Source organism: Sitophilus oryzae, unplaced genomic scaffold, assembly GCF_002938485.1.
Source record: "Sitophilus oryzae breed Bouriz unplaced genomic scaffold, Soryzae_2.0 scaffold_1740_pilon_pilon, whole genome shotgun sequence".
Taxonomy (NCBI): Eukaryota; Metazoa; Arthropoda; class Insecta; order Coleoptera; family Curculionidae; genus Sitophilus; species Sitophilus oryzae.
The window spans coordinates 82,651-205,419 of record NW_022146436.1 but is presented as its reverse complement, the minus strand read 5'-3'; the positions used below and the strand labels follow the sequence as shown (position 1 = coordinate 205,419).

At 32.1% G+C, this 122,769-nt stretch overlaps 2 protein-coding genes and 1 long non-coding RNA gene across 4 annotated transcripts; 1 reads left to right on the top strand and 2 right to left on the bottom strand.

Annotated features, from left to right (window-relative positions):
• Nucleotides 1-16,767: 16,767 nt before the first annotated feature.
• Nucleotides 16,768-105,101, bottom strand: LOC115881804 (glycine receptor subunit alpha-2-like). Its single transcript, XM_030899474.1, has 10 exons — nt 104,521-105,101; nt 77,716-77,867; nt 76,294-76,565; nt 68,709-68,857; nt 68,481-68,644; nt 60,815-60,964; nt 21,814-21,969; nt 18,923-19,088; nt 18,588-18,780; nt 16,768-17,207 (listed from the first exon to the last, which is right to left on the bottom strand). Exons 1-10 carry the CDS (start codon nt 104,598-104,600, stop codon nt 16,950-16,952), a joined length of 1,740 nt encoding a protein of 579 aa, XP_030755334.1. The 5' UTR covers nt 104,601-105,101; the 3' UTR covers nt 16,768-16,949.
• Nucleotides 29,116-29,622, bottom strand: LOC115881805. The gene is made up of 3 exons (XR_004050090.1): nt 29,487-29,622; nt 29,231-29,427; nt 29,116-29,181 (listed from the first exon to the last, which is right to left on the bottom strand). It is a non-coding gene; the product is annotated as an uncharacterized LOC115881805 (long non-coding RNA).
• Nucleotides 29,117-43,310, top strand: LOC115881803 (transmembrane protein 272-like). Of its 2 annotated transcripts, none has more exons than XM_030899472.1 (5): nt 29,117-29,247; nt 29,326-29,364; nt 37,548-37,670; nt 41,318-41,422; nt 43,027-43,310. In XM_030899472.1, the coding sequence occupies exons 1-5, from the start codon at nt 29,142-29,144 to the stop codon at nt 43,218-43,220; spliced, it is 567 nt and encodes a 188-aa protein (XP_030755332.1). In that variant the 5' UTR covers nt 29,117-29,141; the 3' UTR covers nt 43,221-43,310. The 2 variants fall into 2 exon arrangements, with proteins under 2 accessions (XP_030755332.1, XP_030755333.1); XM_030899473.1 differs by having other exon boundaries at nt 29,162-29,247; nt 29,307-29,364.
• Nucleotides 105,102-122,769: the final 17,668 nt, after the last annotated feature.

Here is a 122,769-nt window from a genome sequence, read left to right as displayed (position 1 = left end):
TTTAATTATGTCTATTAAAAGATAATTTATTTATAAATTTTGACGTACTATAGTGAGAGCGATATTTACTAATTATATTTCCAGATATAATTATTCCTAGATGTATGTATTTTATTATCAGCTACCAATCCATATAATTGACGTAGATACGGAAACACTATTTTTAATGAAATAATTATATTTTCGAGTACCTTGATTCTATTTTTAACAAAACTTTATAAAAAGCATATACAGGGTGTCCCAATATTCCGTGGACATAGAACTACTCCCCAAGTAGCATTTTCACGACTTGCGACCACATGTTTACTAAACACAACGTTGGATTAGTTACAAAAAATAGTTAGCTCCCTACCTTGGGTATTAAAATAAATTTAAACGTTTTTGTAACGTTGTTTCGACGTTGGACTAGTACTACAGTAAAGTAGGAAGCTTCTGCGACGTCGAATAAACGTTGTCTTGTAACCTTTTTTGCTTAAGTGATCTTTAGGTGATTCGGACAACGTAGTTACAACGTTGGACAATATAGAGTTTTCCGACGTCAGTTTCAGGACCTATTCCAACGTTATGCAAACGTCGTCTGTTTTACTAATTCCAACGTTGTTTAGATTTCCTTATTCTTACGTTGATTGGACGTCGAGTCACTACTTTTTGCAACTGTATTGAACCATAACCTTAAATCTTAAATTTTCACTTCATTGTTCTGTTCAGTCAGACAGTTCAGTGCTGTTTTGTTTTTATAATAAAAACTTAATTAAAATGGGACATAAGAAAGGTACATATAAAACTAAATTTAAATATACATCGACATATATTACCGATAGTTTATCCACTCCCTCGTTTATTTAGATTATAGAGAGCGGCACAAGCTAGACTCTAGGATGACTAAATTAGGCAATCTTGCGACTAGTATACTACCTGTTAAGGCCGAACTGCGACTTTATTAGTCCAGTATGCGACTACTCGAACTACTCCATCTTAATCTCCAAAACAACAAAGTGAAAGCCGCCATGTTGTTAAATAAGAAAATGTTTCGTTCCTAAAATAGCAATTCCTGCTTTTGAATACATTAACTTGAAATATTTGACCCGTAAAAACACGCGGAAACAATTTTTTCGACTGCGAATGAATTATTCTCATTTTACTAAAAAAAAAATTCAAGAAAATTTTTAAAACTTCTTTAATTTTAAGGCCCATTAGTATTTTTCAAAGTAGAAACAATACATTTATCAATAAAGTTGTTTGCGTTTAACTTTTTTGCCTTGGGTAACGAGTTACAGAGTCGGTTAAAGTGTGTGTGTTAAAGTTTCCTTCACTGCCATCTGACATATGTCTCCATTGCAGCTAAATCATAAAAATAATATTTTTACTATAATTATCCCAATTTAGGATAAAACGCGACTTAGACGCCATATTAGTTTTGTATTTCTGTTAATTAGGATTTTAAACAACGTTGCAGTTTGTACTAAATTAGGTTTCTAACCAACGTCGGTATCCAACGTCGTTTCGACCCAAAAATGATTTTCCAAACTAGTGCAGACTAGGGTTGGCACGAGGTTGTGCCGACGTTGCGCCCCGACGTTTGGTCGCGTGACACAACGTTGTCCCGACATCCAAATGCTGCTTGGGACGTATTTTTGAAATCAAAATAAGTTCATTGGATACCATTTACCTCTATACAAATGAGCTTCGTTTAAAAAAAAACATAACAAATAAAAATTAAAAATATTAAAAAAAAACAACATTTTAATCATTAAAAGAATAAACACATTTTTCAGATATTTTAAGAACCGTTCTTCAAATGTGAACAAGATTTTGGAGTCTATATTTTGCTAAAAGCTTTACGTGTCCATTTCACTATAGTCCGAAAAGGTAGCAAAATAAGCGTTCAGCATTTAACGTTTTATGTAAAACTGGCTAGGTATTTTTACACAAATAAAGAAGAAAATTAAAGATAAAGGGTTATCTATATCCGTATTGTAGCACATTTTTAGACAACTTTTTTATTTTTAAAATTTTGATGGTTAAAAATCAACAAAATATTTCTTATGTTTGGACTGAATTTTCTCGAAAATAAAGACATAATTTTAAATTCCGTTATAATGCGGAAATAGATGGAAGTTTTGTGATTATAGTGATGTATAATTAATATGGTTTTGTAACAAATTTCTCGCTATTTTATGGGAAATGCTGAAGCTCTGCAAACGGTAATCAAGCCTTAATCGAAGCACGTGTGTTTTTCTATAGTGGAAGATATGATATAAAAATAACCAACAATAGACTGCCAAAACAAATGAATTGGACACCCACTAGTAGGCGCAAAAGGAGAAGATCAAGAAAAAGCTGGAGAGAGAAAATAGATCGGGAAATAGAAAATGGACAACACACTAGACAAATACCTCTGGCAATATAGGCAACAATGGAGACTAGAAATAGGAAGACGTAGAGCGTTATAACACCGATGTATACAATATATTCTCAAAGAGAGAAATGAATCCGCTACAGAGGTGTGTAGTGTGTAGACATTACATATTTTTGTAAAAATTTAAATACTCTAATAACGACTAAAAAATAGTCGACTGTAGTAGTTATATTCGATAAAAACGCATTGATATTCCATTTTGCGTGACTAATCATTGTAAAAGTTAAAACAAATTTGCAATGAAACGATCATCATGTTTGTCTGTAGTCATTAAATCTAGATAATACAGTGGAATATAAATATTTGTTGTAGTTTTGTGAGGTTCCACGACGCACGCAAAGCGGCATCTAGTACCAAACTTTCTTTTGATCTAGAAGCTGTATAGATAAAAATATGATTACGACAATAGTGGCCATAACAGGAGAATATATTTTAGTTTTTGAACTGAAACATAAAGCTAAAGGTGTAAATAGTCAAATAAGAAAGAGAGCATCATCCTCCACAGCCTGGTGCACCGATGGCTCTATTTGACAATTTGATATAGTTTTGTTAAGGAATTTTTGTCAGGTGCTAATAAATTCACTGTTTTCTACTGACAAGAATATGAGGAAACACAGATAGAAAGTTTAGATTCTAAAGGTGGTTCCTCACGAGTGCGGAGTTGCGGAACTAAATGTCAAATTAATTTCGCGGCGTTAAAAGTTCAACTTCCAAAATTTGACAACCAAGACCGGGAAGCGGGAATTCTGTAGAAATTGAACGAAATAAGGTTATATTAAATTTTGTAGCATAATATTTTTATTTTGTTTATTATTTTTCCCCTGTTATTTGTTTTATATAGAAACGATAATATGCATTCTTATCATTCTTATTTTTACTGGCGGACGATTTTGCATTTTTTGTATCAATATTGTTTCGTCAAATTTGGTTAAGCCCATATATTTACAAAGGCAAGAACAGAGGATTTCTATAATTTAATAACTGGAATGTGTTAAACAACCCTAGAAAGTATATTAATCACCTTAGAAAATCTTCTACTCAATTCAAAAGAAAACAATTCCCGCCCAGTTTGAGTTCTCTTTTTAACATGCATTAATTTCCTATGCATAAAAGTACGAAACAGCTATTTATAACGCTACCTGTCAATGAAACACTTCCTGCTTTACAGGTGAATAGACTGAAGTCGAGAAATCCACCTTTGCGAACAGCTGAACAACTAAAAAGCAGTAACTACAATTCTCGAGAACAGTGGCTTCAGTAATGGAGGGAAGTGGCCGATGCGCATCTATACTCCTGGTTCAAAAATAACTATTGCCAGACACCGGGTACCGATCTAAACCGGAAAACATGGTCAACTTTGAATAGGATACGCTCTGGTCATGGAAGATATGCGGATTCCCTTTATAAGTGGGGTAAAATACCTTCCCCAGAATGTGATTGCGGATCCCCTCATCAAACCATCCATCACATAACTAGAGAGTGCAACCTACGTGCTTATGGTGAAGACTGCAGGGACTTTCGGGAGGCTTCTCCAGCAGCTTTGGAATGGATAGGGCATCTAGATGTTAATATATGGTGTTCGTAAATACGTTTTTTATGTTGTTTTTTTATCATATACTTGTTTTTTTTTATATTTACATTGTAATGTTTTCACTTACATTGTAGTTTATTTTATGTCTATGTTTAAGAGTCTGGTTTTCTTGCATGTATATGAGACATACGATAAATAAATAATAAATAGCTATTTATGTAACAAGTTGCGAAATGAATGTGTTTTAAGCACGGGACGCAAAATTGTCCAACGAGGCAAAATCCGAGTTGGACAATGCGTCGAGTATTTAAAACACTCTTTTCTGGTAATCGATTTCTAAGGCATTGTTTATGCATTGTTTAATGACAAAGTTCTGTCAAGTTCAAACCTAGCCGTATTTCCTACAAAGTTTTGTGAAAAAATGAGTGATAATGACGAGTCTTTGGATATTCAACAAGCTGCTGAAACTGCACTACCACGTTAGTGCCCTAGGGGTCGAAAAACTTATACGAGACTACCTACAACAACTTTGAAACCTGGGTCAAAGAAAAACATGTTGAGAATTTCACAGAAAAGGTATTGCCAGCCTATTTCCTGAAGTTATCCACTACCTTAAAGCTATCAACTCTGTGGAGTAAATATTCGATGCTCCGCACCATGATTTACCTGAACAGAAACGTAGATATTAGCAAATTCACAAACCTTATTGCATTTTTAAAAAGAAAAGCTTCCGGATATCAGGCAAAGAAATCAAAAGTATTTACAAAACTGGAAATACGCTTTATGAAAGAAGCCGATTACAAAGAATTCCTGTTAGCTATTAAGTTGTCTTAATCGTATTTATAATAAATAAATATTTTCATTGACAAAATGCTCAGGAGACATGGTTCTGACTGATCACAAAATTATAGGTTAGAAAAATTTACACACGAAATTATTGCACAGGGTGTTTTAAAGTTAAGGTAAAAAACAGCCCCTCGATTAACCCTTTATAATATACCAAATACTAAAGTTTATAAAAAACACTGAGTTTACGAATTAAAGTTTATATAATTATATATAGTTTGCTAAAAAAATCATAAAAATAGGGCTAAAAATAACGAAAATAAATTTGACCAAAAATTTCTCCGTTGCGTTTTTTTGCATCTGAGTGTAGAAACAGTAATTTCAATAAATGATATAAAAATCTAGAACTTTTTTACGTAAAACAACACTGATAAAAAAGATAAACTTGAACTAAAGTCGTCATTGTTCTTGAAAAAAGAAATTTAGAGGCAAGAGAATTTATTTTAGCGTAAAAGAAAATATTTTGCCCGAAGAAAAACTTTCTTAACTCAAGAAAACTGGTTCTCTTGAAAAATTCGAAAATTTCTCTTGAATCTATTTTCATTGAGCCAAGTGTAAGTTACTTTGTTTTAAGATAATAACAAAAATACGCTAGGAAGTACTTCATTCAAGAAACATGGCCATTTTTCCAATAGCTAAATACTCTCTTGATGAAAAATAATAACGACACGCAAAGACGATGACGAAGGACGGTATAATATACTATCAGTCGGCTTCGACGGTATAATATACTATCAGTCGGAAGTACTTCATTCAAGAAACATGGCCATTTTTCCAATAGCTAAATACTCTCTTGAGGAAAAATAATAACGACACGCAAAGACGATGACGAAGGACGGTATAATATACTATCAGTCGGCAGTCCGATCAATCGTACGTCGCATTTCATAGGTCGCACATCATAGTACGCACGGGTTTTGTTGCTTGGAATTTTGCATAATTTGATTTTTAAACGCATATCGTATAACTAATTAGTGATCGTTATTAACATGCATTTGTCATTTTTTATGGGCAAATTTTAGGATATATGGATTATTTAAAGGAGTTTCTGAAAAAATGGTAATTAGAGCATTTATTTGCTATATTTGAAGGTAAGAGACATTTACCTAATGCACCTGTTTAGATAATGCATGCGTGACTATAGATAGAATAAGAATATAGGAATATCGATTTTTTTATGCAAATAATTACAAAAAATTTAGAATTTCATGTCGTCGTATTAAAAAATTCAAAATGTGACCAAAGCTTATAATGTTAATAATTTGTTTGTTTTAATTTGATTAATCGTGATGTAACATTTTTTTGTAATTTGTAGAGTGATGAACCACCCCAAAAAATACCAAGGAGTGAAGAAGCAGAAATAACTACTATCGAGGAAAATAATATCACTTTACTTACTACAGACCAGGAAAACCTAAATTTATCAGAAAATAATATACCTCTTAATATGACTGTATATGCCTGTATATGATGTATAGACTTCTCTTAGATTAAAATAAATTTTAGTTGAGTCAATTGTATTCGCTATTGGTTTAAGAAAGTGTCTCTTTAATCAAGAAATGTCTCTTTTCAATCAAGAATTTTTGCATGAATCAAAGAGACTATTGTTCTTGTAGCAAGAACTTCTTAGCATATGAATTTTGGGTCAAGAGTGAAATACTTTGGACAGATAGATTCTTCTATTCTCTAAAGTAATTTTTTAGAGCTTATGAAAAGATAGTTAATGCTTTGGGTAAAGAAACGTCGTTCTTGGCCCTATTGAAATGCGCCAATCTTTTGGGTCAAAGTCATATTCATTTCGACTGAGAGATCCTTTTTTTCAGTGAGGTGTTCTTCGTTTAGTTCGAAAAGGTGAACGGTTTTCAAGATATTTGCGTTTATTATTCTTCTTATTATTACATATTATTACGACGCATCGATTTTAGTATTATAGTAAAATGATAAAATGTAAAGAAATGTTAAATAAATTAATCTCCTGATTTCGTTAAGGCTGAAATCAATGCATCCGAAATTTTAAACCCAAATGTGTGTCACGGCCTTGAATTTTTACTCCCAACGCGCGAAAAGAAGTTAAAATAAGTCAATTAAAAAAAGTTCAATTCTTAAAAACGGGCATCTTATAAAATAATAATAGTTAAGTCAATTCAAAAATAATGAGCAGGAGGAAAACAAGGATTTGAATATGGCTGTACTTAAACTGCCGTTAAACGGTAGCTTACTAAAATGCCGTTAATAGGTATGACGTCGTTGATGTGACGCACTTGACGGCTTTATTCTTATTTTCTATGAAAATCACACAGCTTTTTTCATAGTCGCTGGAGTTGCTATAGCTATAAAAAACTAATTTTTTGAGGTGTGAAAATTGCGACACACGCTAAATGGACTTGATTTTTCGTATGTCTCGAAGTCTGTGGACCTTTTTGTATGCCTCGATAACATATTGGTGCAGATTATTTTCACCCAAACAAATAATAACCCAAACTATACATTGATGCGGATTGTCTATGAAGGTCACAGAAACCTGAACGCGTAATTCGGTGTTCTTTCGCATCTGTTATAGGTAATTTGTGGTATAAGCATTCCGTTCCTATTTAAAAAAATCAATAATTATTTATCTATACAGAGTGTCTTAAAACTGAATGTTTTGAATTTAAAGAAATATGTTTATTTTTAAATAGGCGGGTCATCTCAGTTACAAAGTCACAAAGTTTTAGTTTCAGCTTCGTTCGTTTATAGGGTTTATTCCCACAGCATCAGAAAACTGTCCAAGATAGTTAACCGAATTAGTAGTCTATGTTTTTTGTTTGGTTTTCATAAAGGCTTTTGGAAATTCCGGACAAGTGAACTCAGAAATCCGGACAAATGAAATCCGGACCTCATCCGGACGTTGCAAAAAAGAAACTATAAATTTATTAACTTTTAAAGGACGCAAATAATAGCCCCGGAATCAACAAGATATAAACCAAAAAACATTCACTTTCCAGGAGTGTACAAAAAGTGAAGTATTTGGACACCATAGTATAGAAATGGGTATTTTCGAACATGCGTCGGTTAAGTAGAGATTTGTAGCATTGTAGAAACTAAAATATTCAACAAAGTAACTGAGAAATTAATTCAACTGTAACTCTAATTCTCTATGAAATATAGGAATTTTATAAGGACTAACTAACGCTATCCACCCCACGAAATAACCAACTTAACCAACGCGACTAACCTCGACACTGATAAAAAATATCAAAAACAAATATAAATTAGTAAAAATCAACCAACCCCACCAAATAACCAACCAATGAATTAACACCCTCCAAATAACCACGCTAATGAACCCACCAAATAACTAAACCAATCCAACTAAAAAGAGTGAAACTAATGCAATAAAATCACGCTATAAGCAAAAAATATATAAAAAAGTCTTGGTCGGCGTGAGATTTGAACCACGGACCATTCGCTTACGAAGCGATAGCCTCAGCCACAGTCCCACAGGTGCTCTTGCAGAATGCTTAAGGCTAGGTATTACTTTCCGCCGACATGAACGACGTCATTTAGTAGGCTACCGTTTAACGGCTGTTTAAGTACATCGTTTGAATATTGTTAGATACCAGTGGACCTTCTTGTTAGATACCAGTGCAGTGGCGAACAAGGGGGTGGGGCGGAAGGGGCGGTCCGCCCCGGGCCCTTCTTCCAAATCTTAATAAGTAATTTTTTTATTCAACTGGCAAACAGGTCAATATGTGTTCAGTAGTTATAAAGCAATTTGTAGTTAAAGTATGTAAACCATAAGCAACATACGCAAACTAAACACAGTATAAATGGAAGCAGATATCTACTTAATTATCAATTATTAGGCCCCAGTAATTGTCGATGGCATTTTTCTATTTACGAAATTAAATCAAGCGGTAATTTTCTTTGTTTAGAATATCGAATAACTATTATTTTGTATATTCGAATAATTATTATTTATCCTTGGACCTATATAGAAGTATACCGCGATTTTGTAAGGGGCCCTTTACAAAATCGCGGTATTTACCTGGAACGGTCGCGAAAGTAACGCGGCTTATAGTACATAATATGTAGAACCGGTATTCCCATCACTTTGTCATCATAAATTGCCATTAAATATATGCAAACATTCGCTCGGGGATTGTTTTATTACGTCAAATTGCATTCGTTTTTCAATTTAAATGTATTATTATAAGCTTTAAAAAAATGATGTTATCGTTTTTGATGCCTTTTTGAAGCTGGGGCCCTCGAGGGGACCCTTAATTCTTTGGTCGGGGCCCGTCGCGCGTCGGGTCCCTACATAAAAACGGCACTGCCGATGAATAACATATTTATATCAACAGTATGTCCGCGGATTGTCTTCATAAAAATTTTTGCTTGTTCTAAAATGGTAATTCCTGTTTATACTTTTCCAAATTTCCATACCGTTTTAGAGAAAAATAAAAAAAAACATGAAAATTTAGTTGAATTTTTGAACTAGTAAAATTAAAACGCCTTTCTATGGTAATTTCGTTCTCATTTTTTGATAGTTTATTATTGACAGAATTTTAATTAAAGTTATATTTTTTACTGTTTTAAAATATTAAAGGAGCACAAAATTTATTTAGTTTAATGCTACGGAAAGGGTGATAATAGTTATCGGAAAATGTGATACATTAACATCAAAAAAACATGACGTTAATCAAAATTATTTATAACGATCTATCAAAAAATGAAATCGAAATTATATTACCACAGCGTTTTAATTTTTAGGACTTTTAGTTTTTTTAGGATTTTTCGGGATTTCTTTTGGGGAAAATTACATTAAAAAACTACATTTTTATGTTTTTTTTTTATTTTTTCTAGCAAAAATTCTTATGAAGAACGCATTTTTTTTTAAAAGTCAATAATTAAAAAGTTTTTCCTCTTGTAAAGAAAATCCGGGGACATACTGACTGTAATATACAGGGTGTTCCAGAAATAAGTACAAGTATTTTAACTGGTATTACAGTTCAACCCCAGAAACACGCCTATGAGTTTTTTTTTCGCCAAAAAACAATTGAAGACCTCGGGAATTTTTTTCAGTTTTTAGTTAAAAAACATAATTTCTTGTTAATATGACAACCTATGTTGTATGTATTAGATTAAATTTACAAGAAAGGAAATCCAGAAAAGATCCAGTGGTTCTCAAAATTTTAGCAAATTTTTTTTTGTATATTTTCAAAGTAAAATACCTCCGTTATTTTGGACTTATTTGAAAAACGATAAAGAAAAAATATGTTTCTTTTATCTACCACCCCTTAAAATACTTACACTATATATATATATATATATATATATATATATATATATATATATATATATATATATATATATATATATATATATATATATATATATATATATATATATATATATATATATATATATATATATATATATATATAATATATATCAGTTTTTATTACAATTAGTACAGTATACTTTGATAGTATATAAATACTTGAAATTTGTCAACCATTATTCATACGTCATTCAATCCTTACAAAATGTGCAGACCGGGGGCCACATTTAGCTTTGCCGTCCCGGGCCCCCGACAGGCTTGTCCGCCACTGTACCAGTGGATGGGTGTTCGGCACATTCCCTTATAATTATAGAATATTTGCAGCATATATCACATCATTAATTGGCTTACCAGGTGTCTGATATTTCATTCGCTGTTAATAGCGGATTATTTGAACATTTTATTAATTTAAAATTAATTTTATTAGAAGTGTTTCGCGGAAAAAGGGTGGCTGGACAAAAAAAGGGCAAATTGTAACACCAAAAAATAGTGTGCATCCAAATGGGATGGATTTGGGTAAATAAATAAACATTCATTCAACAATTCGATTCTGAAACTTTTATTTATAATTGTATAAAATAATAAATATATACAAATTTATTGTAACATTTCTTATCCTATATACATTATTAAATATATTATATTTAATTTGTTAATCAAAATTAAGTATTATATTATACATATGTATTTACATTGTTAGACAGAAAACACACGTAAAAGGCAGTTGTATTAAAAATAAGCAATAAAAATCTAAGAAATTCTCTAAACAGTAAGTACACAAGAATCAGTCTGATAATGTAAATAAGCCTACATAATTGAGATGTTCATAGAATTAAGTCGGATTATTAAACAATAAACTTTTATGATTTTAAAATTCTTAAAACCTAATTCTATTTGACATTCTGAACGCAATAATTAAATGATTCATATTTAAGCAAATAAAAAGTATTTCCACATAAATATAAATAGGAATCTTTAATTAAAAGTATGCTAAAATCAACTAAAAACATATAAAAAACATTTAATTTTTAATATTACAACGCTTTTTCATGTTACATATCCCACCGGCACGAAAAACGGACACCTTAACATTTTGATGTATTTTAATGTTTAATATGTTTTGTCCTAGTGGGCCGATTTCAATAATTTTAAGCAATTTATAGCTGAATTATTTGACTTTTTAGTATCTTTTTATAAATTAAAAATGAAAATTTCCGTCTGTCAATTATACGAGGAAAACAAAATGTTGATATTTTGGTGAAAGTTTGGAACATTCTGTGAAATATGTTTATAGAGCAAGGAATTTAAAAATAATTTTATCATCTACTTACATCCTTTTTCGATCGTTTTTTTGGTTCATCTCAAAAAGCTTTATTTTTGTTGGAGATATTCGCTTTTGAAGAATACACTAACATTTTTTCATAATATTTACATTAAACCATGACTTTACTTTTGGTTCTAGTCAACACACCTAGTAAGTTATATCCAAAAAAAATCCTTTATGGGTATTTCGCCACTGCACTGCAAGAAAAATCTACAAAATAAAATAGTTATTTTTTGTAAACACTTCTGCGTTAAACCTAAACGGACGCTGCTTGTCAGAAGTTGTGTTTACAGTAATAAAAATTTGCCTAACAAAGAAAAAATGCTTAACGTTTCGGAAAGTTTTCGGGTCAAGTTTCGTTTAGCCGAAATCTGTTAAAAAAGAAAAAAACAATTTTTTGTCATTTAGGTACCTCAGGGAGTATATTACTGAAAAAAAATTGCCGCGGAAATGCGTCACCATTTTTTGAATGCGGTTTAAAAGTAACGAAATGACATACATGAAAAATTAATGTTATTTCATATTTTAGATGTCTTTGTAAATACTAATACGAAAATGAAATTCCGCGGAAATGCGCTGTTGCCATTTTTTTCAATAGGGTTTAGAAGTAACGAAATGAGATATACAAATTAAAATTATTTTATATTGTTGACTTACTTTTAAGCACCGATACAAAAATGAAAATCCGCGAAAATGCCTTGTTTCACCACTATGCAGTGATCTTCTTCTCGACCTTTGACACAGATCAATGAATAATATCTATTCTTATCAACTTAATATCGCTATGGTCAATAAATGCGAAAATTTAAAAAAAATTGTCAATAAAGCATAAAAACGACAACTAAACCAAACCAAATCCTAAATACAACCAAATCAAACCAAACCAACTAAAACCAAACCGAAAGTATGCAAACATGTTGAGAATACTATGGAAAACTTCGAAATATTGAAGATTTTCCATTACACCGCCCTTAGAATAAATTTCCGCGGAAATAGTTATATAGAAAAGTTATAGCAAATTATTAATCAAACAAAAATATGTAGTTTTTATCTTCCTATCACATTTCGGCACTTCTAAACCCGGAAAAATTAATGAAAATTATTGTGATAAAAATATATTTTCGAATAAAAATTAGTTCACATTGTTATATTAAATGGTTTTACGTCATTCTAATAATGAAGAAAACTATTAAAAACACCGTAAAGTTTTAAATTTTAGTTAATAATAGAAAAATTAAAAATTCTAGTTTTCTCAAAAACAAAGAGTTTCCGCGGCAAAAATCAAATTATGTAGTGCTAGTTTTCTTGTATAGAATCATCCTATAAACCGATATTCTATGTTATTGATTTCGGCTAAACGAAACTTGAGCCAAGTTTTCTCTTTCCGTCGTCGGAAGCAAAAAAATATAAAGAATAAAGAAAAAAATTTAAAATATTTAAATTGAACTATTCGAGAACACTTTACTTTTTAAAACAGATACGTCTACAAGAAATCGTTGACGTTCTTTTAAAATGACATTATATTAAGTTAAACTTCAAAATTAACAATTACTACCTGATAACAATTACTTAATAAGGTAAAACCAAAAAGCCCAAACTTTCTGTATGATTATTTTTAAATTTTACGTATGTTATGTTTACTTATGTTATGTTCTTTAAAATCAAAGAAGCGATTGTCATACATTACTAACATCTACAGATGCACGAGCAATACATTTATTTTTATTAGATTGAATTAAAAAAGCCTCTTTTATTTTTCTTTTAGAGGCTATCGCTTCTTTCATTATAATTTTGGCGTTATTAAAATTTATTCTGTGCCCTGTGTCCCATGAATGCTGACAAATCTTAGATTTGTGAAAATCTCCATTTCTTAAATATAATCTTTATGTTCTTTAATTCTAACATTTAAGGGTCTAGATGTTTCACCAATGTAAAATTTATCGCATTCACAGGGTATTTGGTATATTACATTTTTTGTTTGTTGTTCTGTCTTTATTGGTTTATTACAGAATAAATTTTAATAACGCCAAAATTATAATGAAAGAAGCGATAGTCTCTAAAAGAAAAATAAAAGAGGCTTTTTTAATTCAATCTAATAAAAATTGCTCATGCAATGTATTGCTCATGCATCTGTAGATGTTAGTAATGTATGGCAATCGCTTCTTTGATTTTAAAGAGCATAACATAAATAAACATAACATACGTAAAATTTAAAAATAATCATACAGAAAGTTTGGGCTTTTTGGTTTTACCTTATTAAGTAATTGTTATCAGGTAGTAATTGTTAATTTTGAAGTTTAACTTAATAGAATATCATTTTAACAGAACGTCAACGATTTTTTGTAGACGTATCTGTTTTTAAAAAGTAAAATGTTCTCGAATAGTTCAATTTAAATATTTTAAATAGTTGTTTTCTTGATTCTTTATATTTTTTTGCTTCCGACGACGGAAAGGGAAAACTTTCCGAAACGTTAAGCATTTTTTTCTTTGTTAGGCAAATTTTTATTACTGTAAACACAACTTCTGACAAGCAGCGTCCGTTTAGATTTAACGCAGAAGTGTTTACAAAAAATAACTATTTTATTTTGTAGATTTTTCTTGCAGTGCAGTGGCGAAATACCCATAAAGGATTTTTTTGGATAGATGAATCCGCCACATAGGTATAGATATTTTTTAGTAAGTTATAGTCCCGAAGCAGGCCTTCTTGACATAAAATTTGCTTCGTGTAATATTCTTCTTACAGCCTTATAGTCTTACACTTAAATGACTTAAATGTACGTTCCTTAGGTGCAATTCATTATAAATGGTTTCTTAGCGATAGATTTATAATAAATCTATTGTCTCGATTTGCTATAGAGAGCTCGGAGCTAGTTCCTTAGTTCTAGTTCCTCTAGAGGAATAGTTCCTTCAACTAGCTCTTTAGTTCACAATAGTTCCAGACTAACATTAACATCCCCGTTGCTTTCTAATGGGTTTCGTTATCAGTCAGAACTATTCACAGTATGATTGTATAATTTTTATAGTGTAATAAATATAACGAAAAGTGTAATTGCGTATGTTAAAAACATATAGATAAGTTTTATTGCAGATAAAAAAATAAAAAGGAAACTCAAATCAGAGTTTCTGTTTAAAAAAGTATATCACAAATCAATTGGAGCAAATAATACGAAAATTTTACGAAAAATTGCATTTTTCCTCACTTCAAGCGTCTTGTTTTTGTCTAAAAATTCAGAATATCTACTTCGTTTTATAAGATATTTCTTAATTTTAGAAACATAAAGTGAAATATTCCCATCAAATATTTAAAGAACAAACAAAAATCAAAAACAGTATCTACGACAATTTTCTGTGTATCTGCGACAATTACACCGGCTAAGGCTGTGACAATAGACAATGCCAAATCCATCGTCGTCGCTTTCTATTATATCTCGAATCTGCCCATTGAATAGATTCTCGTGAACTAGTCTTCTAATTAGTTATTCAAGTTCCTCTCAGTCCTTACGGTCCGGGACGAAATCGTACGATCCGTACGTAAACTAGTCTTTTACTTAGTTCCTCTAGTTCCTCTAGGTCCTCATACGTGAGGGTGGAAACCTTCACCAAAATAACAACATTTTGTGATCCTTCGTATAATAGAGAAATGGAAACTTTCATTTTTAACATAGAAAGAGATACTAAAATGTCGAATAATTAGCCACAAATTGCTTAAAAAATCATCAAAATCGGTCCACTAGAACACAATATACAGGATGTCCCAGAAATAAATGCAAGTATTTTAACTGGTAGTATAGTTCAACCCCAGAAACACGCCTATGAGTTTTTTTTCGCGAAAAGATTTTTTTGAAAATTCGGAATTCTTTGAAAATTTTTTGAATTTTTTTTAGTTTTTGTTTAAAAAACATAATTTCTTGATAATATGGCAACATAGGTAGTAGATTAAATTTACAAGAAAGAAAATCCAGAAAAGATCCAGTGGTTCTCAAAATTTTAGCAAAAAATATTTTTTTTGGAAATTTTCAAAGTAAAATAACTCCGTTACTTTGGACTTATTTGAAAAATGATAAAGAGAAAATATGTTTCTTTTATCGAGATCTACCACCCCTTAAAATACTTGCACTTATTTCTGGGACACCCCGTATAAAACTTTAAAATACACCAAAATTTTAAGGTTTTTAAACGTTTCTCGTGCCGGTAAGTGTATTTTAAGACCATGCAAAGTAAGTAAACTAATAAAATTATATTTCTAATTAAATGAAATAAGCTAATTCCATTAATACACGAGAGATTAGGTTTGATTCCATATAAATAATCGTATAAAAATCAAACAATTTAATAACACATTTTTAAGCTATTGAGAGATTACTATTTCTAATTATTGTCTAGTAAAATATGTTACTCAGATCTTTAAAATTTTTAACATAAAAATAACGCAGTTAAAGACATTACTTTTAGAGGGTTCTTCTGTACTATTTTGTCACTATTCTAGCATGCGTTATATTTGTAAAAATTCTACCGGGTGGTTCAGGGTCGTTGGAAGCATAGGAAACCTATGCAAATTTAAGAAAAACTGCATCTATTTTTAAATTAAGACTGAACGGGGTGACAATGCAAAACCAGTCAAATGTCAACATACCTTAAGTTGTCAACCTATGATTTTATCATTGTCAAATGTAATTTGTTGTACTGTCTACACTATTACGTTATAGTACTTATGCTTAGTGTACCCAAACTGTATTTGTGTAATTTTAAACTGGATCGAATGAGACAAAAGCCTAATGCCGGGTCCAGACCAAGGCGACAAAAAATAAACACGATTTTGAGATAAAAACAAGACAAACTTGCGACAAAAAATTGGGAATTCTGACAAGACAAACTTGAGACAAATTGTCCACACCGCAAAGACAAAAGTACAACAAAGTTAAAAGTTTAGTTGTTGCGAATGAGTTTTATTAACCATGTGTGATTTCACTGGTCTCCTATTGTTGGCAGCACACGTCATCCACACTGCGCCGACAACTTGTACAATATACGAACAAAACATAGACACTTTGATCTTTACCGACTCGAGACGGGATATTGAAAAGTCTCCGAATTTTGAAACAAAACAAAAATGAGACAAAAATGTCACAGAAATGTATTGGATTTGTCGCAATTTTGTCGTAAAACATAAATGTTTCTGTCTTGTCCTTATTGAAAATACAATTTGACATTAACAAAATTATAGGATGACCATGATGAGAACTTAAGGTAGATTGTTATTTGCCTGGTTTTCTGTTGTTACCTGTTAAATTTAAAATTAAATACTTAAAATCGGCTTGTCCAAAATGGCTCAAGTTTGGCATGGCCTTTAAAAAACCTATTTACAACTTCGCTGCAAAATTAACAGGGACGCCAATATCTGGACAGTTCAAAATTTTGAAGCGATTTCTTATGTTTCCAAACATGATGCACCATCCGGTATAGTATAATTTAAAAATATCTAAAAATTTACATACTTATTTCTCTCTCACAAGGCATACACAAACGACCAGTAAAACAAATTGAATATTAAAAACGCTGCTGGAAAAGCTATTCTGGATTTTTTGTCGATCCAGTTGGCCACCTCGTGAGGGGACATAGTAGTCCAAGTAACGTTTTTCCCGTTAGTTGACTTATCTGGAACGGGGATACTAGTGACGTTGTTGTCTTCTATGTTAATCAGTTCGTCCTGGCTGTTGGGTGGAGTTTGAATAATAGGAATGGACGGCATATCAGTTGGAAATGTCTGGAATAAACAATGTGGCTCAGTATAAAAAAGCTTAATATACATTTGGTTAGATTAGGTTAGGTTAGAAAGGTTAGGTAAAGAATGGAGGAGAAATATCTTCGTGCATTAAAAATGGTCATAAAAAAGGGAAGACTTAAGATGGCGCTGCTGTAGCAAAAACCTAAAATTTAAAATATGCGCCGAAAGAAGGTGCAGGTTGTAGTATACAGAGAAGACCAGGCTACTAGCAAACATAGCAAGTTGCCGGACGAATTTACGTTTACCCGATTTGCGTTTGTACACGAGATTCACTGCCGGCTGGTCAGGCCTTAGGGTCAGGCAGTACGCAGTTGCAGTTGTGCTTGGACGGGTCGGTCGTGACAGACTAGGAATACGACGCGAGGAGTGCCGAGTATTTATTATTTTCATTTGCGTTTCAAGTGTTTACCTTTACTTAAGGTAACATTTAAAACAAAAATACTTAAATATTTATTATTTGAGTGTGTTTACAAGCCAAAACTAAAAATAAATAAATTCTCAAAACCCCCCCAAAAAAAATATTACTATAAATAAAAAGAAATTATAAGTAAAAGACCTTCTTGTGCTAGATAGAAGCCTAGGCGGTCGTAAAATCCCCGTCTGACATTGGCTAACATATTAGGGCTAATAGTTTGGAAAGCCTCTCGTATTTTTACTTGAAGCTCATCCAGATTAATAGCGCTATATGACCATACACTTTGGATTTTACATAACCCCACAAAAATAAATCATTGGGAGAAATATCTGGTGATCTAGCGGGCCACAAAATAGTTCCATGTCCACTAATTAAACAGTTGGGAACAGTATTGTTCGAATATTCTTGAACAATACGGGCATTGTGGGCAGGGCAACCACCTCAGGAATTTGATTACTTGAAAACGTGGGATTTTGATCCGCGGTAGCACAAATAACACTTGCTTTAACTTCTGTTCTTCATTAATCAACACGTCAGGCTTTTTGTGTTTTTGTGGAGACGCGCACCCATGTGTTCAAAATTATTAATAACTCTTCATATAGTAGGTAAAGATGGAATTGGCCTGTTTACAAAAGTTTGTGGAAAAATTGTTTGTATATCCCGATAAGACCTATTTTGGAAATACCATTTTACAGTTTGAATTTTCTCACGAACTTCGTAAACATCCATTATTTTACTTAAAAAATAAATTTTACACGAGAACTGTCGCGAGAATCTATGTATTCGTTTTGGCTATTAAAACACGAATAAATACAAATTATGAAACATTCTTATCACATATCTACCTATTTTTATTTTATCGTATTTTTTCGCCTGCTTCGCATTAATTCGTCCGGTTCTGCCTATGTTACTACTACGGTGGTCCGGTCTGTATGTATACTTACATGTACAGTGAGATAGTTATTCTGGCTGATCTGATTCACATTGTGATCTTTTTCATCGAGACTGGAACAGGAACGGGTTTTGTACAGGCTGTTGTACGATTCGGATCTTCTCAGTTGCTTTCTGTTCAAACTAGGCGTTACAGCGCCCCTTAATATGTACTTACTGCTTGCTTTTTTCAATTCAACTTGTTTTCTAAAATAAAAAAAAACAATTTAAATTAAAATAGAAAAAATACCTAATAAATTTTAAAAACGTAATGATAAAATAATGTATTTTAATAAACGTAATAATAAATAAATGGTAATACAAACGAAGTAAAAGAAAGTTAACTCACCTTCTCCTCCAGATGACGTTGACAAAAGCGAACTCCGCCATCGAGCAAAATATAAATGTGGAACAGCCTAAGAACCATATCTCGCTGGCTTTGATGTAACTCACTTTTGGCAGGTTCTTGGTTAGGCCACCGTTAAGTGTTATAAACGACAGCATGGTAGATGTTCCTGAAATATACCCTACATTTAAGATACTTCTATGCTACATTGTATTGGATATATAGTGTCCATAAAAATGTGAGTTATCAAAAAATAAATGTTTTTTTTATTATTATTTGAGAGGTAAAATTAGGTAAGGCAGTTAGTTTCGGCTATATGATAAAAAATAAAATTTAGTATACCATCTTATTTTTTCAATCAACGCTGCAAGATGTAACGAAAATATTTTCGTTACATTTTTCCTTTTATATCGTTTATACGTTTTTTATATATTATCGATTTTTTGCGGAACCTCGATAGTGGTACACATCACTAGCGATGGTTGTTAGTTTAAATTGTTTAAATATTTTATTTATTTTCTGGTTGCCTATCGGTTATCGATTATAATTTGTTTATTTTTAATGAAAACGAAGGTTTATTATTAATATTTTGTTTAGTGTTAAATAATTAAGATGCAATTGTTACACGCATATTTTTTTGAAGGTATGTAAGAAATTTTATCGTATGTATTATTTTTATTATTAATTATAGAATTTTTATATTGACATTTGGTACTTAACGCATGTCTAAATGAATGGGAGAATTCTATAAAGGGACTTTTGTTTTGCCGAAAATCATTCTCTCTCATCTCGATCTTCTTTGCTTAAACACCTAGCGTTTTTTTTTCTAGACACCAACATGAAGTACGGCTTGGAATTTATTTATTAGTTTCATTTTTTAAAACATTTCTTACTGTCTAATGTAATTTTTTGATTTAATTTTATAATTATCTTGTAAACTTTAAATTCCTTTTTTCTATTTTGTCTTTTTATCTCACAGTTCATTTTTTTTCATCATTTCTTTATCTTCTTATCTTAGTAGCACGTGTATAGTAGTTTTGTAAATTTTCTAATACCTTTAACGTTTATTAATACTAATTATTTTTATCTTTCATTTTTATGTACTGAGACGCAAGCTGTCGAGCAAGAACCCGCAGAGGTGTTCGATTTAGCAGTCCCAGGGGCCATGAATAGAACCAGCCACCGCAGGAGTAGTCTCAGAGACGAACCAGGAGGGACTCTGGTAAGTAAGGATTTTTTATAATATTTTTATTATACGACTTATGTCACCTTTAACGAATCCTTGCTTGCCAGAAGGCAACTCTTGTTTTATCTGGACCCTGTAGTGGTGGTGCCTATTGGCAGGCCATTCGACAGATAGATTTTTGTTTTTTTGTTGTTTTTGGGTCACTCTAGGGAACGTATCTTTACCTCGTATCTGCCAAATTTACCTTACCTTATCTTTATCTTATTTGGCGGATGCATTATCTTTGTCACTGGAGTGACATATCTTTTCTTTTAGTTTTTATCTGTCGAATTGCATTATCGTTTTTCGTATCTTGTCTCTATCTTTCTATTTACCTTTATCTTTCTATCAAGTTTTTTTAATTTATCTTTTCATATCGCATTTTAATATTAACTTTTGTTCTAATTTAAATTTTCATATATTTCTAGTTTTTTAATCTTACATATTTTTTTATTCTTTTTACACGTGTCTACAAATTAAGCCAAATAATTTACTGCAACAAACAATTTTTTTTTCAAGTCGTACCAAAGTGATTGTGGTGGTCTGGAATTTTCTAGAGAGAGAGGGACCAAAATATTTTTCTTTTATATTTTTATGTAATACTATCTTTATATTCTTTATATTATTATATTCTTTAAATAACTTGGACGAACTTTTCAATTATTGTAACTTGATCTAAACTGTCCTTGCCTATTTTTTTTTAATTTTAATTATAATTTTTACTATAATTAGTAGTTGGATTTAGATTGGATATTGTTTATTTCAATCAATATCTTTACTTGTCATTTAAATTTTAAGTATTATTATTGTACAAGCTATTGGCAACGAAGAGAGAGTCCACTTGGCAATTTTATAGACCATCACAAAACAGGGTACTTATCAATTGTGTGGAGTAGAATACTGCTGTTTGTTATCTTCTAGGAAGATACGAGAATTGACCCTCCCCATAAGTAGCTCACGCACTGAGACTGGTGGAGTCTCGCAAGCTCTTCAACATTAGCCGGACAATCACGCTACCCACCAGCGGATGAGTGCAGCGAAGAGGGTCTTTCTCCCAACCAACCGAAGCAGAAACACATTAAGTATTCCAGTTGCATATCTAATCTCATATAATCGAGACTGTCACAGCCAATGGTATTGATTGTTTAAAATTGTTAATTGAATATAAGCCATTAATGAAATTTTCTATTGTCTTATTTAATTCCAAAGCATACTTCCACAAACCAGTAACTTTTAGAATTTTGTGGGTTATAATAACATAACACAAATAGCACTACCTATTCATAACCAAACTGCCGACTTATGAAATCATTCGTATGGGAATCTGCATACTTCAATACCTAGATATCCCAATTTCTTCAATTAACGATACCATGATAGTATCGTCACTTGATCTATTTGCAAAATATGATTTTTTACATTGACAATATGTTTACAATAGATATAATATAATCATTTTTATATATTGATATAATGACTGTCAAAATATTCAAAACATTTACTAAAAATGTTTTGAATCGCAGCTATTGCAGTTAAAAAACACAAAACCTAATTTCACCGTTAAAAAAAGTTACCTAATTTTACCGTCTCTTATTAAATAAAACTCCCGATGATGGAAAATTGTTTGCGGACACTGAATAACATAATTCATATTACGATTTGAAAGTACCTAAAACAGCTCTAGGTGCGCTGGCATCGGCTTGTAACCAAAACGTAACCCAGGATGTAATTACGAGAAATATGGATGGCAAAAAGTAGTCCATGATGTAGTAACCAATTTCTCTGCGCAGTTTAAATTTAAACGTGAGAGAACTGTAGTTACCAGCTGTAACAAAAAAAAATTATCAACATTAAGTAAATACAACTGATATTTTTAATAAGAAGCATTTCGTAGAGGTTAATATATCAAAATTAATACAATCAACATCAATACAACATGTTTTAAGCTACAGACCGTTTAGGTGGTTATGACAATATCAAAACAATGCTAATGATCCCATTAGCTCCGATTGGTTTTGTAGACCCGATTGGATTTTGTGCTGTTAGGTTCACTTTGCTCCACTTGGTACTAGTGTCAATCGAATGTCTATGACGTATATATATGCTTAATTTTTGAATAATATTTAGTTAATCATCTGCTGATGATGCTAATATGGTAAGCAGAACGTGTCTCCAGAGTTCAATATAAAGTATTTTGGAGTAATGTGTTTTATTTTGCTCCAACATAAAATGCCAAAGATATAGCAGGACAAAATTAAATTTAAAAATAAAATCAATTGGTATAGAAAGATACCGTATGATCGAAAAAAAAAACGGCGTCCAGTTGGCTGGGAAATGACGATCGATGGCATTTTCCATATAAATAGACATATAAATTGACAGCGATATTCATTTCACAGCCATCGCTGACGCCGCTTTTTCTCGATCATACGGTATGACTTTGTACTAACCAATATTAAGACAACTTGTCTAAGCTATTGTCTACCAAACTGTTGTTCCATATTTACTCGTATTACTAGATTTATATTTAAAAAAGATTGTCAATTTTGATTCCCTTCACAGACCGTGTTAGGCACGATCGGAAAAATTATATAGATAATAAACACTAAATCTTTGAATAATAATAAAATAACAAAATCAAAATCAGTGTTGTTGCCAGATTACCTATGATTTAAAAATCAAAACCGTATCGGAGCTCTTTAACTGATAAAAATATTTATAAATATTTATAAAAATCTACCCGGCCGGCCCACAGTGTTGCGGCCCATGGACAAAAATACGAAAATCCAAATTTAAAATATATGTTATTTTAGTAGTAAAATATCCGTACTTATTAAAACAAAGCAAAAAATTACCAGGGATGCCTCCAGGTCACAAAAATTTGTTTATATTTCTATAAAAAAATTTCTCGATAAAGCATTAAGTGTTGAACATTTTTCGATCATACTTTAGTAGCAGATTGTTCCTTTTAATAGCATTTATACAAGTTTTATTTTGCTATGTTTGCTGTTAGTGATAATATTTCTCTGCATGAACTTAAGTGTATTAAAAATAGATAACAGAAATTGTATGAGTTCATCACCCTAAATTTACAAAAAAATTAAACCGTAGCTCAGAAAGTATTAAATAAAAGTATCAAACTTTAAGTAAGCTTTAAAAAAACGTATCGAACAGATTTTGTATACAGGGTAACAATTTGAAAATGAACCGTATTTAATATTGCCTCTGACAATGATAGTATGAAAATTTGGCAAAAACGTCAATTTACATATCAAGGGGGACAATTTTTGAAGCATTTGTTGTCGTGTTACTTTCAACTCCTTGACCACCCACTCCAAAAATTTTAAATAGCAACCCCTATTTCTTTTACTTTTTTTTATTTTCATGCTATCATCCGTAGAGGTAATATTAAATACTGTTCGTTTTCAAATTGTCACCCTGTATAAGTAGCCTTATATTTGGACATTATAAATCTGCGGTCCGTTGCTGCTACTAACATGCACTTTTGAGTTTTCTTTTCTTTTTTTTTAAGATAACGCAATACACCCTGTATCTAGAAAACGAAGCAAATTAGGACAAATGATGTATGAACTATTTTTCTTAGTATTCTCGTGAATACGCCCTTAAAATCTTTTTTTTTCACAGGCTTATGCGCTAGCCGGGGTTTAACCAAGGCTATCACATTTCCACATCATCTGGATAGAATCCGTCTCACAATTGCTGTAGTGCCCAGAATTGCAGCTTTTTGCAATAAAACCCAGGACAGATCTCCGTAATCCCAAACGGCTCAGGATATCAGGTAAGTTTTTATGTATTAAACCGTTGGCAGTAATAATTATTGGCAAAATTTTTACGGTTTTTAGATTCCAAACTCTCTTCAACTCAACGCTTAGAGCCTCATATTTATCCATCTTTTCTTTGTACGCCCTGCCTATGTTATCATCTACAGGAATTGACACGTCTATAATGGTAAGTTCTTTATTTTCCTTCTCCAACAGCATGATATCAGGCCTATTATTGGGTACTAGTTGATCCGTAATTATGATCATATCCCAATAAAGCTTAGCAGAATCATTTTTTATTATTGCTTTAGGCTGGTATTTATAATATGCCTCTTTATTTTGGACTATTTTGTGTTTCAGCTCCAATTCTTGGTGGATGATTTTGGCTACTTCATTGTGTCGGTTGAGGTATTCTGTAGGAGCCAAATGAGTGCAGCTTGACACTATGTGCTGGATTGTTTCCTCCTGTTTGCACCCCATGCGACATGAAGTATTAGGTAAGTTCTCTTTTAATATGAACTTCCTATAGTTTTTAGTTGGAGTTACTTGGTTCTGTATTGCTGCCAATGCCCCTTCAGTTTCAGTAAACAAATATCCCTGTGTTAGGTAAAGAAATGATTCTTTAACTTTAACTTTCTTCTTAATTCTGAAAACAAATATCTCTGTGTTAGGTAAAGAAATGATTCTTCTTTTGCTACTTCAGTATTTTGCAAACTGTTATAGAACCTACCATGCAGAGACTTCTTTTGCCATGTTTCTTTAAAAGCTTGTGGTATGGTTTGGTCTTCTCTAACATCTGAAAGTGACAGTGGTGATAACTGCTTATCTATTTGGATTATTGCTCTAATTTATGGATGGTTTTGTCGATTAAAATATTTACATAAGCTGTTTTTTTTTCTTGTTTTAAAGCTAGCTCTAAATTGGTTAGTCCTCTACCGCCCTCACATCTTGGTAAATATTCTCTATTGCAGATTTTGGGTGATGTATGATATACTTTGTTAGAAGAGTTCTTATTTTCCGATCTAAAGCTTGTATGTATGTAGGAGTCCAGGCAAGAATTCCAAAGTGTAAGTGATAGTAGGTGATAGTGGTAGTTGTTGTCTTCCTTTTGCATATAGTTTGAGGTCATCCACATAAAACTGGTGTGAGATATCTTCTTCTTTATTTATTTTGTACGCATAAGGGCTAGAATTTAGTAGATGACTTAAGGGATTTAAAGCTAAACAGAACCATAGGGGGCTTAAAGAATCCCCTTAGTAAATTCCCATTTTTGTGTTTATATGCTCCGTTTGGTAATGCAAATGTGCCGCACCCGTTTCTAACAGTCGTACAACTTGGGGATGTATTTTATATATGTTCAATACTTGAATAAGCCAGGAGTGTGGCACCGAGTAAAAAGCCTTTCGGTAATCTATCCACGCCATTGAAAAATTTCTCTTTTATTTATGTTATTATTATTTTTGTAATTCTTAAGTTTCATTTAAAATTTATTCATTGCGATATTATAAAAAATGTTTGTTCATTAATATTTTGTGCCAAAATGAATTAAAAAGACTGATTTGAAAGCTCTAGGATTTTTGTCCTCAAATGACCATTTTCAGGCAACGGCCCAGCTACGTCGAAACACTGGTTCCCATTAGAACACCGAAGTTATGCGACGTAAGGCGATACTAGTGGATGGACGGGTGACTGGTTCGAAACGCCTGTATCGTGCTATTGTCCAAAAAAAGGCAAAAGTGTAAAATATATTGACACACACTGCTCATTCACGCCGGTTCGAGGCCGAATGAGATCGGATATCTCGTGAGTAAGAGTCGATTTAGACACTTCTCACGATATGGCGGAGGACCGCGGTTCGAATTCCGCGTAAAAAAAGTAGGCTCCGTCCAGATTAGCCTTGGCAGCAAAAAGGAGACGTTAACTGAAGGCGCTCTAGAAGAGGGGTTACCAGACGATGTAGTAGTAGCAGTATGCATCATGAGTAGTAGCGAGCAGATTGCATCGCAACGGTCCACAACATATGAGTCGGTTGCGTTTTGCGGGGATACACTTTCGGGTAGGCATGTTCCTCATAGAGTGTGTACACTGTAAAAAAAAATGAGTGAAATTTCACTCAGATTTCACTCAATACTTTCTCAATTTCTGTCCACACCCGATTGAGTGAAATTTCCACTCTACAGAACCGAGTGAATCTTCAATTCTCAGAGTGAAAAGCACTGAGTGTTTTCACTCAATCGAGATTAGACGAAAGACTCCTTTTTACTCATTATTGTTTACCTTGAGTAGGATTTTGATCGATTTTGATAATTTATTCACTTTAAAATGAGTGAACTCACTAAGTGTTGAGTTCAAGACACCTTTTATTGAGTGACTTTTACTCAAATTTGTGTTACACTTAACTCGATTAGTACTCATATCTGAGTATTAATTTCACTCAGTATTGAGAAATATATTCTAAATTATTTTTTTAAAAGCTATATGTAAGCTAACTTGTTATTTTATAACAGGTGGGCAGGTGCCTTTCAAAGGTAAGTTTCAGTTTAGGACATGGTCTCGAACATGTCCATTTCCTAAAATTCACTTTTGGGAGGCATCTGGTCACTTGTAATAAAATAACAAGTTAGCTTACATAGCTTTTAAAAAAATCATTTAGAATATTTCGTTTTTTTTAACAAACCAAATAAAAAACTGTAGAACCTTCAAAAATATTTTTATTTGTCATTTTTATTTGACAAAAAAACAAATAAAACCAAATATAACACTATTATTATAATATCAAAAACATTTTAAAAAGTTTTCAACTCTTTTTGGAAAAAATACAGGAACTTTTTAAGCTAGATGTCTAGAAAAGTTGCATCACATCGCAAAAATCCGCTTTATTAAGAGCATTCGTCAGCTCGGCTACCAACATTCTCGAATATTTCTAATTTCTAAACTAACTTTTAATAACGAAAATCCTCCGGAAAATCCAGATACTTTTCCTCCTGAAAATTAAAAAAAAATGTTATTCTGCCAAATGTTCCAGTTCCCAGTTCCAGATTGAGGGAAAGTACCTAGATTTTCGCTACGCTAATTAGTCCAGGAAACATCCGAGCATTGCGGCAATCAGTAGACGCAGTCGAATTTGAATATATGTTAGGCGGATTTCTGCGATGTGAAAAAAAATGTTCTTAACATAAAACATATTTAGGAGTTATGAGTTCGTATTCGCTTCACCACGCCACGCGGCCACTGTCACACTTTACATCACACACACATACACTATGGACTTGTAACCTGGGCACCTTCGAAGGAACAAGACAACCTACGACTCGAACAGATAATTAAAAACTGAGGAACAGGGAAATAGCTTATTCGGTATCGAAGAAGCGCGTATGACGTATGATTAGTAATGAGCGAAAATACTCTAAACTGGGTGATTTCACTCAAATTTTTATTGTGTAAAACATAACATGAGTTTTTAAGTGAATTTTTCTATTCCATTACTCAAAGATAGGGGTTATAACTCGAACATGAGCTTATTCAATAGCTATTGATTAAATAGAGATCATATTTGAGTAAAATGATGAATTTACTCTATTTTAGATAAAAATGTACTCAATTATTTCACTCAAAAAATTCACTCCCTGAGAAATATGTGTTCACTCAGGCTGATTTTTTACAGTGTATTTCAAGAATCGGTTTTGTTCGGATTGATTGGCGGAAACGGCACTTAAACTGAAGAATTGGCAATGGCCGGGACTGGTTGCAGTGAAGGTAGAAAACATCCCAAAAGGGGCGACCAGCTCGATCTTTCTGCCGAGGAGCAAAGGAAAAGACATCACCTACCTGCTGAGTCTTATCTAGGCTCAGAACTCTAATGAAAGAACATCGAGTTGGTGAATGATCAACTTGAGCGAAGAGGATGGTCAGGTCCTCACAATAGGAATTGACCTCAAATAGAAAGAGGGATCGGAATATCGTCTATTATAGATTCGGGACAACCCCGGTATCAGAGACTAAGTTAAAGAGGTGGACAAAATAGAGACAGATTCTCCAGCCTCCACCTCACGGGTACCTCAGCCGGAGAGAAGCTCCTCGACTGTGAAGGGCACGTTGAGCCAAACCTTAACCAAAGATCATCTGTTGTCAGAAGAGGATGGGAAATACCATGTCCCCTCTACAATAGGAAAATGCTCAAGTATGATGGGTTATAGACTGTATGACGAGTTATAACTCAAGGAAGGGGGACACAATAAATCTTTACGGTCGCAGTGATTAACCCCTCCCCCCTCCTCCACACAATCATTCTACATTCTATAAATACCGTATGATCGAATAAAAACGGCGTCAGCGATGGCTATGAAATGAAGATCGCTGTCATTTTATATGTAAATTTATATGGAAAACATCATCGATCGTCATTTCCCAGCCAACTGGACGCCGTTTTTATTCGATCATACGGTATTTTAAAGGTGTTAAGCTTCCACTTCATTATTTTTTTGCTGTAAAATAAACCGAGTGTTTAAGGTATTCATTTTTAGATCCACGAAAATCTCTTTTCTATTAAATCTGAGAAACCAGACTAGGAAACTGTCTTGGTTCCAAAATACGTCAGTCATTAGAATATATTTCTTCCGTTTTCTAAATGAATTTAAGGAAATTCCCCGTAGGTTAATATAAAAATCGGGTTAATATAAAAATATTAGGTACAATTGAAATTCAAGTTTTTATTTTTAGACTTCGATTCTAAAAATATAACAAAAATAATTTCCAATATTTTAATAGTTAAATAAAATCTGATGATATTGAATTACAATATTTATTCATAATTAATGATAATCAACATATGTATATTTATTTTATGCCAATTATGCCTTCTTGTTCCCGATACTTTATTGAAATAGAATTTCCGGATTTCAATAACTTATTTGCCATGCAAAAATTTTATGATTAATTATGGAGTATATTGGATTAAATTAGCAAATGTTATCGTCAACTGAATTCCCAGAGCATCTATATTTACAACTCTGCTTTCAAAACAATTAAAACTGACGTCAAATTGTATTTTGATTATTACAGATTGTTAACATAGAAACGAAATAACCTTAATAAATACTGTCAATAGATTTTAAGCGTCAAAATAAACACCAAGATGTCAGAAGGTGACAAATATATACAAGTAAACGATATTTACCTAAATTATGATAATTAAGATTAAGGTGTAGATTTAAAAATGAATGGTAGCAGCGGCAGCGGCAGTGGCAGCATCAAGTCTAAAAATATAATATCAATAGAGGAAGCAGATTTGGACGCAGCTTTTACTGAATTATCTTTGGATGGTAACACACTTTTAAAACCTTAGATTAAATGAGTTCATGGTATTAAACGATTAAATAAGATGTATTGTTCTTTTTTAGTCCCTCGAATTGATAATCCTATACCGGCGCAAACACAAGGTAATTTATAACAATTTTTATTTTCTTCAATCCAACTTTAGTTGTGTTTCTTCGTACCAATATCTGTAAATATATTCAATAACACATACAATGCATTAATTGCATATTAATTATATGCTTACCACTCCTTATCTTAAAGATATATACAAAAGTTTACTTGCAGTTAAAGTTTTTAAAGTTAATTTGGTTAACTTTTAATCAAAATTTTAAATATTCTACTTTATATTTTCTTTCTGAAATAAGATTATTAAGCGACAGTTTCCTGCTAAAATAGAAACTACTCTGAATATCAATTTAAAATAAATAATCCAAAAATTATATTACCGGATTACAGAAAATCACACCCATATACCTTTGCTGAGTTTTCTTTAGTATTTTTTGGGAAGCTAAAAAACTAAGTCGAGGATTACTTGGAAACTAATATCTTATAATGAGATATCTCATTTAAAAAATATATTAAATAATATAGAAATACTTTCTAGTAGAAAAATGTCTGTCAAAGAAATGTCATATAGCATAAAAGTCAACCAATATATAACTTGTCGATTTAAGACTGGTGGTTATTGGGTGGTTATCTAGTTCAAGAATAAAATTTTCAAAGATTTTTAGCTACCCTGTGAAAATAGTTCTTCTTGTGTATTTAAATTACATACAATACTTACTTCTTGATGTATTTAAATTGCATGGATAAAAAATACGGATATTTAGTTTTAAGAAGTGTAATTTATTATTACTTAAAACTTGAAAAGAATTTCTACCATCTAAGAAATTAAAATTTTAAAAATCGACTACCACTTCGTTTTTAAGGCTTTGAAAAAATTAGAATTGCGGTTTTGGAAAATGTTAGTCAACGGTGAATTATGAAAAAAATACTTTATTGCATTTATATCCCCTTTAATAACGTTTCGATTTGTAACACCAGGCAAGACCATCAGTAAGCCCGCGGTTACATTGGATGCATGTCCGTGCGTTTTTTTGACCGTACGTGGTCGGACGTGCACGCAGGCGGTTACATTGCATCGGAGTCTGCGCGTCCGTGCACGTACGTCAATTCCTGTTGGTAGGATGAAAAAAAACTGGTTTGTTATTTTAATACGTGCACGTCCGAGCGTTCGAATTTTTATATCTCTGGGCACAATACATTCCCGAAAAATTTGAATATTTTTGGATACCAGGTTTATTTTTATTTAGGATACGAGTATATTAATGTTGATGGAAACATTCTAAAATATTCAAAAAATTTGATCGGTTGCTGTTTTAATTCATCAAATATTTTACATATTCATTTTCTTCATCCTTTTCTTGCATATAAGTTATTTACCCAACATTTTCGTTTGTTCATAAGTAGTTATTTTAACATTAAATCTTCAGACAGAATCAAAGTGGCGTCCGTTTTGACAAACTCAAAACACAAGACACCCTGAACGCGCATCTAATGTAACCACTAAAATAAAATAGTCGTGCGAGTAAATTCCGTCAGAGCTTGCACGTTAAAAAAAACGCACGGACCCGCATCCAATGTAACCGCGGGCTAAAGGCTACTCCTTAAATATTACCCAATGTCACTAAATCATGTTAAATTATATGTTCCTCTCATGTTTTTGATGTCAATGCTGTGCTGAATAAGATGTTTGAATTGCCACAGATTATACAGATTATAAACTTTGTTTTTTCTTTATTGTTTTTCGTGGTTCCGGTTTTCGGAATCGGGCACTAGTTAGGTTACTAGTTTGCGCACATAGCACGCCCACTATGTCCTCTAAAATTGTGCACAGCGCCTGACCGGCACAGTTATTAGAGAGATAACGGAAAACCGAATGGCGTCATGCAGTATTTACGCGTACCTTATCATGGTTACGATATGCGCGAGTCAGTTTTTAACGCAACACCCGTTAATAAAGTTACCGCCTGACGTAATTTGGGGATCAATTACACCAAGCGCTATTTCTAAATAACGTTTAAAAATTGCTTAAATGGGCATGTGCAGGTATTTGACAACCGGGGCCGGCCGGCGAGATCTTTTATTTTAGGTTATGTTTGAATTGTTTTGAATTATTACTTAAGTTTTATTAGGTAATTTGATATTTAAGTAGTTGGAATTAGTTTTAATTGAATAAATATGAAATTTCAATAAATATGAGGATTCCACCTCTTCCAATATTAAAGAACCTATAAAGAGGCTTAGGTTTACAGCAGATGACGACTTAGCCCTTCTAAGAGAATTTGTTGCCCTAAACCCACTGGCAGACGTTGAATAATAAAGCACTGGAAATAAGCACTTTAGCCCATTAGTTTTAAAATACCTAGTAAACAAAACAATTTCAAAGTTTTAAATTCAAAGTTAGGTTAAGTTTAAATAGCGGACGCGACGCGAGCAGAATTCTTTCCGAGCCGATAACTATAAATGAAGAGAGTTAATACCACCTCACGTAAAGGAAATAACACCTGGCCTTATTAACGTCCATGCACGCTATTCGGTTTTGCGATATCTCTCTATTACGCTGTTTATTGTTATTTTACGCGAGTTTATTTTTGCGCACAGGAAATTTTACTCGTTTGCACATCGTCATAAAAAACAATTTTCGTACCACGAATTAAGGATAAGATTTTTATCTGTATACATATAGTATACCTAATCTGTGGTATTGCTCTCAATATAGATAGCCACGACGCTGTAATTTTTGACACTCTGCAATTTCGTAATTTTCAACAGAAAAATCGAAAAACATTACTCTATCTTTCAAAAATCGCTTTAGATCCAAACTCATTCATATGATGAGAAGTTAGGACAAGTCATCTTGATCAGATATTTTTTTAGCTATAGCTCAAAAAGTAAGAAAGATCCAAAATAAAGCCAATAGATCGATTTTGTAGAGAATTAAATTTCCTACAATAAAAAACTTTCTCCTGTCTCTGATAGAAAGTTTTAAAAAATGTTTTTTGATGACGGACGAATGGGCTGATATTTTGCTAAAACCATGTTTTTTCTATTCTTGAGGTCTCAAAACGTTGAGAAAAGTGTTTTTATCCATAGTCAAATTTTTACCTGAACCAATAATTTTCTTTCCATAAATTATGAAAAGTAAAAACATGTAGAGATGACAACAATCATCTGTAAAATTGAATTTGTAATTATTATAGACTGTCATCTGACAAATTTTTAGGACTGCGAAAATAAGGACAATGGTTTCAATAATTTTTATCCAATTTCTCACCTGCCATACATATTACCCATTCTTACAGGTTAACAAGACTATTTTTTTTATTAACAGCACAATATCTCTCACTAACAGAACTATTTCTACCGCTGGAAAAAAATTGCAGTATATTTGTATATACCGCATACTTTACCGGGTGCGTCTCAAAAGTGACTCACCCTTTACGTATTCAATTGTTTTTGGTCACTTCCTGTTTCACCGGAAATGACTACAACTTTTGATTTTTAAATGTCACCCATGGTATATTTCTACTTTATTCGATGGAAAATGACACTCTGAATAGAATAATATATCATATTATGTCAACTTTTGACATTTTCGCATATGGTTTATTTGAAATTATAACATGCGGTTCATAACGAAAATTTGACTCGAAAAAACAAGTGTGTGGTATCAAATTATTCGTAACAGAATGTTTTTTTCAAATTTGCTAATGTTCCACCCTCGTTCCGTTTCAAAAAATTGAGATATGATTAAAAATACGATTTGGGCATCTTTTAACCGGCCAGGATAAGACACTTAAAACGTTATGGTACATATACATTAGAACTGCCTATTCGCCTCTATTTCCCATTTAAATAATACGCGGAAACATTTTTTTCTTTTGGAATTTTATTGCGTTCCAACAAATCAGCGTTTGGTAAAAATCAATACATATTCTTGTAGAAAATGGAACGGTCTTCAAAAAAGATCTGATATAAATTTTCATTTAATTGACTCGTTTGGAAGTTATTGAAGGTTAAAGTTAAACTTCAAATCGTATATGATAACTTCCACGATTTTTTATATTTTATCACGAAATATTGACACATAAACATAAACTATCGTATTTTATCACGAAATAATGGCTCAAATAACTAAAATATCATATTTTATGTTTTTGAGCCATTTGGTGAGAAAATATCATCGGCTTTATGACGAAAAGGCGTATCTCGATTTTTGGCGATTTTGAGATATCAACGTCATGACATGCCCAATGGGTCATATTTTAACAATACTATAATCAAATACTACAATTCTTCGTTATGACGAAGAGACGTATGTTGAGATAGGGCTCTTTGTTATATCAATTATTGTTATACCAATTGTTATACTACAAGAAAGATGGAATTTGAGATAGGTCCTTTTGTTTTAAGTTATGAAAATATATGCGAGAGAAAATTACACCATTCTACCTAATTATTTTCTGACGGTTGCTTGGGACAAAATAAAACTTCTATCATGGCTCTATGAGAAGCTCTCTTTTACAGTGTGATTTTAGAGTCTATTTTTTTGCCAAAAACCATTGTTAGAATGAGCTAGACTCTGCACATAGCTGTATCGGGTATGCAAAAGATTGTCCGAGAATAAATGGCCGAATAAAAGGAAAATTTTGATCGAAAGCAAAACAATGAAACGAAAATTGCCCTAATGGAAAATTTCCCGAAATCATAATTTCTCTAAGAACATTTCAGCGAACCAAAAACTTGCCCGAAAAATACAATAATTTTCATCTCATTATCATTGTCAGGCCATTGGCATTGTCATCCCTACCAATTTTTGGAAAATTTTATTTATTTTGCCTATCATCATCCAGCATAAACACGTAGAATGAAAGTCGAATTTGTTATCATTGAACAGGGAAAACAGAAACGGTTACTCCACAGTTATTTGTATTAAAAAACGAATGAAGAAACATGTTTTGTTTTTGTTTAGTTTAGTTTTTATTATATGGACCGTGAGTTTAAATGCCCTGTATTAATGCCCTCAATTAACTAAAAAATTACTAAAAATATATTAGTTAAAAAATTGCATTTTTGGACAATATATTATTAACAACAATATTATTAAAACAAGCTAGATAAGAGTATTTTAATTGATTATTGTCTTTGCTTCTGGCATGAAAATTGTCTTTGTTTTCAGTTGATCTAATCCAACGCGAATAAAAGTATTTAAAAATATTTGTTTCTGATTTTTTGGCGATTTTCAGATTTTTTCTTGTATGTATGTATTGCATTTTCTTGTAAGTATTCCATAATGTGAATATTGTATCATTTTTTTTTTCTTATTAAGAACACTTTACTGTCATTTTTAAATTTATTTTACACGGGCGTATGTATACTATTCGTTCGGAAATAAATTTATTATTATTATAACAAAAAGGCCTATCTCTATTAAACAACTAAAAATAAATTATTTACTAGAATTTACGCTCAATTTATCTCCAGAACGTTTCCTCAATGTCTCCGTTTAAGTGTTAATACAAAAAAACACTATTAAAAAATTAAAGACTTTACATTTATTGGCCAAATAAAGTAAGCGATTTTCTTTAAATTGCTCTCCTGAAAAGTAGCAAAAATCGAGATACGCCTTTTCGTCATAAAGCCGACGATATAGAAAATTATGGAAGGTATCATATTATACGATTTGAAGTTGAACTTTAAAATTCAATAACTTTTAAACGAGTCGATTTAATGAAAATTCATATCAGACATTTTTTGGAGACCCTTCAATTGCTGATTTGTTAGAACGCAATTAAATTCCAAAGGAAAAACATTGTTTCCCCGTGTTATTTAAATGGAAAATAGAAAATCGCGATGAGGCACCTCTTAATATTAATATTAAAAGCTCAAACTTTACCAGATTTCTTTTTATTATCCTTAACGATATTTTCACCGGCAACTAAAAATAAAAAAATATATTTTTTTTGGTGCACCCTACGGTGTATGTGTTACGCACAATACTCGAATTCGGGTAATGTCCGAAAAAAATGCACAGAACTAGGTTTGAGCAAAAAATATTTCCCAAACCCGAAATTATACATTTAAACGGGTACTGCGCATTATACAAACTGGCAAAAACTAGTATTGTGCATTTTAAATTGTGCAAAACTGGTTTGGTGCATTTCAAAATGACCAATACTAGTTTTCCTCGTTTTCTTTAAATAAGACGGCAAAAAGTAGGGTTAGAAGTTTGTTTAGGTTTTAAAGGATTCTTATTTTGATTTTGTTGTGGGTGGAAATACGCAATACTTGGTAATATAAAATATAAACATGCAAGAAAAAATGGAAGCCGAGTTCGAAATTCAAGTACGTCGATTGATGATGGCTAAAACACAGAAATATAACCTTATGTCGAAAAACCAATACCTAACGATATTGACTGGAGTTAAGGAGGCAAATTTTCTTAAAACTGATTTAAAACCTTTGTGTGCGAAACAATATACAGTACGTTTGTCCGTTCTGTAGCTACGGGGTATCCGTGAGAGGGGAAACGATATTCTCTCGATGTTTTTCGTAAAAAATTAGACGACGCGTCCCATCAATAAAAATTCGACAAATTTGCAAGTAGCCAATAAAATGAGTGGGCGGAGCGATTTGCGGTTACGTACCCGTCAAGTCAACGTATAAAATATATTGCTGTTTATTTAAATGTTTTTTGTCCGCATTCCTTTCATTGACACAGATCCAGCAGACGTACTGTAGAAGAATAAAGCGTTTTGATATAATAGCTGTGGTTGACGTGGAAAAATTGATCAAGAAGCGCCAAGGAGATTCCGATGTCATACTGTATTTTGTGGCGACTGAGGAAATGTTTTCTATAATTCACCAGGCACATAAACGTCATAATTTTTTTTGTTTATCTTTTATCTATTAGATATCTAACCATTCTTAGGATTCCGTTATTTTAAATTTTTATATTTTATAAGTTGAATGATAAGTACTAAGTACATTAGACTAATACATTTACAGGAGCGTATGGTCCTGTGGTACAATGTACTTCTTCGAATACCAGACGTACAGTACGTCTATCCGTTCTGTAGCTACGGGGTATCCTGAGAGGGAAAACGATATTCTCTCGATGTTTTTCGTAAAAAAATAGACGACGCGTCCCATCAATAAAAATTCAACAAATTTGCAAGTAGCCAATAAAATGAGTGGGCGGAGCGATTTGCGGTGACGCACTCGTCAAATCGACGTATAAAATATATTGCTGTTTATTTAAATGTTTTTTTGTTCGCATTCCTTTCATAGACACAGATCCAGCAGATGTACTGTAGATCGAGGAAGATTAGCACCACGAAATGTAATGGCAGTTGTACAATCGGCTGATGATGAGTTTTACAAATTAGCAACAAAGACTGGAGTTTTACATAAACTTTATTGTAGAAATGAGTTTCAATTAGCTGATAATAATTTTTTTATTGACAACAACAATGTTGGCGATAAAACGGAAATATCACTTAGAAACTGCATCTTCCGATATATCCGGATCTACTCAAGGTTTTATTTCATGCATGTGTATAAAAAAATGTATTAATAGAGCGTGTTCTTGTAGAAAAAATAATGTTATTTGCAACTCTAAGTGCCACCATTCAAGTTCCTGTTCAAATAAATAATATAATACTACTGTATAAATATTCATATAGGTACCTATATTATTATGTATTTATCCATTTATAAAGTATTTATGAATAAAGTTTTATTTTTTTAAGTATTTCATTGTCAGTTTAATCATATTTGAATCAAACACATTCATAAACAATCCATCCTTTGTGTTAGATCAAATCATTGATCAAATAGGACAAGCAAAACTAGTATTGGACATTTTGAAATGCACCAAACTAGTTTTGCGCAATTCAAAATGCACAATACTAGTTTTGACTATTTTGTAATGCGCAATAGCCGTTTAAATGTACAATTTCGGGTTTGGGAAGTATTTTTTGAACAAAACTAGTTCTCTGCATTTTTTCGGGCATTACCCAAATTCGAGTATTGTGCGTAACATATGCATAACAATCATCTTTAGTCAATTCAGAATTTGCATCAACATGTGAAAGCCCTTCGTCAATGACCTGAGGTGAAGATGTTGATGATTCACTAGAATTTAAGGAGTATCTTTAGCAAACTTTAGCTTAACAAGTTACAGCAAAGATTATTTAAAAAAAAGTTAATATAATTAATTACTATTTTATGGATATTTTAGGTTTAAGAAGACTATGTCAAGTAGTTCATTTTGTACTGCCAGTAACCAAACTATTAACAGGTCTTGCGTATATTAATTCTTGTCCCACTAACAGTTGGTTACCGATTTACTTGATTGTTGGAGGTAAAATGAAATACAAATACAACTGTGTCAGTTTTAAAACTTCCCACCCTTAATATCTTTCTTGCAGTTAAAAATATGAAAAATCGGAAAGACACGTCAATTTTATTTGTAAGGGGGACACTTTAAATGAATATTGTTAACCTTTTTTTTTCAACCTCCTAGGAGGGGTAGATGTCACCTTTACAGTCTTAAATAGGAATGGGGTTCAAGAGGCACATCGCTTTAAAGAGCGTTCAATTCTCTTTTCAATGGTATCCTTTCGTAGTTGCTTTCTGTCCAGAGGTTTCCGAATAATCGCGTTTCAAAGCTGCTGAAACAATTAAACATGCCTGCATCGAGATTTTGGTTTTCCCGCTAGTGCTTACACAAAAAATATTGCAATGGGTCTCCTTGTAGTACAAATTATTAGAAGATTAGGTGGTAACGTGGACGTAGCCATTACATTTTTCTAGGTGGGTCGAAATACTAATATACAGAAAACATCATAAACATTAACGTTTCTTTTCTCAAATTTGAATGAGTGGCAACTTACAGGGGGGGACATAGCCCTCCCCTGCCTCCCCTTCAATACGCCCTATTTTTTCGATAAGGACATACACAATTATAGGTACCTATTCTTAGAAATGCATGAAGGAAACTTGACAGGTGATCTGTATCTTAATATGCTTCAAGACACTATTGATCCTCTTATCACCCAAGAGCTAGAAACCTTAAATTGATGCAGAGGGTAATCCAGTTTTACAGGATGATTTATTAACATTCCAGCACGACGGAGCTCCGACAGTGGTTAAACGAAAGATTTCCGGGTACATGGATTGGCAGAAGGGGACTAATTGAATGGCCTCCAAGATCACCGGATTTAACACCCTTAGACTTCTTTCTTTGGGTACATCTTAAATCCATTGTTTATAAAACACAACCTACTGATATTGATGGTCTTAAAAGGCGAATTACAGCAGAATGCCGGTCAATTCCCGGTGAAGTTTTCTGAAATGTTAGGGAGGAGTTTGAAAACAGACTTTATTATTGTTTACAGGAAAATGGACAACATTTTGAATAACTTATAAGATAGGGCGTAAGTGGTGTAACCTAATCTTCTAATCATTTATACTACAAGGAGATCCATTACAATAATTTTTGTGTAAACACTAACCTGAAAACCAAAATCTGCAGGCATGTTTAATTATTTATTGTTTCTGCAACTTTGAAACGTGATTATTCGGAAACCTCTGTTCAAAAAGCAACAAAGTAGGATACCACTGAAAAGTTAAACGCCCTTTAAAACGCTTGACTCCCATTCTCATTTAAGATTGTAAGTGTGACATCTACCCCACCTAGGGGGTTGAAAAAAAAAAAGGTTATAAATACTCATTTAAATATCCAAAAAAATCCTTATGGGTTTTTCGCCACTGCACTGCAAGAAAAATCTACAAAATAAAATAGTTATTTTTTGTAAACACTTCTGGCGTTAAACCTAAACGGACGCTGCTTGTCAGAAGTTGTGTTTACAGTAATAAAAATTTGCCTAACAAAGAAAAAAATGCTTAACGTTTCGGAAAGTTTTCTCTTTCCGTCGTCGGAAGCAAAAAAATATAAATAATCAAGAAAAAAACTATTTAAAATATTTAAATTGAACTATTCGAGAACACTTTACTTTTTAAAACAGATACGTCTACAGTACGTCTGTCCGTTCTGTAGCTAAGGGGTATCCGTGAGAGGGGAAACGATATTCTCTCGATGTTTTTCGTAAAAAAATAGACGACGCGTCCCATCAATAAAAATTCAACAAATTTGCAAGTAGCCAATAAAATGAGTGGGCGGAGCGATTTGCGGTGACGCACTCGTCAAATCGACGTATAAAATATATTGCTGTTTATTTAAATGTTTTTTGTCCGCATTCCTTTCATAGACACAGATCAAGCAGATGTACTGTACAAGAAATCGTTGACGTTTGTTAAAATGACATTATATTAAGTTAAACTTCAAAATTAACAATTACTACCTGAATTACTTAATAAGGTAAAACCAAAAAGCCCAAACTTTCTGTATGATTATTTTTAAATTTCACGTATGTTATGTTTATTTATGTAATGTTCTTTAAAATCAAAGAAGCGATTGTCATACATTACTAACATCTACAGATGCATGAGCAATACATTTATTTTTATTAGATTGAATTAAAAAAGCCTCTTTTATTTTTCTTTTAGAGGTTATCGCTTCTTTCATTATAATTTTGGCGTTATTAAAATTTATTCTGTGCCCTGTGTCCCATGAATGCTGACAAATCTTAGATTTGTGAAAATCTCTCTTTCTTAAATAATCTTTAAGTTCTTTAATTTTAACATTTAAGGGTCTAGATGTTTCACCAATGTAAAATTTATCGCATTCACAGGGTATTTGGTATATTACATTTTTTGTTTGTTGTTCTGTATTCATTGGTTTAGTATGTGATAAAATTGATCTAAGTGTATTTTGTGTTTTGAAAGATGTTTGTATGTTATATTGTTTTCCTATCCTTCTTATTTTTTCCGAAACGCCTCGTATCTATGGAATTGTAAGTTGTATATATTGTGTATTGTTATCTTTGTGTCTATGATTTGGGGTTTGTATTTCGTTTAATGTTTTGTCTATAAAATATGGTGGATAGTCGTTTTTACCGAAAAAAAAAATAAAAAAAAATAAATAAATAAAAAAAATTAAAAAAAAATTAAAAAAAGAGAAAAAAAAGATAAAAAAATAAATAAAAAAAATAAAATAATAATAGATAAATTTTACATTGGTGAAACATCTAGACCCTTAAATGTTAGAATTAAAGAACATAAAGATTATTTAAGAAAGAGAGATTTTCACAAATCTAAGATTTGTCAGCATTCATGGGACACAGAGCACAGAAATAACGCCAAAATTATAATGAAAGAAGCGATAGCCTCTAAAAGAAAAATAAAAGAATCTTTTTTTAATTCAATCTAATAAAAATAAATCTATTGCTCATGCATCTGTAGATGTTAGTAATATATGGCAATCGCTTCTTTGATTTTAAAGAACATTACATAAATAAACATAACATACGTGAAATTTAAAAATAATCATACAGAAAGTTTGGGCTTTTTGGTTTTACCTTATTAAGTTATTATCAGGTAGTAATTGTTAATTTTGAAGTTTAACTTAATATAATGTCATTTTAACAGAACGTCAACGATTTCTTGTAGACGTATCTGTTTTAAAAAGTAAAGTGTTCTCGAATAGTTCAACTTAAATATTTTAAATAGTTTTTTTCTTGATTCTTTATATTTTTTTGCTTCCGACGACGGAAAGAGAAAACTTTCCGAAACGTTAAGCATTTTTTTCTTTGTTAGGCAAATGTTTATTACTGTAAACACAACTTCTGACAAGCAGCGTCCGTTTAGGTTTAACGCAGAAGTGTTTACAAAAAATAACTATTTTATTTTGTAGATTTTTCTTGCAGTGCAGTGGCGAAAAACCCATAAGGATTTTTTTGGATAGATGAATCCGCCACATAGGTATAGACATTTTTTACTCATTTAAAGTATCCCTCTAAGAAATAAAATTGACGTGAAAGTTTCAAAGTTTTAAAATTGACACAGTGTATAACAAATATCTCAATAAATTTACTGTTATTATTTCAGGAGTGTTACAATTATGTTTTCTAGCGGTTTTGACTTTCAAAGCTTTAAGACAGCCAATAATGCTACTTCTGGTAGGATTTGGACTCGTTGTGTGGGGCATCATCTGTAAGTATACACGGAAAGAATAAATTGGAATAAACCCCACAATTGTGAAAACACTACTACTGCATTTTACTTCTCAAATACTACGAGGCATCACGTTGTAGCTTTTATTTCTATCAATTTGTAGATCTCTAAAATATTAAATATGCTTGATTTTATACGAAAATAGTGAAAATTGTGGTGGTACTTTGCAGGTGGTAAATTGAGGTGGTAGTTGCTTCTTGAGCTTCCACAAAAATTGTAGCATGAATAGCACAGTCTTAAATTTTTCGGTAATTCTTAAAAAAACCTTTGCAAATTCTTTACGAGCTCCGATTTCACTTTTGTCAAGCTTTTGTTTGTATCAATACAGTTACCAATAACAAATACTATCTTTATTTTGATTTTTAAAAATAATTCATGCTGCTAACTTTTCCTATCATTTTTTTTAATCTGTAGTATATAGTTTTACTTACTATACTTAATAATCTTTCGATTTATTATAATTTTATTATAATTTAAGTACTTTTAGTGATTCGAATGAAATTTTGAGGGTGAAAGTTACTATAAGTGCTACATATTTTAAGGCTAAAAAAGTGTCCATAAATTCATCAGGGACGTGCATATGAGTTATCACTGGAATTTTTTTCAAAAAAAAACATGTGCGCCACTGACTTTTTTTCTTTTGATATCAAAATGGTGTAGGACGTTTAATGCCAATTAAAAGTTATCTCTTGATATTATGCCGAATTCGGCCTCTTTGATGAGATAAACGCAATTTTATTAATTTGCCTGGTTCCAAGTCTAATAGCAACCTTTAAAAAAATTTCATATCATTAACTTGCGAAAGTTTTAAAAAAATACTCATTGATTCCTCATCAAAAAATATGATAGTCCAACCTACAGCAATTTTAAATAAAAAAATAATAGTATTTAAGATAATTACAAAAAACCTAATACTAAAAAGTTTTACCATCCTGTAACTCTAGAACTATGCATTTCCATACCCATGTTTATAAGAACTTTTTTCCATATTTTTTGATGAGGAATCAATGAGTACTTTTTAAAAATTTCGCAAGTTAATGATATATTAATTTTTTTTAAATGCTGATGCTATGAGACTTGGATCAAGGCAAATTAATAAAATTGCGTTCATCTCATCAAGGAGGCCAAAATCGACAAAATATCAAGAGACAACTTTTAATCGGCATTAAATTGCTTACACTATTTCGCTAACAAGAGAAATAAAATCAGTGACGTATATGCTTTTTTAGAAAAAATATTCCAGTGATAACACATATGCACGTCACTGGTGTCGACATTTTTTTAGCTTTAAAATATGTCGTATTTATAGTAACTTTTACCTTCAAAATTTAAATCGAAACACTAAAAGAACTTGGAAGAAAATTATAATAAATCGAAAAAATATTAAGATTTTAATACCCTGCAGCTACGAAACAAAGCAAAATCGGACCTATGTGATATGAAAAATAAATCTTATTTTTACGTGAGGAATTTCCCCACGAGAGATGGCACGTGTTTTTTGATTCCTGTATAATTGAAACCCTGTATATATTTTAGAAATTAATGTTGTAATGAAACAATTCCTATGGTTTACTTATTTTTAGCTTCTGTCAACATATTCGTCGAATGGAAACCCGATTTCTTCATAGGTGGATGGAGGTACTGCCACAAGGGTTTCTTCTATTTCTGTTTTTATTCGGCAGCGTCGGAGTACTTAATATTCTCGTTAGTGGTGATTTATTTATGTACACAGTTCGCCTACCAGAGGCCCGGTCGTCTTATGCTCCAACAGACGTAGTGTAAAACTGTGATTGATATAGGTATAATGTATATTAATTAAGTAAGTCCAAATGTTCTATTATTACTTAAATAAACTTAAATAATAAAACAACACACGTTTGTCAAATGTAATGTTGTTTGACAAAATGTCATGCGAGAACTGCTATGGCAGCTAATTACCCTAGATCATAAATATATGCTTACGTGGACAAATCAACGCCATAAGTTTAGCATTAAAAAATATATCTCCAACATCACGACATGCCATTTTCAAACCTTCTTTATTGCACTTATGAAACGTTCAATTGGTTTGTCTTTCTCGAGGACCTTACTTTGCGCCATGAGCATTTAAAAGTTGCAAAATCATTTACTATGAAAGAGTTGAACAATGGTATAAATACCATGAAGAATGGAAAAGCCGCTGGGATTGACGATATATGCGTGGAACAGATCAAAAATTTCGGTCCTGGAACCAAAAAATGGATACTTAAACTTTTCAATGCATGTCGCGAAACCTTTCAAATTCCAAAACTGTGGCGGAAGTCAAAAGTAGTAGCTCTCCTTAAATCCGGAAAAGATCCAGAGTCTCCGAAAAGCTACCGACCCATATTCCTCCTTTGCCATCTGTTTAAGCTCTACGAAAGACTAATCCTCTACAGAATAGAGAAGACCGTCGATTCAAAGCTGATTCCACAACAGGCAGGATTCAGACCTGGAAAGTCCTGCACCAGTCAAATCCTCGCATTGACAGAACATATCGAGGCGGGTTTTGAGAATAAACACATCACAGGGCTGGCCCTAGTCGACCTAAGTTCCGCCTATGATACGGTAAACCACAAGATATTACTGCATAAAGCCAATGAGACCTTGAAAGATTACCACCTAGTCAAGATACTCGAATCCTTGCTCTAAAACAGGCAGTTTTTCGTGACGCTCGAGGGCAAAAAGAGTCGATGGCGAAACCAGAAGAATGGGTTGGCACAAGGAAGCGTGCTGGCACCAATTCTTTTCAACATATATATAAATGACCAACCTATTCCAGATAACACTAGAACCTTTGCATATGCAGATGACCTAGCAATAACAGTTGAAGGCAAAGGGTTCGAAGATATCGAGGAGAAACTAGAAAGCGCCCTAAAAACAATGTCAACCTATTACAAAAAGAATTCTGTAAAACCCAACCCCACCAAAACTAAAGTGAGTGCATTCCACCTTAATTCGAGACAGGCGACCCGCAGACTTAATGTTACATGGGACTACTAGAACACACAGATAAGCCTACCTATCTTGGCGTCGTGCTGGACAGAACATTGACTTACAAATATCACTGCGAAAAAACACGCAAAAAAGTAGAAGCACGAAATTCCCTTATAAGGAAGCTGACCAATAGTAAATGGGGAGCCAAACCTACCGTGGTCAGAACTTCTGCTCAAGCTCTGTGTTTTTCAACTGCAGAATGTGACTGCCCAGTGTGGTGTAGATCTGTCCATGCAAAAAAGGTGAACATCAGTCTGAATGAAACATGCAGAATAGTGACAGGTTGTATGAAACCCACCCCCTTAGAAAACCTTTACAAGGCCGCAGGTTTTACAAGCCCCGATTTACGCAGAAAAGCTCATGAACATACTGAGAAGTTAAAACAAACCTTTGATGGTCGTCACTCAATTTTTGGCCAAGAGTGCGATACAGGTAGACTTAAATCCAGACGCCGTTTCCTAAGCCACCCCCTGGATGAACCTCCCTCCCACTACCCCCTTAGAGAGGACCCACCAAATGGTGTTTCTAGCGACTGGAAAACCTGGAGAATGCTCAAGCGAATCAGAACTGGGGTGGCCCCAGTAAAATCAAATTTGATCAAATGGGGTTTGCTGGACAGAAATGACGACAAATACGACTGCGGCGCCTTTCAGGACATGGACCATCTTCTTCAATGTCCTGCGTACCCCCACAGATGTACCCTCGATGACCTATGGCTTGCTAAACGGGAAGCATTGGACGTAGCCCATTACTGGGTTAATAAACTATAATATAATGCGGATACGAAAAAGTAAAGTAAAGTTAAAAGTTATGCACGTATTACCAAAATAATCACAATTTTATACGGTTTAGAAAGTATCCTAGATTATCAAATATACCATTAGAGATAGTTTGAAAAAAAATAGAAAATTTTACCACTCTGAATCTGAAAAGTTAAGATGTTTAGGACATATATTCATAAGAAGTTTTTTTCTTAGAATAGTTATAAGAATCACTTTCCTAAATATTAGCATGCCAGTAAGGAACATCCTGTATATGCAAAAGCGGAGGTAGGTGACAAAATATAAAAAGAAGGTCAAGAAGAAAATTTGTTCAGTATTTGATTTTACGTTTATAGACTAAAATTCATAAAAAATGTAAATTGAAATACCCATTTTTATGTTTATTAGATTTGCTGTCTTATGAAAAAAATCTATTTTTCTTTTCGAAAAAATCGAAAAACTGATATTTTTCGTATATGCCTGTATACTTAAGTCCCTTGATACATGGGCGTAAAATTAAATCCTAAAAATATTTTTTCTTTCAATGTTTTCTAGATTTTGCCACATAACATCACTTTTTGAATATCTGAAAATAATTTTTGCAATTTGTCGCCATAACAGTTGTCGTCTGGCATATGTTAAAATGATTTTTTTATTGGATATGTTGAAGTAATTACGCATAAACTGTTTTTTAATAACTGTAAGAGTAAATTAAATTATTTAAATCTGGCGCCCAAAACTAGGTTGGCAACTCTAGTGACTTATAAGGAGGCATTGTTAGGTAGGGATTATGGGTAATATGAAAAAAAATAAAAAAGTGGAGAATAAAGTACGAAAATTTATTGAAGTCGTTTTATTAAGAAAGGACGTTAAATTAGTCTCTCCCCCTTTATATAACTCAATAATATAAAGAATTCCCATTTGTTGCAAACTTACCATTTGTTGCGTATGTTTTGGTACACCTTGTATATACTTTAAGACTTTTTGTACATTTATTTTATCTTTATTCGGTTATTGTAAATTACAATATCAAATCTTAGGAAAAGACTAGAGGGGGGGGGGTATTAATAAACTACACTCACATGCAAAAAAAACGCAACGGAGAAATTTTTGCTCAATTTTAAAATGTTATATTTCTGTTATTTTTAGCCCTATTTTCATGATTTTTTAGCAAGCTGTGCATAATTATATCAACTTTAATTCGTAAACTAAGTTTTTTATAAACTTTAGTATTTGCCATATTATACAGGGTTAATCGAGGGGTTGTTGTTAGACCAAGCGAAGTTCATTTAATGAAGCTGGTAGCGCTTCGCGACCTCTAACTATGAGCCTGACGAGCATTTCCTAAACGTCGAACATGATGAACAGTTTATAGTTCCCAATAATCTCCAAAGCCGCCTTGTCATATTGAAAAACAACTTCAAAATGAAATGAAAATTGAAAAAATTGCAAATTGTTGATAGCGAGTTCATTTCGCCCTTAAAAATTAACCAAAGCATGTACTGACATGATCCAAAAAATAAAATGCTGACATGGTTCTATCCGTAAAATTATATTTTAGGAAAATTTACAAACGAAAATATTGCACAGGGTGTTTTAAAGTTAGGGTAAAAAAGCAACCCCTCAGTGATAAAAAAGATAGACTTGAACTAAAGTCGTCATCGTTCTTGAAAAAAAAAATTAGTGGCAAGAGAATTTATTTTAGTTATTTTAGTAAGAAAAACTCTCTTAACTCAAGAAAACTGGTTCTCTTGAAAAATTCGAAAATTTCTCTTGAATCTATTTTCATTCAACCAAGTGCAAGTTACTTTGTTTTAAGATAATAAGAAAAATAGGCTAGGAAGTACTTCATTCAAGAAACATGGCCATTTTTCCAATAGCTAAATACTCTTTTGATGAAAAATAATAACGACACGCAAAGACGATGACGAAGGACGGTATATACAATCAGTCGGCAGTTCGATCAGTCGTACATCGCATTTCATAGGTCGCACATCATAGTACGCACAGGTTTTGTTGCTTGGCATTTTCCACTAGGAATTTTGCATAATTTGCTTTTTAAACGCATATCGTATAACAAATTAGTGATCGTTATTCACATGTATTTGTGATTTTTTATGGACAAATTTTAGGATATATGGATTCTTTAAAGGAGTGTCTGAAAAAATGGAAATTAGAGCGTTTATTTGCTATATTTGAAGGTAAGAGACATTTACCTAATGCACCTGTTTAGATCATGCATTCGTGACTATAGGTAGAATAAGAATATAGGTATCGATTTTTTTATGCAAATAATTACAAAAATTTTAGAATTTCAAGTCGTCGTATTAAAAAATTCAAAATGTGACCAAAGCTTATAATTTTAATAATTTATTTGCTTTTCTTTGATTAATCGTGATGTAACATTTTTTTGTAATTTGTAGAGTGATGAACCACCCCAAAAAATGCAAAGGAGTGAAGAAGCAGAAATAACTACTATCGAGGAAAATAATATCACTTTATTTACTACAGACCAGGAAAATCTAAATTTATCAGAAAATAATATACCTCGTAATATGCCTGTATATGATGTATAGACTTCTCTTAGATCAAAATAAATTTTAGTTGAGTCAATAGTATTCGCTATTGGTTTAAGAAAAATGTCTCTTTAATCAAGAAATGTCCCTTTTCAATCGAGAATTTTTGCATGAATCCAAGAGACTATTGTTCTTGTAGCAAGAACTTCTTTGCATATTCATTTTGGGTCAAGAGTGAAATACTTTGGACAGATAGATTCTTCTATTCTCTAAAGTAATTTTTTAAAACTTATGAAAAGATAGTTAATGCTTTGGGCAAAGAAACGTCGTTCTTGGCCCTATTGAAAAGCGCCAATCTTTTGGGTCAAAGTCATATTCATTTCGACTGAGAGATCCTTTTTTTCAGTGCTCGATTCTTCTTCTTCTTCCTGTGCCTTGTGCTTAGCCGCACCGTTTTCGGCTCTTCGAAATATGGTGGCTGCGTCGCTGATGTTACACCAATCCCGTATGTTTCTTAGCCAGGAATGTTGTTTTATTCCTGGGCCTCGCCGTCCCTCTATTTTTCCTTGTAGAATCAGCCGTAATGTAATATTTGTCTCCTCTAAGGATATGGCCGAGGTATGAGACTTTCCTTTCTTTAACTATATTAAGCATTTCTTGTTCATAGCCTGCAGTTCTTAAAACTTCTTCGTTGGTTGCATGTGCGGTCCATGGTACACGTAAGAATGTAATATTTGTCTCCTCTAAGGATATGGCCGAGGTATGAGACTTTCCTTTCTTTAACTATATTAAGCATTTCTTGTTCATAGCCTGCAGTTCTTAAAACTTCTTCGTTGGTTGCATGTGCGGTCCATGGTACACGTAAGAATCTCCGGAGAGTCCACATTTCGAAAGCCTCGATGCGGTTCAGTCTTCTAGCCTTGAGTGACCAGGTTTCTGCGCCGTTTAGTAAGATGGGCCATATGTAGCATTTCACTACCCGTCTAAGTGTTAGCGGGAGACTGCGTGCTAATAGGAAGTTTTTAATTTTAAAAAATGTTGACTTTGCATAATTCGTTCTAAGTTTAACTTCCTCATCGCAGTCCCATCGTTCATTGATGGCACCCAGATATTTAAATCGTGGAACTCGCTCTATAATATTTCCATCCACGGTCAATACGGTGTTGATTGTAGGCTGGCGTCCTATTACCATAAGTTTGGTCTTGGCAGCGTTAATTTTAAGACCGAAACGATTTCCCATGTCCCCTATCTTATTTATTATTTGCTGGAGATCCTCTAAAGTTCGTGCTAGTATTGCCGTATCATCTGCATATCTTATATTGTTAATTGGAACTCCGTTAATCTTAATTCCTCCACTTTCTCCTTCTAGGGCCATTTGAAATATTTTTTCGACGTATACATTGAAGGTGTCTGTGGATAAATTTTTGTTAACTCTTATCTCTGCGGTTTGGTTCCAATATAGTTCCTGTATGATTCTAATGTTTTTGGCGTCTATTCCTATCTCGAGCAGTCTGTTTAGGAGAATATCGTGTTTAACGTTGTCGAAAGTCTTCTGATAATCTATGAAGCACACAAAGACATCTTGGCGTTGATCATAACATTTCTGGATTAGTAGCTTGATTGAAAACAAAGCCTCTATGGTACCCGGCCCCTTAATGAAGCCGAACTGTGTCTCTCCGCTTTTTTCTTCACATTTCGAGTATATACGAGCATGCATGACTCGAAGAAAAAGTTTCAGAGCATGACTCATTAGACTTATAAGTCTGTAGTCACTACAGTCTTTTAGAGATGCCTTTTTGGGAATTGTTATAAAAGTTTAGCCAGTCGTTTGGAATTTTACCCGTATCGTATATTCGATTGAATAGATATGTGAGATGCTTTTAGTCAAATATTTTAAGAACTTCTGCATGCACGTTGTCATGACTGGGGCTTTTTCGATTTTTCATAGCTTTCATAGCATGCTGAACTTCAGATTCAAGAATTTCCGGGCCCGACCAGTCTTCACAATTGAGAGGTTGTCTGTCTTCTCTTTGGTCTTCAAATAATAACTGTGCATAGCTTTTCCATGTGCTGCATAGATCTACCGGGTCTAAAATCAAGTTCCCATTGTGTTTTAGGGCAGGTATTGGTGCTTTTTTTTGTGCTCGATTAACCCTGTATAATATGCCATATACTAAAGTTTATAAAACACCGAGTTTAAGAATTAAAGTTGATGTAATCATAAAATATACAGTTTGCTAAAAAATCATGAAAATAGGGCCAACAATAACAAAAATATCACTTTAAATTTGACCAAAAATTTCTCCGTTGCGTTTTTTTGCATCTCAGTGTAGTGAAATGATCGATTATTAGTATACCAGTGCTACAAAAGCGAAATTCGCTCAACATTAAAATATTATAATTGTATCAATAAAATATATATTAGTTCTTTGGTGTGAAAAGTAGACATTAATAGTTACAGTCCAAAGGATTTCTTCTATTTTATTTTTTCCAACCTCGTACTTAATTTTTAGTATGAATGAAATCATTTAGTTTCTGTAGGAAAGATCTGAAGTGTTACACAAGGTGAGCCTTAAATAAGTGCAAATATTTTTAGGGGGTATATTTCGACCTCAGAAACACGACTATCAGGTTCTCTTCGCGAAAAAAAAATCAAAATTTGGATTTTTTTAGTTTTTAGTCAAAAAACATAATTTCTTGATAATGTGGCAACATAGAGATATACGAGCCCTAACAACTATATGTTGGGACAAGGTCATATTATGGATTTATTGCCCTGGTTTTCCAAAATGACTGAAAAATATATGTTTAATTTTTTAAATATAAACATAGCTATATATCCTAAACAACTTGACAATATTTTTATGAATTTGTAAATCAATCCATATTTACAGTAGCGGATTTTGTTCATAAAAGGACAAATTTGCTGACAACTAAATCTTGGGACGAATTTGGAAAGTATTTTTAAATAATTAATATCATCATAGGCGGCTTTGCTATAAACTTCACAAATGTCGCAAACTGTTTACTTCAGCATTGACAGCTTGTAAGTGACTCGATACTTTGAGTAGTGATATTTACTGTAAGAAATTTTAATTTTCTTAATTTTCAATTTTGTTAATTTAATCCAAAGTAATGGTCCGTGGAAAACCTACAAATCAAAAACTACGCGAAATTATCATTCGTCAATACAGTACGGGAAAAACAATTCGAAAAATTTCTGATGATTTCTGAAGTATTCCAAAAACCACGGTCTTTAATATAATAAAAAAATACGGCGAATCTGCCAACGTAGACGTTAGAGGTAAAAGTTCGGGAAGGCCAAAAGTTGTATCTCAGAGAGATTTACGAAATTTAGTAAAAATTTGCAAGTCTGCGGGAAGAAGTACTCTTGGCGAAGTAACAGTTAAATGGAATACTGTAACTGGTTTAAATATATCAAGAGAATGTTGCCGAAAATATATCCACAAATGCGGTCTGAGGTTTTACAAGGTAAACTTTATTTTGTGTGGATAATCAATTACCTGAAGATTATTGATACAAATTCATATTTAGGCCAAAGAAAAACCGCTACTGACAGAAAGTCAAAAGAAACATCGCTACACTTGGGCAAAATCTAAATTATCGTGGACACAAAATGATTGGAATAAGGTCATATTTAGCGATGAATCTAAATTTGATGTTTGCGTTGGAGATAATCGAAAACGAATAATACGAAATAAAGCAGAAGCCTTTCATAAAGATTGCTTAAAGAGGATTGTTAAATTTTCTAAGGAGATTATGGTTTGGGGTTGCATGTCAGCAGGAGGTTTGGGAAAATTAAATTTTATAGATGGCACTGTTAACGCCCAAAAATATCAATATATTCTTGAGACCTCACTTTTGCCTAGTGCTCAAGAATTGTTTCCAAACGAAGACTATATTTTCCAACAAGATGGAGCATCGTGCCGTTCAGCAAGATCAAATAAAAATTGGTTCGATAATAATAATATAAAGGTTCTATCCCATCCTTCAAGTAGTCCGGACCTCAATGTTGTAGAAACTGTGTGGCATAAAATGAAGCAATATTTAAGAAACCACCCTCAACGAACAATTTTTGATTTGCGGACAAAACTGCAGGAAATTTGGGATAATTTTTCTCCTCAAATGTGCCAATCTTTGATAAATACAATGCCATTAAGAATTCAGGCAGTTGTTAAGGCGAAAGGTGATGTAACTCCGTATTAAACAAATTTCTTTTTGTGCTGTCCCAATATATAGTTGTCAGCAAATTTGGCTTGATTTTGTCAAAATAAGCTATTATCAAAAGTGATTTGTTTGCAAAGTTATAAAAATATAGTAAAATTGTCTAGATCATATTATAATGTTTGAATTTAGAATAATAAACAAAATAAATTGAGTCGTTTTAACAAATTACTATTTTTATTGCAAAAAAGACAACCAAACCAAACCAAACCAACATATAGTTGTTAGGGCTCGTAGTAGATTAAACTTACAAGAAATAAAACCCAGACAAAATCCAGTGGTTCTCAAAATTTAAGCATAAAATCATTTTGGACTTATTTGAAAAAAAGTAAAGAGAAAATATGTTTCTTTTATCGAGATCTACCAGCCCTGAAAACATTTGCACTTATTTAAGACTGTATAGAGTATTTTTTTTTTCTTTTTTTTTCTTCGGGGGAGACGGATATAAACCTCCTGTATTTTTTAGTTTTTTGTATCTGTGGCGAAGTACTCAGGTGTCTTTTATATTGACCTATATATCACAAAAGTATAAATAATATTGATAATATAATTAATATGAAATAATTAATAAATTAATGGCATGTGCCTGGAATTAGTACATTTAACAATAATACACTAATTAAATAAAATTTTGTTATTACCAATTTGAGGTAAATCTAATAAAGCTTTTTACCATTCAGTTTATAGAACTGTCAGCAACACCTTGTGATACTGACATAGTTAAATATATTTTCAATGCATAAAAATGAATGTAAATAAGGAACAGCAGAATGACTTACCAACTATAGAAGAAAACGATGTTAGCGATGTTTCTGATTTTGAGTTTTTTTATAATAACAAATTTAAGGAGAAAATAGAAGAGCTACCGGCAGGTAAGTTTTATTTAGTAATTATAATCTATAAAGCTTTACTGATATATCTCATAAACAATTAAATCTTTAAAGAATTATTTAAATGATAGGCAAATTATTGCATATACGGTTTCAGTTTTTATACGATTAATAGTTACCAACTAATATACACACATGGCCAAAATTATTGCATATAACGATATTTTTATTTTATTTTGGACCTAATATGATTCTTTTTATATTTTTGAACATATTGGCTTACTACGCGACTAACTAATATAAAATTAAAAATCTAAGTGCAACTAGGCTGTTATTATAATTTTATTTCATAATGAGTGAAAATCAACAAAAACGAATTTCATTTTAAACAGAAAATATTAAAAACAATTTTAATTATTTCTCACAACTAATAGTCTGTATTGCTTCCTCGAGCCTCAATGCAAGCTGTGAGACGACGTGGCATGCTCTCAATTAAGTTGTCCAGAAGATGTTGAGGAATAGCTTCCCATGTTTCGCGCGCAGCAATTTTCAATTCATTTAAGGTATGGGGGGATCATTCCTTTTGGCAATATGGCGTTTTAGCATGTCCCAAGCATGCTCGATCACATTCATATCTGAAGACATCGGTGGCCACCACAGTTTTCTTATACCCTCTTCCTCACAAAATTCGCGTACCGCTAAAGTGCGATGGGGGGTAGCATTATCGCCCATGTAAACAAATTCATCCCCCACTGCCCCTAGAAATGGACGCACAATAGGCTCTAAAACGTCTCTAAGATATGAGGCACCTGTCATTGTGCCATCAATAATAACAAGAAGAGTTCGAGCTCCGTGCATTATAGCTGCCCATACCACAAATTACCTATAACAGATGCGAAAGAAAGCGACTGCATCGGAAACCGCTCGGCAAACCCGACACGCCTATTGAGTGGTGTAAATATACCAGTCGTTTAGTCTGGAAACCTATGCTGTGTCGTATTCGCTTGCTGGAATGACATAGTGCGTGGTTATATGTTTCTTTTTAAAAACGCGTGTAGGATTTTTGTTGAACTTTTGAACTGTTATTTCTAAGTTTTGGTAATTTGTATATCTTATTTAAAATGGGATGCAAATGTGTTTATTTATAAGGAAGAAAAAGATATTTATAGTATAAAAAATTAATTTATTTAACAAAATTTTATTAAAAATGTGACAAAATAGTTACCTTTCTATTGGTTCTATCGGACTTTTTTCGACTATATAAATCTTTATTTGTAAACTTTAATACATCAAATATTTTCAATCTAATAAATCATTTAATGATGTCAATAAGAGGAAATTTCTCACATGGGTGGTCAAATTTTATAGTTTTCATTATATCAAACAGCCTCTGAGAAATGTTTTCAACTCAAAATGCCTTTAATTATGTTTGACTACATCATTAAAAAGGATCTTCAAATAAATCAATGTGATATTTGTCTAAAATTTACAAAAGAATCCGAATCTCTGGATAACTCGAAATTATTTACCCATTTAAAAGCCTTTGATCATGAAAGTGGAAAAATTTGTTCATTTTATTTACAGGCTGGAAAAATTATTTATATTAAATTTTGATGAGTTTTGCACTGAAGAAAACATTCAGAGGCTGTTTGATATAATGAAAACTATTGAATTTGACCACCCATGTGACAAATTTCCTCTTATTTACATCATTAAATTATTTATTAGATTGAAAATAGTTTATGCATTAAAGTTTACAAAAAATAGAGATTTATATAGTCGAAAAAAGTCCGATAGAACCAATAGAAATGTAACAATTTTGTCACATCTTTCACAAGAAATTCAAAACTTGGAGCAGTTAAGGCAGAAAATATTTAATGCCTTTGACACTGTCACCCCTGATATATTATCCAATGTTAGGAGGGGATTTTATGATCGTTTGTGATATTATATAGAAAAGTCCACAAATTTCGAGACATAGGAAAATCAATTCCATTTAGCGTGTGTCCAAATTTTGACAAGTTTTCAAAATGACAGTTTTGTTTAGACTGACGTTTAATTTCACCTGACTTCTCGGTGAATGATTTCTTTTATGGGGGTACATAAAATCTAAAATTTACGGCCATGAAGAAATTCAAAACTTGGAGCAGTTAAGGCAGAAAATATTTAATGCCTTTGACACTGTCACCCCTGATATGTTATCCAATGTGAGGAGGGGATTTTTTGATCGTTTGGGTTATTGTTTAATGCAAGAGGGGAGGCACTTTTGAACAATTTTTGTAATTTTTTAAATTTCATTATCCTGTTTTTTTACCGTTTACCCATTACCTACCTTGACGAACATGGGAAAACGAAGGTCCTTTTCAGGACCACAGATATTTTGATTGAGAAAATTGGTAACTTTTATTTGGATTAAAAAACAAAAGTGGTTAATATAATACCAATTTAAAAGTGTTTTAGTAGTTTTAATACACACTATGATATAAAATTTATTATTATTATAATGTACATTATTAATACTATTGTTCATTCGAAATGGCATTAAGGCCCAATTGCAACAATGATTTAAATTTTTCTTAAAGATAAGTAGAGCTTAGAATTAGCTGTACTTATATTTACTTTAATATTCACCTTAAATGAGGGAATTTGACTGATACAATTTTTGAATTTGAATTGTTTTTAATGATACTAACAATTTTAGTTTAATTTTTAATAAAATTTATTTAATATTAATAGAATCCAAGAGATTTGAAACCCTCTTTAGCGATTTATAACATTCTCAAATGAATTAGAGGTGCCCTTATTTTCTATGAAAATCACACAGCTTTTTTCATAGTCGCTGCAGTTGCTATAGCTATAAAAACTAATTTTTTAAGGTGTGAAAATTGCGACACACGCTAAATGGACTTGATTTTTCGTATGTCTCGAAGTCTGTGGACCTTTTTGTATGCCTCGATAACATATTGGTGCAGATTATTTTCACCCAAACAAAATTGTTTGGGTGAAAATAATTGGGTTATTATTTAATAATAACCCAAACTATACATTGATGCGGATTGTCTATGAACTCTTTCTGAAGGTCACAGAAACCTGAACGCGTAATTCGGTGTTCTTTCGCATCTGTTGTAGTTAATTTGTGCCCATACCATAATGCTTCCCCATATAAACGGGACACGGGGTTGAGCTGCATTCAAGCGTGCTCGTCTTCCAGATGCTCTCCAGACCAAAGTTCGTCGCAAGTCTGACACTAGGCCTATTCTTGTTTCATCACTAAACATAACGAAATTCCAATTAGGTCCATTTGCTCTCATCTCAGCCCATTGTAGTCGCATAATTTTGTCCTGTAAATTAAGCTTCGGAAGACGTAGAGGCCTCCTTAAATGGAATCCTCTCTCATGGAGTCTTCTTGCTATGGTCTTTCTTGAAACATTTACTCCTTCAAGGCAAGCTAACTCATTTTTAATAACAGTACTAGAAAGCAAGGGGTTGCGTCGTGCAATTAGGGATATTTGACGGTCTTGCACGGCAGTAGTAACTCTCTTTCTGCCTCTTCCAGGCCGGTCTGTAACCTCATTTGTCTCCCTGATTTTTTTTAATATTCGCAAAACATTGCTTTGATTAACTCCTACAATTTCAGCTATTGCAACTTGCCGGTAGCCCTGTTGAGACAGTGTTACTATTCTGACTCTATTAAACTGTGAAATAATGTTTCTAGGCAGTTTAAGGCTAAAACAATGGTCAAATTTCTTCTGAAACCCAAGAGACCACAAATCGAAATGTGCAAGAATTTGTAATAATATTGGGTCTAAATGACAAACACTGTTTACCATATCCATTTTAACAAAAAAATGTTTATTACAGATTATCAAAGTTATGTATAAAAAAAGATTCTTTAAATTCCTTTCCGTATATTTTGAAACGATATATGCAATAATTTTGCCCCCCCCCCCATGTGTATATTTAAATAATATGTCCCGTCATATAAATTTCAAAAAAAGCATGTTATGTCATATATTTTTTTATCTTAACAGCTCAATATATGATTCTCGAATATTCTTTTCTAGACTTTCACATCGATAGCTCTAAAATCTCATTACTGGCTTGTTTATGTGTCTTTTGGAATTGTTTAAATGATATTTTCAAAATCAGTAACTGGGAAACGGTTGCTTTGAGGTACATTGTGTTATTTCGATTTTTGCTTAGAATTGAAATATGTAATAATATACAGGGGGTTCTATTTAAAAAAATGAAACTTTGATGTGCCACGACTTTATGAACCACCCTGTATACTTAAATTTATTACTCGCTAATAGATATTAAAAATCCTATAACTTTTGTATTTAACTTTTTGCTGTACCTCCTATATTTTACCTAATAATCGACCATTTCCATACATAAAAGTGACCCTGTATATCTCGCAGGCGTATCGAATAACTCGCAACATTTTGCAAAAAGACTAGGCGTATTATAAAACGCCGGCGTTTTTAACAATAGAAGGATATTTACTAAGAAATGAAAACTAGTCAGATTGTACAAGACATTTTACGCGGGATTGGTAAAACTAACCTAAATTTATCCAACGACATTTCTTTAACGTCTCTTTCAAAATTAGGAAATAGTGGCACAAAAAGTGATAATTCTGTTAAATAGAGTATGGTTAAGGACGATTATTATAAAGATCTAAATTCATTCTATTCTAAAAGAACAAAAGTTCCAAAAAAAAAAGAAAGCAAGTTCATCGAATTACAGAGTATAATAATTAAATGAGATATTAATGTTAAGGTTTTTTAATATATTTTGTATTTCAAATTATGTTACTTATAATTATAATTTATGAAATAGGTTTCAAGTTGTTTTCGTCTAAACAAAATAAAATTTTGACATAAATTATCGTTTTTGTATAAAATATGGGGTATTTTTATTAAAGCGTAAATTATTCAATATGCTTATGCTCATAGCTGACTAAACTTTGATCATTTTTTAATCTACCTCGCACCGATTTGGCATCTTGTAAAACGACTCAAGACAGGCACTCATTTTGCAGAAGTGTACAGAAAATATCGTCATTGTTTAATATTCCTAATTCTGATTAGGCTTTTTGCACAGTGAATGAAAATAGATAGACTTTTTATAAAAATTCCTTATTTTGTTTAAAAATCCGGCGTTTTAAAATATGCCTAGTCTTTTTGCAAAAAGTCTGATTATTCTGCGCCTGCGACATATACATTTCTATACAAACTCTTTTGTATCTTTGTAGAGAGACGAGTGCAGTACTTAGAAAGTTTCAGAAATATATTAAATCAGCGACAAAGAAATGAAGATTTAGTCCAGGGAGTCATTATTCTTGCGGTTGTAGTAGTATTAACTATATTTGGTGTTATGTATTTCTTAGGGTAAACCATTTTACTATCTTGTAAAACGTAAGCTTGGAAAATATAATATAATAAATTTCATATAGTTGAGTTTAGGTAATAAAAATCTATTACTGATGACATTTTACGTAAAAATCTTTCAGAGAAGACCATAACAAATTAGATGTTTTTTGTATTGACTATTCATAAAATTTCACACAAAAATCGGCTCATTAAAAAATTCTTATTATGGAGACTTATTCTGTGACACTGTATACCGGGCACGTCTCAAAAGTGGCTCACCCCTTTAATAGGCTTTTTTATTTTTTCAGATAAAAAAAAGAGATTTGGTATGTTAGTATATGTTATGTATTATGTTAGTATTCAATTAATTATTTTCGGTCACTTGTCCTGTTTCACCGGAAATGACTACAACTTTTAATTTTTAAATGGCACTCTCGGTATTTTTTTTATAGTGCCATGGCTATGTTAAAATCACTAATTTTTAGTTAAGGAGATTTGGAAAAATAGATCGTCTAATATTTTTAGTATCTTGTCCTGGCAGGTTAAAGATGCCCAAATCATATGTTTTACTCATATCTCAATTTTTCAAATGGGACGAGGGTGGCTCATTATCATATTTGGAAAATACATTTTTTACGAATAATTTGACACCACACACTTGGTATTTCGGGTCAAATTGTCGTTATGAACCGCATATTATAATTTATAATTTCAAATAAACCATATGCGATAATGTCAAAAGTTGACAGAATATATATCTGTCTTTTCAGAGTGTTATTTTCTATCGAAAAAAGTAAAAAAAAATACCGAGGGTGTCATTTAAAAATCAAAAGTTTTATTCATTTCCGGTGAAACAGGAAGTAACCGAAAACAATTGAATACGTCAATCAATCCTAATTTATGTCATATACTAACACACCAAATCTCGTTTTCTTAACTGAAAAAAATAACAAAGTTAGGGAGGGTCAAGTTTCATTTAGCCGAAATCTGTTAAAAAAAGAAAAAAAATGTAATTTTGGTACCTCAGGGAGTATATTACTAAAAAAATTTTGCCGCGGAAATGCGTCACCATTTTTTGAATGCGGTAACGAAATGACATACATGAAAAATTAATGTTATTTCATATTTTAGACGTCTTTGTAACTACTAATACGAAAATGAAATTCCGCCTAAATGCGCTGTTGCCATTTTTTGAATACGGTTTAGAAGTAACGAAATGAGATATATAAAAAATTAATATTATTTTATATTGTAGACTTATTTTTAAGCACTCATACAAAAATAAAAATCCGCGTAAATGCGTTGTTTCACCACTATGTAGTGATCTTCTTCCCGACATTTGACACAGATCAATGAATAATGTCTATTCTTATCAACTTAATATCGCTATGGTCAATAAATGCGAAAATTAAAAAAAAATGTCAATAAAGCATAAAAACGACAAGTAAACCAAACCAAACCGTAAGAAAACAACCAAACCAGATCAAACCAAACCAACTAAACCCACTACCACCAAACCCAAAAAATAACCAAACCAAACCAAACCAAACCGAAAGTTTGTAAAAAAGTTGAGTATACTATGGAAAACTTCGAAATATTGAAGATTTTCCATTACACATATGATATATCCATTACCATTACACATATGATAAATTTCCGCAGAAAAAGTTATAGCAAATTATTAATCAAACAAAAATATGTAGTTCTTATCTACCTATCATATTTCGGCACTTCTAAACCCGGAAAAAATGAAAATTATTGTGATAAAAATATATTTTCGAATAGAAATTAGTTTCCATCGTTATATTAAATGTTTTTACGCCATTCTAATAATGAGAAAACTATTAAAAACACCGTAAAGTTTTAAATTTTAGTTAATAATAGAAAAATTTAAAATTCGAGTTTTCTCAAAAATAAGAATTTCCGCGGTAAAAATCAAATCATGTAGTGCTAGTTTCCTTGTATAGAATCATCCTATAAACCGATATTCTATGTAACTGATTTCGGCTAAACGAAACTTGAGCCAAAAGTTATAGGGGTGAGCCACTTTTCAGACGCTGGGGTATTGACATTATTACAAAGTAACTATACCCAGTTGAAGAGCATGAAATACTTTGACGATTTTAGAACTAAGAATCAAAATTAGAGTTTAATTTTATTATTAATTTAGAAACAATTGTGTAAAATAAATAAAATTTAGTTAACCAAATATTAATATATCAAACGTTGTGTTTAATGATGTTTAACAGTTGAAGGTGTGGTTGAAGGGTCCAGGGGAAAACTTGATAAGCCCTATTTTACTAATTTTACATCACAGTTCTTTCCGTGTATTCTATAGTTTTACTAGGCACATATCATAGGATTTAACAATTTATTGCCCTGCAGAGTTTATACATTTTGTAGGGACCAGTGAGACTACTATAATATCGTAAAATCCTAAAATTGAGAAACTGACGCTTATCAAGTTATTCCCCTGGACCCTTCAGTTACTTGCATGTTGTCGATCTAGAATTGTCTAATACATAATAGATTGTATAAATTCATCCCATTATTCCAAATTATGTAAACAGCCGTAAAGTACATATTTATTAGTATTTTTTGTATTTGCATTTCAAAATTTCACACTTACCAAGACCACCCGTGTTGAAAGAAGCACGTGAGACATTCTCTTCTGTCCAATATGAATCTAGTACAAATTCGGTTAAGTGGAGATTGTTTGCAATTTGAACTCTATTCTGATTGGCCCATTTCAGCACCAAGTTTAAGTCGTCATACGACCCTAGAAATAATAATAATATATAGATGTGCTACAAGAATATGCAAAAGTCTATATTATTATAATAAAAAGGTGTTGTTATTGGTTAATAAAATTGATTCTTTTTATTTCCGCTGTATATCATTAGGTAAATACTATTAAAATTACTACTGTGACGAAATAAAATACAAAATTAGATCCCATCAAAAACATAGAATGTAAAAAAATGCCAAGTCTCGTAACATAATTCTTCCACTATAAAAAGTTGTGAGATCTCATGTAAAACCAAAAGTCAGTTTATTTTGTTTAATTTCTCTTTAAGCACCTATTTAACAATTTTGTCACAAATTGTTAGTATCAATATTAGTCATTTTTATTTCTGTAATAATTATAACGACTTGCCAATTTGTACAGCACCATAATTATAAAAGAATATTCTACCATTTCAATTACTAAGTATATACAGGGTGAGTTTCCTACGATGTTCTCTATGGGTATCTCGGAAACTACTAGAGATAGAGAGTCGGTTAAATAGGGAAAGAATTGCAGTTTTGTGGGGTCATAAATATGCTCCTTTCAGATTTTTGCAAAAGTTCATGGCTTACTAGATATTTCGAAAAAAACAAATTACGGCTATTTTAAAAATTGCTCCTAATTCCATTATAAGCTATTTTAGACAAAAAGTTTTCAGATAAAAGTTGTAGATAATCACATCCTTAATGAGACACTCTCCTCCGTTTTCTCCTGAAGCCTGTCATTTTTGACATATGACACAAACATATGTTTTTTTAAATGAAAAGCATAGTTGGCCATGACTTCATAAAAAGCGCCATTTTTTAAGCTTTTCAGCGATATAAGCTATAATATGTTTTCTTCGAAAAATTACTGAGTTATAGCCAATTCTTATTATTTTTAAATAATTTCACTTAGTTAGCCATGGAAACAACTTCAATCGCCGTTGCTCTCAGAAATGTGAAGCTGTCACATCCAAACTTTGTAAATAAACAAAAATTGTAAATATGAATTTTTCAAATGAAGAAAAGCGTGTAGATACTCGCGCATCAATAGAGTGGTTCTTGCATCACTTTCATTATGACTCCCCCCATAATGAAAGAAATGTTAAAAATTATTTATATCATAATTATGCAAACTTAGGGATAGGAAGAGGTGGACCAATTGCATGGGCCTCCTTGATCATCTGACCTATCCATTTTAGAATTTTTTATGCGGTATGGTTAACAATCAAGTTTACAAAAGAATTTATGAATTAAGAGAGGCACTCGAATTGGCGGTACGAGAGAAGTTTAATTAAGTCGACCGGTCCTTCTGTGAGAATAGGTAGTAATTCAGTTTTAAAAAGATGCAACTCAAAACAATGCGGATTTTTTGAACACTTTCTAAACTAACTTAAAGTGTATGCAGTGATATTATTTTTTTAAGTTTTAGTTTGTGTAGTGTAAATTGTAAGGAACCGTTTAGTAATCTGACTTTTTTTAAGTTATAAATCATAACAGAATAAGAATACCATGCAATTTAATTGAAATTAGTCAAGAAAGATAAGAATTGGCAATAACTAAATTTAACTTTTGATAATGTCTTTAAAACCGTTCTCTAAGAAAAGTAACATTCACCGGTCAACGTATCCTCGAAAATGTATGGTCAAAAAAAGTTGAACCAATAATCCTACACGCTTTTCTTCATTTGAAAAATTTATATTTACAATTTTTGCTTATTTTAATTTACAAAGTTTGGATGTGACAGCTTCACATTTCTGAGAGCAAAGGCGATTAAACTTGTTTCCATGACAAACTAAGTGAAATTGTTTGAAAATGATAAGAATTGGCTATAACTCAGTAATTTTTCGAAGAAAACATATTATAGCTTATATCGCTGAAAAGCTTAAAAAATGGCGCTTTTTATGAAGTCATGGCCAAGTATGGTTTCCAGTTAAAAAAACATATGTTGGTGTCATGTGTCAAAAATGACAGGCTTTAGAAGAAAACGGAGGACACAGTCTCATTAAGGATGTGATTATCTACAACTTTTATCTGAAAACTTTTTGTCTAAAATAGCTTATAATGGAATTAGGGGCAATTTTTAAAATAGCCGAAATTTGTTTTTTTCCAAATATCTAGTAAGCCATAAACTTTTTCAAAAATCTGAAAGGCGCATATTTATGACCCCACAAAACTGCAATTCTTTCCCCATTTAACCGACTCTCTATCTCTAGTAGTTTCCGAGATACCCATAGAGAACATTGTAGGAAACTCACCCTGTATAAACAGTGCCCTTAAAAATAAAGCTTTTTAATTAGTATAGATATTATCATATCTTGCATTTGCCAAGTCATTATAATTATTACAGAAACAAAGATGATTAATATTGATACTAACAATTTATAACAAAAAGGCGTATGCGCTGGACTAAGCAGCTTAATATAGCACTTCTTAGAGCGTACTATCGTGCTACAAATTTGGAAACGGACTTAACCGCTTATAGAACAAAATTGGAATTAGAGTGGATTCAGGGGCGTAGATAGGTGTATGCTATGGGGGTGGTACTATGATTAAGTCGCAAAAAAAATCACCGTCGGAATTTTTTTGTCGAATTAAAACGACGGCGATTTTTTTGTCTTCAAAAAGATATAAAAACATAACACAAAAATTAAAATATAGATTTGTAAATAACATAAACAAAAATGAAACAACGACGTTTATTAGTTAATTTTCTATAAACTATAAATAAAAAACTCTAAACTATCAAAAAAAAATATAAAAACTATAAACTATAAATAAAACTACAAAACAAAATCAAGTTTTCTAGTACGCTGTTTGGAAAACCTATCAATAACAGCATCAACATTTATTTCAATATCTTTATGGGTATTGATTAGAGTTAACCCCACTAATCTGTCCTGGCCAATAAGAACACTTTGTGTGCTTTTAATTAGGTCGAACATATTATAAACGATAAATCAACATAATTAAAAGCATACAAAGTGTTCTTATATGTCGGATATTAATTAAAAAAAATCCTTTCATAGTCAATGACTATTTCAATTCTCGTATCTCGTCAAGCGTCAGGGGGGGGGTACTGTCCCCCAGTACCCCCCCTTATCTACGCCCTTGAGTGGATTACAGAACAGCCAACTATGAAGATGGATGCACAATGCCTCTCTGGCCAAGTCAGATCAATAATAAGAACGAACGTATTCACTCTAGCAGAGATAGAACAAATAAAAGCATCCATTCGTCAACAAAACATTGGAGAATTACAAACAGAAATTCCAAATGAGCCAGAGGTCCGAAGCCGTTTTTCACGATATCGACTTAAGTTACAGGGGAATAAGATTGGAGGCAAGGCCTAACATAAGTAGAATCCCTAGTGACCGAAAAAGTAAAGAACTTTGCCGAAAGATCAACAATATTGTAAAACCAATAATGGACGACAGCGGGAGTCTGGAAGAGACATGTCATCTTATATACTGTGCGGCAGCTACAATCTGTGAAATTCTAAAAATAAAACCAGCTAGCAATATCACCAAAGAACACAGCTCGCCCCCATGGGAAAACAGACTGATAAGGAAAATCGACAACACTAGAAAACAAATTGGAACTTTGTACGCAATTCTAAAACCCAAAACACCACCATCAAAAAAACTCAAGCATAAAATTCTTCAGCTGGCAAAAAATGAAAAAATCAAACCGTCAAATCCGCGTTATCTCCGCGCGATGCTCCTAGAGGAACATCGTGAAAAATTGAGGCAGAAACTAAAAGCATATGCTAACAGACTCAAGAGGTACAGAAAGCGAACCAAACGTTATAAAGAAAATCTTCTATTTACAAAAAACCAAAAACAGTTTTACCCACAACTCAGCACAGCCGGAAATCAAGTAAATAACACGCGCCATCAGCGTCAAAACATGTTCGCATATTGGAGTGATATCTGGAGTGTAGGCGTACAACACGAAGATAGAGCGTTCTGGATACAGGAGGAGACTGATAAATGGGCAAACGTCCAACCCATGGAAAACATACAAATTAGAACAGAGGATATTACCCATGGACCCAAAACAATAAAAAACTGGGCAGCCCCCGGACCAGATGGGATTCATAATTTCTGGTGGATGCAGATAACATCCAGTCACAATGCCCTCGCACGCCAATTTAGCGAATCTCTTAATAAACCTGCGTGTATCCCAGAATTTTTCACTAGAGGAATCACAATAATGTTACCAAAAAAAGGAGACCTACAAGAACAAAAAAATTATAGGTCTATCACCTGCCTTCCAACGGCATATAAAATACTTACATCTATAATGACAAAAAAAATAGGCGAATACGTCTCGCAAAACCAAATAATGGCATGGGAGCAAAATGGATGCAGGAAAGGGGCAAGAGGATGCAAGGAGAACCTAGTGATAAACACAAGCATTACAAGACACGCTAAAATAAAGACTCGAAATGCGTCTGTGGCTTGGATAGATTACCGCAAAGCATTCGATTCCATGCCGCATTCTTGGCTACTTCGTGTGCTAGAAATATATAAAGTCGACAAACAAATTGCAGATCTTTTAAAACATCTCATGAAGACTTGGAGCACAGTTTTACAAGTCAATGGTAAAAATGAGGTTTACATCACTGAGCGGCTCCCTATCAGGCGAGGAATATTCCAAGGAGATAGCCTTAGTCCACTTTGGTTCTGTCTTGCCCTTAACCCCCTTAGTAGCCCACACGGATACAAAATAAGTCCTAACACCACAATCACGCACCTTTTCTATATGGACGACCTTAAATTATATGCTAGGGGTCCCGACCAACTTGGCAGCCAATTAGAAACAGTAACAGCTTTTAGTGCGGCAGTCCATATGGAACTGGGAATTGACAAATGCGCGAGGATACATATAACCAAAGGTAAAGTCCAGGATCCGGAAACTATAACACTGATGGATGGAACATCAATAGAAGGAATAGGTATCGAACAAGAATACAAGTATCTGGGAATTGAACAAGCATTTAACATCAAAGAAACATTAAACAGAGAACGGGTTAAAAAAGAATTTTACTATAATATACTAACAATTTATAACAAAATTGTTGAATAAGTGCTTAAAGAGAGAATAAATAAAATAAACTGGCTTGGTTTTACATGAGATCTCACAACTTCTTATAGTGGAAGAATTGTGTTGCGAGACTTGGTATTTTTTACATTCTATGTTTTTGATGGGATCTCATTTCTTTTTGTAGGTTATCCTCCTATTTTTTCTCGGGTAATATATCGTTCAAAATAATATTAAAGAAGCTTGACTAGGCGATAATTCATAAACTTTGAATTATCCGCGTATTTGTCGTATCCGCAAGTATAACGCAAATAGCAATGGAAAGATCAATGTTGGGGCTATCTCTGAGATAGCTCCAAAGAAGAAGATGTCATTGATGCCATAGAGAAAATAATTACATTGAAATGGAATTGGGCAGGGCACATTGCAAGGCTAAACGATGACCGATGGACGAAGAAAATAATAGAATGGAGACCAAGACATGATGCATTCAGGAGCAGAGGCCGTTTTCCAGCCAGATGGCATGATGACTTAAGACGTATCCACAGTTACTGGATGCAAATAGCTGAAGATGGAGAAGAAAACGAGGGAAGAGTTATGGAAGAAAACGAGGGATGCCTACGTCCAGCAGTGGACTTTAGTGGCTGGTTGATGATGATGATGATGAAAGTCAAAACTTGTTGTAGCATCAGTACCAATCACTGATCAAAATTCAAAATCATCTAACTGCATAGTCCCGACAACTATTTCAATCATTTTTGATCTCCCCTAATAATGCTTTGGTGTATTGTAGTAGATTAGTTAAATGTTAACAGTAATGTTTTGTCGTCCAATGTATTATACAGGGTTCTGCAAATTCGAGGTACGAGCAATGGTATTTCAGTAACCGTAATAGATTCGAACATGATTAAATTGGGGCAAAGTTGCGCTTTAGGATGTTCATCAAGATGTCATCAAAAAAGTTTTAAAAATTTCAATGATTGTTGAGATTTTTGAAAAAAAAACGATTTTTTTTAAATCAATTTTATTTTTTCCTGTCATTCTCATAGTCACTTTATTAGGGCTATCTGGTGGTATTTTTATGTTTTCAAATTATCTGATAATTTGTGGGATACAGAGGCCAAGTTAATTTTTTTTAAATACGGATCTGATGCATTTCTTATTTCAGATTTTGAAAGAACATGAATTTGAAGAAGATTTTGAATCCTACACCCGGCATTTCATCAGCCGACTATTTTTATTAAAATAAAAATAGTTTGGGTACCTAGGTCGACGCAGCCTTAAATGAGTACTTGGGATTCACAATCCTGACGTAATAATAGGCGGTTAAAGCGTAGTGCTAGCCATATTACCTTCCTTGTATACCGAACGGCTCTAGCATGGCAAGCTGTACCTTGTTATTCCCAAGGCGTTAAACGGAGCTATTATTATATTATTATTATGAAAGAACTTGGCCTCCTGAGTAGAATGATATGCCACATTTAATTTTTTTTTGTTATTAAAATTAAACTAATTTCAAGTCCGGCTCTGTTTTTTTTAATATTTAATCTATTCATCGTTACAATATTGATAAGCTTTCGAACTTAACAATGACGTGGGGTAAAACATTGAATACGGAAAATCAAATGCAATAAAATAATAAAAAATAATATAAATATAATATAATATAAACAATCAAATAATTTTCCCTCAACAATCAAACCTTTTCGACATGTAGAGCATTAGAAACTAGGTTGTAAAAGTTGATTTATTTATAATAACTACGACTAATATTATGCATATTATTAGATAGTACACTGAAATTTCAAATTCACATAAAAAAATCACGTTAAAAATAATCTTTAAATTGCTGACCTGGATATTATTTATTTCAATCTTTCAATTGGCTCGATTTTCCTTATTCGGTGTTAATTAGCACTGATCAATATTGTTGCGATGAATATAATCAGATTAAATAAATTGAAAAAAACAGAGTCGGACTAAATAGTTTTGTTATTGTTAAGGTGCCCAAAACAAAAAAGTATCACGTGTGGCATATCATTGTACTCAGAAGTCCGAATTCTTTCAAAACCTGAAATAAAAAATTCAGGTCCGTATTAAAAAAAAAGTTGACCTCTGTATCTCACAAATTATCAACTAATTTGAAAATCTAAAAATACTATATAATCAGATAGCCCTGATAAAGTGGCTATGAGAATGTGCAATTAGTTTTTTGATTTTCTAAAAAGTAACGACAGGAAAAAATAAAATTGATATTCAAAAAACTCAGGAATCCTTTTTTAACAATTGGTAAATCTTGGTAAATATCCCAAGGAGCAACTTTGCCCCAATTTAACCATCTTCGTATCTATTACGGTTTTCAAGATAACAATACTCGTACCTCGAATTTGCAGAACCCTGTATAAAACCAGTAAATTGCGAAATTAGAAACTCTCTTGATTTTGGGTTCATTGGTAAAACTTGATGAAATTTATACTTACAACTTATCCATGTAATTTCACAAATTTGAACGTCGAAAGGAAACTTCTGCAAATCCATCCAGCAGTAAAACGTTAATGTCATTCTGTAGGAATAGGTTACGCCTCCATTAGGCATAATCTGAACGAAGACGTCGGTTCCATCCAGACCCATGAGAGATGACTCTCTGAGCAATGAAAAAATACGTTAGTTTGTTAAGAAAATCACTCTAAAAGAGATACCTTTGATACCTTTCGTTCCTAACTATTAAATGAGGAACCCATATTTTATTTCTCAAAGGTTCTTCCCCTTGAATACTGCCTCTTTTTGGAGAGAATGTGTCGTATTTAAGTCGATTGTCTTGGTAGATTAATTGCACGAAGATATACGACTTGATTTGCTGTAACAAACAGTAAAGAAACGGTTATTTATGTTTAACGGATGGTATTGACGAGAAAAACATGATTAAAAATATAATTAAGAATGAGTATCAACTGTCTACAGTATGGTAGTGTTTTTAATTGTTCAATAATAAAGATCACTCAAATAAATAAATATGATATAAAATGTTACTAATTGGTTTAAAATTAATGTTTTAATTTATTGCACATATCTAGTGTTTTCCGAGGTGTTTTCCGACTTTTGCTAAAAATTTTATCACTGAAATATTGTTTCTTTCTTCAAAGTTTCATTTGCTTTAAATTACTTAAAAAAACTATTTATTTAAATTTATTTAAATAGTTTTTAAATAGAAATTGCCTCTAGTACACATATATTTAAAGAATGACAAAAGTCCCGGAAATGTAGCGTATAAAGTACTAGCAAAATATATAATAGAAATATTAGTGCATGAGATTGATGAGAAAATTGGAGAGTACCAATGTGGATTTAGGAAAGGGAGAAGTACTGTTGACCAAATATTTACCCTTGGAGAAACAAGCGAAGAGTTATGAATACGGAAAACAGACAATGCTCCTATTTATCGACTTTTAGCAGGCATATAAAAAAGTTAAAAGGATGGAGGTGTTTAGAGCATTAACAGAATTAGAGGTTAGCAAGAAACTCATCAAGATGATAAAATTGACACTCCAAGAGACAGTAGATGAAGTCAAAGTAAACAAGAAAACAACGGAAAAATTTATAAGCAGGGACGGATTAAGACAGAGGGATCTACTATCTCGAGTACTGTTTACTGTAGTATTAGAAAAAGTTATAAATGATACGGAAATCAACAGAGAGGGGGAAGGCTAACCAAACCTTCTGTATACAAAAAGACACCAATGCTTAGCTTTTGCCGATGATTTAGTTATCAAGAAATCGGAAAGAGCTAATATCGGTGGCCAAAAGACTAGAAAATCAAGCGCAAAAATAGGCTTAGTGTTTAATGAGAAGATAACGAAATTTATGGAGTGGTCAGATAGGGATTTTGAGAAATATGTCTACAAATTAATTCTGAGAGAGGTAAACGATACAAGTTTGAGAGAGAGAGAGAGAGAGAGAGAGAGAGAGAGAGAGAGAGAGAGAGGAAGTAGATATACATTTACATATTTAGGAGCCGTATTTCTAAGGAATCCAAATGTAACTCAAAAAATTATGGCGAGAATAATGGCGGGAAATAGATGTGTCAGCGCACTACAGAAAATTATTAAGAGTAAGAACATTTCTAGAAGTTTAAAAATTAGAATGTACCAAACAATGATACGACCAATAGTGATGTATGCATGTGAAACGTTGACGTTCAATGCAACGGAAAGTTTGAGGCTAGATATTTGGGAAAGAAAAATACTGGGAAAGATTTTTGGAGGAAAGAAGATGGAAAAAGCTTGTAGAAGAGGACTTATTGAGAAGGATTAGAGTGGATGGGTGGAGAATACAGGCAAAAGACAGAAACAAATGGAGAAAGATAACCAATCAAGCCATGAGCATTTTAGGCTTTTAGAGCTTTTATATATACACATATATTAAAGAAGTATAAGACTAGCAAGAATCTTACACCAAGATCAAGACCACTTATTAAACTGCAAGACTCATCCCTACTTAACAATAAATGTGTGTAATGTCTGCAATATGTATCTGGTAATATGGTATCAATTTGAGATAAACATAATTTTGTCTGACATAAGTAAGAGATACTCGTATATAAAAATGATTCATTAAGTTAGAGATTAGTTTATATCATTAAAGTATGAGTAATAGCAAACATTTTCACAAACTGGTCAAATACAGTGGTGCCATATATATGACGAGGCATTCATTCAAATAAATAGACAAGTACTGCTGCCTTATTGAATTATAAAATAAACTAGATATTTATTTTTAGCGCAAATTTATTCCAAAAATGATTAAATTGGTACGATGATATACAAGGTGTTCTATACTTAAGAAACACATAATACAGAGATCTCGTACAGCAAAGAGATTGTAGGTTTTAAATTGTATTCAACGGAGGAAGTTAATCACCGCGACCTTATAGATCTATTGTATCCCCCTGTCTTGAGTTATCATACAGTCTCAGGGCTTTGACAAAATCAGTTGTCCCAAAGAATATTATAATTTTAAAATATTTTTTGGTCGTAACAAAGTTTATGGAACGAATGGTTTTCGTTTCGGCGCATTCACTGATAAGGTGTTCTGGTGTTTCCCCATTTTCCCCACAGAATCTCTATTCGCCGTTGTTTATTAGCTTCAATTTACTGAGGTGTTCATTAAGGAACTCTCCTTAGGACTCTCCTCCAAGGACACTCGTCCTGTTAACAACCCCGGGACAATCCGAAGATTGTTCTTACTTAAACCAAGAAAAATATTTGATTTTTCTCAGTTGTAAGACCGTACTTGCAAAAGAGATACAAAGAAGATTCTCCTGATTTAGATGTTATATTTTTCTGACTCATTTTAAAATATGTAACAATACAAATTTTATATTTCTATAGGTAATTATATTGCTTTACGAATCGGTGTTATTACATTTTCAATATGACGTTTCTTTCATACTAAGTATATTCAACTTTATTTGAGTTATTTATTTCCTTTCTAAAAGATCTTTGCACTCCCAAATGCAATGATATAACACACTCAATGTTGCTTTTCCTTTATACACGCATGATCATATGATCCCATAACCGATCTCCCTCCAACACATTGCCGCTTATAGAAATATATTTTATTATACATATTTTGGGCAAGTGTGTTAAATCACTGTATTTGCATTTTAAGTCAATCGCTTTTAGTCATAAGCTTTTAAAAATGAAATGAAGGTACGAAATATAAAAAAATAAAGTAAGTTGATGATGGTGTCCGAAATGAAATGTGTCAGATGGAAAATATAATAACATCAATTTGTAGAGCAGGAAAAGCAGCTGTGGTGATTGTGGGAATGTGAATAAGATTTTGAATTTTATATAGTTACTAGCGTGTATCCGCGACTTCCTTCGCGTCGAATTAATCATTTGTAATGGTGATGATAAAGCAAAGCAAGAATTGCCATTAACATACAAACTGGATAAAATTTTCTCACATTTATGTCAGCATGGGAAAAATAATATAGCGATATTATTATATAACTTGGTAATATTTGAGGGGTAGTTTCATCTCGTTGGAATATGACTTCCTGGAATATGAAAATCCGTTTGCCAAAAATAAGCTTTTTACGTCAAGCAGTTTAAGCAGAATCGTGGTTAATCAACTACCCAACTTTTTGGAACACACAGCATGATTTTTTTAAAAATTTCAAAATATGTAAAAAAACAAAATAAATTATGCGTGTCCAAGCGTTTTCCTGAAAGGCTAACCGTTTTTTAAATAACAAATATTGTAATATTTGAGGGGCGTTTTCACCCTCTTGGAATTGGAGATTTGAGAAACCCCTCCTTATCGAACCTCTACACCTCAAAATCAATCCATTTGCCAAAAAATCAGATTTAACCGTCAAGCAGTGTAAGCAGAATCGTGATTACTCAATGGTCATATTTTATGAAACACCCTGTATAAATTTTTAAAAAATCTTAAAATATGTAAAAAAACAAAATAAAATATACCAGTTTAAGAGATTTTCCGAAAAACTCACCGGTTTTTAAATAAAAAATATTCTAAAATTTGAGGGGTGGTTTCACCCCATTAGAATTCGAGTTTCGAAAAATCCCTTCTTATCGAACATCTACACCGTAAATTCAATCCGTTTTCCAAAAATGAGCTTTTTACGTCAAGCGCTTTAAGGAGGATCGTGGTTAATCACTCACCGGTTTTTCAAATAAAAAATATTCTAATATTTGAGGGGTGGTTTCACCCCCTTAGAATTCGAGTTTCAAAAAATCCCTTCTTATCGAACCTCTACACCCTAAATTCAATCCGTTTTCCAAAAATGACCTTTTTACATCAAGCGCTTTAAGCAGGATCATGGTTAATCAATGACCAGATTTTTCGAAACACCCTGTATACATTTTTAAAAAATCTTAAAATATGTAAAAAAACAAAATAAAATATACGTGTTTAAGCGTTTTTTCGGAAACTTAACCATTTATTAAATAAAAAATATTGTAATATTTGAGGGGTGGTTTCACCCCCTTGGCACTGGAATTTCGAAAAATCCTTTCTTATCGAACCTCTACACCTTAGAATCAACCTGCATGCTAAAATTGAGCTTCTTAGTCATTTGTTAATGGTGATGATAAAGCAAAGCAAGCATTTCCATTAACATACAAACTGGGTAAAATTTTCTCACATTTATGTCAGCATGAGAAAAAACAATATGGCAATATTATTATATAACTTGGTTATATAGGGGTAGTTTCATCTCGTTGGAATTTGACTTTCGAAAAATCCGTTTGGCAAAAATAAGCTTTTTACGTCAAGCAGTTTAAGCAGAATTGTGGTTAAGAAATTACCCAACTTTTTGGAACACCCTGTATGATTTTTTAAAAAATTTCAAAATATGTAAAAAACCAAATAAATTATGCTTGTCCAAGCGTTTTCCCGAAAGACTAACCGTTTTTTAAATAACAAATATTGTAATATTTGAGGCGTTTTCACCCTCTTGGAATTTCAGATTCGAGAAACTCCTCCTTATCGAACCTCTACACCCCACAGTCAATCCGTTTGCCAAAAATCAGCTTTAAACGTCAAGCAGTTTAAGCAGAATCGTGATTACTCAATGGTCAACTTTTATGAAACACCCATGTGTTTATTTTATGAAACACACAACACAACATGTATAAATTTATAAAAAATCTTAAAAGTAAAGCAATAAAATAAAATATACGTGTTTAAGACTTTTTCCGAAAAACTCACCGGTTTTTAAATAAAAAATATTTTAATATTTGAGGGATAGTTTCACCCCCTTAGAATTCGAGTTTCGAAAAATCCCTTCTTATCGAATATCTACACCCTAGAATCAACCTGTATGCCAAAATTGAGCTTCTTACGTGCAGTGGTTTGAGCAGGATCGTGATTAATCAGTATCTATCTATACCCTAAAGTCAATCTGTTTTCCAAAAATCAGCTTTTTACATCAAGCGCTTTAAGCAGGATCGTGATTAATCAATAATCAGATTTTTCGAAACACCCTGTATACATTTTTAAAAAATCTTAAATTATGTAAAAAAACAAAATAAAATATACGCGTTTAAGCTTTTTTTCGGAAACTTAACCGTTTTTTAAATAAAAAATATTGTAATATTTGAGGGGTGGTTTCACCCCCTTGGAACCGGAATTTCGAAAAATCCCTTCTTATCGAACCTCTACACCCTAGAATCAACCTGTATGCCAAAATTGAGCTTCTTACGTGCAGTGGTTTGAGCAGGATCGTGATTAATCAGTATGTCAGTCACTTAAGGATTTTATATATTAGTATACATGTAAGTAGATATAATTTCAAATAGAAAGAAGATAAATATATCAGATATATATCTCAGAATTAGATAAATATATCAGATATATAATCTGAATCTGAATCTGAATCTACAAAATCGGAAAACTTTGGTTGTTTGTAAATATCTTCGGTATATGATATAAGACGTTTGGTTTAAGCGTATCTAACTTTTCTCAAATTTAATCGTTTCGAAAACCAGAGGGTATACTTCTGGTTTTCGAGATCGCTGTGGAGTGACATTCTTATATGGGACACTGTGTATACCATTTAAATTTACATAAAATTTCCCAGACAAATTTAAATGTAAATACGATTGCGCAAATAAATGTTGGATTATATAAATAGCGCAAATAAACATTATTATTTGTCTAATTATACCGGGTGTTTCTCACAAGCATGTTGTTTCTCGCCTCTATAACTTTTTATTTTTTTCGGATTAAAAATCGAGATTTGGTATGTTAGTATATGATATAAATTAGGATTGATTGACGGTATTCAGTTGTTTTCGGTCACTTCCCGTTTCGCCTAAAATGACTACAATTTTTGATTTTTAAATGGAACCCTCGGTATTTTTTACCTTATTCGATAGAAAATTACACTTTGTAAATTGTATTTTAAATTTCAGTCTAGAGTACCATGGCTATTTTAAAAACACTAATTTTTAATCAAGGAGCCTTGGAGAAGTAGATTTAATCGTCTAATATTTTTCGTGTCTTGCCCTGGCCGGTTAAAAGATGCTCAAATCGTATTTTTGATCATATCTCAATTTTCTCAAATGGAACGAGGGTGGCTCGTTAGCACATTTGGAAAAAGCATTTTTTTACGAATAATTTGATACCACACACTTGGTATTTCGAGTCAAATTGCCGCTATAAATCGCATGTTACAATTTCAAATAAATCATATGCAAAAATGTCAAAAGTTGACATGTGATATGTCATTCTATTCAGAGTCTCATTTTCAAGTAAAAAAGTACAGAGGGTATCATTGAGGGTGTAATTTAAAAATTAAAAGTTTTTAAAAAATGTAAAAAATTAATTACTTAATTGATCGATTTCGACGTTTGTTAAAAATTAATATTTAAATAATTAAATATTGATTTAAAAAATTAATATTAAAAAAACAAAAGTAAAAAATGTTTATCAATGTTTTGCTGTTAATGAGACTTTTAATTATCGATAGTTAGTCAGTAGCTAAGATTTGCAACAACCGCAAAATTCTCCCATTATTAATAAGCGAGGAAAAACCCAACCGAATTAAAACAACGAAAATGGAACACTTTATAATTAAATAAATGATCAGACGAGATTTTGACAACTACAAATGGATAATTATGTAAAATTGCGGAATATTTTGTTAAACTGTCTAATTTAAAGCCAGGTTAATCAATAAACTTCTTATTCGTACAGTAAATGTATTTATCTACAACTGTTTAGTTATAACGTTTTTCAATCACATCACTATTTTTTTAGTATTTCAGTTACGTTATGAGATTCATAACACAACTAGTGGTGTTATGAATCTATAACACAACTAGTTTGTATAATAAAGAAAAACAACTACGAACATCTAAATATATTAACTTTTCCGGCAATAATGACTCTGTGGCATGTACTGCGGCAGCTTCTACATCTGAAGGGAGACTTTCGGAATCGCTCATCGTAATTTTTAAAATGATTTTTCTGGGCAAAAAGTGCTCGCGTTTACATGGCGTTTACTTGGCAGGGCAAACTGATTTTTCAGAAAAAAATGTGACAAATGTCATAGTTAAAGGTGTTAAAGGTGGGCGACTAATAAACGAAAATTAAAACAGCATTTTCTTATTTTTCGGTTGTAGATAAAACGTTGTACATGACACGTGCGTTTAAACATGATTACAACACTCGTGTGATTAGAACGACTCTAATCGTTCACACTCGTTGTAATCATGTTCATAAACACACTTGTACTGTAAATAACTATTTTATATTAACCTGTGCATCAGCTGACTCAATATGAGTAAGATCGATCTGCATGTTCACTTGCAAAGGTTCAGTGGTCACCGGCTTGATTAATCTGTCATATCTGCAGGAATCTGTGAGCTTCGAGGTGAATTCCTCCTGAGTCAAATGATCCATCTCGCCCATGAGGTTCAGAGGGAGGCAGCTGATATCCACTGGACGGGCTGGTGTTGTTATTATCTGAATTGGAGTTGTAATTGCTGGAGTTGTACTGGACACAGGTAGTATCGTGGTTGATGACATTTCTGGAAAAACAATCTGTTTTAAAAACAAATATACGTCTATACAGGGTGTTTCAAAAAACATGTGCTATCTCTCGTCGGGAGATTCCTCACGCAAAAATAAGATTTATTTTTCTTATAAACATAGATCCGACTCTGCTTGTTTCGAAGCTACAGGGTGTTAAAGTCTTAATAATCTTTAGATTTCTTATAAATCTCTTCCAAATACTTTTAGTGATTCGAATGAAGTTTTGAGGGTAAATTTTACTGTAAGTACTACAAGTGCTACGTATTTTAATGCTAAAAAAGTGTCGATAAATGCATCGGTGACGTGCATGTGCCTATGGATTATCAATGGAAAATTTTTCAAAAAAAAAACTTTTTTTCTTTTGTTGTCAAAATTGTGTAGGCCATTTAATATCAATTAAAAGTTATCTCTTGATATCATCTTGTCGAATTCGGCTTCCTTGATGAGATAAATGCAAGTTTTAACATCCTGTAATTCTGAAACTATGCATTTCCATACCCATGTTTATAGAAACTTTTTTTCATATTTTTTATGAGAAATCAAAGAGTACTTATTTAGAATTTTCGCAAGTTAATGATATTACAATTTTTTAAAGGTTGCTATTAGACTTGGATCAAGGCAAATTAATAAAATTGCGTTTATCTCATCAAGGAGACCGAAAACGACAAAATATCAAAAGACATATCTAACAAGAGAAAAAAAAGTCAGTGGCGTACATGATTTTTTTAGAAAAATATTCCAGTAATAACCCATATGCACGTCCCTGGAGAATATATGTCGACACTTTTTTGGCTTTAAAATATGTCGCACTTATAGTAACTTTTACCCTCAAAATTTCATTCGAAACGCTAAAAGTACTTGAAAGAAAATTATAATAAAGCGAAAAAATATTAAAACTTTAACACCCTGTAGCTACGAAATAAAGCAGAATCGGACCTATGTTGATATGAAAAATAAATTTTATTTTTACGTGAGGAATTTCCCCACGAGACATTGCACATTTTTGAAACACCCTGTATAATTATTACGAAGTAGGCTACTGTTGTTATCATCCTCAATTTTATAATCAATAGTTAACTAAAAATATTATATCTAAGAAATGTAAATGCATTTTATATAAATATATAAAGAAATTCTATATATTACCATATGTTGTACCACTAGTGATGTTGTCAAAGCCTGTTGTATTTGAAATATTGAGATATCTTCCATGTTTACTCTCGATGAGCTGGATAGCAGAATTGGTCATAGATTGGGTAGATTCTTGAGGTAAAGTTATTGTAATTGTTGAGGGTTTTCTGAAACAAGAAAGAAGGGGTTACAAAGCTTAAATTCAAACACTAATAAAGGTACTTATAGCTACGAAAATGCATACAAGAAAGCCCCATAACAACTTTCTGTTTATTGCTGAATCTATTTTGTTATATCGATTTTTACCAAAAGACAGTTTTTACGTAAAAAATCACGGAAATGTATATTTTTTCACCTATAGAAGTTTTATACAGGTACGGGGTATGGACAAAAAGCTATTACTCTTCAAAACAGTTAAAACACATGTAGGTGGCGCCCCTTACAAATAGGAGTCATATTAACGTCAAAATCAAATTTCTCATATCAAAAAACTTCCAGACGCCAATTTTCATCTAGATATTGACGTTACTTCAGAAATTATTTGAAAAAAATCGAATTAAAAATGAAACTTCTACACCCTGTATCTTCGAAAGTAAGCATTTTAGGACATACATTTTTTATTTATTTTTATCTGCAGAATATGCTGGCGAAGTTTCCGGAATACATTTCGGACCATCCTGTATAATAAGAACTGGAAAACAATACAATTTTGAAGAGCTTCTCCATTAAAGGAGCATGTATCAGAAGAAGATTAAGAATTAAGATACTCATTTTTAAACGTATTATTGACAGGAATCTAAAACAAACAATTCCTGTGTTTCTTAGTAATTCACGCCGCATTATTTGCCTTCGGAATTGCCACATTTTACAACATAATTCTCGAACAAAAAACCTATTAAAAGAATTCTGTTTGTCAATAACGACACAATTAATATAATCGTCATAATTGGATTAGAGGCGTAGTTATAATGATTTCACACAACAATAAATCAATGAATAATGAGATGAGAGATGTCAATCTTCGGTAGACGCTAGAAGTGCTAAAGCAACTAGAACAATACCGACTGATAATTTCAAGTCATTGTTAGAAGACAAGTGTCGGTCAGGGTCGCTTATCTATTTACTTTGTTAATTTTGAGTTGCAATGTAATTATAGTATAACATAATTAATAGTATCTAATAGAAAATAATTAAAATATTTAGTGTGAAAAGGTAAGGTAATTTTAGTTGCTCTTCTTGAGATTTCTTGAATTATGATATAACATTTTATTCAAATATTGATAATAATAAAGTATACCATCTGTTTTTCAAAAGTGGCTCACCCCTATAACTTTTTTTAATTGTTCAGATAAATAAGAGATTTGGTATTTTAGTATATTATATAAATTAGGATTGTTTGACGTATTCATTGGACGTATTCAATTGTTTTTGTTCACTTCCTGAATCACCGGAAATACCTACAATTTTTGATTTTTAAATGACACCCTCGGTATTTTTTCACTTTATTTGATGGGAAATGACATTCTAAGCAGAATGACATATGTCAACTTTTGACATTTTTAATTAAAAAATAGCATTTTAATTTCAATCTACAGTGCCATGGCCATAAATGGAACGCCAATTTGACTAGAAATATCAAGTATGTGCGGTACCAAATTGTTCGTATCAAAATCCTTTTTCCAAATATGCTAATGAACTACCGTGAACTACCCATGTTCCATTTGAAAAAATGAGATATGATCAAATATATTATTTGGCGAGAATTTTTAAAAAATATATTATTTTAAGCGAGAATGTCAAGAGTTGACATATGATATGTTAACCTATTCAGATTGTCATTTTCTATGGGATAAAGGAAAATCATACTGGAGGATGTCATTTAAAAATCAAAAGTTGTAGTAATTTCTGGTAAATTAGCAAGTTACCGAAAAATTATGTGGGTATACTAATTTATCAAATCTCGTTTTTTTATCTTAACAAATCAAAAAGTTATAGGGGTGAGCCACTTTTGATAAACACCCGGTATATGGTGGTGCAGATAAAGTTCCCATCAAATGTTTTCTTTTTGTTAATTAATTTAAGGAAATTTGACTTTCACTTTAGTTTTTGGGCTAATTCTCTTTCGTGTCGATTGCTGATTGAATTGGAGCCAGAAATGGCTCAAAACGAAATAAGTAAATTACCAACAGATATTCATGCTGAGGCGACAAACGCCATATCCAAACTACTTCCATTTAAATCCCGAATAACTTATGAAAAGGAATACAAAAATTTTCAAAAATTTTTGTATTCCTTTTCAGCAATTAATTTGAAGCAATTAAAAAACGTACGAGAAGAAATTTTAACCTATCCTCGCTCTTAAAGTATAATTTAATCTACCCTTGCAGTATTATACCGTATGATCGAGAAAAAACGGCGTCAGCGATGGCTATGAAATGAAGGTCGCTGTCATTTTATATGGGAAATATCGTCGATCGTCATTTCTTAGCCAACTGGACGCCGTTTTTTTTTCGATCACACAGTACTATTTTATCTACTATTTTTGATAGATATAAGCATAGATAAAAGAAAATAATCTACTTGGATATAAGGCAATTTTAACAGTTGCTATGGAAAAAAGAATGAAAACGAATTTATATTACCATAGAAATGCCTTTTGATTTTTTTGAAATGCCTTTTTATTTTTATGTTTTTTTTTTAATTTCCTCTAAAACGGTATGAAAATTGAATATTGATTGAAAATAAAGTATAAACGGGATTAACCATTTTAGAAACAGCAAATTTTTTTTTTGGAGAATGCAGTTTTCCGAAATTGTCAATAATAAAAAAGTTTTTCCTCTTGTAAATGCAATCCGGGGACATAATGTAGATGGAATAATTTTGTTTTATCGTTTTTATATAATAATAATAGCTCCCGCATATAGCCTTGGGAGTAGCAAGGTACAGCTTGCCATGATATACAGGGTTTCCCAGAAATAAGTGCAAATATTTTAACTGGTAGTATAGTTCAACGCCAGAAATACGCCTATGAGGTTTTTTTCGCAAAAAAAAATTTTTGAAAATTTTTTTGGAAATTTTTTTAGTTTTTATTTAAAAAATATAATTTCTTGATAATATGGTAGCATAGGTAGTAGTTTAAATTTACAAGAAAGAAAATCCAGAAAAGATCCAGTGGTTCTCAAAGTTTAATCAAAAAATATTTTTTTTGGAAATTTTCAAAGTAAAGTAACTCCGTTATTTTGGACTTATTTGAAAAACGGTAAAGAGAAAATATGTTTCTTTTATCGAGATCTACCACCCCTTAAAATAGTTGCACTTATTTCTGGGACACCCTGTATAGAGCCGTTCGGTATACAAAGGAAGGTAATGTGGCTAGCACTACATTTCAACTGCCTACTATTACCTCAGGATTGTGAATCCCAAGTACTCATTTAAGGCTGAGTCGACCTAGGTACCCAAACTATTTTTATTTTATTAAAAATAGTCGGCTGATGAAATGCCGGCTGAAGGATTCGAACCGACAACCTTGAGGTTGGTAGACGAGAGCTGTATATACCCCACGCCACCGGGCACCTTTTTTATCTTTTCTAATCAATAACAACCGTTTCTCAAAGTAGAAGCAAATATAAAGTCGTAATGTCAATACATTTTACCGTTCTAAATACCTTTAGAACGGTTGTTGTGACGGTAGTTTATTTTCCAGTGAAATATTCATCTAGCGGTCATATATTTAGTTGAATTTATTGGAAAAATGAATAGGTTTCATTTTTATCAAAAAATATGTTTTCTTGTAAAAATTTTGCCTTAAAAAGTAAAAGAGAAAGCAGCAACGGGCATATCACAATTTAGTGCAATAAATGAGAATTAACCATTAAAAAATTAAAAAAGTAGAAACTAATATAGAATGTCTATAAACGATTCCGATAAATTATTGACGTTTTTGAAAAATTTCCAACAATATTACCAGTTTGCAGCCAAAACATGATTCAGACAGTATCTGAATCTACCTTTACAGTCTTGACAGGACATATGACTATCAAGTGTTATCTGAACAAGTTCAATCTGTCTCAAAAAGGTCTTTGCTGCAGACTTTTAGCCCGAGAAAGGGGCTGCTATTGGCTAAATATAAGAAAATTTTCTTTTTTCAACTACATTATATGATTGAAAATTTGTATAACTTGTGAAATTAAAATTTAAACAACTTTTTCATATCATAATAATAATAGTATCCACTATGTCTTTAGTATAAAGGAAGGTATTACACTTTAACGCCTCTCGTTTGTGAAAATCAAGTACTCATTTAGGGCTCAGAGACCCAAGCTATTTACATTTTATTAGAAACAATCGGCTGTGGATTCAGCTGCATGATTCGAACCCAAAACCTCTAGATTGGTAGACGCCAGCTGTACCACTACGTCATCATCTTTTTTTTTCAAAATTCGGTCAGAAGAACCATTTTTTAGTAATTTTATTTTTTCTTTTCAAATTTGACATATAGCCGAGACCAACAGATTAAATTTTCTTGTGTCATTTTTAACCAAAATAAAAGCAAAACTACCACCGAAGTGAAACTTTACCTAAAGCAATAATTAAAAAAAAATTACATATAATGCAAATTCTATCTGTAACAATGGATATATTAAAACAGATCGTCTATCCACTTTTTTATTACAGAGATTAAAATAAAATCTAAAAATTATCTCGTGGCACGTTCTACATAATACCCAGCCTAAAATCAAACAAGCTCAAGGTAAATAACGATTCGATAGTATAGCTATAAAGCTACCGACAAAACTATTAGCAAATATTTGCCAGCAATAACACTGAAGACAACAAACTAATTAGCATTTTTAGAATAAATAAAGCCCAACGTGATAATAGCGTTTGAAAAGGCAATCTTTTTATTTATTTTCGGTCTGAAATAGTAGCACAAAGTAAACATGTTTTGTTTTAAATAGTATTTTTACGATTATAGTAAGATGAAAGAAGTGTTAATACGGACGGACTACACACGTCCAGCTTGGTTTTACCAAAAGGTCGGGTCAACAAAATTGGATGTTGCCCCCATACTACCCGATTTCACAATAAATAATATCTGTAATTATCGGGATAGGTTAGGGATATTTTATTATAGAGAGTGTCCAGAAATTAGTGCAACAAAATTTGGTCATAGATTTTTGAAAAAAAAAAATAGGTGACCCGTATTTTTTATTTTTGGCGAGTGGCCCCCCTTTTCGGATTTACAGCCTCCTGAATTTTGCCCCTAAAAAGAGTTTTTTTTAAATATCTCAGGGCCCTGTTGGACGAAAATCACTAAATTTGGTACACGTTGTTTTACCATAAAATGACATTTTTTGATGCTATTAACTTTTTTTATTTTCGTCAGTGGCGTTTCCCTACGGTATTTAAACTCAATGTTATTGAAGAAAAAAAATGGTAGGCCACTGTTTTTTTAAATAAAAATTATTTTTAAAATCTACATTAAATTTGGAACAACTTTATCTCTTAACTTTTTTTCGTACGACGTACCGTTTTCGCGTAAAAAAAATAAAACCATTTTCATACATGATTACATCGCTAAAATTTTACCGTAAATTTCAATAGCAAAATTTTTAAAACTTAAGTTTAAAATAATTTTTTATTTTCCAATATCTTGTTTTTATTACCTAAGTGCGAACCAAAATATCCAAAAACCTAAATTGTCGTTTTTAAAATTTTGCTATGAAAATTTACATTAAAATTTTAGCGATTTGGTCATGTATGCAAATGGTTTTTTTTACGGGAAAACGGTGCGTCATACGAAAAAAAAATCAAGAGATCAAATTTTTTTCAAAATTTAATGTAGATTTTAAAAATATTTAGTTTAAATACCGTAGGGACGCCACTGATGAAAATAAAAAAAAGTTAATAGCATCAAAAAATGACATTTTATGGTAAAACAACGTGTACCAAATTTAGTGATTTTTGTCCAACAGGGCCCTGAGATATTAAAAAAAATCTTTTTAGGGGCGAAATTCAGGGGGCTGTAAATCCAAAAAGAGGGACCACTGACCAAAAATAAAAAATACGGGTCACCTATTTTCTTTTCAAGAACCTATGACCAAATTTTGTTGAATTAATTTCCGAAATTATTAAAAAATGAAATTTGAAGAATGAAAAAAATTATGGCATATTTGCATGCCGATTGGCAAAATGTCGTATTTATTTATTTTAAAAGCCGTATGCAAAAGGGCAGACAAAAAGATCGTGGCTCAATCAGCTGCAGACAGTTATCAAAAGCGCGATATTACTCTAGCGATATTACTTTATTCAGGGAACGCTGGCCGCCTCATCCATTTAAGTATAGATAAATCATATAATATTATAATAGCTATTTATGTAACTAGTACCTAAAATGATGTTTTTTAGGACGAATCATTACTGTTTGCGGACGAGGCGTTAGCCGAGTCCGAAATAGTAGATGAGTCCTAAAAAACATAATTTAGGTACGTGTTACATACACTATTTTTTGTCATACGCTTTTTACAGTTTTTTAGAACAATTTATGCCTCTTGTCGTTGTCTGCCGGCATTTCAGCCACGAGAAAAATGCCTGTCAACAATTTTAGACGTTTCCTAATAATAAATAAAAGCTATTTGGCAATTATAGGTAACTCGTGTACCTTATAATATTGTTGCGGACCCGTGCCGTGTGAACTCAGCCTTAGGCCTGGCCACTCGCCTATAACTCATACGCCCAGCGATGCCGACGTTCTAAGAACGAATAAGAATTGACTAGACAAATCTGGATTGTCTGTTTCTCTCCTATATGTATAAGCGGACGCCGGGGCATAAAAGAGATAGAGATAAATAACCGATCGACGCGTACAGTTACAATCGCCGCGCTAATTCAAAATAAATTTCTGTTAGATAAATAATTAGATAAATTGTAAATAAGTTATATATAGTTCTTTAAGTCAGGTAATCGTTATTGTTTTTGTTAATTAGTGTTAAATAAATTGTGTTTAAATAAATTGTGACTTTCTATCCACACGGAACCGACGAAAAACGTAACAATTGGTGTCAAGTGTGGCGTGTGTGATAGACTAGAAAAATAAAAAGACTGATAATGGCTTCGAAAAAATTGTTAAAAGACTTGAAAGTGTCCGAACTAAAATGCATACTGGAAGAGAGAGAGTGCGAAACAGATGGAAAGAAAAGCATTTTGCAAGCCAGACTGAGAGACGTTTTGATTGAGGAAGGTGAGAATCCTGACACATTTTGCTTTGAGCTGGAAGGTGACCTTGACTCGTCCTTACAAAAATTAGAAGACAATTTGAATAGTAAAATAACTGACTTGGAAGTTAATTTAGAAGATAAAATCAGTGATAAAATGACGGAAAATTCCCAAAAATTAGAAGATAAAATTAATATTTTAGAAGATAAGATTGCAAAAATTCCAAAGACATACAGGCCAGCTTTAATAATAAAATACTTAATTTAGAAGAAAAGTTAACAGAAATCCAGGAATCTTCCAGGGAATTAGAAGAAAAGATTATAGAAAATTCTACAGAACTACAAGACAAAATAACACAAATTGAGGACGATGTAAATAGAAAAATCGAAATTTTGAAAGAACAAATAGCAAAGGCAAATTCACCAAAATGTCAAGAAACATCGGAGGGCCCGACACTCGTCGAAAATAAGTATATCTCAAAGTCAGTTATTAAGCCTCCACAGTTTGACGGAAAACCGCTTGGGCCAATTATTTTTGCCAGTTTGAGGCCGCTGCGAGAGCGAACGGATGGACAATCGCTGAAAAGGCTACCGCTTTGACTGTCGCACTGCGAGGAGATGCGACTGATATCCTGCAGACACTGTCACCATCGGAACAGGCAGATTATCAGCAATAGTAATATTATCATTTTGCTAAAAACAATATATTACATTTTATACATTTGTTACTTTAAAAACAATCTAAATTGTCAATGGGTATATTGATAAATGAGGTCTAAATTATAAGAAAATGCATTTTCTACGAAAACTTGAAGGGATAGGTAAAATGTGGAATAATACAATTTGATAGACAATTAAATTGTGCATCTGATTCTCTTAAAATATACAGGGCGTTCCATTTAAATTAAACAAGTTATTGCCGTTTAAAGCTAGTAATAATTTAAAATAAATTTTTAGACACTCTGTATGAGGTAGTATTATTTTTGTTATTGCAACACAATAACTGATCAATAAATAGACCTCAGTAAATATTTAGTATTAAAAACTTTGATACCCTTGGAGAAATGAAGACTTAAAATTTTTACTGCAATTTCACAAAATTGAAAATATTTCAAAAACGGTAAGGTTTAAGTGTAATAAACCTTAATCAAATTTACCTTTATTTTAATCGTAGAAACTAAAAATGTAATAATATACAGGGTGTTCCATTTAAAAAAATACAACTTTGATATGTTTTATTTATTTGGGACACTCTGTATCTTGTAAAAATATTTTTAAATTGTAGCTCTAATAGTCCTTCAACGAACCCAAAACTTACAATTTGTAAAAATATAATCATTTAGCTACAATACTCCGTGTCGTATGTGGTGAACAACCCTGTATTTATAACTAGGGTGTACCCGCGACTTCGTTCGCGTCGAATTAATCATTGTAATGGTGATGATAAAGCGAAGCAAGAATTTCCATTAACATACAAACTGGATAAAATGTTCTCACATTTATGTCATCATGATAAAAAACAATATGGCGATATTATTATACAGGGTGAGTCTTAAATAAGTGCAAATATTTTCAGGGCTGGTAGACCTCGACAAAAGAAGCATATTTTCTCTTTACCATTTTTTAAATAAGGCCAAAATAACCGAGTTATTTAAGTTTGAAAATTTTAAAAAAATTGATTTTTTTTTTGAAAAATTTTGAAAGCCACCGGATTTTTTCTGTATTTGCATCCATTTTAGTGCCGTAACCATAGAGTAAAGGTGTAACTATGGTAATATCAGAGATTAAGAATTTATACCGCGGGAAAATTTGCGGTGAACAGGCAATTCTAAAAAGTTTTCGAAAAGTATACAGGGAAATTTAAAAGAAAATGCACGATTTTCAACATCTTTTTTTTGCGAAAAAAAACTCATAGACGTGTTCCTGGGGTCAAAATATACAACCCCTGAAAATATTTGCACTTAACTCCCTTCTTATCGAACCTCTACACCCTGTATAACTTGGTAATATTTGAGAGGTAGTTTCAACTCGTTGGAATTTGACTTTCGAAAAATCCGTTTGCCAAAAATAATCTTTTTACATCAAGCAGGTGGTTAATCAATTTACCCCACTTTTTGCAACACCCTGTATGATTTTTTAAAAAATTTCAAAATATGTAAAAAAACAAAATAAATTATGCTCTTGGAATTTGAGATTCGAGAAACCTCTCCTTATCTAACCTCTAAACCCCACAGTTAATCCATTTGCGAAAAATCAGCTTTAAACGTCAAGCAGTTTAAGCAGAATCGTGATTACTCAATGGCCATATTTTATGAAACACCCTGTATAATTTTTTAAAAAATCTTAAAATATGTAAAACAACAAAATAATATATACGTGTTTAAGAGTTTTTCCGAAAAACTCACCGGTTTTTAAATAAAAAATATTCTAATATTTGAGGGGTGGTTTCACCCCCTTAGAATTCGAGTTTCGAAAAATCCCTTCTTATCGAACCTCTACACCCTAAAGTCAATCCATTTTCGAAAAATCAGATTTTTACGTCAAGCGCTTTAAGCAGGATCGTGATTAATCTATGACCAGATTTTTCGAAACACCCTGTATACATTTTTAAAAATCTTAAAATATGTAAAAAAGAAAATAAAATATACGTGTTTAAGCGTTTTTTCGGAAACTTGACCGTTTTTAAATAACAAATATTGTAATATTTGAGGGGCATTTTCACCCTCTTGGAATTTGAGATTCGAGAAAGCCCTCCTTATCGAACCTCTACACCCCACAGTCAATCCGTTTGCCAAAAATCAGCTTTAAACGGAATCGTGATTACTCAATGGTCATATTTTATGAAACACCCTGTATAAATTTATAAAAAATCTTAAAATATGTAAAACAACAAAATAAAATATACGTGTTTAAGAGTTTTTTCGAAAAACTCACCGGTTTTTAAATATAAAATATTTTAATATTTGAGGGATAGTTTCACCCCCTGAGAATTCGAGTTTCGAAAAATCCCTTCTTATCGAACCTCTACACCCTAAAGTCAATCTGTTTTCCAAAAATCAGCTTTTGACGTCAAGCGCTTTAAGCAGGATCGTGATTAATCAATGACCAGATTTTTCGAAACACCCTGTATACATTTTTAAAAAATCTTAAAATATGTAAAAAACAAAATAAAATATACGTGTTTAGCGTTTTTCGGAAACTTGACCGTTTTTAAATAACAAATATTGTAATATTTGAGGGGCGTTTTCACCCTCTTGGAATTTGAGATTTGAGAAACCCCTCCTTATCGAACCTCTACACCCCACAGTCAATCCGTTTGCCAAAAATCAGCTTTAAACGTCAAGCAGTTTAAGCAGAATCGTGATTACTCAATGGTCATATTTTATGAAACACCCTGTATAAATTTTTAAAAATCTTAAAATATGTAAAACAACAAAATAAAATATACGTGTTTAAGAGTTTTTCCGAAAAACTCACCGGTTTTAAATAAAAAATATTCTAATATTTGAGGGGTGGTTTCACCCCCTTAGAATTCGAGTTTCGAAAAATCCCTTCTTATCGAACCTCTACACCCTAAAGTCAATCCATTTTCGAAAAATCAGATTTTTACGTCAAGCGCTTTAAGCAGGATCGTGATTAATCTATGACCAGATTTTTCGAAACACCCTGTATACATTTTTAAAAAATCTTAAAATATGTAAAAAAAGAAAATAAAATATACGTGTTTAAGCGTTTTTTCGGAAACTTGACCGTTTTTTAAATAACAAATATTGTAATATTTGAGGGGCGTTTTCACCCTCTTGGAATTTGAGATTTGAGAAACCCCTCCTTATCGAACCTCTACACCCCACAGTCAATCCGTTTGCCAAAAATCAGCTTTAAACGTCAAGCAGTTTAAGCAGAATCGTGATTACTCAATGGTCATATTTTATGAAACACCCTGTATAAATTTTAAAAATCTTAAAATATGTAAAACAACAAAATAAAATATACGTGTTTAAGAGTTTTTCCGAAAAACTCACCGGTTTTTAAATAAAAATATTCTAATATTTGAGGGGTGGTTTCACCCCTTAGAATTCGAGTTTCGAAAAATCCCTTCTTATCGAACCTCTACCTACACCCTAAAGTCAATCCATTTTCGAAAATCAGATTTTTACGTCAAGCGCTTTAAGCAGGATCGTGATTAATCTATGACCAGATTTTTCGAAACACCCTGTATACATTTTAAAAAATCTTAAAATGTAAAAAAAGAAAATAAAATATACGTGTTTAAGCGTTTTTCGGAAACTTGACCGTTTTTTAAATAAAAATATTGTAATATTCCACCCCCCGTTTTACACCCTCTTAGGGGATTTGAATTTTAAAAAATCCTTTCTTATCTTACGTATACATCATAAAAGGAACCCGTGTGCAAAAATTTCAGCTTTAAGGGTCAAGGTTTGGTTGTTGATGAGCAGAGTATCAGTCAGGACACTCAATGGTTATATATATGAAACACCCGGTCTGGGATTTTTAAAAATCTTAAAATATGTAAAACAACAAAATAAAATATACGTGTTTAAGAGTTTTCCGAAAAACTCACCGGTTTTTAAAATAAAAATATTTATTCTAATATTTGAGGGGTGGTTTCACCCCTTAGAATTCGAGTTTCGAAAAATCCCCTTCTTATCGAACCTCTACACACCCTAAAGTCAATCCATTTTCGAAAAATCAGATTTTTTACGTCAAGCGCTTTAAGCAGGATCGTGTATAATCTATGACCAGATTTTCGAAACACCCTGCTCCACATTTTAAAATCTTAAAATATGTAAAAAGAAAAATAAAATATACGTGTTTAAGCGTTTTTTCGGAAACTTGACCGTTTTTTTAAAAAAAATATTGTAATATTCCACCCCCCTTTTTACCCCCTTAGGGGATGAATTTTAAAAAATCCTTTCTTATCTTACGTATACATCATAAAAGGAACCCCTGTGCAAAATTTCAGCTTTCTAGGGTCAAGGGTTTGGTCTGGGCGTTGATGAGTCAGTATCAGTCAGGACAGTCAGATTTATATATATAGATATCGTCGGTCTGGAAGCAAAATATACAAGTTCAAAAACAAATAAATTCTTAATCCATTTTTAATAAACTAAAATAGCGCCATCACTTAATGAATACGAAAATAATTTACAAATTTAACTTATAGTTCTTAGAAGATATGGTAGATTTTTCCTGGATATAGCTCTATATTCTGGAAGAAATGTAGTAAAATGATATTACATTGGCCACTTGCAAATTTGTCGAATATTATTGACAAGTCGTTATCGGTAAAATAGTTGCTTGATTTTATTAAATTTTTATTATTTTTCTCGTTAATTTTTTAATTTTTATAAAAATTCCTCAATCAAGTTTCTCAAAATTTCTCATTTACGTGGAAAAACTGGCCTCTGTGTGGCCATCTCAGATACTGGCTTTTGTCAAAACCCTGAGACTGTATGATGAGTTATAACTCGTTATAACTCACGAAAGGGGAACACACAATGGATCTGTAAGGTCGCGGTGATTAACCCTCCTTCTATCTACATTTTTCTTTGCATTGGTCATCTAAATTTACTTCAATTTATACGATAATATTAATTTTTCAAATTTTAATATTAAGAATTAAAATAATTTGAGAGTAATCCCCATCCATGGCGTATAGAAAAAAATAACAATTTAAATACTAATACAAGATGAAAAAGTAAGTCGCATTTTACGCCAAACTACAATATTTTAAAACATTTCCTTTTAAAATTAATATTTTATTGCTTTTTGTGATAAAGGTGTACCATGTTGCCACATTTTTATATTTTAATTGTATTTAATGTATTTACGCAAAATTAGAATATTTTAGACTATAGCCTTATGCTGCTGCACGTATTCGAAATTATTGTCTTAAAACGTGTCACGTTTCCAAAATAGAGGCTATAAAGTAATAAAATTTATATTATAGGATAATAAATATAATACGTCTAAAAATGACTCTAAATAATACCTAGTTGACATGAATAGAATATATAAAATATATATCATTTCTAGTATAAACAGTGTAATAATCATAACAAAATTGTAATATAGAAATGTTAAATTGTGTGTGATACATCACACTTTGTAACAGTCATTTTTAAAGTTGTTTAAATATTGTATAAATATACTTATAAAGTAGATAAATTATTTGCCAACAAACCCTTAATATTTTTAAGAGCTTTTTAAAATTATTTATCTTTTATATCATATAATACAAAATTGGATATACAGGGTAACCCAATATTCCGTGGACATGGAAACTTCTTTGAATCATCAATCAGTTTTTTGTTCGTTAGAGGGTATCAAACTTGGAACCGTTATTCCGATTTAAATGAGATTTTGGGTGTCTATGTTTTGCTAAGAGCTTTAATATACCGGGTGCGTCTCAAAATACCTTATAACAATATACCCCTATAACTTTGTTGAGATTTGGTATGTCAGTATATGACATAAATTAGGATTGATTGACGTATTCAATTGTTTTCGGTCACTTCCTGTTTCACCGTTTCATTTTTAAACGGCACCCTCGATATTTTTTTACTTTATTCGATAGAAAATAACACTCTGAATACTTTGACATTTTCGCATATGGTTTATTTGAAATTATAACTTGCGGTTCGTAACGAAAATTTGACTGAAATACCGAAAATAAAAGTGAGTGGTATAGTCTATAAAATCAATAACTTTGAATTTTGACCGTTATTTTTTACCAACATGGCAAATATAAAATCCCTCTGTCAAAAAAGTTACTGATATTCTTTAAATTGAGTGCCTGAACGAATCAGATAGGTAACTCTTTTTACTTTCGTGAAATAGAAAAGGAAAATAATAAAACAAGTGACAGTTCTTCCTCTTCTTGCAAAAATCAACTCGAAATGACATAATTGTCAAAAGTAAAATGTCAATAGCTTTTGACATTTCTAAATATTAGACCAATGCCGTCTCTAATAGAACAGCCTCGGAGCGAGATTTATGACGTCACGCTAGTTAGATACTACGGATTAATAAATATGTTGTAGTATACATGGAAAGCATAATTATTCCTCGTATTTTTGGTTTGTATTTTAAAAATGATATAGTTTACATGAAATATACATAATATACAGTTAATAAATACAAACCTATTTATAGTAATAAATACTTTGGCAAATAAACTATGAACCATACAAATGCAGCAATGTTTTACAATATACAAATAATGAATAGGTACATAAGATAATGGGTAAAATGTAAAAAATATTTTAAATTTTGGGGTTTGAAAATCGATCTAATTTAACAAAAAACATTCAGTATCTACTAATACTGATGTATTATTATTTGCATTCACAAAATTTATATGTATATTTTGCAAATATTAATGTTCGAAAAATTATATTTGCAAATAATACAATATCATAGAAAAAAGGCGTCAGCGATGGCTATGAAATAAAGATCGCTGTCATTTTACATGTAAAATTATTCTAAAATTTTTGATTTTCTTGGGATTTAGGTTCGGGAAAAACGCTGATTAAGTTTTCATTTGGTTTTTCATTATTTTTTTTTGGTTTAAAAAAAACGTTTCAGCTAACATTATAGCCTTCATCAGTGTTGTGTCATATGAAAAAAATAGTGTCGAATATAATCCAAAAAATTACATATAAAATATTCACATCAATTATTATTTATGTCCCAGGCTGTTCTATTAGAGACGGCATTGCGTCAGCATGGCCGCAAGTTGCTAACCTAATAAAATTAACACTAGAAAAGCCCGCGGGAACTGTCAAATTCAAAGTTATTCGTTTCACAGACTATACCTACCGGTTTAAATGAGATTTTGGGTGTATATGTTTTGCTAAGAGCTTTAACATACCGGGTGCGTTTGAAAAGTGGCTCACCCCTATAACTTTTTTATTTTTTCAGATAAAAACGAAATTTGGTATGTCAGTATATGACATAAATTAGGATTGATTGACGTATTCAATTGTTTTCGGTCACTTCCTGTTTCACCGTTTCATTTTTAAACGGCACCCTCGATATTTTTTTACTTTATTCGATAGAAAATAACATTCTGAATACTTTGACATTTTCGCATATGGTTTATTTGAAATTATAACTTGCGGTTCGTTACGAAAATTTGACTGAAATACAGAAAATAAAAGTGAGTGGTATCAAATTATTCGTAAAAATATGCTTTTTCCAAATACGCTAATGAGCCACCCTCGTTCCATTTGAAAAAATTGAAATATGATTAAAAATACGATTTCAGCATTTTCTAACCGGCCGGGACAAGACACAAAAAGCATTAGACGATCAAATCTATTTTTCCGAGGCTTCTTGATTAAGGATTAGTGTTTTTAACATAGCCATGGTACTCCATATTGAATTTTAAAATACGATTTTTTATTAAGCGAGAATGTCAAAAGTTGACATATGATGTGTCATTCTATTCAAAATGTCATTTTCTATCGAATAAAGCAGAAAAATACCGAGGGTGCCATTTGAAAATCAAAAGTTGTAGTCATTTCCGGTGAAACAGGAAGTGACCAAAAACAATAAAATACGTCAATCTATCCTAATTTATGTCATATACTAACATACCAAATCTCCTTTCTTTATTTGAAAAAATAAAAAAGTTATAGGGGTGAGCCACTTTTGAGGCGCACCCGGTTATAGCTTTCACAAAAATCAAGAAGGTACGGGAAGGGTGAAAATTACACCCAACCCTACATAAACTTTAGTATAAATATTTTTCAACCCCACCGACAACGGATTTTCTTTTCGTAAAATTGTCCCTCTAGTATTTATTACATTTTTTGCCTCTTGTAAAAAAACGCCACATCACATAGTTTTTATGAAAAAAAAAATTTGAAGAATATATTTTTTCAAAGCTCCACAGCTACTTTTACAAGGAGTTCCAATATTTCGTGAACATAAAACAACCATCTATTTTTGGGATCCAAATATGTAAGTTAATTGCACATAATTTACCTTTAAACAAAAGTGCTTCGTTTGTCCATTAGAGGGCATCAATTAAAGATAAATCCGAACGTTAATTAATTTAACAATTATTAATTTTTTAAGCTTTATATGAAGCTTATCTTTAAATAGAATTTGAGATACTAACATAAAATTCCATATTTTCGCCAATAGATTATTAGACATAATAGATTTTATGCGCCTCCATAACTTGATGTCACAAAACATATTTTTTGGAAGTTACCCAAGCAACACACAATGGTATATTATACGTTTAAACTGATCTAATACCGTCCGTCTTATCTAGGTATACGACAAAGAATGTGAAACGTATAATAAACTGCAAAATGTCCGGGACTTCAACGTATATATTTAAGGTTTCTATATTACTTTTATAATCGTATATACATATACCAATATTATACAAGACGGTAAACGTATATTAGCAATTTATGATATACTAGGATTACACGTACACCAAATACGTATATTAAATGTTATTTTTCTTTATAAATTTATACGTGAAACAGAACCGTTTATCAAATGTTATTTTTGCATACAAATTTATACCTACGTATATCCAGGAAATGAAATTTAGTAATATAACCACCTAGCATTATTGTTTTTCATTAATATGAAGGATGTTTGAACCAGTATAAACAAACCTTAGGTTACTTAAGAAATGCTACATAATGGTGATATAAATTATACCCTACAACCCCTTTATATAACATAATATTACAATCTTTAAGTAACCTAAAATTAAAAAGTTTGTAATTACCTACCTAATACATTTTTTTATGGTTAATGGTAGGTTTTTTAATGAATAAGTATAAAAAACTTAATTGGAAATCTTCTTCAATAACATTTTAAAAATTGGAGACGTATAGCGTACATTACTTAAATAAAAATAAACAAAACATATCATAATTCTTAAAATAAGAAAACTGACAATGCATAAATATAACTAAACATAAAATATAAAGAATAATATATACATACGTTCACATCTTTTCTCTGTTATACGAGTAGTATATTATTTTACAAAATCGTTTAAATCAATCCAGTTGTCTACCAGAATAAGAAAGTTTGACAGCTTCTAAAAAATGGAGAAAGGGCCAACAATATATTATACAATTACTGATAGGGTGTAATGGTTCTTAAAACATCTGAAAAAATGTGGCCCTCTAGCGGACAATCGAAGCAATTTTGTATAGAGGTAAATTGTGCCCAATGAACTTATTTTCATTCCAAAAATATGTAGTAGTTATGAAATATTGTGTCACCCTGTATACTAGGTAGTTTTTATATTTTACTTTCTAACTATTATCGTTCTAGTCTTTCCATAGACTTCAGAAATTCTTTTTATCTGTAAATTCAGAAGCGTACAAATTTAAAAATTAAGGAATCCTCGAAAACTTGGAATTTACATTTTTATATTTGCTATATTTATATTTCGCAAATTACAGTATGCCTTAGAATAGTTTCAGTAACTGTGATATTTTTAGGAGCAATGAATATCAATAAAAAGTGGTTTTCAATGGTATTAATTGATATTCCTTCTAATATCTGCCTTTCAGTGGCGTAACTATTGATGTCCCATGTGTGCGAAGCACACGGGCCCGGGCCCTCGGGGGGCCCGGGCCGCATTTCCATATCTATCACATGCTATCGCGAATCAAGCAGAATCCTTCTATTTATGATGAGGATATATATGAAATGGGTCAGGTTCTATACCTTAAATACCCCGATGATATTGCCTATAGGATTTCTTCTCAATTACTCTCCTTCAGGCAATGTTTCCGAAATAATTTATATGAAATCAATTGCATTTTTGAACTCACTGAATTTATTTTAATTAAAAACCTTTCATCGTCTTCTAGTTTCAGCGAGATTTTAACAGCGTGTCATATTTTTCTCACCATACCTGTTTCTGTGGCCTCGGCTGAAAGATCTTTTTCCAAATTAAAGCTTGTCAAAAATTATTTAAGAAATACTGTGGGCGAAAAACGGTTATCAGCTTTGGCAATTATTTCAATAGAAAATGAAGTTGCCCGTACAATAGACATTGGTAATATTGTGTAAACTTTCGCCCATGCTAAAGCAAGGAAAAAAGAATTTTAACATGTTCATGTTCCTATTTACATTGTTTATTTTAATTTAACAAGAATAGAAAAAGCGCGCGCAGCATTTCTTAAGTTCAAAAACGTACTGAACTGCAGAGACATCCAACTGCAGCTGCGGCTACGATATGCAAAGTGCTACGTATGGTCCGTCCTGCTTTATGGGGTGGAAGCGTGGACCATGAAAACTAATACTATAAATAAATTAGAAGCCTTTGAGATGTGGACATACAGGCGTCTCTTGAAAATATCGTGGACCGATAGGATAACTAATGAAGAAGTACTCAATATGATGCAGAAGGAGAGAAAACTATTAAATATAATTAAAAAACGGAAGACCTCCTACTAAGGACACATAGTTCGAAATGAAAAATACAACATTCTGCAGCTCATACTTGAAGGAAAAATAGAAGGCAAGAGGGGAATAGGTAGAAAACAGCTGTCATGGGCGAGAAACATCAGACAGTGGACCGGTCTGAAGACTATAGGAGAGCTCATAAACACCGCAAGAGATAGAGACAGGTTTCGGCACGTGGTCGCTAACATCCAGTGAATGGATAGACATCTGAAGAAGAAGATTTTAATTTAGTTAGTTTTGTTGCTATTTTTTGTTTTGTTTTTATTTATTTTATTATTTATTTGATATTTTATATGTTTTAGTTTGGGTTACATATTCTGTATTGCAGTAATAAATAATACTATATAAAAATTAATTTGGTAATGTTATTTCTAACCTAAAATATGAGTGCATATTATTCAGATTAGTATATAAGTATTGAAATATGTAGGTGTAATAGGGGGCCCGGTAAAATTTTTGCACACAGGCCCGTGAGTCTGTTGTTTTGGTTTGGTTTGGTTGTAAACTGCTGCCTTTTAATGCATTCTGAATAGAATGACGTATCACATGTCATTTTTTGACATTTTCACTTACGAAAAACAGTATTTTAAATTCTAATCTAGAGTGCCATGGCTGTGATAAAACCACTAATTTTTAATCAAGGGGCCTTGGAAAAATAGATTTGATCGTCTAATGTCTTTAGTAACTTTTTCTAGCCGGTTAAAAGATGTCCAAATCGTGTTTTTAATCATTTACTCATTTTTTTCAAATGGAACGAGGGTGGAATTTTCGTTATGCATACAACCATGACACTCTAGACTCTAGATTGAATATTAAAATACAATTTTCTGCAAAAGTACAATGGTAGTACAAGTACAAAGTACAACAAGTACACAAAAATTGACATATGAGATGTCATTCTATTCAGAATGTAATTTTCTATCGAATAAAATAAAATCATATGGATTTAAAAGTAAAAAGTTGTAGTAATTTCCGGTGTAACAGGAAGTGGCCGAAAATCATTATTGAATACGTCAGTCAATCTTGATTTATGTCATAATATACATACATACCAAATCTCGCTTTTTCTATCCGAAAGAATAAAAATGTTATAGGGGTGAGCCACTTTTAAAAAACACCCGGTATATACGGTATTTCATATAAGAAGACCTACAGGGATCTCGCCGAACCCGGAAACAAGAAGATTTAGATCCAGACTTTACACTTTAACATATAAAATAAACTGATGTTAATTTAAATGAAACATCCTGTATAGTTTCTACATAACAGTCTCCAGTTTGTCATAGGCTGTTCATTAATAAATGTTTTTATGCAGAAAATTCCGCGGTAAACTAAATTTTCAGAAATGTTTAATAATCATGACTTATCGTTATAGTTGAGTTATTATGTTATATGAATGACTAAATTTAAAAATAAAACCATTTATTTATTCGTATTAAATAAAATTCTCTAAAATAAATAACAATAAAATTAAGATTTAAATCCAGCATTCAAAAACTATATACCTATTATTAGATTATTTATTTTTTACAAAATGTCGACGAAATGTTAAAAAATAGAAAACATATTTATACAAGGTGAGTGTTAAATAAGTGCAAATAATTTCAGGGCGGATAGATCTCGATAAAAGAAACATATTTTCTCTCTGCCGTTTTTGAAATAACTCCAAAATAACCGAGTTATTTTACATTGAAAATTAAAACAAAATAATTTTTTGGTTAAATCTTTTCTGGGGTTTCTTTCTTGTAAATTTAATCTACTACCTATGTTGCCATATTATCGAGATAATATGTTTTTAACTTAAAATTAAAAAATGTTCGAAATTTTTTTTCAAAATATACAAAATTTTCAAATTTATTTTTTCGCGAAAAAATCTCATAAACATGTTTTTGGTGTCGAATTATAGAACCCCTATAAATGTTTGCACTCATTTAAGACCAACGAAATGTTAAGATACATGGAATGGCCCCGGGCGATCTAAGCAATGAGCGGAATATGCAGCCAACATAAGAAAGAGAGGTCCGAGAGAGAGACGGCGATAGTCAGGGCAAAAGACGCGCGGATTTAAATGGCCGGTATAGGAAATATGAGGAATATTTTCAGATTTATAGTAATAAAAACACTTTAAATTAATTTTAAGTAATTTGGAGGTAATTGTAAGGTAATAAAAGTACTGATTTTGAAAAATAGAAATATATTACTCGAGATTAACACAACTAAACACAAATAAAAACACTAAATAGTAGGTATAAATTTATTTTTTATATAGGTTAGTAAAAAATCCAAGGCTATAATTTAAGCAAACTTCTTACTTACTTAATTATTATTACTTATACCTATAACTACCTACTTAATTATAAATATTAATAGTAGCACTCCTAATATTAATATATATTATATACTACTATATATAATATATATTTATAATTACATTAAACATATCCAATGTATTAAATACACTAAAAGTAACAAAATATGAAAACTTAGACAAAACCAAGACATAGCATTATAACATGAATACAGGGTGATTCTTAACCTATACGCATAAACTTGGGAAATTATTGCTGATGACAAATAATGACTAATAATGAAAAAAAAATGTTAGTAAAATATTTTTAGATTCTGAAATAATTTGAGTTTTTTTTCACAAAAAAATTATCAGCTTTATCAGTAAATGCACATTCAATTTAATGCAATTTACGTTTTTTGTTTTTATTTCAAATAGTTTGTTATCTCCGTAAATAAAAATATTTTACTAACTTAAACAAACATTCAGCAGTAGCATATTATGCTAATCAATTATTAAAATGTAACATTACAAAAGTATAAATTATCTTACAATATAAAAATTACATATATGTACATAAGGATATGTTTAGTGTTTAGGTAAATAAACTTAAAATATAATATTTTTTTTGCTTCTTAAATATCTACCGTTAACACTAACGATTGGGCCGAAGATATTTTCTTCTGTTTCAGCAATTCATCCAAAAGGTTATTAAGACTGTTTATTTTCTTTCGTTGCCTGCTTATTTTGCACTGGTTATACCTGTTTACTTTTTTGTATTTTGCAACAGTTTCATGGGAAACTTTCCAAAACCTTTTTCTTCGATCCATATCACTTAAATCAGAAAACTTGAAATCCCAAAAAATACAGGTTCTCTTCTGGTTCTGCAAATACACAAATTAATGATAAGAGAAAATTATTATTACCTATTAGGTTTAGCTACCTTGGATTGCAAATCTTTTTTCTTGGTTGTTCACTTGATATCAACGATGACTCTTCATTTGAAGGACCAGCTTCCAATATAGCCTCATCAAGCTCCACGTTTTGAGGTTCCTCAGGGGTCTTTACTACTTTGCCAACATCTAAAGTTTGATCTGAAACTGATAAAATTACTTACGCTATTACCTACTTTCACTATAATATTACCTAAAGCTTGTAGAGAAAATTTTGTAGACTTGAATATTCAGCATATCCATGACATAAATATGGGAACTTTACATTGTCTAATTGTGTATGTCATAAGGCTCGTTTACACGGGGACAGTCAACTAAATTTTAACTAAATATTAAGTCATTTGAATGTGTGTGTAAACAGTGAGTTTAGTTGTAAGTGACAAGTAAAATGCATGATGTGTGTTCAAAACCAGTAACTTAAAATTTAGTTACCACTTGTCTACTGTCCCCCTGTAAATGACTATAAATATGCAGCTGTTTGTGTTACTTCTACAAAGCTTGCCTACTTGTAAGTTTCAATATAGTTAAAAATTTAGCAATAATTTAAATGTAAAAAACTTAAATTTCAAATAAAATACCTACCTCCTTCCTTTAAAACAACTTCTGTGTGTTTTCGCTTTAAAACCCTTCGCTGCTTATGTTCTTTCTTCAGGGGGGCAGGGAAATCAAAAACAGAGGGAACAGCTGATTTTTTTAGTACTTTATTTTCATAAACATTTACTTCATAATCTTCTGAAGTAAAATGTTTTTCACAAATAGCTGTGGTCTTACTTGGAGTAAAATTTTCCCTTCTAATGGCCAGTAACCACAACTTTCTTAAGTTGGGGTCCTTGGGAATTCTATTATTTATTAAAAATAGATAACATTTTATCAATCCATTACTAATCTAAGGGAAAAACTTCATTTTAACCTCCTTTGTTCGCCTATTGCTACAATTCACTGCACTGCAAGATTCAACCATTTCAACACAAATACAACTAAAAAATCGTCTATGCGATCGAAAAATGTTTGTAATAATCACCAAAAAGTATAAATAACAGTTTAAAACTCCATCAGAAACAAAAATACACTCAAAAATCTCTAAAAACATGCACCAAAAACTGACAAAAACACACGGTTTTAATGACAAGAAGCTATTTTCTGCCCTGACTATCGCTATCCTTCTTGTCTGTCTCATTCTAACATTGATCGATACGGGGCAGACCCATTCCATGTATCTTAACATTTCGTTGTTTAAGACTCACCTTGTATAACACAAAACAATATTCAACTCACATACAGTTGTCCTATAAAAATAATATTCCGATTGTTCATTCACAATTTTCCATGCACGGCTATAAAAAGTAATTAACTTCATTTATTAATTGTTTATCAATAACCAATAAAAATTGAAATAAATATTATGGAGATTAACGGGTAGTTAGTTAATTCTGATTGAAAGGTATATTTCGCTTTATTCAGAAGCGATTCTTTAATTTGTTATTGATTTTTAATTAAACAAATTAAAATTATTCATACACTCTTTAAAATAAAATAGACATCTTGGAATAATTATATTGAAAAATATAGTACAGTAGTCACTCGTTTTAAGCGGTTACGTTTATACGCGTTTGTAGCTTTGTGATTTGTTTTACGCGGTTTACTTATACGCCGTTTTATTAATTTCATATTAGCCTATAGTCTTGATGCATTTCAGTGGTTTCAACAAATTCCGATCGCAGCGCTTCAACGGCAGAAATCAGAAATTATCAATAGGTATGTATTTTACCGCGCCGGCGCCGGCGCCGGCCTGTTGATCGCATTAAGATAATATTGAAATCGTGACTTTGTCATGTTTTTTTAACTAAAAACTAAAAAAGATTGTACTTATTTAAGACTCATCCTGTATGTGTCGTCAACACAATACAGATATGTTTTTCAACTAAAAATTTGAAAATTGTCCAAACAAATTTCGAAATACACTTCCTATACTCAATTTTTTTTTCGCGCAAAAAAAACTCATAGTTACTGGGATCGAAATATACCATCCCTAGTAATATTTGCACTTATTTAAAATTCGCTATATATTAGAGGGGACGGGATATAAGAATAATGTCTGATGGTAACCGAAAATGTGTAATTAGTTGCGGTAATGCTAGTTTGAATTTACTCACTTTACTGAAAAATGCGTATTCCATAACTATTATAACTATTTTTTTATGAGTAATAAATGAATTTAGAATTTCCCACAAATATGGTTTCGGATTTTGGATTAAAATTTCGGATTATAAGAATGAAACTGAAGAAAGACATGAAGATATAGTCCCGGCACCACAAAAGTTAAATACTGAAAAAATTACATTTAAATTACTATTTAACAGAAATATGCCACCAGTGAGGTATTGCAGTGAGGCTGAAACGGTACAAATTGTAACTTTGTATGAGGAAAGATATAGACAAATAGAAATCGCTCGGCGTCTTAGAAGAGGTCTACAGTATCTTTCTATACTGTCTACAGTATCAAATGTTTTAAAAACATATCAAGAGACTGGAGATTGGAAAAAAGTTCTATTCACTGATGAGAGTAGAATACAATTATGAAAGCGAGATGGGCGAAATCATGTATATAGAAGAGTCGGGGAACGATACAGAAGCTGCAACCTTATATAGACTATTAGTTTTGGAGGTGGTGGTATAATGGTTTGGGGAGGCATTCATTGGGAGGGTCGCACCGAACTCATAGAAATTATTGAACGAATGACCAGTGACTGGTATATTGAAAATATCCTCGAAGATCATGTTATGCCATATCTAGGCCTCATTGGATATGACAGATTCCTATTTATGCACGATAATGCTCGACCACATGCAGCTGGCATAGCGACTAGTTATCTTGAAGTAGTCCAGATTCGAAGATTAGACTGAGTCCTATTGGGATTTGTGGGATGACCTAAAACGTCGCATACGACGAAGAAATCCTGTTCCAAATACACCAGAAGAGCTTCGATATGCGATACAACACGAGTGGAATGCAATTCCTCAAGAATATATTCAAACTTTAATTAGTAGCATGCCGAGACGGATGCAAGCAGTAATTAGAGCTCGCGGTGGGAATACTCGTTATTAACTATTTCCTATTTTTCCATTCAAAAGGTTTTACTTACTTACTTCTGAAACATTTAAGTTGAAACTAAGTATCCTTCATTTTCATAAATTTAACATTATTTTTTTTACGATTTACTGTCAATAATAATTTAATATTCCTTGTTTAAAATGTGTAAAATACATTGTTCTTTCTTGTTTATTGCATGTTATTCATTAAAATTTGTATATGTTGTAGGCAGATGCTGAATTCGGCCTATGTCCGAAATAATTAGACATATGGCGATTATAATTAAATATACCTACCTATATCCACAAAGTTACGCGGAAGAGTTTCAACTTCTATGCGGAGGGTGTTAATTTTTTGTTGTTATATTATACCAAAAAAAGATTAACTCCCTCGGCAAAGAAGTTATATAAAGACTATTTAAAACCACGAAGTTGCACGCATCTGGCAAGTTTAGTATGGAGAAATCGCCATATGTCTAATTATTTCGGACATATACCGAATTCGGCATCCGCCTCCAACATATACATGAAAAAAATTTTGAAAATTTAAAATATCCGATAATTTTGTCCTTGAGTGTATTATAACGAGATGGAAGAAATAAGACTTGCTTCATGGGCTTGATAAGGTATCATCTAGTTTATATCGAGGTTTATATTTAAATTCAAAATAACTTTGATATTTTTCTTTTAGGAACCCCAATTTTGGCATTATAAGTTTATTTTAAAGTCTTATTTCATAAGACTTGACAATAACTTAAAGACCAAAAACGGTGGTGTCATTGATGACGCGCACCCAAAGTTGTTCCCTATAAACCCAGCCCCGGATCTAAGAAGGGGCAAACCGGGGCACCTGCCCCGGGCGCCAGTGTCAAGGGGCGCCAAAATCATAATATAATACGGTTGAAAATCAAAAAAATTGCTAGACAAAGCGCCTAGTATGCATCTTACGTTCTTCTATCAAGTATTCATTTAATTTTAAAACGCTCAGTTAGTTTTTGAAAGTTTCATTCAGAACCTCGCAATTAGTGGAATAAATCAGCGGTTTCAGTTATTACACTTTATAATTTTTAATTTACGATCATTCACAATGATTAAAAAACAAAATTAAAATTAATAGAATATCCTAGCAACAGCTTGCGGTAGCCAGTTGTATCTTGTATCCATAAAGAAAGCCAAATATTTAGCTTATAAAACAATAAACTTTTGATTTCTAACCACGATTTCTCTTGACGGATGCTAATCAATGGCCAAAATGACATTTCCCGCAAAATTTGAAGTATAATTAGTGGAAAAGTCAAAAGTTTGTTTACTTTATCTACTAATTGAAAATGACTACCACTAATTTAGACGTTCTGAATGCTTACATTGAAATTAAAGGAACAAACTTCTACGCTAATTGAAACCACTAATTCGGAGGTTCTGAATGAAGCTTAAGGGCTCATTCTGTCCCGTTTACAAAAAATGCCTACCTATATCTGCCTATATCTAGATATTTGTAAGTTTTTTAAATTCATTTATTGCAAACGCTGGAGAGAGGGGGCGCTACTGTAAATTTTTTGCCCCGGTTCAAAAAAATTGTAGATCCGGGGCTGTATAAACCTAGTAGTATTTTACTACAAATTTAGCAGAAAATAATAAATATGATTTTAGTTAAAAAAATATACATTTCTAATCCAATACTACAAATTGTTTCATAAACAACTTAGGTATTGCATTAGTTATATAAATAGCAATTTAAATTAAACCATTCATATAAAATCAGTAATTTATAGTTCGTGCGATAAAAAAAACTTACCCATTAACAAGTCCCGCGAAAACCAGATAGGAAAAAATAAAATAGCCGGCAGCACATACAGTCCTCACAGATAACACCATGTTTTTTTCTCTACAGTTTTATTAACAACCCGACCCGAAAAAAATCACAAATTTTCGCCAAAAATTCTCCAACTCACCAGAATCGCATAGCGGGTCAATCAGTCAATCGAATAACACGAACAAAAAAAAAAGAAAAATAATTTAATTTTGTTTACGGTAAATTGATTTATTATTTTGCCTCGCGAACGACAATAAAAAAACTAATTAGATTTGAGGAAAAAAAACCGTACCGTACTAGAAAAGATTGGAACCTGTCGTTTATCTATCCCTGAGTTTTATTTTTTTTTCCTGCGTTCGCTGTTAAAAGCAGTTGGATATTTGTCTTGAACGCGATTTACACTACCGGCAAAACGTTTATAGGTTAGAACAAATCCACTAATTACACAGGTATGTATTTCGACTAATGAACTAGAGAGGCGAGATGAAATGAACGGCGGGTATCATCGCAGAATTAAATCATCGCCGATTGTTTAATTAGATTTAATAATGCATACGGGACGATGTTTAAACGGGTTTAATTCTAATTGATGTTAATATTTATAGAATAATATCTCTCGGTGCTTTGAGTTAAAGAAATGTTAGTTTCTTAAGCCGACACCTGCGTCATTGTTAATCCAGTTTACGTCATTGGGTTTTGACTAGTTGAAAGTAGACAAGATTTCTTAAATGCATAGTTGAGTTTGTAGTCATGGTACAAGTTAATATATAGTAATAATACAATCCGATCGAAAAAAACGGCATCAAAGACGGCTGGGGAAGAAATAATGGTTCGTTGATCAATCATGAGAAAATTAACATAAACACAATTAAAGAAAAAAATATGGGTAGGGAGCGGGGGGCACGTTGTTACAATTTTTAGATAATTGTCAAGATGACAAAAGCTATTAAATGATTTATACATTTGGTTGCTTTTATCGTTAGTATGTCTATTCAGCTATTAAAATATGACCGAAAAGTTATTAAAATTTATGTAATTTTTTCACAATGAACAGTTTAACCAAAAACGTCGATTGTAACAACTTACCCCCGATTTGGGGCTAGTTGTTACATCTTCGGGGCACGATGTTACGGTAGATAAATAAACAAAATCATCAATAATAAATAATTTTTTTTTATTATTTCAAAGCGTTATAAACAAAAGAGATCACTTTAAACAGTCTTTTAATATTTATGAGTAATTATAATATCTACAGCATGGAGAAAAAGACCCATATATCATTCTGGGAAACACGATCTTCGAAACTGAATTTCCAGCTAGAGGCGGATTATCCAATAGGCTAATTAGGCTATAGCCTAGGGCGCCAATAAAAAAATAGGCGCCACGGCCACGGCATGATAATTATCCCTAGTTTGTAGGCCATATTATTACATAGATATAGATGTAGTTTTAGGTTACGATTTAGTTTTATGTACTCTAGAGTGAATCTTTTTTTGTAAATTGAGTTTTGTTGAGTATTTGTTGATAGTAAAATAATAAGATGTTTATTTTAATGTAAGGTTTATGCAGATAAAATAAAACAGTGTTTAAAATCATGTGTTTATTCAAATTACGAGTAATTAAGAATTAAACCTCCTATATTATTTGATATTTAAAATAAACTTTTTAAATATTTTGAAATATTTAAGTTAAATTTTCTGCGTAGATGGGGGAGAATAGTTCCTTTGTAAATTAAATAGTGAAATGATAATTATTCTTTTATTTTTTAGAAGTTGATAAATACAAATAAATTGTAGCCCATTAGTAGTGAAAAATAAATTACTATTTATTAGTTTTTCGTCTCCAATGACCGTCATGTTTACATCATCACCCGGTCTCGCCAAAGCCAAAACTTTAGATGTGAGGTAGTACGGGGCTCCACATAAAGTCCGCCTCGGGTCAGAAATATCCTTAGTCCGCCACTGAGCTAATCCACACGAAACGGTGGGTATGGGCGCCAAATTTTTATTAGCCTAGGGCGCAAATATGTATGTCTTAATCCGTCACTGTTTCCAGCGGCATTTATGGCACATGCAAGTATTCTATCTTGATCGCACTGACCTGTTTTTGACCACGAGCAGCAACTATTTTTTAGGCTTCTGTACCGTTGTGACACCTCTGTTTCGTCAACGTTCCATATGCGCGAAGCAGTGAATTCATATTTTTGGAGAAAGCCTTACAGTTTGCCAAAAAAATCGTTGGTTCTGTTGAGCGACGTTCCTCTACCCAAAGATGTACCGTCTGGTGTTCGTAGAGATAGTTGAGGATTTCAATCCATAAAACTTTTAAACCAGTCCGGCCCCACCATATTATTTTTTAACCAGCTGGGGGAAATATTTGTTAATTCGAATTTTACAGCACATTGGTAAGCTAGTTTTCGGACTTCTCTTGGTAGTAAACCAAAATATATTTCTTTTGAGTAGATAAGAAGCTAATTTGTTCTGTTTCTTGTGAGAATACCAATCTAGGTTTAACGTAACCCAATGAACAACTTTCGTTGTTTTTGTTTTTTCTGACATAGGTACCCGGACAAGGACATCGGACACAAATTAAACATTTCGCTTGCTTTACGAATGCTCGTTTTTTTCTGCAGTACGTCTACTGCAGCAGATTCATAAACTTCTTGACTAGTTGTACCTCTTTCTGTTTTTCTTTGATAGTTTCTCATTCGGAAAAAAAAACAAAGAATATTCACAATTTTTAAAATATGAAGACGAACGGTACAACACAAGAGGCATGGTAATTTTTTGGAGTAAGTTGTTATATGTAACAACTTACCCCAAAAAATTGTAACTACCTGCCCCATGGTACGTTTTTAAATATAAATTGAACTCAGCATTAATGGATATATATAGTAGAAAAAACAACATTGCGAATTACAGGTAGATAATATATTATGAACGTTAAAAGTTAAAATTTTTGAGAAAATAAAAAATATTGACATCAGGAATCAAAAATTTTATAAAAGATTTGTTTACTTACTTGGTTCAAATTGAGACACATGCACACAACTTAGCAGCTTGGCGCTTGACGGGTCACTGATCATTTTTATTTAATGAACGATGTTATAAGAAAACAAATGAGTCCACTTATGCCCACCAAAGAGTTAAAAATCTCGGTAAAAAAGGCGTGTAACTTCTTACCCGTGTAACAACGTGCCCTCCGCTCCCCTAACTTAAAATTCACATCAAACAACATAAGCCAATTTAACTAAGTTTGACAAAAAAAAAAACTATATTTTTAAATTAAAAATGTAAATATCTATTAGAACATAACATAAAATATAACTAATACATAGAACTGCATAATTATTCTAAACATAATTGCTAATAAAGATAACACAGCCACACGAAATAAAAAAGTGGTATATGATTTTTACCAGACCATCATATTCTATAGTATTTTTCGACCCTGAGCACGAATCCGCTATCACATCTCATTTTTTTTCTAACCTCAAAAACTTGGTGGAAATCCGTAAAAATTCAGGAAAATGTAGTAGGAAAAATAAAAAAACTTCTCATGTATATCACTATAACGTAATGTAAATGGGTCTGATAAACTCAAAACCCATCAGATTTCAGCTAGCATGTCTCATATTTTTTCTCATCTCAAAAAATCTACCTCAAGTCATGATTTTCGAAAATCGCACCGATCTTAACCAAAATCGGTATAGTTTTTTTTTTGGGTCGCTGATCATAAATCTGACGTCGGATTGGCAGAATTCAAAATGGCGGATCCAATATGGCCGACACGAATTTCAAAAAAAAACACGGATCCGATCGCGAATCTGAGATTAAATGGGTCATTGATCGCAAATCTGATGTCGGATTGGCAAAATTCAAGATGACGGATCCCATAGGGCCGACCTCAGGTATAGCCTGCCCTGTGTATAGCTACACCGTTCTTGAGGTCGGCCAATCTTGCCAATCTGACGTCAGATTTGCGATCAATGACCCATTTGACTTCAGATTCGCGATCAGCGACCCAAAAAACCCAAAAACCCTAATAAAAAATATTAATAACAGTGAACAAGAAACGATGATTCAGTGAAGTCATGGTAGGCTTTGGAAAAAAGTTGCTTTTGACGTAATAGTATAAACGTCAAATTGTTATTAGATCAACATTTTGATAGTCTTTTTATAGTTTTATCCTTTGATTGCTTTTTCAAAATGCCAACAACTACAACTACTTCAAATAATAAAGGCATTTTGAAAAAGCAATTAAAAGAGAAAAGAAGAAACAATTTGACGTTTATACTATTACGTCAAAAGCAAGTTTTTTCCAAAGCCTACCATGACTTCACTGAATCATCGTTTCTTGTTATTAGTTAGTTAATTATTAGATATTAATACATCTGGTATTATGGTATACTTGTATTTCGTCTATTTTAAAATAAACTAACTGTTTCTATCTTATTTTTTGTTAAAATGGGCATAATTAAGAGGGCTACTGATACCGTGTTGTAAAGCTAAGGTACTTAAGGTCTTATTTTTTGGTATTTATTATAATTTTGCTAATATCGGTTTGAAAGAAGATATGAAGATGCGGTTTTCGCTGACTTTTTAGGCTTTTACTACTCTTTACTATCAGCTCAAATAACATATACTATCGTATTTAATTTTTTTGAAACAACGCTCTATGTTTATTAAATTGTAAGAAAGCGCCTCCTAGCGTCTACGTTCAAAACCTTATTATTATTATTTTTATGGTATAACATAGAGTAAGAAACGGTCTTTTAAACGGTCCCACGTTTATTGGATTCTGATCATCCAGAGAGAGTCCGCGGGGTTATTAACATTTAAATAAAGATAGATCTAATCTTCCCCCACCCCTTTATTTTAGCAGATAGGGGAAAATGGTTCTAACAAAAAAAATCCCAAATTTACTGAAGATTATGAAGCTATTATTTATGGTACTCATTATATAGGCAAAATGCTGTAAAAATTCTATTTTCTTATTTTTCATAGCAGTTGCGGCCCCTAGCGGCCGTTTTACAAACTTGAAGATAATTTCCAGCAATTTCTCATAGCCCCTTTAGTTATAAATATTTTTTTCCGTAAGCCCTACGGCTAATACTTTCCGAGATACAGCCGAGAGCTATTCTTAGTGGGACACCCTGTACGTTGTCAATATATGTACAACTAAAGTCAAAATATAACTACTACACATTTAGAAGTAATGATTTAAACAAAACTGTTACAACCAAACGTAAAAATTTAGTGATAGGATATGACTAATGAATAATTTAGATAGAATCTATCAGTTAAAAGTCGTGCTTTTATTCATCGAATATATCGGTGATCGATATTTCGATGGCTATTTCCTGTTTTCGATAGTTCCTATCTCAAATAAATTGTACGCATCTTTTAATAGCGTAGATTTCTGCCTGAAGGATGCTAGGGTAGGTGTCCATTGATTTGGAGTATTTAATTTTCAACACAAATACTCCTATCCCTGTCCCTGCTTTGGTTTTGGAAGCGTCAGTATACCACGTTATGGTACGGTCTTTTACATGCTGAGCAAACGTTTCTCCCTTCCACTCCTTTTTATTACTCAATACTACAGTGAGGTGTTTCTCAAAATTGTAAATTCTTGGTATGTCATCCACTGGGAGTTGGAGAAGTGGAATTATTATCTTTTTGAGAGTGTTCAAAGCCCTTGACCTGAAAATTCTCTCAGTACTGTTTCCGTCAATGACCATTCTAATCACTGTCGTATTGGCATAACTACCGACGACAACATGCGGTGGTGTTAGGCCTAGGATGACCTCCATTGCTGCTGTTGGACATGTTCTCATGGCACCTGAGAGTGAAAGCGAAAGAAAGGTAACATTCGTCAGGTGTGAACTCTTTCGAAAGGTCAGTGATACTAACCGGGTTTTCTGCACTATAGGGTTCAATAAAAAAATCTTTGCATATCTGCTCATAAACGAGAAACCCTATTAAACACACAAAAATAGGGCATCCTGTGCAAAGTACCAAAACATTTAATTTTATATAAGTTGTGTTTTTATGTTCTATGATATACTTTTATTGTTCATTATTTGTAGTTATTCTGAAAATAAATCGTTTTATTTTAAGTGGTTTTATTCATTTTATGTACTTACAATAAATTAATAATACCGGGTTCGTCTTAAATATAGCTCACCCCTATAACATTTTGATTTTTCAGATGAAAAAAATGAGATTTGCTATGTTAGTATATGACATAAATTAGGATTGATTGCCGTATTCAATTGTTTTTCATCACTTCCTGTTTCACCAGAAATGACTACAACTTTTAATTTTTAAATGGCACTCTCGGTATAGTTCTACTTTATTCGATAGAAAATGACACTCTGAATAGAATGATATATCGTATATGTCAATTTTTGACATTTTCGCATATGGATTATTTGAAAATGTCATGCAGTTCATAACGACAATTTGACTCGAAATACCAAGTGTGTGGTACCAAATTATTCGTAAAAAAATGCTGTTTCCAAATATGCTAACGAGCTACCCTTGTTCCATTTGAAAAAATGAGATATGATTAAAAATACAATTTGGGCATCTTTTAATCGGCCAGGACAAGACACGAAAAACATTAGACGCTGAAAACTATTTTTCCAGGGCTTCTTGATTAAAAATTAGTTTTTTTAACACAGCCAATGACACTCGAGATTGAAATTTAAAATACGATTTGTTTTTAAGCGAAAATGTCAAAAGTTAACATATGATATGCCATTCTATTCAGATACAGAGTGTCATTTTCTATCGAATAAAGTAGAAACATAACGAGGGTGCCATTTAAAAATCAAAAGTTGTAGTCAAAACAGCGACTGACTAAAAACAATTGAATACCTCAATCAATCCTAATTTATGCCATATACTAACATACCAAATCTCGTTTTTTTATCTAAAGAAATAAAAAACTTATAGGGGGGCGCCACTTTCGAGATGCACCCGTTATACAAGTTAATAAGAAAACCAGTAATACAATAAATTTAATATTAACATTTAAAAATAGGTACTTAAATTGAATTTTGGTTGTCTTGATTTATTGGTAATTATAATGATTTAAGTCATTTTACTGAGTTAAATTGCATATAAACATGATTTAAGTTAAAAGTATAGACTTAAATCGACTTAAATGACGTTAAATTGATTTACGTCTTTACAAAAATTACTTGACTTGAAATAAAATGATTTAAGTCAAATAATTAAGACTTCAGTCATTTGAACTTTATGTTGAAGTTGGCTTAAGATCTAAATTATTTCGATTTCAGAAATGACTTCAGATTTAAGTCTTCTTTAAAATTGACTTGCTCTTGTACCTAAGGGTACGAACATAGTGAAGGCAGGTTTCTGCTTACCGGCAACCAGCGCCGTCTCAGGGTACCTATTCTTGACCACTCGCATCTTCAAATATCGCTCACATCTCGCATCTCCGAAAAAGCCATATAACAATAATACACGTGATGCGTAACTTTGCATATATGCATCACGTGTATTGTTATATGGCTTTTTCGGAGATGCGAGCAGGGTTCGGAAGTAGTTAATTAAGAGGAAATTTACCTGATTAACTAACCTAACTAATTCAAATGCCGCGCCAGCGCTACACATAGGGGTATTTGATCTATAAACCTGGCCAAAAGTGATAATTTTTTATTTTCATTTTTTATCTTAACTGAATACAAATCTATAAATACTAAATGTAAGCACGTTTATTAGCTTTTTTTAAGTCGTAAGTTGACTATCAAATAAATAATATATTTCAGTTGTAAGTATGAATTATCTTGAGTGTATTCTGAATATTTCCTAGATTATAAAATAGTGGAATTGTTTGTAGTGCTTATTTTGCAAATTCTTTATAATAACTGTCATGATGGATACAGAGCCAGCTGGCAAGTCCTGTTTTATGCATATTTTTATTTTGAAACGTTTCCTTCTATTCTATTTCTTTATAATGTTTTATATTTAAAAAATCAGAGGCATTTTTATAAAGTGTAAGACTATTCGGCAATATTATATATTAATATCCGCATGGAAATTAGTATCCGTTCAATGCTTAAAGTCTCCACCTTTCGAATACCGTAAAATGGGGTGAATAGAAACAAAATTTCTGAAAAAAATCAAATCACGATTAAAAATATTCAAAGTAAAAAGAGCCGACATATCTAATTTTTCTATCATTGGTAATACACAATAAAATGTAAAAACTATCTTTTTTATCTGTGGCAGCACTGTTTCTGTCAATCAGCTGATCAATAAATGTGAGATCCCCTTTGCTGTGGAGCTTGGTGGTGGATGAACTACTAGATGAATTAACTCTAGCGGGAATACACTGCATTGGGTATGCAGATGACATAGTCATGATCGCTCGGGGGAAACATGAAGGCACCTTGTGTGATATTATATAAAGAGGACTCCGTATCACTGAGAGATGGTGTAGGACTGTCGGGCTGAGTATCAACTCAGACAAAACCGCGATAGTGCCATTCACCAGAAGGCGAAGTCTGAAAAACTTGAAAAGAATCCAACTAGATGGAAAGAAAATATTGCCAACACAGGAAGTTAAATACCTGGGAATAACCCTGGACAGTAAACTCCTGTGGAACAGGCATATTAAGAACACTACCAGCAAAGCCATAAAGGCTCTCATGATATGCAGAAGACTGGCCGGAAATAGATGGGGCTGCTCCCCTAACATTTTGCGCTGGATGTATACCATGATAGTAAGACCCATGATTACTTATGGAGCAGTTGCCTGGTACACAAAACTAGAGCAACGGACGGCAAGGCTAAACCTATGCAAAGTCCAGAGACTAGCATGTGTTTGCATCACAGGAGCCATGAGAACCTGTCCAACAGCAGCAATAGAGGTCATTCTAGATCTAACACCACTGCACATTGTCATTGGTAGATATGCCAATGCGACAATGATTAGAATGGTCACTAACGGAATTAGTACTGGGAGAATTGTCAGATCAGGGGCTTGGAATACCCTCAAAAAGGAAATACCACTCCTGCAATTCCCAGTGGACGATATGCCAAAAACGTACAACTTTGACAAACATGTCAATGTAGTATTGAGCAATAAGAAGGATTGGAAGAGCGAAACGCTTGCCCAGCAGTTAAAAGACCATACCATAACTTGGTATACTGATGCTTCCAAAACCAATACGGGAACAGGGATCGGAGTGTTTGGGCCGAGAGCTAATTACTCCGAACCAATGGGCACTTACCCTAGTATCCTACAGGCAGAAATCTACGCTATCGAGAGATGCGTACAACTTATCTTAGATAGGAACTATCGGAAACAAGAAATAACCATTTTATCTGATAGTCAAGCAGCGTTAAAGGCGATCAACTCAGTATCAATCAATTCGAAATTGGTCAAAGAATGCATAGAGAAGCTGAATAAATTAGGCAAAGAAAACAAAGTCCTCCTACACTGGGTGCCTGCTCACCAAGGGATAGAAGGCAATAAAAAAGCAAATAATCTAGCTAGGAAAGGAGCGAACACTCCACTAACTGGACCAGAACCGTTCTGCTTTCCAAGTGGTAACCAACTCAAGGCGGAACTCAAGAACTTGGAAGATTCCATCCGCAACCTGGAATGGAAATTTTCCAATGGTCTAAGACACTCGAAGAAGTTTCTGAGGGCTTATGATGAAGAAAAATCACAGATCTTCCTGGGTCTGAGTAAGAACAATCTTCGGATTGTCACGGGGTTTTTAACAGGACACTGTCTCCTCAACGAACACCTCAGTAGATTGAAACTAAGAAGAAACGGCGAATGCAGATTCTGTGGGGAAGATGGGGAAACACCAGTACACCTCATCACTGAGTGCGCCGAGACGACAACCATTCGTGCCATGAATTTTGGTACGACTGATATTGGAGATGGAGAACTACCCTCTATAAAACCGTCCCAGATACTGGCTTTTGTCAAAGCCCTGGGACTGTATGATGAGTTATGATTCAAGAAAGGTGGACACAATGGATCTGTAAGGTCGAAGTGATTAACCCCCCTCACACTCATTCTAAATTCTAAAAAAAAATTCTAAATGTGAGATCGATTTATCACCTATTTTGTATGGCGCGAAAACTTTATAAATAAAATTTTTATTTTTAAAGTAATACATAAGCTGGTACATGTAAGTTGTCATATTATATGTATTGTTAATTATTGTTAAACCTACTTAAATATGTAATAATTTACTGTTTCTAATCACCTTGTTGGAAGTAGAATAGATAAAAACCTTAACATCAATGTGTGTTTCTATTCTCCCGAATAGCAGGTGAATAGAAACACAAATGTTATTTTTATTTAATATTTATATGCATATTTTTCAAAAATCAAATTATATGTATACGCAAAGAACAAGCAAAGACCCATGTTTTAAAATATTCGGGAAAATAATACAACATTTTTATCAACCGGTATATCGCTAATAGCCTACGAAACTGTTTCTATTCACCCCATTTTACGGTATGTACATAAATCTTGCCAATATTTGCCACTGCCAAAAAAAACATTGATTTAAATAGATTCTTAAAGGAAATAGTCTTTACCCTATAACACCCATCCTCGCTCAAATATCGTCTATAATACGCAAAGTACTTTCTTGTTCTAGCATCCTCATCCAATTGCTTGGTTTTGCACAGAATGGCCCTATTTGATCGGTGGACAGGATTTCAGAGTAGAGGAAAAAATATTGTGTAGGAAAAACAAAATGGGGTTCCATATTAGCACCCTCTCCTCTAATAATTAATATTATTAGCAAACAAGCAAAAAAAAATCATAAAACATAATTTTGGCCAACTTTTAGTTCTTAATACCCTATGTGCGCAAAAGCATAAATAAATAAATTTTCGTTCCGGTAAAAGCGAGAACGCCGATGAACGCTGGTTGACGGCGCCTACCTGCTTTCAATGTGAACTATATAGACGATTTGATAACATGTTTTAATTTTTCAAGGTTATTAGCGAGGCGGCGTGGCGCGGCGCTACTATGTACTCATATACAGGGTGCCCCAGAAATAAGTGCAAGTATTTTAACTTAACTGGTAGTATAGTTCAACCCCAGAAACACGCCTATGAAGTTTTTTTCGCGAAATTTTTTTTTTAAATCGGAATTTTTTGAAAAAAAATTTGGAATTTTTTTTAGTTTTTATTTAAAAAATATAATTTCTTGTTAATATGGCAACATAGGTAGTAGATCAAATTTACAAGAAAGAAAATCCAGAAAAGATCCAGAGGTTCTCAAAATTTTAGCAAAAAATCATTTTTTTTTTGGAAATTTTCAAAGTAAAATAACTCCGTTATTTTGGACTTATTTGAAAAACGATAAAGAGAAAATATGTTTGTTTTCTCGAGATCTACCACCCCTTAAAATACTTGCACTTATTTCTGGGACACCCTGTTACACGCAAAGTTGCGAACGATGTCAAGAATAGGTACCCAGATCCTCGCCGACTACCGGTAAGCGGCATACCTGCTTGCACACTGTGTTCACACACTAAGTATACTTCAAAAGTAAGAAGAGAGCGTAAGAAACAAACATATTTAGAATGATTAGGCTGTATTGGGCAACACTACTGAATTTCAATGTTACTGCTCTTTTCCGTGTTAAATGATTAAAAGGAAAAGACCGGCTTAGCTGTAATTTAACTTATCACGGTTGAAATTGCAGTTAAACGTGATGGTTGCGGTTTCGAATAAGAACTCTGAAAAACCTAACGTTAAATCCAGGAAAAAATAATTCGCTACGATAAATTTGCATCGTTGTAATCAATCTTTTTATAAAGAAATACAGACCAGTGGGTAGGTAATAAAATACGGCTTATTTATTGAATGGTGTAACACTGGTAATAGATATAATATTCGTTCGAGATAAAAGATGAATAATTGAATTAGAATAATTGTTTACCGATATATAAATATTTATAAATTCATATTTTCCAGTACCTAATAGCACTAAATAATTTAATTTTCCTTTAATAGTTGCGCAGAAAACATTGTTTATCGAAAGATGTATGACAACTATTATTATTGTATGTAATTTTAAGCTAGACAAATACAGGGTCCGGCAATAGTGCGTCGGGCATCTGTAGCTTCTAGAATAAAAAACTTGGGAATTTTGTTTGTTAATTATTGGGAAAACTGGAAATCGTCCGATTTTCACCAAAATTGGTATATACACTATTTTGAGGTCGTAGATTACGAATCTTTTTTTCTTGGCGGTCTCTTACCGTTTTTCAGAAAAACGGAAAATTATTTCAACATTGAATTTTTCTTTATTTCGACCCTATAAAGTAATAATTTCACTATATTTTCATTATATTATAGTTTATCTAAAAGCCACACTTGATTGGGGATAGAAAAATGTCCGAAATTTTACTGAAAAACACTTTTCTTAACAAAATAATGAAGAAAATTGAAACCATATGAAAGTTTGACATTTGATATATCCTTCTTTCTCTCCTATGTAATGAGAGAGACAAATATATTTTAGACGTAATCTAGAAATTTGAAAATTTACAGCGTTGCCATATCTTCTATTTTTTCGGGTGATTAGGGATTTTAAATAAGTTACCTATTATGAGATCGACAATAATTAAATATACCTACCTATATCCACAAAGTTATGCGACAGAGTTTTGATTGCATTGGTTTCAACTTCTATGCGGAGGGGGTTAATCTTTTTTTTGTTATATTATATTTATAACCAGGAAGTTGCACGAAAGAGTTTTGATTGCATTGGTTACAACTTCCATGCGGAGGGTGTTAATCTTTTGTTGTTATATTATATCAAAAAAAAATAACATCCTCCACAAAGAAGTTATATAAAGACTACTTACAACCACGAAGTTGCACGGAAGAGTTTTGATTGCATTGGTTTCAACTTCTTTGCGGAGGGGGTTAATCTTTTTTTGATATAATATAACAACAAAAAATTAACACCCTCCGCATGGAAGTTGTAACCAATAACAAAACTCTTTCGTGCAACTTCGTGGTTATAAATAGTCAGATCTCGTTGATAAAATAGCAATTATGGGAAGGAGCCGTTCTTCTGGCGACCGCCTTTCGTAATCCCAGAATGAGCGAAAAAAACACGCTAAATTTAGGTTTAGCATTGGCAACGTTGCCTTAAATGCCAGAAACACATAATCCAACATTTTCAGATTGTTTACAAATTTATTTTAGCAAATTCTCCTCTATTATGCATAGAATTGGTTAAGAAAGTAACAGAAAATAGCAATAACATCATTGTTTGTGCTAACAAAATATGTGCTAGAAAACCTTCAAAATATGAGAAATTAAGAAAAATTCGATGCTGAAATAATTTTCCGTTTTTCTGAAAAACGGTAAGAGACCGCCAAGAAAAAAGTTCAGATTCGTAATCTACGACCTCAAAATAGGATGTATACCAATTTTGGTGAAAATCTGACGATTTCTAGTTTTCCCAATAATTACCTTTTGTTTTAGTGCAATCCTAAAGTATGTACTAAGATGTATTTCCGAAAAATATTTTAACTTCTATAGGGTGGCTCAAAAAAGTGTTAGTGGATCGGGATGATTCGGATTTTTTAAATGGAATACCCTGCATATTATTGCATTTTTGGCTTCCTTTCAAATCACTTAATACATAATTCTATGACATTAGTAAATATATTTCGATAATTTCAAAGATATTAATAAATAAATAAAAATTATATATTTTTCAGCCTTTCTTAAAAAAATATTAGTAATACTAGAACTGTCGTGAAATCAAAACCATCTTAGGTATTTACTTTAGATGGTCCGTACTTACTTTGCTATAAATATGGCAATCGTAAATGATACAGGATGTTCAAAATTCTACGCCAAACTTTCTAAAATATAAAATAATTTTTCTTCGTTTTTTTTTAAATGGAACACCCTGTATATTATTTCTTCAATAGATGGAGAATTAAAAAATGAACAATTTTTGTATTTAGAGTATTTCAAAATTTTTAACGGTTTCGCAGATATTCGCGGTTTTATATTTCATATTTATGGAATTCCACCGAATCCACAGAAAATTTTTATCAAAGCCACCCAATGATTTTTCTCTCGTATTTTACCATTGAAAGCGCCATATGAAATAATACTGCGTGTATCTGCAAAACTATTAAAAACTTTGAAATACTTTAAATAAAGAAAATGTTCATTTTTTAACTCTCCATGTAATAAAAAAATAATATACAGGGTATTCCATTTAAAAAAACAAAGAAAACATATTTTATACTTTAGAAAGTTTGGCGTAGAATATTGTACATCCTGTATGATTTATGATTACCATAATTATAGCAAAGCAAAAACAGACCATCTAACGTAAAAACCTATATAGTTTTGATTTCAGAACAGTTCTTGTAATTTTAATAATTTTTTTTAAGAAGGGCTGAAAAATATATATTTTTGATTTATTTTTTAATATCTCTGAAACTATCGAAATATATTTACTCATATCTTAGGATTATGTAAAGTGATCTGAAAGGAACCCAAAAATGCAATAATATACAGTGTGTTCCATTTAAAAAAAATTATCCAGATCCACTCACACTTTTTTGAGCCACCCTATAGAAGTTAAAATATTTTCCTGAAATACATCCTGGTACATACTTTAGGTTTGCACTTAAACAAAATTCTCAAGTTTTTTTATTCTAGGAGCTACAGATGCCCGACGCACTATTTCCGGACCGTGTATATTGAGTAAAGTAATTTTATTGCATCTTTAATAAAATTTTATTGTGATTTTTCATTAAAACAAATAATAACAGAAGTAAAGTATTTATTAATTAATAGGGTGTCCTAATATACCTATCCTGCTTCCGCTTCAAGTTTGAGACGACCCGTGTATGCGCGCTAATCGAGGTGGGTAAAGATTGAACTAGTCCCTCATTTGAACGAGTATTAAAAAAGAATCGTGAAATTCGATTCATTGCTTGCAATACGGTTTGTTCAAATAAAATTTGGACGATGAGCCGTAAAAAAGAATCGTGAGAATTGAATCGGATCACAATGCGATCGTTGGTTCAAAGAGTCGTGAGAAATAATTCATTGGTTACAATACGGTTCGTTAAATTGAATCGTGGCCAGCACGGATCCGTAAGATTTGAACGATGAGTCGTAAAAAAGAATCGTGAGAATTGAATCGGATCACTATGTGATCGTGTGTTTCTACAGGTTTCTACGGCGCGGCGCCGCGGTGATATAGGTATAGAGTCAGGTGCCAATATTTAGACTTGAATAAAAGCCCTAAAAAAACATCACGGGCATAAAATGCAAACGATAAGAAGGTCATTTACAAGAAAAAACTTATTTATAATGTGCTTAGTATGGGAGTATCTGTAAGGTATTTAATTTTCACGTTAATATTTTTATTAAAATAATATTACCGACTAAAAACCATTAAATATGTCGCTCAAAAAGACGAAATCGTGTTTTTCTGCAACTCCAAATAAATATTGTTGGCCTCTGCTCAATATGATAAAAACCGCGTCAGCGATGGTTAAAATGAAGATCGCTGTCATTTTATATGTAAAATTATATGGGGAATGTAATCAATATTCATTTCCAAGCCAACTGGATACCATTTTTTTTCGATCATGCGGTTTTTAATATATTATATACTATTTATTATGATTACTAAATCGGAATTAAAATAGGGCTCTAAAAATATTAAATTGATATTAAGAATGGATTGATAATTTCATATTATTGGTAAAATAATCAATCCAATTAGTCCATGTCATTAAACCAGTGTCATAAAAGTGTTGGAAAACAAATAAAAGAACTGTATATTTCTTTTTCTGGTCCCTTGAGTAATTGTCCCAATTATCGCCGGTAGTGCCAGTTACGATTCTTGTTTTTATGAAACGTAAATTGTGCATGTGATTCGTTGAAAAAGACAAATAAACGAATCGTAGGAGTCGATTCAATATAAGAAATCGAATTGTGTGATTTGGATTTGATTCACTAAAAAGAATCGTAATTCCCATCACTAATGTGTGCATGGTCTTAAACGGCCTACACACGTAACGATTTATCGTACTGCATGCAGTACGATATCCATCGAAATTGCTGCATTAACGATAAATCGTAGCGTGTGTAGGGAAATTGGATGGTTTGCAGCATGCAGTCGTCAAATCGTCTGCAGTACGGAGCTTCCGTAAAATATCGTATCAACGGGTCGTGTCTGGGGTGGGGTTTGAACGCAAGTCTGAACGTGTGGAGTTATATGTATATTATGGATATAAAAAATATATACAATATTATGGATTTAAAAAATAAGACGTTCTGGGAAGACTATTGATTTACATAGAGAAAATAGATGCCCATGGGATGTGAAATCAAAAGATTATGCAAATAAAATGAAAAGAAATTCCAGTTATGAAATTATGTTTAAAAAAATTAAGAAATTGTTCCCAGAAGCATCACAAGAATTGGCGAAAAAGAAAATAAACAATATAACAACTTTTTGATTTCTTTTTGTTCATCATCTTCATCTATCAGCAATACCACAGCTACAAGCACGGCAGATTTCTTCTTTAAAATTCTTTAACATAACGGTAGCCCTTCTCGACGAAAAGTGACATTGTACTGCGGCAGTACAATGTGTTGCATCGTGTGTACACAAAATGGCTGTACTGCAAGCCGTACGATTTTCTTTACGATCTGCAGTTCAACACGCAGTACGATAAATCGTTACGTGTGTAGTCCGTTTTAGTCTTACAGGAGTCTTGCTGTAGGTACCTATGTGAAAACACCTTCCTAATAAATAGTAGTAATACAATTTAACATAACATGCCTAATATTAGTTACCATATTTTGTACAAATTCTGTATGGATTTAAAAATAAATACAAAAATAAAGCACCGTCATTCAACATCAAGAATTCTAAATTATAGTACGATAAAAAAAGATTTAATCTATTTAAAGTACTCAAAGTATTTTTCAAAAAAGATCATTCGATCTATCATTTTGCATAAAATGGGCGATTAAGAGATGGGCCTTTCCGAAATAAACAGTAAGTAAACAATAAGTAAAGCTGAAAATGTTCATTAACTAAATATAGACTGATATTAGATTAAATTAAGCCCAATACTAAATTTAAAATCAAAATTATACAATTAATAAGGATTAATTACTTCAAAGCAGTATGGCCAATAATTAACAAACAGAAATAAACAAAATAGATATATTTTTGACATATATATATGTAGACAGAACAAATATGATTATGATATAAATTTAAAAATTTTGTGCGTATATCCTGTTTGTATTCCCTATCAAATCTTATTTACTTATTGCTGTCTTGTTTGTTCAAATTTGAGTTGTTTAAAATTAAACTCGTATATTACGTCTAAGTTTTAATAATATTTAAGGTAGTATGTGTACAAATATATGTACCTTACCTATCTACAAATATAATTTATAACTTAAACAAATTTTATATTAGGTATAAAACAACATAGTTTCGCGTAACGATAATTATATGCACTTCTCCCGGGGAAATATGCGCAAAAGTCTCATCGCGAGATAAATCCATATCCCTAGTAGCATTTTTGGTCACATTTTAGATAATGTTTCTAATAATTGTGTCTGTTTCTTGACACAAAATGGAAAAGGTATGCCACAAATAGGAAACATTTTCGAAACCGATATATATTTTATATGGCTTTATCACATGTTTCCAATGTGGTGGCACTAGCCGTTTCCTGAAATGTTTCGATGCGGATTCAAAACTTTTAGAGGAAATGTTTCGAAACATTTAATGCAATTTGTGTCCAAGATGTTGCTGTTATCAGCAGCCACTGTTTCTAAATATAAAGAAACAAAATACCAAAATAAAATAGTCTATGTCTGTGTGTGGATTTTAAAATAAAAACAACCATCAACAATGTCGATCTTCGCCATTTTTTTTGTCTTTAGGTTTTCTCGCACAAAAAATGTCTGGCAAAAGCAAATTCATCGTTTAATTTAATAATGTACTTTCATATTATTAATGCCCCTTCTATATATCGTTATTGGTTGCTACAAAATATTTTTGTTTGAAATATAGATTTTTATTTTTATTTCTATATCATGGTTCTGAAAATAAAAATATATAAATCAATGTAAGTAGAACGCGTTCTTATGGGTTTAAAAGCTCAACAGCCGATAAAAACATATATTTTTAGTA

Bases quoted from the DNA above. Each gene is read 5' to 3' on its own strand.
- LOC115881804 (XM_030899474.1), bottom strand. From the start codon at position 104,600: ATGGTGTTATCTGTGAGGACTGTATGTGCTGCCGGCTATTTTATTTTT. The intron at 68,858-76,293 runs GTTAATATAAAA...TGTTTGTTACAG, and splicing joins TTGAGTCAGCTGATGCACAG to CAAATCAAGTCGTATATCTT. The intron at 68,645-68,708 runs GTATCAAAGGTA...TTCATTGCTCAG, and splicing joins TTAATAGTTAGGAACGAAAG to AGAGTCATCTCTCATGGGTC.
- LOC115881803 (XM_030899472.1), top strand. From the start codon at position 29,142: ATGAATGGTAGCAGCGGCAGCGGCAGTGGCAGCATCAAGTCTAAAAAT. The intron at 29,248-29,325 runs GTAACACACTTT...GTTCTTTTTTAG, and splicing joins TACTGAATTATCTTTGGATG to TCCCTCGAATTGATAATCCT. The intron at 37,671-41,317 runs GTAAAATGAAAT...TTATTATTTCAG, and splicing joins GATTTACTTGATTGTTGGAG to GAGTGTTACAATTATGTTTT.